Below are 130,071 nucleotides of genomic sequence, written 5' to 3' on the forward strand. Positions count from 1 at the left end.
TGTCGAACTTGATTTTTATTACACAGTGTGAGGCAGCTTTTTCTACTAAAAGTGTACTGTGCTCATGTATAAGGTGCTGTTTTGTTCAGATGGCACTTTAAACATATTTAGGAACATTTGTGAGGTCTGTCTCAGTGAGTGAAAACAAAGATCTGAGAGGTGTGTGTAACCTAGAAGAGCTGTGTCACTGTGGTCAGCAGAGGAGAGGCAACCACAATGACAGCCTGAAATATGAAAGCCAGACTTACAGTCACAAGGTAAACATGACACACTATGTCAAGTCTATTTGTTGAGTTTTCCATTTTGGTAGGACATTCTTTCATTTTGTACTGTTGCAGAACCAATACAGTAAGCGAGAGGTTTTTCTTAACACCTGAGATCATCCTTCTATCTAATTGTATCGAAATGCAGCTAATGTACATTTTAATTGCTAGTCATCCTGAGGTAATCAAGCAGTTAAGTACATTACATACACACACACACACACACATACAACCACACACACACACCCCACACACACACATACACAGTGTATATATATATATATATATATATATATACATACATACATATATCATTGTTCCTTTTGATGATTGAAGTTGTGATTGTCTCAGTGCTGAAATTCAAATACTCTCAACATACACCCTGGCTGGGTTGATTTGTAGACAGTTAATTAGTGCCTATAAAAAGGTAATAAGCTATTTACAAAGCTGGACACAATGCCTTCTGAAGGACATGGCCCAGTGGGTTTGGACACATGGAATGCTTTAGTGACCTTTAGTAAGAGTAGCACGAGTTAATAAAAACATGTGGTGATTATGGCCCTCATTTTAATTGTATTATCCTATGCCATAAGTGCACCAATGCTTTATTTTGCAGACTGTCCATGGCAATGTCTTTAGATGACACAGGGTGGGGACCTCAGGCACCACTATCCTATGGGGTTTATACAAAGATGATGTACACTGTGTACTAATGTGTCCCTGTGTCTTGACTATCCCCTGTGCCTGTGTCCCTGTTCGAGCTGGACAAAGCCTCCTCAGATGCCATATATTTGTTACCCATGGTATAAGCCGAGTGTGAAGCCTGTGGGTGACATGAAAGGAGAGAGTCTATGTGAGAAAATAAAGAGGACAGAGGGCAGTCTGGAGAGGTGTATTTGGCCAACACCTGGAGCTGCTCAGGCTGCAGTTTAGCTTCACTGCAGACCTTCTGGCACAAGTCAGAGACGCTGTGATATGCTTTCGACTTCAGCTGGCCCAGGTGGCTCTTCTCAGTCATCAGTTTGTCCCTCTCCGTCTTCTGTGACAGACACATGCAATACACACAATCGGATTAACTGTTTGTACACAAGAGGTGATTTCATTCAAATGTACTGATATAAAAACCATGTGGTTATCTATTTATTTATTTTTTACCAGCTTGGTGATTTCACACTGCAGGTTGTATATGCAGTCTAGTTTCCTCTTGCGGCAGCGCTGGGCAGCAAGGCGGTTTTTGCTGCGCCGTCTCATATCATGGACAAACTCCAGCTGTTCACGTGTAAAGACCTGTTGCTTCAGCAGCTGTTGGAAGTCATTTCTACTCAGATCCACAATCCAGTCCACAGAGAAGGGTAACTGCACCTGAGGACACCCAAAAAAGAAATATAGGTTACACATACACATTACAGAGTCAATCAGCGTTTTTTTGATGGTGTACATGACTAGTCTACAAGAATTTAAATGTATTATGACCTAAATTGTTTGTGACAGAATTCAAAGAGTTAAAATGTATTGTTGATTACATAAATTACCCACTGAAGCCACTCAAATAATACAGTGAATAAGTGTGGAGTTCAGAGATTGTTGTGTTTTTACTAAGCGATCAATTATTAACCTTAAAAATGAGGAGTTAACTTTCAAAAGCAGAGGTCAGGATGTGGGTCATTGCAGCTGCTAATGTACAATCACTAGTTTATTGGAGCAGTAATAATCTTGCCGTGTTTTATCTAAGGTAAATAAAAGCAGAGTTTTTTCTCTGACATGACCTTAGCTTTGTCTGGAAACTCACTGCACTGTTCATACCTTCAGTCAAATTCCAATCAGAAATCTGTACAGTACCATGAGAGATTCCTCAATGACACCTTTTGGCACAAACAACCTGTTTTTTGTGTTACTAACTCAACAGGCTGATCTGTCAAGTTCAACAGGGTTGAACTTTGAGCCAATTAGCAAGTTGCATACGCATGGGCACAAAACACACAAACACCATCTCTACCTGGTTGAATGATTAACTTTGTCACCATAGCAATACTGCTTTCTCTTACACAATTGCAAATTCTCATTTGATATAATGTACGTAAAACCCTTATCTAAAACAAATACAGTGATATAATCTACAGGTAGGGTGAACTCAAGGGTGCTTATTGAAACAGCACAATGTGCAACAGGGTTGATATTATTTAGTAGAACAGAGGAGAGCTGCAGAGTCTTGGTGCTCACCTGCCTGGCCCTCTCCCTTGTGTAGGACTCGCTGTCTCCCTCTGTCTCTGAATCTCCATCCTCCCCTGAGTTGAGGGATGACACACCTGACTGAGACACTGCTTCGCTCTCAGACCCCTCTCCCCTCCATAAACATTTGCTTTGGTCTAAATCCCGGAGAAAGGGGCAGCTGGTACTTGTGGAGCTGAGATTTGCCTGCAGCCATTCCAAAGATGTGCTCTGCATCTGTCTGCACCTGGTATCAGAGGAACTTCCTGCATCAGGGTCCTGGAGATTCAGATGAGAGGAGGAAGTGTTGGATCCGAGCCACTGAGCTAGGTGCTCAGCCACCTCTCTTTCTGTAATGCTGCTCTCTCTGCCATTATTCACTGGCAGGGCCGCCTGCTCCATGCTGCCTTGTCCTTTTTCTTGCCCGGGGAACTCTATTACAATATCTTCCCTTTTCCCCTCAGCTTCTACCTGTTCTCCTATCTCTTGATGAATAGATGGTGGTTCCTGTGCAGCAGAATTCCTTGTTTTCTTGCCCTCTTTAATGTCCACCATACACCTCTTTGGGCCCAGTGACCTACTGATTGCAGGGCCCTCACCAATGGCCTCAAGGGGGTAATGGTGAAATATTAACCCCGGTGACCTTTCACCCAGCACTGTGCTTGGCCTCGAGGAGACTACCTTGACATCGGATCTCTCTGAAAAGGTGAGTGCAGAGCTATGCTCCATCTCTTTCTCCATCTCCCTTTCCTCCTCTTCCTCCGTGTCTTTCTTAACCACAGCCCCCCCTCTGCCCCTGTATCCCTCTCTTTGCATGTCCTGTATTTCATCTTTCCATGGCCCATCTGCCCTTCCTTTGCTCTGCCTGGTGGGATCTGAGGAACTCTTTCCAGGGAAGTCAATCTCATTCCTTTCTGTTTCATTCTTGCTGTTCACACTGCTACCGCAGGGTGAGCAGGGAAGGTCAAAGTCATTCTTGGTTACTGTTACTGGATTGCTCAGGCTTTTCTCTGTGACAAAAGTTTCCTTCCCACAAGCCAGCTGGAACTTGCGATACTTTGGGCACTGTATAAAATCATATGTCCCTTCAGCTACAGGTGTAAGAGTGCTTGTACTGTTCTGACTTCCTATTTTTCTGTTCACTGATTTGTTACCAAGCCAGACCACTTCCTGTTGAGATGGTGAGTCAGCAACTGGTTTTACTTCTTTCTCATCCAACAGCACATCGTCATAGTCAATACCGCAGTACTCCTTTGATAATCGCCTCTTGCATTTCTTCTTACAGCAGGTCTTTCTTGGAAAAGGAGCAGAGCCCTGACTGTCAGAAAAGAATTTAGGGAGGAGGAAATCAAAGCATGCTTCGTCTAGGTCTCTGAAACCTAGAATACAGGCTGAGCTCCGGATTTCTAAGACATCGCCTTTCCCAAAGAGTAGTTTGGATGTGTAGGCAAACTTCAGCAAAGGTTCAAAGCCAGCAACTGTTACCTGTGAGGCAAAGAGGACAAATGACATCTTCATTAAACCTAATATGTCATACATATGTAAACATGAAAATCTAGTTTCTGTGGCTTTTGCAGTTTCATACAAAATGGAGGAAATACATAAATATGGAAAAAATTGCCAGCAGGGTGCCATTTGGTCCTTCCATTTAAACAACTTAATATGGTAACTTTGAAAGATAGTTTTTGTACTTTTGTTAACCTGTCAACAGTCATTTCATTGAGTGGTAAATGAGTTTTGTAAAAGAAATGAAGTACTTGTGGAATGATAAAAATAAGATTAATAAATGAGGTCCATGAGGATTTGGTAATTTAAGAATCCCTATTAGCATTGATAGAATAACAAGAAATACCTTTTCCCCTATAGAAAAGACTAAACTGCTTGATCTTTCTTTTTTTTATTCATTATTCCCACTGTCGCCTTTTGGAATTTTGTTTTGTTGTGTGAATATGTCTACTGGCTGTAGACTGGAAATCAATTTAATCTTGCTAAGTATGTGTCACACAAGGTTATTAGAGTACTGCAGTCAGTAACTGTGTTTACTAAATGTTAGATTAAACAGAATTAGAACACAAAACTACATAAATTACATGTTATGCAGTCATAAGGACTTTTTGTCAATTTACTTTGACACATTGCGCTCTGTTAATGTGGGCTTATGTTTATCTACTTTCATGGCATCATGAGGTGACATCTCACCTCTTGTGGCAGAGTGATGACTGCTCCATGTTGTGTCAGAGAGGAGATCCTGTGAGTGAAGTACTCACTACAGGAAGCAAGCACTGAGCGGTGAGCTCTGAAACTCTGACCCTCCACCACTACCGTAATATCACACAGTGTGTCCCGACAACGCTGCTCGTCCAGGCAGCGCAACACATGGGAGGAATGTGCTGTAGACTCAAATGTAAACACAGACGACCGGGGGGCAGACACGGCCATCAGGGACATCTGTATGTGTACACAAACACAAATAATCATCTACTTTTTCTTCTACCGGGATACACACTTATGACCCTGAGAGTTTCCAAAAAGTAACAACACTAAAATTAGATATACATTTAAATAACAACAGAAAAGTTGCCTACCTTACAAAGCTGACTTTATATATCCAGGTTTCTTAAAGTGTTAGAGAGAGTGTCCCAGCTGTTCACACATGGTTATTTCTAAATGGAATGCTGTCCAACCAGGCTACACTTCCCAGAAAGCCTTATCTCAACTCGGCTACAAACTAAAAACTGAGCTTGACTCAGTCATATGGCCTGTGTGTGAGTATGTAAGAGGGAGGGAGGGAGGGAGGGAGGGAGGGAGGGAGGGAGAGAGAGAGAGAGAGAGAGAGAGAGAGAGAGAGAGAGAGAGAGAGAGAGAGAGTGTGTGTGTGTGTGTGTGTGTGTGTATGTTGCAACAACTCTGGGTGTAACAGAGCAAAAGCTGACTCATGCACTCCTGCTGATAAAGGATGAGCAAGCAGTTTTCCCGTCCATACCAATCCCACCCTTGAATTTGTCTGGTAACGAACAAGCTTTTCCCTGGAAATCTCTTTATAAAATTACTTGGAACACAATTCAGAGATTAAGGTGAAGGTTAAGTATATAAGGCCGGTATTTAAACAGGATATTGCCTTTTGTCTGTATCTTTAGGTGTGGAGTAGTTTGGATTTACTAGATTGATGTTAGACAGACTTTTGGCAACAAGTTGAGTGTGAACACTAATGATACTGGCCTAAAAGAAGGAGACCATTATGTTTTTCTAAAGATTAATGTTTGTTTATTGATCCCTACTGTCATGTATCTTCTTGTGGTTTTTGGAGGTTTCAGCAAATCTGTGAGCTCTGTTCAAGTCTTTGTTGTCGTGTTTAAGTGTCAGAGAGGGAGTGAGAGAGAGAGAGAGAGAGAGAGAGAGAGAGAGAGAGAGAGAGAGAGAGAGAGAGAGAGAGAGAGAGAGAGAGAGAAAGCATGCCCTGTTCTCAGAAGTACAGTAAGTCTATAGCCGAAAAGAAGTACCACCACAGCTAATATAATTCAGTATTTGTTCTCATGTAATCTTTGAATTTTTAGATTTTTTAGGCTTAAAGGCATATTAATACAGCTAGAAAAACAATGTAATGATAAACTCTGCAAGTGAGTTATGTATTAAGAAAAATCACATGTTCAAAACAGAGGTACCAGGTAGCAGGCACTGTACAACAATGTGGAATGATCATTGCTACAAAGCACTGTTGCCAATGTCACATGATTTGAGAAGGAAGAGGGAGGCCTGCCAAAGCCAAACTAGCCAATCAGATGACTGTTTCATAATTCCAGAGTGAGCTAATCTGTTCATGGAAAAAAAAAAATCTACTTCCCTTTTCCAAAAAAGTGCTGCAATATGATCATAAAGCACACAACAAACACATGAGCAGTGTCTAAGAGAAATGAAACTAGGGAACTGATGCTGGTGTTAAAATAAAATGTATTTTATTAATATACGAGGACGCTGTAAGCAACAGTTCATCTTGTTAACCCCCCCCCCTCCACAGGTGTGTGAGGTGAGGCAGGCTACATCAAAAAATTTACAACTCTTACAGTGTTGTGTCGCAGTAGATAATTATTGTGAAATCTTGTTCCTCGTAAATAGCTATAATTTACCCAATCCCTAGCACTGTGTCAAACACTCATCTCATTTCCTTTTTTATACCATAACAGGAACAAGTGTTGTGGTGGGTGAAGGGTGGTTGAAGGGAGAGGGAGGGTAAACACTCCTTAAAGTACAACATTTGGACCACATCATACCACCTTTGGCTCCCTCCACAGACCTCAGGTAAAAGATCTGAAGTCTCCACAGGACCTGAGACAGATATCAGAATATCTGGTCACATTCACAGCAGCTGACATTTGTATGAATATATACTGTAAAGCGACCAGGAAAGTTCTGCAAGACCACATAATAACATAACAGTGCCCAGAAAGGTGACCTACAACAGCCTCACACTGATGATGACATTATGTCTGTGGTTCTTACAAGTGATATATGAAAAAACATGGCGCCTTTCTGTGTAACTAGCTGATTCACAGACTGTAGTTGTGTAGCGCTATCTGAGACTTGATTGGCTTTCTGGCCTGATGTCAGCTGGATGTCTGGAGGTCTCAGGTTCTGCGGAGGTCAGAGGTCACGAGGAGTTCTGCCTCGTTTGATTGGTCAGGCAGAGCTTCTTCAACTGCTGAGCACGCTCGTTGTGGACAGTCACCAAGGTGCGGTTCTCCTCTGTTAGATGCCGGAACTCCTCTTCTAGACGAGCAATCTCCACAGCCACCTTCTCATCCTCCACCAGCTCTGCCAGAAGCTTCCGTCTGCAAGGTCGAGTGAGATCAAGATTATAGCAGCAGGGCCAAACCTTTAATTCTATTTCAAAATTAATTTAAGATGAAAATGCATAAAACAGTATATTATTCCTCAAAAACCTGAAATTAATTGAATGTGGCATCAATCCTTTTGCTGTCTCATACTGCTTAATCATTTTCAGATGTTGTAAAAAGCTGGACACCTTCCCACTGTACACTTGACTGGTGGATTGGAAACACCCCTAACAGCTTCCAAGTTCACTAAAGGGCAGTTTTGCACTTTCTCTCACATTCACAAATATAAGAGCAATTCAGAGTCTCCAGTCTCTGGAATTTGAGAGGAAACCAGAGAAGCCAACATACATGCTGAAACAATGTAAACTTAGAGGAGTGTCTGACATGATAGGGTGAAAAAAAACCCATAATAAACTACTAAACTACTACTAAATCTTGCTGATGAGCAACAAAGTAGCAAAGCTCTAGAATAAGTAGATAGTGACATTTTTGGGCCAGCATCACAAATATTACAGCCCAAAAATGTAAGAATGTAAGGGAAGGAAAGTTTGAACCTAAACTACTAACATAGTGTCTCATCAATAGCAATTACAGTGCAGAGCCTTATATGAAGCTGAATTCAACCTAAATGCAAAAATCACGGCTATCACCATCAGGCAGGTTTACTGGTCTCCATTGAGGCATTTTTGTTTGTTCTTTAATTTAGGTTAGACTGAAGACAAAGTCTGTTCCACGTTCTATTTCTCAATATATCATTTCAGTGTTGAGTGTCCTACACATGTTTCACTGCTGCAACTTTTGGTTCTTGTAAGTCCATGTGTGTGTTTGTGTGTGTCTCCATTATTCCTGATAAAGCCAATTGAATTGAATGACTCTGGCTCTAGTGGACATAGCTGGTATGACCTGGCTGGCAAGTAGACATGGCTGGAATGACCTCACTTCCCTGACAGTGAGTTTGCACTCTGGGTAGATATCAGCCTTTGGACTTTGGAAAGCAACGTAAGCACATGTATGTGTACAACGTGCGTGTCATGTATTCATGCCCAAGAGTGTGTGAATGTCAGTGTTGTATTACAACTGGTAAGTGCCAAGTCAAATAACAGCAGCATCAACAAACATGAAAATGAGTCTCTGTACTACAATAAAGGCTATGTTTAATGGCATAACATGAAAGACTATGACTATATTGGTTCTATACCATACTGTAGTTTGTAACATGGTGTCAGTGATAGCAGGTGGCAAAATGTTTTGGTAGTGGGGCTTATCTTTTATTTAGATGTGGATATTGGGTTGTACATTTAATTCTTGACTAAAAGAACTGAACAGAAATTGTTTGTAGAAAAAAATACCATAGAGGTCACCCTGTTTACTAGTGAATGAGTACTCATTTATGAAATCAAATTTCATGTTTTTCATGTTTTAATATAGAAGTAAATTAATTAACCTTAATTAGAAATCACCTTTCTTGTTCAATAAAGTAACCAATATTGTACATTCGTAGGGGAAAGATCAACTTCTTGAGTCTAGACTGACCTGACGCTGTCATTAACAATCAGCCTTTTCTGTGTAATGTAACTGCTAGTCACAATGCACTATTCATTTTAATTGTTCTTTACATACATACAATTCACTTCCTGGAAGACCAGATCAACAAGTAAGAAACAATAAAAGAAAAAAACAAAACCTAAAATTGGAAACTATGATGTGTTAATCTCCATTATCTACAATTTATTTCCATTTGTTTTTACACAGTGGTGAAACAACTTGATGGTAGATTTAAAGTAAAAGTTTACTAGTCCTGATGCATTACTTTTGTGCATTGTTTCCCCTTTGTTAGATGCAAGTTGAAACATGCATTTTTGTGTGACAGAAAGAGAATGAAAAAGGGGAAGAGAGCTTTTTCAGTTCAAAAGAATCCATCCAGAAACCTGAGAATCCCAAAAAAAAAAACGTGCATCATAATTCCACATTTCTAACACCAACCAATACATGTCAACAGATATGAAAGCATCGCAAATAGCTTCCATTAGTGAAAGTGATGTCACAATGGGGCTATCTCTTGTGCAGTCTCTTTGTATCATGTTGGAAGCAGTAATGTGGTAAACTAAATTAAGCATGTTCAGTACAATTTAAGTATCTGAGTAAGGTTTCTCTTGAACTCACTTCTTTCATTTGAGGAAATCTACAATTTGTGTTAATGTTATGTTACAGGAATAAGATTCAAGTCATAGGCACTACAGGACTGATAGGAGTTTATAAAAACTGGGTAGTTATATGAGCCAGTATCCACAGTACAGATGAGTGTGAACTTGCTTTTTTCTGGCCAAAGTAAGACTGAGTTCATTTTGGAAAATCCCTCATCAGTTTGTTGTTCCTGTCGTCAAAACTTCACCGTATGAGGCACAACACCCACTCTCTCTCTGTAACCCTTCCTCTTTGGGAAGTAACAAAAATGTGTCTGTTAATGAACAGTGACGAAATTCGTAAAATATAAAAATATTCTCTCTTCCATGGAAATACATGTATCTATATCAGCAATAGCTTCCATTGTATTTCTAGTATCAGGGTAAAAACACAGTGTATGGTTATGCCCAGATCAATTTATTGTAAATATGTGTGTCTGACTTAATTTGTGTATGTGTCATTGGACGGTGGCATCAGCAACAATGAAAAGAGAGAACTAAGAGTATCACAGGCCTGATTCATCACATTCTTATCAAAACTCAAAGCTACACTCATCCCATCAGTGTCTACCTGCTTTATGAACTGCCAAGTGGTGTGTGCTGTGTGTGTGCATGTCTGTTTATGTGTGTAGGTATGGTGGTGAGGTAACAGTAAGGGCCTTGAAAATCCCTCTGCTAAGACTACCCACAGCTGCTGAGGACACAGGGGACAGTGTGCATGTTATACACCCCTGATTATGTGCAAGGATATACAGTACATATGTGTATGAAAGCATACAGCATCTGTAATAAGGGTTGCAGTTGGTGTTATTTCCATCTTAGCACTAATACTTTTTTCCAATATGATCCAAAATCAGCCAGAGAAACAGTGCACAGTATATCCAACCTTCAAAACAACAACAATAAAAATGATGTTATACTTTACCAGCTGTTCAGATCCTCTCACTGGAATATGTGCTCAATACTGTATGAAGGGGTTAAAATATGCCATCTAGTGGACGTTTTGATCCAAGAAACCTTGCACCTAAATTTACATGTTAAACATACAGTGAATGTAAAACAATAAAATATATTTTCTTTTTTCTTTGTTAATTTTTTTTGTTGTATTTTAAAAAAACTCAAAATTAGCACCAGCCACAAGCCAAATATATATAAGTGGCTGCTAGATTTGTTTCGCTCACTAGCCAAAAAAAACAATGGTTGGTTAAATTTGAACATTCACTAGTTCATTTTGAACCCTTTCAGTAAAACATCTAGAAAGTAATTTCTTATCTGAAATGTTTTCTGGTGGTGTCAAAAAGTGTTTTCCTTTCGCCAACCATTCCACCTCATAGACAAAGCTGCCAGCACATAAGTTAAAATATACTTTTAGCCTGTAACCCTGATGGTATGAATAATATGTAGATAATTTATTTCAAGCCTCACTTGCAATCCTCAAGCGTGGAAATCTCATGTTTGACCTGATGGAACTCTCTCGCCATCCTGCAGTGATCCTTGTACACCTGAACGCTCTCCCTCAAAGACACACAGGGGGGCACAGGCTGCAAGAGATCAGAGAGATGCAGTATTAGATTAAGATTATTTTAAGATATGAAGCAATGCAATAGACGAGTGTTATATCACACAAGATATATCTATGTGCCCCTTTGGACCAGTTGTTCCCCTTTCCCTGTTAATATTTCTAATTACCGTGCTAAAAGACTGGAAAAAGGCGAATCCCTTATGACTTTGTTGACGGTATGATTTAGTGCACCACTTGCACTATGGGCTCAACTACGTGCACTTCAACTATGAATGCTTTATTCAAATTGGTTCAAATTTTGTCATGTTAAATTGTTGGACTTACTATTTTTTTATATAATAGTACAGTATGTTTGTTCATTCACTGGCCTCTTACAACTGTTTTCATTTGATACTCTAAACCAACATGTACTTTACATGACCCTGGCACACACTGAAGGATAACTCAATAACAACACTAAAAGTAGAGTGAGCCCACAGTGAGTAAAAACACTCAAACTTACAGAGTTAAAACTAAAACCAAACTTGACATTCAGCTTCCATCCCAACATTATGGGACTTTGGAGAAAACTAGGTTGTTTTTTGTTGTTGTTTGTTTTGTGTCTTTAAATAATTAGGTTAATTTTTGATCTCCTTTCTCCTTTAACCACTGCCCAGACACTTTTTGGGCAGAGTTAGACTGGCCATCAGTAGCAGAAATGTGCCATTAATTCACAAAACAGAGACATGAAACCAGCTTAATGCATAATGCTTGCAGATCATACAAAGTATCTATTATATATAACATTATGCTACAGTGCGTATACCTGTAATCGCTGTTCAAGATCCGGGAAAGTCTGAGAGAGGTCCTCCACATCTTTTACATCTATCAAATCAGGACACATCATTCAGTAAAATTGTAAAACCTTAGAAATGACAGTCATTCAATGTTGAGTGACAAATGAATCAATACAATGTTGCCATATTAAAACACAATATTGTATGTAATGATTGCTACAATTTGCATATCATGTTTTTAGATTCAGTTCCTGCCTTCTAGACAGTCTTGATTTACATTCATTTTAGCACTCTGACAACCAACCTGCAGATTTTAAACTTGTGTTAGATAGGTAATCAACCACCTTACATTTTTTTGTTGATTTTGTTTGGGCAAATTTAGTTTAGATTATAACCACATTGGATCACATTGTAGGCAAGGTCTGCTTACATATTAGAACTATTGTAAGAATCTTAGATATTTGGAAATTGAATGTGTTGCAGCTGTATGTGTTGTGTTGCCTGTGCTGTTTGTCCTTTTCCCTCTCCTCCCTATGCCTCCGCCTAGGTATTCTAAACCTAATCAGTGCTCCTTGGTGAGATGCACCTGGCCTAAGACAGGAAGTGGTAAAATGCTCCAGGTTCCTGTTGCAGAGGGAGGCTCCTTGTTTGTGGACTGCTGCTCTTCCTGTCCCTCAGCCTGGAAGTTTTATTTTATCTAGCATTGCTGTTGTTGTTTTTTAGTTTCTGTACTTGTATAATATTGGGTATGTTTAAAGGTGTACAAGTTTTGAGAAAGGGAACAGGCATTGATATTCAGGGAAATCTGTACCGTCAGCCTCCCACGTAAAGACCTATGTCAGCTGGACTTTTTAGATTCTCGAAGACATTTCAACCCTCATCCAAGAGGTTAAATGCAGTCCCAAGCATTTAACCTCTGTAGGGTTGTTTGCATCTTAAGAATTACTTTGACTCAACTTCATTTGACAAATCATAACATAAAACATAATGTCTTCTGAGTTAAAGTATTTTAATATTTCATATTGTTTGCTGTATGCTCTTCATATATAACCAAGGGACTTGTCCTACAGGCAGTTGCTTTAATGCCTTTCTCCGCCTCATAAATCAGCCCAGAATGAAACACTATAGCAGCCTCTTATATGGCATACTTATAAATGAACCATGTCCTCTTACTTAACAGCAGTAATAAGCTGTCAGGCTGAAAGATGTACAGGATAAGAATACACAGTGACAACTATGTGAGCAGACAGACAAACACAGTGATTAGATACTGCAGAGCAGACGAGCCAGATGTATAGACAGACAGGGATTCAGACAGACAAGCAGCCAGCCAGACAGACAGGCAGACAAAAACAGACAGGTTGTCTGCACCAGCCTCATCCTCGCTAGTAATGTCCCCCTGGAGTTGTGGAACACATGTGGAGAATCCTGGGATGATGCAATCTTCTAAAAGCAGGAGTATTAGCAGGCCAGCCAGCAACCATGGGGCCAATTATGATGTGGAATAAATACAGTTCTCATGCTTAGGATTGACACAGTGTGGGGTTATAAGTATGCCTGGCATGAAGTCACAAAGGCCTAGAGGATGATCCAAAGACAGAGCACAGTTCTCTGTCCCCCTGCTGAGAAACACGAGTTCAAAGAGAACACAACATTAGCGTCTGGGGAATAGCCAAAGTTTGATTTTGGAAGTTAGGGTGGGATTATGCCTGAACAGCTCTAGAGCTACAACTAAAACTAAAAGAAGGCATACTACCATTAAGAAGAAAAGCAGGCTCTGTTCAGATAGCCCATACCTACACAAAGGCTCATTGTAAAAACATACATTGTGTGAATGAAACTGTTAGGGAGAGAAGAAAAAGCTAGCAACACGCAAAAAGAGCACAGGTAAGGTACACAAAGTTCAATGTGTCACTGCTCAGAGTCAGCTTTGAGTGTATTGCTCCTACTGTAGCCTTTCATCTCACTTCCTGAGAGTAAGACAAGGAGGATCACAGATGGGTGGAGTAGGACTGGAAGTGTTAACTGCTTATAAATATAGGCCAGTGTTCTAAAAGCTGAACAGTGAATCAGGCAGCAGGACACTGTTAGTATTAGATTGGAAACCTGACTCTGTCATTGCATAGCTGCAGCTGCTGTCCCAGTGCCTGGCCCCACTGCAGTAAAACATCCTGACAGACAGCACCTAGACCCATAGGTAAGATAAACCTGTGTGTGTGTGTGTGTGTGTGTGTGTGTGTGTGTGTGTGTGTGTGCGTGTGTGTGTGTGTGTGTGCGTGTGTGTGTGTGAGAGAGAGAGAGCGAGAAAGAGAGAGAGAGAGATGAACAGTTCGAGAGAGATGAAGAAAAGTCTGCATGTTTGTATTGTTATAGTCACAATTCAGGTTGTGCAGTTGTTTGGGAGAGTGCATGTGTATGTTGCAAGTGCAGTTTTTAATATGCTGCGGTCCTACAGAAATAGAGGGAGCACCTGTCCCAGCTACAGCCTAGAAGAATGAACACAGTTAAAGTAATAGGGTGTGAGGGAGGTGGGGGAGGATGGGGGGTTGCTCAGGGCAGATTGTGCCTGGTCTGTTTTGGTGGGAGGAATGTCGCGTACTGGAAATGCAGTGAGAGTAGAGCATGAGGCTTCATCAGGTGTTAAATGATAAATTGGGTAATAGGTGTAACTAAACTCAAAATAAGTTGTTTTGAGACTAAAGGAGACAGGTGTGTGCAGATAGCTGTGTGTGTGTGTGTGCGTGTATGTGTGTGTGTGTGTGTGTGTGTGTGTGTGTGTGTGTGTACTGTGTAAAGTATGCGTTTGTGTTTACCTGATGTGTTATCGAGGCTGAAGGCGATTCTAACTTCAGATTTATCAGGAGACACTCTTCTGGTTGAGGTGATCATTTATCCCTTTATGTGGCCACAAGTACAAAACAGAGCTGTTAGCACAATCAATAGAATCTCATGAAAGATGTACAATGATGTGATACTGAAATGATTTGTCCTGTGAATTAATCAAAAAATAATCAATCAATAATTGATGCAATTCATCAAGATAATAATTTAACGTAACTGTTTTTTATATAACTGTAAATTTTGAACTGTTGGCAGACAGCAATGTGAGGATGGATCTGGGACATTTTATAGGCAAACAATTTTTCAATGAATGAAAATCAAAAATAAATAATCAGAAGATTAGTGAACAGTTAGTTTCAGCTTTAATTTGATGAGTATGTCCTGTCCAATCTGACATTGAGGGCTAAAAGTACAGTTTGGTTATTCTGAGCAAATATTGCAACAATTAATCAATTATTTGATCAAATTAATAATTTCAGTCATTTTTCAAGCAAAAATTTCAGCCATGTTTTGGTCTCTTGTTGTTTTTCTTTATATGACAGTAAATTGAATATCTTAAGGTTTTAGACAGTTTGGACTTGACATGTTGTGCATGACATGTTTTTCAACATTTTAACATGTAATTGATTAAACAATTAAAATAATCATTAGTTGCAGCTCTAACTGCAATTTTAATCAGACTAAACTATACATTGAGACTCAGCAGGTGCAGTGTTCAATTGGAATTAAGGCCTGCAGAACCTTTGACAAAGCACATGATTAAACCACAACTATGGAGTCTTGCGAACACACAAACACAGCCACCAGTTTCATCATGCATTTAGAGTTGCAGCGGGATTAAATAATTAGGGAGGTTTGACAGACTGGCTCTGAGGTCTGGATTTTGCATGCCCCCCACCCCCCTGCCAGTGAAGGTACAGGCTTTTTATATCAGGGCATTTGCCTGCTTTAACCCTGGTAAACCCTCTGTCTCACACAGCTAATGACCTTCTACACCAGCAAATAAACACTTTTTAAAATAGTATTTAGTAATTGTTGGGAAAAAAGGTTGGAAGTTTTAATATTTAATATTATCAGGTTAGGGTTAGGGTTAGGGTTAGTTATCAGTGATGAAAACATGCGATAATATGACAGTATCAGTAAATGAAATATGACGGCTCAATTGTCCCTTGCACATAGCCTAGTGTGTTAAAAGCACAGTGTAATACAGACTATATGCACACATATACAAGGAAAACTTCCAGCATGCACTACGAAACTGTAAAGGACCCATTTGGGCCAACATGTAATCATTACCTGAAGCAGCACGAGCCCGACCCAGGAAATGCCGTAGACTATAACAAGTTTAAAATCAACTAGCCGTGTATGTCCTCAATGCTGATTTGTTTTCTCTTCCCCGCCGGACCACTGTTGATGTCGTCTCAGCCGACGCGCTCCTGCGCGATGCAGCAAAGATGGCACAACTACCTCTCCAAGTGATGACCTCCACTTCCCTCTTGAGAGTTCAAGTTGTATGATGTTTTTGTACTTACACGTTTTCCACCATATAGCAGAGGCGTCCAATACATTGACTCACTACAGTCAGAGGGATTCCAGCAGTTCAAGTTCGCGTGGGCATGTTACCCACGGACTGCAGCCACGCGGCAAAGAGCAACACAACAGGGCGCAGGCAGGGGAGGAATGCCGTCTGCTGTCCCCCCGTGGCGGCCCGGGCCCAATTAAATGTCTCAGATGACATGACTTTAGCCCGCAAAAATGCCCATAGCTGCAGCACTGTTTTGAGTGACATGGTCATGCCGCTGGGATGGTCTTTGGCTTTGCAATAGCTGTGTAATGAGGCAGTTGCTCAGAAAGAAATATCTCGTGCTATAATAGTTCTTGCGGAAGAAAATAGAGCATCCCCAAGTCTGTTTACCTTTTTTGAGAGAGGCTACAGTGCAAAGCCTCGTAATCTTTGATGGTAAACTTTTCATACTTGGATGAGTATCTAAATAATGTGACAGGGGCACATAAAGATGGACTTTTAAAGGAGCACTCCATTGATTTTACGCATGAGCGCTAGTTTACACATTTAGCTTGTGAAAACTGAGTTCTGAGCTTTCTTCTGTCTTTAAAATGATCATCAATTAAAAACACACAATGGAGTTGCATTATGGGAAATGTAGGAGTGCACATTGTGTTTGGAGCCTGGCACATACAACATACTAAAAGTCTGGATATTTAAGCTTCTTTTGCTGTAGTTTTCTTTTTTCTTTATTTTATAGTGCAATAGGCTAAATTGCCAGTGTGTACCCCAGTTAGATGATAAAACTTTTACATGGCTCTTACTGTATGATGCATATGCACGGTTAATTCAGCCTCTTATACATCAAGATGTCTTACGTTTCACAGCTGTCCAGTGTATCTCTATTTTTTTCATGACAAACAAGCCACTTATAAAACCATTGGATTATCTGAAAAATCAATTACAGAGCTGAACATAGATGACTCCCCACCGGTAATTTAACACACTAAATACCCACTTGAATCTTGGGTGAAGAGGCATCACAAGCTGCCCTCCATCTGGTCGTGTCAGGCTGACATGATTAGAATTCATTGTAGGCCTAAATATCACAGTAATAATAATGCTAAATTAAGCATATGAGGATGGGTCTGAAAGGGAAAAAAGGCATAAATTCATCTCTATGGTTCTCTGAAAGAACTATTCAGGCTGTCCTCGTGCTCTGATTTAACCCTCATGTTGTGTTCATTTCATGTTTGACAATTTTGTGTTCCTGGTCAAAAATGACTGCTCCATTAAGACTTATCATAAAAACTGTAATAATACATAATTATCACTTTTTGTTGTGTTAGATCTTTTTATCAACTTCAGTTCTTGTGAACATTACACGTTTTGAACTTCTATCTGTTACTTATGGCGTGTATGCCTTACTGATCTGAGCGTATATTGAATTTGAGTTCTAAAACGCATCATTTCTGGATTATTATGAGAAATAATCAGATGAAACATAGTACACTGTTTATAACAGACTACTGTACAAAGGACAGTACACTTGACAATTTCACAATATTCCGAGATCAATGTCTTAATACATTAAAGAACAACAAGAACAATAACATTACCATATTCATCAGTCTATCAGATGTGTTTTTGCCTGATAACAGAAAACAACTGAAAACTGAAAACAAATCCAGGCTTCTAAACTTGGTGGAGGGTTTACTCAAACTTCAATGGTGTTTTTTCTCATGCACATGTTGGACAATATGTGCAGGTTGTTGATGTGCCTTGCAAATATATGCATTGTGTTTATGGCACATTATGCTTGTTTTCACATCTGTTGGCACACACAGACTGCACCTCTTCCTTTCTTTTGTCACCTCTCTTGCAGCAAATCATCTTGCTTCTTCCGACCAGACTCTGCATCCCATAAATTGCTGGTAGACTGGTTTCTGGATCTGTGCACACCAGCCTAAATCAAAACACCCATGTATGCTTTCATGTCTATCTGGGTTACCTCCTTCCAATTGTCTTTGTAAATCTGTTTCCCCTCCAAGTTGGTCATGTTTACCACCTTGGTTTCGATGGACTCAGTCAGGAACAGTTCAAAGCAGGATTTGATGCAATCAATCCGGGATACGACATATTTTGTAGGTCCTGGGGTCATCCTGATGACATCTTCAGCTGAAAGCCTACCTTGATTCTCAGGTGGGGATGAAGACCAGGATAAGTTCCTATTCTTTGACTTGAATGTGACAGTAGCCTCAGCATTGCCATCCTCTTCATCTTCTGACACTTCCTCCTCTAATCCATCCTCACTGTCAGTTTCTTGGCCTCTCTCCTCCTCGTTGGTCAAATATATAGTCTATCCTCATTTACGGTATATCAATCTGCCATGGTGCTGCAACACAATGAACTGTGTGCAAGGCCTCAAAAAAACATTATATAGGCTACCAAAGCAATGAGAAAAGTTCAATACTATTGAAACAATTTTGCAACTGTCTGTGAGAACTGCCAACAGGTGTTGTTCCCGCAGGAGAGAGACTCTACCGGGCAAATGTTCCCATAGTGGTTGCCAGGGAACCCAACGTGTGTGTGCGTGCGTGTGTGCGTGCATGCGTGTGTGTGTGTGTTTGCGTGCGTACATGCGTACGTGTGTGTGTGTGTGTGTGTGTGTGTGTGTGTGTGTGTGTCCATCTGACAAATGAGGATGTACCTGAGCTCAGTTTTTTACACTAATTGTAGTGTCCCCCATTCATTTCTGTACATTGTACAAAAGTCGAATAAAACAAAAATTGTATGCAAATTAATAGAATTTATTTTGTGTGTTGAATCCTCTTTGTAGACAAAGTCATGGAATCTTAGGTCAGTCTGATCAAATTAACTACAGGGTTAAGGCTGTGATTGGTATATTTACATCCATATGTTCACTGCACCTGCACACCAGCAGATGACAGCATTCCCCCTGAATTTCATACAGCCAGCATTTTCACACAGACAGACAGTGAGACAAATAGAAGGAGAGAGAGAGAGATAAATGATTCTCTGCACCTCCAAGAGTCCTCCTCCTCCTCATTTGTCTTCACTGACAGGCTGTTGACACAGACCTGCCTTATTGGCCCTAGAGACTGTTCATCTCATTGTGATGGATGGGACACGCTCAAGCATCTGCAGGTCTCTTATGCTGGAGTCATAGTTTAGATTTGATTCTTATGTACTTGTATATAGTTGAGAGCTTTGTGTAGTGATACATGAACCAGGCTTGGCAGGTTTAAAGGGTTTCAATGGTAGATTTAACATAGAGCGGTAGAATATCTGAGATTCAGTACAAACAACCTAGGAAAAAAGTAAATGTAATGTAATGAAATGCAGAAGTTAATATATTTGCATAATGCATGTGGTTTTATACAGGTTGTAAAATTCAGCCCGTTTATATTTAGTTTTTCTTTGATTTGTTGACTTTCTTTCAAGTGAACTTAATGAAGCACAAGTATAACCCTACTGTCAACAACAGATTCTTTGATATTACTCTCTTTGTTACTTGGATTTGTTCTCAGTGTCTCCTCATCTGTGCAATAGGTATAGAAGTATGGATCATAATCTTTGACCTTCTTTGTCCTTTGCTGGCAAAAACAGACAGATGGCACTATCCTTTTATCTCTCCACATTTCTCTTTTACCTCTGCAACACCACAAAGGTTGAATGCTTCAAGACCAGTGAGACAAATCATTTATCTGGGTGAAACAAACAAGAAACTGAACACAGGTGAGGACAGAAACATTGTTCGACAACATAATATTGTTCAGGTGAGGGCATACTAGGTTAGTATGAAGGAGCAGAACCCCTCTCAGCTGTGCAGAATGCCAAGGTCGGAGTTGTAATCCGTGGCCTCATTCATGACGGATTAGATAATGATGAAAAAAAAAGAAGAAAAATACAGCCTTTGGTTTTGATTAAGAATTATGGGGTTAGGAGATTAGAGACAACCAAACGCTATTACATTGGACAGAGCCCAATCCCAGAATTAATCTGAATACCAAAAAAGAGAAAAGTCATTACATGAAGAGATTAAGAAAAGCTCAGTCCAATTCTCTTAGGATACACACAAACCGGTGCACAGGATCCACCGACAGAAATGTCACATGCAAAACCTCTGACTTGAGTCATTTATGGCATTTTATTGCTCTTTCCCGTTTAAATGTGTTTGTGTCGGTTGGGAATCAGAGGTCAGTTTTAAAAGTCCTGACATTATTGATAATGGACTGTATAATGATTTAATGCTTCAGGTGTGCCATTAACAGTCATTCTCATTTTTATTTTTCAAGTTCAAGTTGTATAGGTAGAGCAGTCGTCCTCCAATTGAAAGATTGGCGGTTCGATTCCCGGCTCCTCCAGTCCACAGCTTTTATGAATTGCAATCTTTCTACAAAGTCAGGAATACTGGCTGGCTGGCTGGCTGGCTGGCATCAATAGGCTTTTCAAAAAAAAACAACAAGATAAATGATATATGCCACCAGTACACATCCAGTTCACTGGCAGCGTACACAGTAAAACTAGAGGCGAGGACAGAGTCACTGAAAGCAGGTGCTAATGAGAAGAGATTAAAAGGGTTGGGCAAGAGGTGGTAGAGAGACAAGGAGCATATGGGACCTCTTACATTCCTCTTCCTCACTGATTAATTTAGATCAGCTTCAGAGAGAGGGAACAAGCATAAGGATATGGGGAAGCACCTAATAGAGCACAAAACACAGAATTTTTGAAGAAACTGTATTACAACCATTCACTTGTTTGTTTTGTGCAGAGATGTCTACATGATGTGTCTGTTTGCCTTCAGGTGTCAGAGTTGATTATTCTGCAACAGCTCCAGATGAGAGAAGTTCAATTCAAATAGTGATGTGTGAGTCATTCAGTGTTGATAGCCATCAATGTTCTCTTTATTCATTGTGCAGAGAAGTAATAGTACTGAAGCTGCTGAGAACATTTTCATTACTCATTCTGATTACCTGCAGTGCAGAGGTCAAGGCCAATATGTGGTATATACAGTCAGGAGATTGATCTTCATTTTTAGATTTATGAAAAGAAGAAATAATTTGTTTATGTGATGAATAAAAGAAAATTGATTGATTATAAATTACACAAATCAAATTTAAATATCCCATCCAGACAGGTTTCCAGACATGAACAATTTGAATTATAATTTGTGTCTGATGTGTTTTTTCCACTGAAAAAAGTACCTCCGTAAAAATCCTTGAAATCATATCTACTCCCTTTCCCTCATTGGGAAATCTATGAATATGCAAACATTGTTCATTACAAATGTGTAACTGCTAGAGATAAGACGACTCCTACTTCAACAGTCATTCTCAGTGTTTGTGCACTGGAGGATTCAGGTTTCTGCAGCACACTTGTAGAAACTGCATAGTGGACCATGATTGGTTTCCAAATTAGTTGTAGATGAATATGAAAACTAACTGCACATACATCACCATGCACAATGAATCTCAAACATCCAAGTGAACAGGAATAAAAAAAATTGAGTGAAGGGGTGTGTGTAAATAATGTTTTCATTCAACATCTTTCAGCATGTACAAGCCTGACCTTCTATATGTTTGTGGTAATGTGCTCTATTACCAATATAACGTTTTTATGCTCATTATGAGGCTGTGCCAAGGGATTATAATTGTATCATAAAATAAATTGCCCTTTACAGATGCTGGTAGTTATATTACATGCACATCAAGCTTGTGAAGTCTTTAAAAAGAAAAAAAAAACATTGTGGCAGAAATGTTTCACTTTTTTGAATACACACAGCCACTGGGATCCACTGTCCCTACTGGGAGATGAGCTCACTCCTAAGGCTTTCAAATTGCAAATAGAAAAGAGCTGATTTATATAAAAACAAGACTCTATTCTCCAGGGAACAGGGGGAATGTGTCTTGTTTTTGACCTCCTGAGAATTTCACACATTGAATAAACAAACCAAAAAAACAAAACAACTGCCTCTCATTTTGTCCTTTCCTTCTCCCTGTATCATATCCTTTTCTTCTCAGACAGCCATATTTCATGATCACAAGCATTTGTGAGGCAAGTGTCTGTGTGAGTGTGTGTGTAGAGGAGAGGGTTGATGTTTGTGATGTGGTTGCTTGAAGGGTATAAAACAGCAGATGTGTTCCTGACTTTCCTTAGAGGTCCTTATCTCCCTTCGCTGGCCAGGGTTGGCTCAGCAATTCACTCTGAAGGTACTTCGCAAGCTGCCAGTGGAACAGCTAGCTGCCAGTAAAGGCACACAAAGGAACATGCATACACACACACACACACACACACACACACAGACACACACACACACACACACACACACACACACACACACACACACCTGCCAGCGATAAAAAACAAAAACAACAACAACAAATCTGACAGCAGTTTTAAAAAAATGCAAAAATTGTTTTTACTCTGAAAGTCGGTAAAGTTGTCTTACATTTACACAATGGGGATATCTCTAAAGTGTCAACTCTGCACACTGCTCAGAATGGTAAACTACAGCCATGAGGGAACAGCAATGGTATACTATGAGAGAGTTTTCATTCTCTTAGTCATCACTTGCCTTAACATTACATTATTAATGTTGATAAAAGGCCAAGATTTTGTAACTACATCTACAGTATACTGCTTTATGTATTATCTGTACAAATACAGCATAAGGATGGGGGTGATGAGGAAACAACTTCATATTATATGCTGGCTCACAAACAAATCAGAGGAAGTGCTCATATAGCTGTCTTTGATCCAAGTTCCATCACTTTTTTGATCCAAGCTCAAGTGCTGGAGTCCCGTCTCACTGCTTCCCTCTTTGTAGTATGTTTGGGTTGACAGAAGATGCAAGCTGACCTTGCTCCGCTGTGGGGTCGCGACCTCCTTCTGATGCCTTTGTAACACTGCAGGGAGATACCCAACTCCTCCATCACTGCTCTAAAAGACACACACTGCAAAAGAGGACCACAGTTAAATGCCTGGGCAAGATTGATTTTCACTATGACCTTCAGGAATGTTGGCCACTATTTGAAAGACTGTACTAGAATAGAATGTACTAACATGAACCAACCAATGACTGCTGTTCCATAATTGGATCAACTGGGGAATTGTTAGATACGCCATTGACTGAAAACTATACTAATTTCAGTTTGAACCTAAGGCCATGACTTTTGATCCAGCCTTGCAAGTTGGCTTCAATGAGTTTGCCTACAGTTGAATGTAAGCAGACAGCCAATAACCACAAGTTAGCTGTAAAGTCTAACCAGACAAACACCAGAAATGATTAAACAGGCATACATTGTAATTTGTCTAAAAGAGTTGTAAAACACTTGTAAACTCTGTTGTCTCATCATAAAATCCAATTACATAGACAAGAGATGAAGGACAGTTTCTGCAGTGCAACATCCTAATACAGCAAGCCATGAATTCATAATATGGTAATTATTTGAAATTATCAGAGAGGGCCATCTGAAATGAGAAGCCTCAGGCTTATTTGATTCTGCAGAATAATACTTTGCATTGAGCTCATTAATCTTCTATCATGTTTATTTCCCTTTCATTTTCCTCTCTTCCAGAGGGTGTGCTCACTAAATTTATTTAGCAAATTATCATTCGTGGCACAATGTCATCACATTTTTATCTGCTGGTCTTTGCATCCATGGACCAGAACTTTTTTCTTTTATCCTCAGGCTATGCCTAAGGCTTCACAAACTAGTATGGCTTCCTGCAGGGTTCCCACGTAACCCGTAACATTCTGCCTCAGTGACAGAAGAGAAACCTTTACCAACCTCAGACCTTACTTTGCTAAGGTATCTTATTTATTTATTCATTTATTTATCATTTTTATAGTGCTTTACATGTTGCATCTCGTGCGCTGATCCTTAACTAATTGAATATATGCCTGGGTTTTTCTCACATCTTACAGCAAATACAGATGGATTGCATTTCAAGATGACAAGGTCAGTCCAGGGGAGCAGTGAGGACCTTGAAAGTCCATATCCCTCTTTGATTCCATCCATCATTACTTTGGTTAAAATTGCCTGCAGTCACCAGCAGTCATTTATGAAATTACAACTTTGCTTTTGGCCATGGATCTGTGTCATGGGACATTTTAACCCAACACATAGTTTCATCACTGTTACCCAAATTTCAACCAACCAAACCAGTGTACCAGAGAGCTTAATGAGGAGGAAAATATTCTAATAACTTCTCCTATCTTTTGATTTCCCAAAAGGCAATCAAAGTCTGCTTCTAGTGTACACAAATGTCTACTGAGACTACACAATGAATGAGGCATAACTTGTGGGCTGGTGTTGGAAGGCTTAATCAATGCAAGCTAGGTGTGTCTAGTAGCCAAGTGGTTAAGATGCATAATCATATGGTCACCAGTTTGATTCTAGTTGGGGCTCTTTGTTATATGTCATCCTGCATTTGCATGGAAGTGAGAAAAACAATTTACACCAGAACAGAACTGCAGAGCTCTACACTTCTTCTAGGAACATGGCTACTACATTTTGCAAACTATACTGAATTTGAATAACTTTGAGCTCAAAATGAAACAAACATGTAACTCAAGCATTTTATATAATAACTTGTAACTTGTATACAAATAAGGGGAGAGCTGTTAATATAACCACAAGGGAAAAGAGGGCATTTTGCAGGGAACCAGCTTGGGCACATAGGCTCAGATATTAAAGGTATAGTGAAAGGGATATGGTAAATGGGACAGGGTGATGCAGGTACAGATATAATGGGATCTTTTAACAGTGGAAAAAAGAAGACCACCTGGTTATAGGTCTTACAAACCTATTATCTAGACTGTATGTGTTGTAAATGTGCTGCCATGGCTACTCTGTGTCATCCCCCAGTAGCCTGCCGCTCTCCAGATCTGTAGATAAGGAGGTGCCAGAGGAGGAGGTGGAGCCACGCCGCTGAAACTGACGGGATTGCACCCCATAAAAGAAACAAAATGCCTGATGCGAGCATGCAAAGAAAACAGGATGGAGGGAAAAACACAAAAGAGATCCACACAGAAAAGTTAGAACATATTCTCACAACCTATAACAAAAAAAATATTTTAAAAAGCCAGTACAGCATAAGAGACAACACAAAACCAAGGCAAGGCAAACGCAAATAAATGAATAATTTAAAAAAAGGCAGATAGAGCTAATGCTCAATTAAATGAGATAGAGATTCTTCATTTGCATGTTGTGCTTGACAAACAAACTGATGGAAAAATACAGAAGACTTCATTAAAAAAAAACAGCAACCAAAATATGCAAATTCCAGCAAAATCTAGTAATGATGACATACTGTTGTCATGCATTATATATTGGATGTATGAGAAAGAACAAATAATAGCAAGTGAATGATTTGTTGATGTTTAACCCATTAATTACTGTGTTTTTTTCATACGCAACCATCATCTAACAAACACTTATATAGTGAGAAGTGATTTGCATTTGTAAATATGAAACAAAATATTACCTGTCTTCAGTTTCTGAAAATGTATGTAAGAGTATAAAGGCCTCTAATTTCCTATAATACTCCGTGATATGAAACAATCTCCAATTATTGCAATCACATTCTTTCCTATTCACATTCTTCTCCTCAACAGATATTTTGAAACAAAGATCTCATCACAGGTTTCCTCAGAGCATATCTTCAATATTTTAATCAAATTGTTTGTCCTCCATCTACATTACTCACCTCTTCTATGTCAGCATTCCTGCGGGCCTTATAGATGAACTCGCCAATAGCCACAAACACAGAGAGCACCAGACCAGCAGCCAGGACAATGAAGATACCACCGATGTTTTCCACACCCAGAGCATTGGCCTCCTTGTTGTCCTCCTCTGGACAGCCATTGCCTCTCCACCATTTCTCCTTCATCATGTGCAGCTTCCCTTCCTCTTGCAGCTGAAGAATGGCAATAGTCACTTTATCCCTGTATGGAGAGCCTGGTGAGGGAGAGGAAAGAGTAGAGAAGTCGAATATACAGATGTACCGATAAATACATGCTGTTTCCTCTAAATGCCCCAATTATAAAATAAGGCACTGCTGTTGTTTGCAGTGTTTTAGTGAACCATAAGTATTTATTTTCACCATGAAATTAAAGCCTGTACTGTAAGAGCAAAATGCACTGTATGTGACAGGAAACATGACTTTATGTGTATTTTGAGGATATAAAACTACAATTTGCATTTCTAATGTTTGTTATTGTGTATTTGAAGTAACAATGCTGAGCTACATCTGCATACATTTCCTCTTTTACCAGTGTTCTGAATGCTTATTTCTGTCATAATTATCACCTGTTATTTTCTGCATTTTGCCTCTATTTATTTGCAGCATTATAAATTACATAGTGCATGTCTGTACTTCCTGGAGAGGGATACCTTTTCTGTTGCTCTTCCTTGCATGGTTTCCTATTCTTCCTCTTATTTGAATGAATGGTCTATGGATAGCAATTTGTCATTTTAAACTATATAAATAAAATTGACTTGATTTAAATACAACATACAGTATAAGCCAGCATTCACTTGTATGAGGAGTATGAACTGATGTTGTAGCAAATTAAAGAAGATTTCCATTTTGGCCGCATTTAAGTTAGTGATTCAAAGCCGTTAAGCCCAAAGCCTTTAATAAATGAGCTTGCCAACAGCCTGTGATGACTATAACTGTGAGTTGATGGTTAGTGAAGACGGATGAGATTGTTTTGTGGTGACTGATTATGATATGCTCTGTAGTATGCATGAGTAGAGTGATCGTAAACCAGAGTAAATTAACCTTGGTTATTTTCTGACAAACACTGCACTGTTTCAATAAACAGTAAACCCTACATGACTAAAGACTCTGCATAAGAAGAAATGAGCCTCCAGGAAAGAGGATAGGGAGGAAATGAAGCGGATACAGAAACATCTGAGGGGGAATACTGCTCAGGGGAAGGACTGCTACAGGAAGAAGAAGGGGAAACCACAGCAGCACAACACACAGGATGTGTTGTTGGAATGAGACAGGGCCATGGATTTGAAGGAATGAAATTATTTTCAAAAGGTTTGACAAGGAGGCTTTGGCTCCTTCAGATCGTTTCCTCTCCACTATCCTCCTACGACACCCCAAGGCCTCCAATATCCAACACCTGTTGATCAAGTGAGATTCAGCTGTCGGCTCTTCTCAGTCAAGGCATGGCTGCATCTGCCCTGAGGTTATCAGTGCTGTGCCACTCAGTGTCATTTAGTTCTTGAGCCTTTGTTATCTGAGTCAGGACTTGTACAGAGTCAATCTGATGTGGGTAATACTGCCTGATCGAAATGTAATGAAGTCATTGGAAGGACTGTTTCTCACACGTCTGATGATTAGCTGGACCCCCTCCAGTTTGCTAACCAGCTAGATATTGGGGTAGAGGGTGGTATTTTCCTGCTTTGCATCGTGTTTTGCAGGAAAATGAGTCCTTAGCATCACAGATCGAAAAGCTAGAAGGACATTTTTTTGTGTAATGCTACATTTTCAGTACTTTATCATTTTTGATAAATGCTGCCCAACCTACACTGTTTCTACTGTGGTGCCCTTGAGCCTTAACTCCCATCTGATCCGCTGAATCTGCTCAGTGGCTGCTATTGTACTTGGCAGCCTATAGGCACGGATGTGTGCCACTATGCAGGTGGGGAACATGTTTTGAGCAAAGTGCTTAGCAAAATTTCCCCAGTTAAGAAAAAAAAATCAAAATGAACTCCTAGAGTGAGATAGACACTTAAGCAGGAGGATATTGTAATATAAATAAAAAACAAAAACATATACAGTAGAAAATACAGTAGCAGTACTTTTCTTTGAGTTATTCTAGCCATATGAGCCTAAATGTTTGCAGCCTAGTAGGAAACAAATAATTAATGTCTGAAAATTTACACAATCATGAAAGACATTAAATATGAATAAAAGTGACAAAGATGGTGCTATGGAGATCCACAATTTACAGTCTAACGACAATCTACAGTCCTAATCTCATTATTTCCTACCTATGGGTGTTCCCACTCCGTAGCCCTTGGAGTCTATGAGACCTCCGATCTGTGTGAGGTTGCAGTTTCTCTGGCTGATGTACTCGATGCTGGTGGACTCCATCAGCATGGCGTAGTCTGTCGTCAGGACCCTGGTGATACCTTCCCTATTGTTCTTAACCAATGCAGTGTTCTTCCTGCTGCTCATGAATGCCCACATCTTCTCATAGGTGGAGATTTTTGATTTCTGCCAAAAGAATCAGACAGAAGAAAGTTGGCAAGAAATACTGATGCATTTGTTACTCTATGTAAACACAGGCTATGTGTGTTTTTGGCTGTACATACAAAGTACATATACTCAACTATATTGAATATATTATCATAAGCACATACAGATTTAACAGCAGAATGTGTAGTACTTTATATCTTTGATTGTGTGTATTGGTGTGTAAGTGTGCCTATGTTTCTTCTTGCTCAGTCAGAGAAAATGGGACAGCTGTGTTCTAAATCTCCTCCAGCTGATTCAATTTGTTCGAGCTATCAACACAGCCTGCTTCTTCCTATCCAGGCAGCCGTAATCACTGGCTGCAATCTGGGAGGATAAAGCACTGCATGGATCACCCCTGCTGAGCCACCAGGATGCAAGGAGAGTGTGTGTGTGGTGGTGGGGGAAGGAAGTGACAGCCCTCCCTGAGGACATTGGTACAGGGATACATTATACAAGCTAACAAGTTAAGGTATGCTCAACTTCAACACAGATATCCCAAAACACTAACACAAGTAGTCTTAACATGCATCATGTAAATGTATCATCATATACTCTCTTCTTGACGCATATTTCATTTAAGTTAATACAAGTCTTTTTTTTCATCTTTCTGTCTTTAGATTGTTTTCTTTTTCATGGAATATTTAGCAAAGATACAGGATGATGTGAGTACCAATTGAGGGAACCGTCATGATCCTGATGTTCTAAAAATAAAGGCATTATACCACTCACTAATAGTTAAAAAAAAGTTTTACTATTGTTCTCAACATCATCTGGCAACACAGTGTTTTGTGTATTCACTCAGTTGAGCAAATTACACATTCATCCATCATGAGTACACACTGTTAAGACTTTTGCGCCCAGTTTTTGATAATAATGTTGGTTGCTTGCTAAATGAGTAACTAATTGAATTAGAGGTGGAACGTTCAGGATGTACATCATGTGGCGGCTGTGACTCAGAATGTAGAGCGGGTTGTCCACTAATCGGGAGATAGGTTGTTTGATCTCAGGCTCCTCCAGTCCACATGTTGAAATATCCTTGGGCAAGATATTGAACTCCAAGTTGCACCCAAAGGCTGTGCCATCGGTGTGTGTGTGTGTGTGTGTGTGTGAATAAGTACTAGATTAGATCTCCTGATGAGCAGGTTGGTACCTTGCATGGCAGCCTCTTCCATCAGTCTGTGAATGTGTGTCTTAGTGGTTGAACACTGACATATTGTAAGTGCTTTGAGTGGTGAAAAAACTAGAAAGGCCCAATAAAAATGCAATCTACTTACCATTCACACAGTAAGGAACAGTTATAAACACAGCAAACAATCGTTAGCTCTTTTGCTGAAGAATCATAATAAAAAACTATATGTCTAAAAGCCTTGCATGTTTTTGGTTTCATCAAAGAAGACAAATGTTTCTGCTAAAGGGAATGTATCCTATTTCCAGATTATATTTATGAGCTCTACCAATATACATTTCCAGTTCAAAAATCTCTTATACTGGCCTTTTATGTAGTCTCTCAGTTCAGCCTCTATCTGACTCAGGCCATTTTAGCTCCTGTCTCCTTGATGCTTCCTCTCTTCCTATAAGCCTACTCTGTTCCATCCCTTGGCAGACTTCTGAGATACATGCATACATGTTCAAGCCTGAATCTGATTCAAAGTATGTGAGTGGACAATGCACACAACCCGTGGAGTAACCTTAGCAACAAAGGCTATAGAACAGACGAAATGTTCGCACATTCTGATGTCATCATGAGGAGGAAGTAGATTCAACTTTGCAAAAGAGCATTCAGAGCAGGCTGAAGCCATGGCTCTTCACTTGCATGGGGCATTTTGCATAAATTCACCTCAAGCTTTGGAACTTTGACTATATTTAACATAGCTATCCAACATCTATAGCAGTATAAAAATGTAATGTTTTAGTCAGTTTAGTTTACTTAGTTTAGTTAGCGTATGTGTATTCTGTATTCAGTATTATTAATTATACTATAACATGTCTGCAGGAACATGCAGGAGCCTGCACCGGTTTACCTTAAAGAAGGTCATGGTGGATCCATCCCTCACTGCACCATATTCAATCCTCGTCTGCTTTGCCAGGTCGTCTGCTGAGTCAATGGGCGCATCCATTCGTTCCACAGTGAGGAAGGCAGCCAAGTTGGCCGTATAGGAGGAGATGATGATTAACGTAAAGAACCACCAGATACCACCAACTATACGAGTTGACAGAGCCTTAGGCATTAGCTCCGAGCCTGGAGAAAAGTAATGGAGGGACATTAGGTTAAGAAAGCGCTTGGACTGATGATGTCAGTAGGTTTATTGCCTGCCCAACCGACTTATCCTATCCAAATCTGCTGCTTGGAGGGAGGTCAAGTCCCCATGAAATGCAGTATAATTCCAATAACTGGGTGAGGTTGCAATTCATAGGGAATGAATCCAGGCTACATGTAAAGGGCATTCACAGTGAGTGGAAGGTGAATATTTGGGCTTTTTGGGGAATCGGAAACAAATTGTATACACAACATTGAAACCACATTTGAAGTTGATAGGGAGCAATATTAAAATATTTGTGGAGTCATCTGTGAAATTTCAATCAAATATTCAATTCCTCTTAATTCTGTTTTGGTCTCCACTCACTCTAAGAGCGAAATGTAAGATAAATACCTTGCCGCATGAGTGCTCCAACACCAAACCAGAAACTGTTGAGTAAAGTGAAATTGTTCTGTATTAGAGTCGAGGACGGGTTGCACGGATGTGGGTTGTACCACTCATATGGAGTAAACCTGGGAGACAATGAAGAACATAGAGGAAAAAAATAGATTAGAGGAATTTCAAATATTAGGAGGAAAGATACAAAATCTAAACAAGCAAAACCCTCTTCTATGTTGCTAATCGCGAGGCAGGGGGACACACTGGTCATGCACTTGACTTCAATGCCGGCTTCCAGCCTTCTTCAGTTTAAACTTCATCTTGATTTTGCATTTTGATTTTCAAAGCCAATCTATTTGCTGGGTGCAACCTGCTGGCAGGGGTTTTACAGTACACACCACCTCAGGTGAGAGTAAGGTGAAGAGCAAGATCGCAATTATTCCCGCAATTTTTAACAACAATGATGAAAGCCAATCTGGCAGCTGACAGGCAGCTCAAAGCTTATGTTTGTTTAAAAAGAATAGCTGTAGTCATGCCACAGTCATGCCAATTATTCCAGACCATCTATGTTTCTTGTCATGTGAATTTGAATTTGCATGACTCTGTATATCATTTTAAAATGCCAGGCGCTGGCCACCATCTCACTGCTTTCCTGTCCTTTTTTACTTCCAAACTCTTATTGTCAAAGGAGCTTGTGGCAAAGTTGACCCTAAAAACAGACTGGCCACAGGCTTTTAAGTAAGCTGCCTATATCCTATAGTATACCTCAGGATTATATCTTTTCATCATATCATACATAATCTCATTATCACAAGCATCAATCTGTGCTCTTACCTTGCAATCACAAAGAGGACACAGCTGACTCCTGTGCAAGCTAACAGCACGTACATCCAGATGTCTGGAGACAGGGGATTAAGGAAGGAGAACACGCCTGGGTTGGTGCCATTAGGTTTGCGGTACAAGATGCTGATGCCTAAGGTCATGAAGGGCTTGGAGAAGTCAATGACCTTCTCCCTAACATAGGTGATGGTCAAGGGAGCCACAGCAAGGTCTGCTACCTGCACAAACCAAAAGAGAAAGGAAGATACTACAGGTAAAATGGTACTGCTGAAGGTTATCCATGACATGTTCTAGTATTCCACTGTGGCAAGACAATCTGGCTTGTTAAGATCAAACCATTATTCTGAATGAAGTACAAAACAATATAACAACACTACAGCTACAGTCAAACATGCTAACTGAATTTCACGTTAATGCAGTGTTTTTGTCCTGTGGATATTCTATATCTGGACCTTGTGGATCTTGGCTCTATTTCTCAGGAGAGGGGATTCATGAGAAGTGTCTAACTTTACCTCGTTTTGGGACATGAATGGATTGTGGTGAAACCATTCATGAAAAAAAGTTGTTTATACCTGTGAACAGAAACACCACTACTAACTTACATGGTCGATAAGCTCCCTGACCATCCCGTTCCACTCTCCCTTGTCATTCTGGGCTCCGTATTTCCCATCAGCCACCAGTCTGACTTCATACGTAAAACCCAAGATGTTGGAGAGCTCTTTCAAGAGGTCCAGGCAGTAGCCCTCAAAGCGATCATTTCCAATCAGCTCTTTGTCTGACTTTCTCTGCATCACATAGGGATTTTCCTGTACAGAAAAGGGAAACACTGCATTTTATTGTTTTCAATGCATTCCTCATACTGACTTATTTCTGTCAATGCTATGCTATCTAAGCAGGCAGCTGGATTTTTTGAATCATTACCACTCAGTTCCTAGATCTATTGACCCTTGGGTGAATGACAAGATATCTAAACAGCAGATCCAGCTGTGTTTGAATTAGTAAATCTAGATATTCTTTTTTTTAAATTACTTTAATGACTGATAATATACTTGGTCTACACATCGCTGAAAATACAAATTCAAATCATCTAACCAACTCAGTTGAACAATCATATTCCTCTCCTAAAGAAAACTCCCCACTCCCCTCTGTTGTGCCTTTATCTGCACTCTTAACATCCCATTTGTGCTCCCATTCTTTTCCCCATACTGTCATTTGCTTAACCTTCCTCATTCCTTCTTACCAATATTGTGGTGACAATAAGAGTCCTGTTAGCGAGAGAGTCTGTCACATTGTTATTCTTGTCTCGGTTGGACTCCATCAGGTTCATCCCCCTGTACGAGTTCCACACAGCAATCTGGAAAAGCAAACAGGGCTTTAAATTTATTGAATCACTATTTTCTACTTTGATCAGAACCACAGGAAGACACATTTGACAAAGGCTATTGCAGTCACCACAGAAGGCAATATCATAGTGTACTGTTGTTACGTCTTTGAACAAGGCTGTATTTGTATCATTAATGATCACTAATGGTGGCTGTTAAAACAAAAGCTGACTGATTATTCATATTATCTCTCTCTGACACAAAATATACAGAGCCTGATCTAGTCTGTAAGTCTTAACAGGAAACTATATACTGCTCCAGCACACTGCAATATTAATAATATTTTCTGATTCATCGAACAGAAAAATGAAAAGAGACCTGACACTCCCAACTGTTTGGATCATTTCCAACCTTCTGCTCCATTCACTATTTTGCAACAGTTACCTTTGCTCAGCTTTACTTTGATGATTCAGAAGGAATTCAATTTTTTGTGCACAGTGTATATGAAAATTAAGATGTAGTTTACCCAAACTGAGCTGCCAATCATGTGCATCAGGTAAAAGTTTACAGCTACTACGATTCAAACTAATATCACTCCTGTTGTAGGTGTAGCAATTATCTGGGAACAAGTCACACTCAGGTTTTGAACATGCAGCCTGAACAACAAAGCAGTTTTTTGTTTTTTTTGTAACAAGTGTAAAGATGACCATTTTGTATGCTTAATTATGGCTTGGGTTTGGCATGGACATCTGTTAGTATTCATATTTTATTTTGTTCAAACTTGAAAGAAGTGAAACTGTGAAATGCTGTGTAGTGAAAAAAAAGAAAATAGTTATGAACATATGTTAATCACAATAATATCCCTTGTGTGCATAATATCTTTTCAATATGATGTGAGGAGTTGGAAATCACACCAGCAGGGACTGTATAAATGAAGGGCAGGGATCAGACATGGTCAGAAGGGATAGAGGATGACAAGGCCCTCCATACTGTCATAGCAACTGTGAATGAGAGTGTTCGGTTCATTGGACCAGGCAGTATAATCCAGGCAGTTATCAGATTAGATCAGGCGCCTGGCAGCTGGATTTTGACCATTTCAAATCCCCTCACTTGTAAAGAGCTGAGCAAAGGTCAAGGGGTCCCATGACAGTGATGCAATAAATTTAAGTGTATTAAAGGGATGGTTCGGAGTAATTTCGACCTAGTGTCATATGCACCATTACGTCTATCTAAACACTCCCTCAGCCTTTTTTTTCATTTGGTCGCAAACTGGTGGAGTTAGAGCTATCAGCCGAATGGCTTAGTACAGGCGCTAATGGAACCAACAGTGTATCTGGTAAATGACCCCACTAATAATGCCTGTATTGTTATCAAACTTCTACAGTAGTACAAATAAGGTCTTTACTCATAAATCTATGCATTGGAAAGTTTGTAAGTACACCAGGAGTTAATTAAAATAAACACTTACCTGATGGCTTTTACTCTGCTGCTACTGCTAAAGCTGTAAACAGAGTACCTTCGAAATTGAGCCACTCATCTTCACGTTCGATGTGCCCTGTGTGGGATCTCGCACGACCACACAGTATTTCAGTGATCGCGCAAGATTTCGATGATGTTATTAGTGGGGTAATTTACGAGATACACTGTTGGTTCCATTAGCGCCTGTACTAAGCCATTCAGCTGATATCTCTAATACCACTAATTTGCGACCAAATGAAAAAAAAGGGCTGAGGCGGATAGACGTCATAGTGCATATGACGCAAGGTCGAAATTACGCTGAACCATTGCTTTAATTGACCAGGCTTCATTGTTAACAGAACTAAGGCAAGTAATGGAGGCACACTTTCCTCCTCTGGCAATACAGTCTGAGAACAAAAACAAATGAATTTGGTTATTTTTAATGAGAAACAATGGCTCGTTCTCTCATTCACTGCATAAGAAGATGAGTTATAGTGAATGCAGCAGTACTTCTTATTAAACTGAACACTACAGGAGGTAGACTATGTGTGATTACCTATTGGAAAAGATAAAATGCTTTTCACTCCTCATTATGTTCTATCTTGTACTGTTCACCCAGTCAGACAGATAGAAATTGTGCTCATTCACACTTTGCTAAAATCACTCTGTACATATCTCTACCGTGGCATTTCACAAGGGTCCTCTCGGTACAGAACTCCATAAATCTGTCTTATCTCTGGACACTGCAGATGAGGAACACAGTGAATGGGTTGGAATTTAATTAATTGTTTTGTCCTCAATCTGAGAGATAAATGGACAATATTTTTTGGGAGGTGTGGGGGGATTGCACATGCTCATGCTACATGTTGTTGAACATTTACGGAAACATCCTCCTATGTGAAATAAGTGTGCACTGTCAGTCTTAAGTTGTTTCAGTGATAAAGCAATCTGACCAGGCCAATGAATTCAAAGCTAAATAATATAGGCTAAGACAACCCCACGGCATACAGTCATTAGCATCTAAACCCCCTAAGTTATGAATTTACTGTGTATAGCCTTGCAAATTTATCGTGCATACCAGAGCAGCTCCCAACAACAAAGTGTGCTAGGAATTCTCATATGCTGGAACTAAAATGTTATCTACGAATCCTAAAGCTCATCTTCATCCGGAGCCAAATCAGACTGGAAAACCGTTACCACAGAGCAGGAGAGATGCTAAGCCAAACCAAGAAAGAGGAAGGGAAAGAAAATGCTATTTTCAGAGAATCAACGACTTTAAGAGAAAGTACTTTATTTCCCAGGAGACTTTGACTTTGTTTAGTCTCATCATCCTCTTTGGAGTATATTTAACACTCCAGTGCCAAAGAACGAACACAACTGCAACCAACTAATAATTCATTTCTCATAACCATAAAGTCAAGCCTGGTGTGGGAGTTCCAGGGGTTGTGGCCCTGGTGTGAGCAGCCCAGGTGTGGGTGCTTAACCCTTTGATACATAAGATGGGTCAAAAGTGACCCGACAGAGTTTTAATCGTAAATATCTTTGCAATAAATTAATTTCACAATTCAGAATTCCAGGAATTCCTCAACTAACTTGTTTTTGATCATCACAAATTCTTATTTTCATTTTTAATTTTTTACTTTTTTAATAAAAATCATTTTTGTACGACTACCCTTCTAAAGCGCAACATGGGTCAAAAATGACCCGTATTCATTTCCTATGTTATTTCATGCATGGCTGTGTTTCTTTGCTATGTAATTTAAAATATATTAATTTAGTCATTTAATATTTCAAACTATTTATTACATATCTTGTTTTTGATTACCATAAATCATTTTTTTTCATTTTCTCTGTTTACATGTTGGAACTAAAATAGGTTTTGTATCACTACATCAAGTTTACACACATGGGTCAAAAGTGACCCATGTCACTTTTATTCATAAAATGGTTGCAGTTAGGAACATTTTTACTGTGGACAACTTTTCACTTGTCAGAACTAAACAACTGGACAACTTTTCACATTCCACTCAGAACAAAACAGGCTGCTTTTTTCACATCTGATTCAGAAGTACAGCTCCGAATTTGGATTCTGTGGCAACATGACGAGGTGAGCTATGTCCCGAAAAAGGGGAAGGCTGTTGTGCTACTAAGCACCATGCATAATGACACAGCAGTGGATGACCATAGTGTCAAGAGGAAGCCAGAAGTGATCCAGTACTACAACCACACAAAATCTGGAGTGGACACAATGGATCAAATGGTTTGCATGTACACCTGCAAGCGGAGAACACGGAGGTGGCCCATGGTGCTCTGGCACAATATGCTGGATGTTGCCACTCTCAACGCCTTCACCAACTACACTGCACAACACCCTGGTTACATGGGTGGTGTGACTAATGCATGGCGGCTCTTCATAAAGGAGCTGGGCAAAGAGCTGGTCATGCCACACATGAGGAGGCGCATGGAGGGCATGCCCCACCTCCAAACCCATATCACAGAGGCAATGGGAAGATGTGGGTTAACCAGGGCAGCCACCACCCAGCCACAGGAGGGCCAAGTGAAGAGGAAGAGGTGCAAGATCTGCCCAGCTAGCAAAGATCGAAAGCTAGCATTAATCTGGTGTTCCAAGTGCACCAGCCCTGTGTGCAAGGAGCACAAACATGTCGTTGTCGTTTGTGAGGCATGTAGGCGCTAGATCATAGCTGTCAAACTCAAGGCCCAGGGGCCAAATCCGGCCCGCGGTGTAATTTTATTTGGCCCCCCAGATAATATCTAATGTCTATCAGAACTGGCCCGCCAATATGTCGCATGCACCGTTTAGTTAGTATAATTCAGATTAGTTCAGTTAGTTCCCCGAATAGTTCAGATTCTATATGTGTGTAACACTAAGGGTGAGTTAATATTTAGGCCTATTCAAATGAATTAATATTATTGCAATAGCTAATAAGCTAAAGCTTTAGGACATTTTCAGATTCAATATCTGTAAAAGTTCATAATAAATATTGAATATTTCCCGCCCTCGACTTGGACCCAGTTTTTTTTATTTCGGCCCACTGGGTGTTTGAGTTTGACAGCCCTGTACTATATTGCATCTTACTCATAAGAGTTTATTTGATCAGTTTTCTTTTCTTTTATTCATTCATATGTTCAGCATTCACCACAGTTCACTGCAGTAACACTTCAGATGCACTAACAGTTCAAAACCAGTGTTATCGGTTGTATGGTGTATGCTACATGTGAGTGTGACAAAGTGACAAATGAACATTTCAAATATTAACTGTGTTATTCTTTGGTCCAAATCACTGCTAAAATAATGTTTTTTGACACAATCATTATTATAGTATGTCATTTTTAAAGAAAAATATCACACCTGCATACACGGGTCATTTTCGACCCATGTGTGTAAACTTGATGTAATAATACAAAAGCTATTTTAGTTCATTAATTAAAAAAGGAGAAACAAAAATGATTTATGGTTTTCATAGACAATATATTTAATGAATATTTTGAATATTAAATTATGAAATAAGTTGATTTCCAAAAATATAGTAAAGAAACACTCAACCATGCATGAAATAACACTGTATGTCAATACGGGTCATTTTTGACCCATGTTGTCCCTTAGAGGGGGTTTGCATAGCTTGTGCATCTAAGGGTTAAATAAGGGTCCGCAGGTTTAGATGGAGAGAGTGGTTCATGGAGGTCCACACAAAGTTGCAAGGTTAGGGTTAGAAAAAAATTAGTGTATGGTGTACCAGGGGCATGAAGCAGTGTATGGTGTACCAGGGGCATTAAGCAGTGGATGGTGTGCCAGGGGCATGAGGCAGGGGCTTATAGACAGCCTCGCCGAGACCCTACCATGACCCACCCCTGCCATGGGCCCACTTTGTTTTTAGGACTGAACTCTCCTCCTCCACTCTGATCGCTTGGGTTCTTTTAGAAAGATGGAGCGCCCAGGGGTTCTGTCATCCCCCTCTGAAACCCTTTTTCTTGTATCTGAATGTCAGCAACCTCTGTCTGGCAAATGCCATCAAACAAAGAATTTGTGACAAGTCTTTGAGGTGAATCACTTGGCTCATACATCGATGAAAAAAACACATTTCAAATGCCCCTTCAACCTCAGGATTCGTCCCATGGCTATGCCTGTCTGAGGGTTGCTTGGACATCAGTCGAAAAACGTTTGCGTGTCTTCCATGGCTGGAGCAGAATGTTGAGATGCCCAGTGTGGTGTGGGTCGGGCCTGCTGGCTCACCTCAATCCACCCTGTCAGCCCAAGTAAGGCACCTAATGCCGCTAGCAACAAGTGCGGGCCAGGCTGTGACAAGTAGGGTGTGGGCCTGGGTGCAGATCTTGGTGTTAGTAGCAAATATTCAAACGAGAACTTTGAACGCTGGAGTGGAGAAAGGTTCCATTTGAACAGCAGTTGAACATGGGACAGTTGGTTCTAAGAGATGGGCAAACACTGTTCAGAAGGGTGGGGTAATGGCCTACATAGACCCTGACCAATCAAAAGGGAGTTGGGTGGTAACACAAACAATCCCAGAGCAGCTCGCAGGAGCCCCAGGGAGAGTTCTCTTTTCTTTGTGAAAGGCAGGGCACCCTGGAACGGGTTCGCCCCAAGAGAGGGGCCTGTGCCCTGGAAAGCATCAAGGTTCTGGCAGTGTCCGGTGAGCTCTCACTGGCCCTTGAAAATCTGGAGGAGAAAGTATAAATCTCTCGCCAGGCCCTATATGTAACAGCAACTTTGGTATTTATAGTATATTTTGTGCGAGGTCAGTGATTCTGTAGAAAGAGTGTTCAATATACTTTTTTCAAATTCAGCAAATATCTCCTCAGGATCAGCTGTCTGTTTTATGTGTGAGCTGAAATAAAATCATTCTCATACACAGCACTGGTTCAGTTAATGGAAAACCAACAAAGAGGCTTAGACCAAGCGAGAAAAACATTATTCCAGCCAATCAGGGTATGTTCATGCTCATGCACAGGACAGGGGGAAGTAATCAAAGCAGCTCACTGTGTAAGGAAAGATACAGATACACTTTCAGTTTACTTAATGTATCAATTAACTCTGAAGAATGCGAGACAGTCTCAAGGAGATAACACCCACCCCACCCCACCCCTCCTGTTTTTTTCATTCTTTCCATCAAATTTAGTTAAGCATAAGCTGACATGCAAATTATTTTGGTTCTGTTGTCAGTCTGGTGAATGCAGTTTAGCCAACCACTGTCCTCTCAGCTCCCCAGGAGCTGCAGCTGACACTGTTTCTGTGGCTGGAGAAGCTGAACGCAAGTTGAGTAAGAAGCCGGGAGGCCACCGAGAGGCAGAGAGTGTGGATGGACTGTTGTGCTCACATGGGGAAATATTTATTTTCCACTCATGAGAAAGTGTGAGAGACAGAAGTGACTCTACAGCTGAAGCTTCACTCTGGATTCCATCATATTCCTCTTTTAGGGAGCTTTTAAATGAGCATGAAGGGAAGGGTGTATTATTATTGTTATTATTTCAAATATTAATCTTTCTCCAAAATGACTGACTCTGGCTTTAAGAGGTGTGAAAATCACAAAAATTTAATTTTAAGAGCAGATCCAATGACTAACCCTAACCCTAATCTTAACCCCTAACCCTCACCCTTAAAATGCATCTTCATTTGACAAAGAAAGGAATAGAGGGATCACTGAATAAAAACAAGTTTAATTTGATCTCTAACAGTTGCATTGCAGTGAGCATTTAACATGTGCACTGCCCCTTGTGTCAATCAAAGGCCAAAAAATGAATTGCGAGTAACTCTCCACTTAGAGTGAGTCTTGATTCTTCTTCTTCTAATGCAGGTATTGTTATGTCTACATCTTCTACCACTGCTGCTAAAGTTTTTGAAAGTGTCAGAGCAATGCCTTAACCCAAACGTGGAGGAAACTGAAATGTCAAACACATGGCATTGCTGTACACAAAATCAGTGAAGAGAAACAAGGTTGACAAGGCAAGGAGCAGGGAGGTGCGTGGCATATAGAGTGAAAAAAAGGGGGGAGAGGGGGGGCAAACAACAAACGCTCGACCAAACTGGGCACTGGCACAAACCTTGATCCACCTTTTTGTAAGGCGACTTCCGGCCTCCCTTATACCCTTTTGAAAATGTCAAGGGTGCAACATGAAGCACAGATAGTGTGGAGGGAGAAAAAAAATAAATTGAAGCATTATAAATATTGATGAGGGAACAAATGTTAATACAATAATAAATGTATAAATGGAATCTATCTCAACAGAACCTCAGCATTTTTGAAACATACACACACACACACACGCCTTAATGGACTGAATCAGCTAGTGTGGAAGCAGCATATGAGTGGTGTAATTGGCTGTTCCAGGCCCCTGTGCTCACCCTAGCAGCGCCGTCCTCTTTGAGGCTGATGATGTCCAAATCAAAGTCTCTCCTCAGGCCATCTGTCTTATTAAGAACAATGTGCCCTGTCAGTCCATCCCACTGTGCCTATGGAGAAGAAATGCAGAGGAAGAGGGTAGAGGGAAATAGTCTCAAATGCCCTTTGAGTTCCTTGTATGCACAGAGTCTTATTGAAGCCGAAGAGATTCCCAGGAGAGAAAGTGAAGGGGATCAAGGCAGTGAGAAGTCAGTGCTGATAGACAGGTGGTAGACTTGCATCTGAAAGATGTGTACAGCCTACAGGTTGTTCTGTGGTACAGTCACAATATGTATGAATGTTTATATTGAATATAGTGATAATGACTACATTTACATGCATAATCATACTCTTTTTACAGTAGGGATATTTATGTCTCTTTCCTGACTCCACCTCCCTCTTTCTCTCCCAACCCAACCAGTCAAGGCAGATGGCCGCGCACCTAGAGTCTGGTTCTGCTCAAGGTTTCTCCATAGGGGAATGTTGGGTCTATGTAAAATAGAGAGTACAGTCTAGACCTGCTGTTTGTGAAAAGTGCCCTGTGATCATTTTTGTTGTGAATTGTCACTTTATAAATAAATAAATTGAATTTAATTAAATAGCAAATTTGTGTGGGTAAATGCCAAAAAGCAGTGGCATTTTTTGACGAGACCGATTCCAAATTTGCACATTACAGTATATACTGAAGCTGTTATCTACTGTACATCTTAACATACAGTATCTTTTATGAGCTGTACTGTGTACAACACATTTTTCTTTTATTGTTTCAATTAATATACATTTCAGCATTTTAAAATGTGTTTATTTAATGCTGATTGAGATGTTTTCCAGTCTTAAAAGTGTTATGTTACTTACACTAAGAGTGACAGGGAAGTCTTCATAATTCATGTTGAGTATGAACTGAAATGTATGCATTGCTGCAAACCAGATTTACCATTTAGAGCCAGAAAGTCTCAAACCCAAACAAGTTGAATTTAAAAAGAAAAAAAGAAAAAGAAATCCATCAAGTTTTATTTGAGAAGACAAAAGATCATTTGTTCATATATTTCCAGTGATAATATGACATGACACGAAAAACAAGTGTCCACACATTTAGAAAGCAATTCAGTCAGTTTTGTCCACAGCAACACTTTGAGTAGTGTGTACTAACAGGTAGAAGAGAGAGTCCTCCAGTTACAGTGTCCAATAATTTAATTCAGCTATTGTAATGAAAGCTGTGTCCCTGTATTCTGTTCTGGTGTTTTAATTGAGTGCTATGTAACACATATTACTGGTTCTTGCAATTACATCAAGTGATGTCAAGTGATGAATTGAAAAGGAAGACAGATGCTTCAAAGGATGGGCAGCGGCAAACAAAACGAAACACTGAACAGGAGAGAGACATAGAAAGAGAGAGTAAGGGGGGAAATATGAGTGAGGGGATTGAATCATAATGTGTCCTCTCCATGGTAGGCAATGGTCCTCTGCTGGATTTAAGACTTAAGAGATCAAAACACTCATGCATCAAAGGCCTCATTTCTATCTGTAGGCATCCAGTCTGACAGTCGAACCGTGCCAAACTCATAAGTAGATAAATACTGTATATTTCTATGTTGTGTACTTTCATAGGCAAAGTATGGTCTCTCATGGTCATGTCATGTGACATTATCTGACATCCACTTTTGCTCAATGTCATGTTCGCAACAGAAGCTGAACATGGTAAATTTGAAAGATCTTGTGCTCATGAACCCTTTTCCAAACACATCATCAAAAATGCATGGTGGTCAAGCTGGTTTTCTTTTTTTTTTTAAGTTCTCTGTAATTCAAGCCCTTATTTAACACTGACCTCTTTGAAGAGGTTCATGAATCGTGGTCCGAAGCGCCAGGGTTTATGGCGGTGACACTGCAGGGAGCTGACGGTCATCTGAGTGGCCCGCTGGGATGCAACAGCAACCATGAACACTGCATCATACATCAAGGCTGCGTCTGTCTGCGGAGGAGGCAGTGAGGGGAAGATGCTGTTGGGATTTTTTTTTCTCACACCACACTCATGCTTTGTACAGTATACACAACTAAATATCAGTTATAAAATAAGTAAAACCCCTACAGTAAGACTCTTCAAGATGGAATTGTGATAAGATTAAACTATGATGGTTACTGCAGGAAAATGTTGCCATTAGAAAGAGTAATCAGGATAAAGCATAGATGTAATGATTAGTGAGGAACTGGAATAACTGAGGGTTATTGTGTTAACATTTCTTGTCTTTGTCATTCTGAAATCCCCTACATAGACTTACAGGTTAGCAGATGTTAGCGAGCATGCTTACAGCATACAAATTTACATCACTGCAGTGGTGTGCCCAATTGTTGAAAAACGCGCACTAAAGTGCCTTCTTGGGAGCCAAAACGTGTGCTAAGGTGTTCTCCTGGTTGGCAAAACACACTAAAGTGCCCTCTTGGGTGGCAAAAATGTGTGCTAAAGTGCCCTCTTCAGTTGCGAGAACGTGCTGTATGTGCCCTTTTTTTTCTATTCACCCCTGCCCTTCAAAAAGTCTGTGCATGCCACTGCACCACTGGCTTTCAAGAGAGCAGGTGTCTGTAGTGTTTGTGCTCTGTAATGTAAAATAACAGTACAAAGCTTACAGTCATGACTCCATCCATCAGGCCACTCTCCTGTTTGGGACCCTGCAGTCTTTCCATGGCCCATTTGTCCATAGTGGAGCCCACCCATGGGTCATCTATGTTCAGCAGTCTGAATCCTGTCATGTTGACCCCGCTGTAGCGATATGGCTCCAAATCCAAGGCAAACAAATCCTACAATGTGGAGAGGTGAGGTTGACATCAGGTGTGTGTGTGTGTGTGTGTGTGTGTGTGTGTGTGTGTGTGTGTGTGTGTGTGTGTGTGTGTGTGTGTGTGTGTGTGTGTGTTATGTGTGTGACAGAGGGAGAAAGAGTGGGATAGAGATTTAAATTCTAGTGTAGGGTGTTGCTTTGTCAGCCTTTGATGGTGTTGATGAATCACCGCAACATTTTTAACAGGATTTACAGTTATCGCTGGTATCGCCCACAAAAAAAAACTTTATTGTTTGTTTACATTTTTTCCATACTGGAACTCACCAAAGTTGTGAAGAAGAAATGGTAGTACTCGGTCATCATTCCCATTGATGAAAGCTGTAAAATGAAAATTCGATATATAAACATGACTGCTAACTCTCACGCATTGCATGTGAGTCTCATGTAATTGACACTCTTCACACGCTCTCACATCACGTCCATTTTCTCATGCAGTGAAAGATAAATTCATAACTGATGTAGCCAGAACATCTGGCTAGTTTATTGCCTTGATTCAAAAGAGAAAAAAAGGGCTCCTCAAACTGCCCCTTTGTCTGATGAGACTGACAAGTCATAAATTGGGACAAACAGAGATGGGAATAAAGCAAGACTTTCCCATCACACGTCTATCCCGAATAAACAAGACTTCACAGGAAAAGGTGTAAATTCCAAAATTTACATCCCTAATGAACTTTCAACCCAGAGTTAAGATCTTAGGGACTTAATGTGAGAAACACCAGAATGATCAGAACGACATGCGAAATCCTTTCTGTCAAACTGTGAAACAAAACATGGACATTTGACACATTCCTTTGTTTTCACCTCCGAATGAACTCTCCTCCTGTCACAAGATGCAGTGGACAAATCAAAGTCTAGTTTACTTTGTCTTAGTTGTCCTTCGGCTAGTGTTCGTTTAGTTCTGTTCTTTCTATTTCTGTTACTTTATTTCTGTTCTACTTTATGTACTCTTCACTTTAAGTTTGTCAGTCAGTTCGTCATTTTTTTAAGTCGATTTTTAATTATATTGTTGCTCTAACCAAGTTTTTACGAGTTTACTAGTCCTGATAAATGTATTACAGTGATTCAAATATTCATCACGTCTTCAAAAGAAGATTGATAATTAAGCTCAAGAGCGCCGTTTTGACTCTTTTTGTCAAATTAGTTAAATTAGATTAGCTTCGACTTCGCCTGGCCAGTCGATCCGAAGTTATTAAAATAATAACTAATTGGAACCAGCATCAGCTCATCTAAATCCCAGCCTGTATCCTGAGAAGACAGCCTTGGAGATGAACCCCTGCCTCAGCGATTGGAAAAGACTAGCCGTCCCAGGAACCTGCAGCGGTCAGAACCGATTGGGTCCAGCGGAGTTGGCCGAGAATTGCATCTTGCCGGACTTGGCTCCATCCTGACCCCCTTCCAGCTGACTGGTCTTCATCTGAAAAATAGTCTAAAACCATCTTTCATTGTGATCACACTGGTGATAGATACAAGAGCTTATTGCTGACTCAAGATCCAAATTACGCATTTACATTTTTTATTTCCAATAGGATAAAATAATAATCTAAACACCAATTAGACATTTAGACCATCTCATTTATCACTGCTGCTGTAAGTAAACTTGTTATTATCCTTTCTTTATGAATATGTTCATCCTATAATCCCTATTATTGCATTGACTACGTATTATTCATGTGTAGTTAATAAATAACCTGTGAGTATTATTGACAATTGTGTGCGTGTGCATTTTATTTCTAGTGTGAATACATTTTTGGTTCCCTGACGCCTAGAATTCATAACTTTACATATTTGACTGATTCAGTAATTAATTGACTTTATCTAAATCTATTTAATTGAATTACTGTATTTGTATTCAATAAATATCCGTAATTTCCAGAAACTTTCCGGTGGTGCCCCTGATAATGAGTTTTATATACTGTAGATTATAGTGTCCATAATCTGCAACACTGATAACGTCACAGCATGAAAAGAAGATACTGGCAGCACACGAACAGACAAGACAGAGTACCACAGTGCAACAGTAGCACTGGGCAACAGAGAGTGATTCACATCATCAGGGGGAAAGCAAGAAACATACACAAATCTAACATATTGTAATGTATTCCCATGCATGCTGCTCAGAGTCATTTCAGTCAGCAGCTCTTCTGGCAGCAGCAGTGTCTCTCATGCCATGCGAATGCAAGTAGGGGTAAGAGAGTGAGTGAGTGTCTCTGAGTGTGTCTCTGTCTCATGATTCCCAATTAGAAACTGTTCTTGATGCATTCTTGGTTTTCAATCTAACTAATCTAGACCAATTCAGGTAGCTGTTTCTTGACTTAATCCAAGAGGTTAGGCGGTGTAGAAATGCAGCAAGTTTTTTTTTAATTACTTTTTTTCTAGGGGAGGAAATCCAGATGACCCCTTATATAGCTTTTTAAAACATAACCAGGTACCCATGGATTACTCAATATTCAGCAGGTAAGCACTTTCATCTCTGAACAATGTGTTATCTCTATGGGGCGAACATACTTGTCTATGAAATTAAAGTTGCGAGTATGATAGTAATTATACAATCTGACTGTTCCAGATTTATCCTTGCTGTGTTTGTTCTTGTTCATATTGTATATTGTATTCATTTTCTACCATTATTGTCTATGTGTCTGGGTCAGTATTAAGGTGATTCATTCAGATATTACTTCTATTTGGATAAACCTGAGATACTAAAGTGGGGAGTATCAGATGAAGGGAGTAACTTGGTGAGGAGCATAGATCTTTCTAATCTTGAGTGTCAAAAATGCTACCCATCAAAATCAAAATAGAGAAAAAAGTCTTATGAAAAATGTGTTGCGAAGGCCAAAGAGAGGTCTCTATGACTCCCACTCCATCTCACTCCAACCTGAAGACAAAAATTGACAGCCCTGATGTGAATAACAAAAATAGAAATAGTAACAAATCCATGTGATGGGAATATGTTGTGAACCATAAAGAGATTAAGAGAAGTGATATTTCTTTCTGTGTTATTTCCCTTAATGGCTATCACTTGAATCATAAAAGAAACCTCCATAAACAAAGCAAATACGTGAATAAACATCATCAAATGTGTTGTTCACAAAAGACATATAAATGTGTTGTAAAATCTGTGAAACAGAAGAACATTGTAATAAAAAGAAACCAATATTAAACCCTGTACACACCTGCTTAAGGAGCTCCGCAGCCATGCGATAGGAGCAATCAAAGAGAATAAAGAATTCCTTGTCTTTCTTCAGTTCCTTAAGGAGTGGCCGGGCATCTTGGTTACCTGGGGTCAGTTGGCGGATCTTGATCTTCAAGTTTAACTTTGCCGGAGCCTTAATTAACTCCTGCATCCGCATCAGACCTAAAAAATAGACAATTAGATATTTCAGTTATCCCATCTTTTTTCCTTATCCACCTGCAGGAAGGTGAAAGGTCACGGTTTGATACAGAACATCCTCAGGTTTGAGTGTTTGGCTCAAGGACACTTCAGCAGGACATTTATTTTGCTGTCATGAGGACCTTTATCCTCTGATTGAGGGATGTAAGTCCTAGTCAGTAACCAACGACTTCTTCTTTTCAGTTTATTCTAAACACATCAAAAACAAACAAACACACACCTGAGCATATACCAGCACAAACTCCCCTCATTCCTACATACTGTGCTTCAATGCACACAACTGTGTGTAATTGAGAAAGTGTTTGCATGACATTTCAGATTCTGATTGAACATAAAAGGCAAAAAAATCTATAAACTATGACATTTCAACAACAACATTTTATATTCTCTGGGTCATGGGCAGGGACTCTATATGGGCTGGATTTGAGACTGTCAGTGTTGTGGTGTGTAGTCAGAGGGCAGGAATACTGCAAGATGTTTGATATGAGGCACTCGTGCCCCGTCACAGATTGGGTTCACTGGCCACTATGAAAAAGGTGGCTGGGGTAGAGTAATTATAACCATGACATATGAATATATTGTAAGGTTGAGAAAACACAAGGCAGGACTTTTGACCTGTTCCTCCTCTCTGTTCTTCACTTCAAATGTCTTTGGTTGACATTCAATAAAGCAATGGGAAGTAAAACCATACACAAAAGTATTAATTACCAAAGTTTTTTTTTTAAAGGAGGATTTATGTTTATTTAAACCCTTAATTTCATATCCAGATAAGGCTGATGAAAACAATGTGCCCCACCTGTACTGTCCTCATAGACCACCGTAAGCTTCCTCCATTTGAAGAAGGTGACTACGTCCAGGATAGCCCGAGCAATGGCGGTGTACTCGGGAAACAGGTTGATGAAGAAGGTGTCTTTGTTGTCCACTGACGGGTGTTTCCAGCGGGTCTGTATGTGAGGGACTTCCAGAGCATTGCAGATGGACTGAACAGCACTGACTGAGGAGCTGTGAGAGGGGCCGAACACAGCAACCACCCCGAGTGCTAGCTGGTCACATACTGTAAAAGTAGTAAGAAATGACACATACAGTAGTCATCAGGTTTTTGATTAGAGATTGTTCCTAAACTCAATTTCCCATTGAAGACTCGGTTCATGTCCTATGGAAACAAGTCAAGTAGTTATTTTCTGGATAACTCTGTAATTATTTACTAAAGTATGGTTTTTAAAGGGACTATTTTCCTTGTATTTTTAACAGCAGGAAAAATACAACTTTTCCTATATGTTAACATTCTTTTATTCTTTGTTGACAAAATTATGGGGGAACATTCATAAAATCAGTCCCCTTAAACCAAAGCGTCCCTTAAACTTAGAGCCCAGAGTTCTTATTCTCTTGTGATTCTGGATTTGCTAACTATTTTACAAGTATTGATACCACATAGCACTTGTAATCCATTACAGACACATATTTTGGTGATTATGTTTTCATCACTTGCAGTAATAATTGCTAATGTGGAAAACTTGGTATGCTGTAGCTACATCTTGTAATCACTTCCTACCTCTCCTGGAAGCCTCAAAGCCATCAAAGAGGTTGATCCTCTGAATGTCGTAGGTGAGTGTTGTGTTGGGCATCAGGGTCTTGTTGCGGTTTATGTTATTTACAGCAAACTTAAAAGCCAGCTCGTCCATACTCACTAGCTCACTTTCCCGCGTCTCAAAAATACCACCTGCACATGGAGATGGAGGGAGAGAGACAAAAAAAGAACACAATTTGAAATAATATATATATATCTGTTACTAGCAGCAGCCTTGGTGAAAGCAGATCTTAATTTTATGTATGCTCTGCTCTTGTGTGGGTTGAGAAATTCTGCCACATTTAGTTAAAATAAAACCTTTTAAACCCACAAAAACACAAACTTCACCAAGTGTGACAGTCAGTCTGAAAACAAGGCTTTCACAGGTCACTAATGGTATGCAATTTACTGAGCGCTTCCAAAACATCCTGCAGCAGCTATGTGTGAATTTGTTTAGTCGACAGATGGCTGTATTTTAAATTGAACATGTACCAAACCTTCTCATTTAGAGCTCTAAATTCTGACGTTTACTAAACTGGATATGGAAGGACACACAAATGAGTGGGACATAAAATGATGCTGCTTTGATAGATACATGTAAATATACAAACCCACGTTAATGAAAAGAGAGAGCAATGATGTATATTAAAAAGAAAATGGACACCGAAATAAAGAACATTTTGAGAATCTTGTCTGCAACTGAAACCAAACAGATTATCGTAATGAATTTGCTTTTATCTCATCAAGTATAAGAAATGACCAATACAGTAGCAGACTTCATGACCTCAGTGAACTGTTGAAGTGACCTGTTGAGTTGAAGTTCATGCTGTGGATGTTATTTCTTTAATATTATAGATACTACTTCATAAAGGCTTATATAACTTACAATTTATAGTTCAGTTATGAGCCATTAATAATAAAATGGCTTGCCAGGTTGTAAATCCCTTTAGCTGGTACAGACAGAAAAAAAACAAAAAAAATGAAAGGAAAAACCCAGATGAAGTGTTTTAGTAAGGTGTTGGGCCTGCACATGCTACCAGAACAGCTTAAATTCACTTTTGCATTGTTTCTACAGTCTCTGAACTCTTCTGGTGGGATGAACACCATTCTTCCAAAAGATGTTCCCTCATCTGGTGTTTTGATGGTGGTGATAGCTTACCGCTGTTTGACATGTCTCTCTCCCACATGTATTCAATGAGTTGAGATCTGGTGACTAGCATATGATTCACATCATTTTCAAACTTTCATTCAGTTTCATTCATTCTCTTTCCCTATTAATGGGGGCACTGTCATCCCCATCAGGATAGAAATGTGCCATCATTGGATAAGTGGGCCCAAACCATGCCAGCTAAATAATAATAATAATAATGATAATAACTTTATTTTTGTATAGCCTTTCATGAAACCCAAGGTTGCTTCACAATAACAAGAACACAGACAAAACCCCACATTTAGCCGGTAAAAGCCTGCAGGAACAAGTGCCTTTTCAACATTGATTTAAAAGAGTCCAGAGTTGGTGCATGGTGAATGTTAGGAGGGAGCGAGTTCCACAGTGTAGGAGCTACCACACTGAAGGCCCTGCTCCGAAGGTTTGCCTTCTGGTGCGGGGTGGGGGGGTGGACAGGAGGCCCAAGTTGGCGGAGCGCAGGTCCCGTGAAGGGTGGTAAACATGGAGGAGGTCCATTAAGTACTGGGGTGCAACAGCATGAAGAGATTTATAGGTGAGTGCCACCAGATCCCCTCACTGTAGAGGGACAAACATTCAGACCTGTACCAGTTTTTTTCCTTAATTTGTCTGTATTCCTACCCTATTTAAAGCTAAAAAAAAATGTTGGTATTCACTGATAAATGCTGATGGGTTTCTCACTTTTTCTGAGCCATCATATCTGCAGTTAATATCAATAAAGGATTTTATTTATTTATGTAGTTTTGTGTTAAGGTGGTAACACAAGGATTTTGGTTCAGACTGTCCACAGCCTTTTTCAAGAAGGCCAGAAGTCAAACAGTCAAGTCATGTTTTATTTATATAGCCCAATATCACAAATCACACATTTTCCTAGGGGGGCCTTTTATACATTTGAATCTCATACAGCGTCTGATACTGTAACCATTATATAAACAGAGATAAGTCTTAAGTGTCTAAAAATAATTCTCAGCACGCATGTCCAATGTCATGGTGAGGAGATATTTTAAAAAGGTGTGGACAACAACAGATCCCAGAAGCCTTGAATACTGTTTTATATATATTATATATATTTTCATTATTTTACTATTTTTTAACAATGAAGCTTGATTTGAATTGCAAATTTCAAAATAAATAAATGAATAAAAGCTTCAGAGTGTTCTTAATGTTCTTATTAATGGATGATAATTAATCTCTAAGATTTCTAAAACATTAGTAAATTATTTGTCAAAGTTACTACAGTACAAGGAACTTTAATTCTGAGTTGATTTTAGCGGCCCATGACACACAAAAGCTGTAGTGTTTTCCCAAAATGAAGACTGCATTGAAATTAACAGGACACAAAAACGGTCACCACTGAGCTGACCATGGTCTACAACATGCATGCACAACAGGCTGCACAATGTAAAATCATACCAAATGCTCTCTGCAGTCTAACTTAATGACAGTCATTTCAGTTCTTTTTATGCAAACCCAATCTCCCAATCATAAACAAAGTCATAAATACATTATGTCCGCAATAAAACATAATGTTTGTAGTTTCAGTGCCTTCAGTGCCTCCAATATTTTATGAGCAGAGAATTAATTTGTAATTCCAACACAAGCATGCAAATGAAGATGAATATTGAGTGCTCCAAGGTGAACAATCATGATTTTTCTCCAAGGCATAAAGTATATCCTAAACACTTGGTTTCTTGAAGTGGGGAGAAAGTCGTACAGATTAAAAGGTAGCTGCTCTTTCACTGAGCGTGCTCTCACTTTTACAGCACAAGGACCCAAGGCCATGCACTATACTCACTGCGTGGACCAACTGTCAGCAGGAACAATGCTGTTCAGGGAGTCTTGTGAAATTGCCCTTAAACTCAACATCCTGTCATCAAGGTGCAGAAGATGTGACGTGGGGACTCAAACTCAAGATGAAATGGAATGAGAATAATTGCCCCCACAGTAAAAGGACAAGAAATGAAAAAGGCTGTCATGGAGATTCAGAACAGGCTTTTGAAAGATGAGTCAAGTCACATCAGACAAGATGGACAGAGACAAAAAAAAAGATAATTGGACAATTGTTAGTCTTGTAAGTTACATTTTCAGAGTTGTTTCTTTAGCATGAAATACATTTGTTTCTTCTCCCTAGCCGATTCTGCAAATATTAGACTGAATGTAATTTTCAACCATGGTGTGCTGTTTATTTCTGGTAGAAATGCCTCCTGTCTTTCTCCTGCTGATATATTACAGTGAACAAATGATTACTTTTACAGCTAAAATTCTGGAGCATAAATCCTGGAAGCTTATTCTTACGAGCACTACAGCAGTTGATTACTGCTGTGCTCATTTACTCTAGTTCAGGTTCTCGCCCTGATGTGACTGTTTAAATTAAACTTTTTTTTTTAAACATATCAACCTGCAGTGCTTTTTCAGTCAAAAGGCTGTTATGGCTCATAATATACGTAGCTTCCCATATAGTGTATATTATTGTAAAATAGCTATGCATTTACAAAGTGTACCAAGCACAGAATGAAGTCCAAGCTAGGTTAAATGGGTATGTATCATCAAACATTTGGATAAATGTAGGAGGGAGTATTAGACTCTGGCACGTGCAAACAATAACATTGTTCTCATTCAGCATAACACAAAAAATATGAAAGTTTTTTTTCTCTAAAAAACTTTAGGTCTTTAGAAGCCAAAGATCTCAATTACCAAAGGAATGGTTGGACTTTGTTAACTTTCTAACCAGGAATTAGATGAGAAGATTGATATCACTCTTGTACTTAACAGCTGTATCAATCTTCTCATTACACTCTCAGCAAGAAAGAACATCTTGGACACAATGTAAATTATTCCCAAGCTGATTTTAATATTTGGCTGTGTAAATTGGTAATCATGACGAATGGTTGGTGAAACATGTCGCTCCCTCAGATTTCATGAAATGGCCTACAGTATCTTTGTTGATGTATGTTGGTGACCTAAGATGCTTGTGTATTCAGTCAACGTAGATAAATACATACTTTAGTGTACACCCACATTCACAAACACAAATAAGACACACACACACACACACACACACACACACACACATACACATACACAAGCACTCACAAGTTGTCTTGGTCACAAATGAAGCCGTTTAAGTGATTATAATCAAGAGCAATTAGGCCATTGACATAAAAATACAATGTCCTCTGCAATTACTGTGATTAGCAGGACATGAATGTCAAGACAGTGGTGCTGTAAAATCGTGGGTATGTGGTACAATACACTGGATTCATGAAAGGTTAACATGCCTGCTGCGGTGGGAGGATAACAAACAAAAAGCTAAAGAATGAATCTCAGCCTTGTGTCGACCTGGCATACAGACCTGATCAGTCTGCTCAACATCTCACCAGATGTCTGTGTGTGTGTATATGTGTGTGTGAGTGTGTGTGTGTGTGTGTGTGTGCGCGCAGAAAATCTCACTGCGTCCATCCCTTACCACTCTATTTAATTAGAAATAATTATGTTTTATATTAGTCATTTGTGCTTTCTTGCGGAGCAGCTTGAACTTTGCTGTTATGACAGTGGCTGTTATAGAATATGTATGTATTTTTGTGGTGGTTTTTCCTTCCAAATGGATTAAAGTACGTCACAGCACTAAAAGCATTCATTCACTTCCCAAATAATGAGTAATAATGTGCCTCAGGAACACACATCTATCTGGAAAAGTTTCAGAGGACCCATGGGACTAAATAAAATGCCTTTTAACATGCATGTGGTGTTTGCACAGAATGCAGTTACATGTTCTCTGCATAAAATATAAGCACACTTAAGATACACTGAGGCTGCCATGCTTGACTGCTGATTATGGCAGAGAAATTAAGGATGAGTCTAAATATAACTTTCAAGTTTTCATTTTTCTTCAGTGGTAATTCATTGTGTTATTTAATATGCTTTATGGTATTTCTCATTCACAATGTTACAAAGAGATGGGGAAGCTGTGATACAGAAAGGAGAGTTGCAGCCAGAGATGCAGGAAGTCAAAGTTCTGCGTTACACCAGAAAATTGTGGGCTTCTCCTTTTTAAACAAAAAGGTTTTTGATTTGCACACTACTTTGTAAAGACTACATATAACTACGTTATAGAATCACCATTATTTCACACTATTTGAAAAAAGAAAGACATGCCACTTTTGTCATTATGGAATTTAACAGTAAAATTCAAATTCAGTGTATTTCCTGCTAACATAATCTTGTAAAAATACATCATTTTGTAGAATCATCAGCATTTATTAATTTCTTTAAAGAAAGACCTGCCATTTCTGTGGCATTTAAAGATGTACTCATATTACTACTTTTTAAAAGGGTTTTATACTAACACAACAACACAACAGCAACCATGTAAAAAATACAATAAAGTTGAATCGTTACTGGCATAGGCCCTATTTAAAAACAGAACACCTTGGGATTTTTTTTCCAAAATGAAATTTGAAAAAGAAAAAGTATTTTCTTAAAGACAGCACCTTGCAAAGAATAAGAGAAAATACAGTCATGCTGTGTTGACCTTATTCTTAAAATAAAGATTGAGTGACTCTAAAAACAGCCAAATACCTTATTATTTACAGTTTAATTATTGACAATATTGTTCAAGATGTGAGATTTCATTGCACTTTGTAGCACAATATGTACAATACAAATTCTACAGTCTCAAAATATAAGACATTGTCTTATGATGTCTCACATTTATTTTTCATCATTAACACTATCATACCACCACACAGTTCCAGGTAAAGTCAGATTTACTAATGATAAAGTGGCATTCAGGAAAACTAGCACAAAGAGTTTTCTACTTTGAATTATTGTCCCAGCATGTTTCATAGATTTTCATGCTCAGCAGGAGAAAATGAAACTACTTTTTTACTTTTACTTCCTTATTTTTCATCACATTTTTCTCAGTTTGACTCCCAAATGATAATCACCAAAAAGCATAGCTGAGTCATCTTTTACTTAGCCCTACATTTCCACGGAGGACCATTCACACATCAAACTGCCACTCAGTACCTCAGATAGAAGCTTGAAATATCACTGAGCTGGACGAGTAAGAGACTTCCTTTTTTGACAGGGACAGTGACACTCTTGGATGTTAAGAGTGCCTCTCTGACAGCAGGGACTGTCATGCACTTTGAGAGAGGTGATGTAGCTACAGGCAAGAGGAAAATGTATCTAGGAGACTAAGAAGTGTCTAAGGTGTCAAACAGCAGACAGACAGACATTTCACTGCTCACTCAACTCACCCTGTTGTTCTGGCTGATAAAACACACAGGAAACATTTTGTTCTCAAAAACGAACCACAGGAGTTGTAGAAATGGAAAAATAAAACAGAAATGTAATCAGTGACAGAGGAAAAAGGGAGAAAAGAAGAGCTGATGATATAATTTGCCTAAATTGACGCTATTTGACACAATTACACCACCTTACTATCCAGGATCATGATCCTTGTGTCACTCTGACACTAAAATAACAGCAACGAAGGGGATTTTTAGCTTTAAATTGCCATTTTCTGAGCTATTTTTGTATCATGAAATTGGTATGTGCTACAGCTGCAATCACACTGGCAAAAGACCACAGCTTCATTCCAGGTTGGGTCTCTCACAGGTTTTAAGTTAATTTGTTTTGTGTCCACAAATTAGACAGACGGGTGACACTAAATCAGACAGAGACGAAAGGATGGAGAAAAGTTACTCAGTTTTACTTACCATCCTAAACTTGATCTACACATCACAACAATACACAGGATCGATAGATATAAATGAATCCCAGTGTTATTCATGCAATTCCATGACAAACAACAACCTCTCCCTCCTCACGACCAAAAGTCCTGTGTTTCTGCCAGCAAGATGAATTATCATGCTACTGAGGCAGCCAATTCCACAGTATATCTTGTATATCTTCAACAGAAGTGAGGTCATCGTTCCAAAACTCTGGCAATTTGGCTGAGGAGAGATTCATTTGTTTCCCTAATGGCCAGTTGTTAGAGAGAAAGGAGCTAATGAATAAAATTATGAAGGTACCTTTTTTTAACTTAAGCAACTTCATTTAACAACGGGAACGCCACAGGGCTTCGTCCTCAGCCCCCTCCTGCATTGTGAAGTTTGTGGACAACACAGTAGTTGGTGACCACGTTTGAACAGTAGTGTCAAGACCACCATCTCTCCCTGAATGACCCCAAGACCAAGGAGGTCACCATCAACGGCACAATAGTAGGGAGTGTGGTCAATTACCTGGGGGCAAACATTTACATGACATCTATGACTGGAGCCTTAGGCACCTAAAGAAGTATGGCCTGAGGTTCCAAATCCTCAGGGACTCCTACCAGGGTACCATAGAGAGGATGGGCTGCTGCACCACCTGGTATGTCAGCTCAACCAGTATAGTCCGCATGGTGCTGGGGAGGGTGGTGCCCATAGCCCAGTACATTACCAGGTGTGAGCTGCCCAGCCTGTACACTCCACTCTCCCCTCCCTGCTGCCCTCAGGTAGGAGGTACAGGCCATAAGACTACTAATAAATAACACACACACACACACACACACACACACACACACACACACACACACACACACACAGTGCGATCTAACCTCTGTGTAACATTTTGACTAATTATTGTATATGCAACCTCTTGGCACCTTGATTCTTACTTTTTATATTCTCAAAAAAAATAGATGTATATATTTTTATTGCCTTTCATATTTTGTTTTGTTATATTTATATGTTTTTTTTATATTTACTGTATTTCTGTAATAGTGCCTCCCAGCCAAACTATTTTGCAAGATTGTACTTGTACAACCGGAGAGACAATAAACATCTTGAGTCGTAATAGAAAGCGCGTTCTCATAATTAAACGGTCAAAGGAGTTCTGCAATTTATCTATCTCTCTCTCTCTCTCTCTCTCGCGCTCTCTCTCTCTCTCTCTCTCTCTCGCTCTCTCTCACACTCAAACACAAACACAAACACACACACACACACACACACACACACACAGTGCCTACTCTATGTATGTAAATCTTTTGGAGTTGTGTGAATTGCTGCACTAGTGTTGTTCAAGGGGTCTGAGCCGAAGCATCAAAGCTGAACTTATTGGTCTTGAATGGTTCTGAATATTAATGTTTGACCCAGAGCTAAACTCCAGATCAGAAAAGCTTGTGGACTTCAGCAATAAAATGAAAAAAATGCTGCCCATTCTGAAAGGAGATCTAACACATGGCTGACCACACACACACAAAATATAGCCCATAGATAAAAAATCTTCTTCTGGATGGCGAAAAGTGACCTTTATATAAAATGTTTAAGTTATGTGTTTATCCTAAAGAGCAAATGTAAGCTGTGTATTGTTGTGTTAATACACAACAATAACACTTTTCAAATCAGTTATAAAAAAGCAGTTAGTGGTGTACCATCTACCAATGCAACCTTCTTTGTCCTTTTTGCAAGCTCCTTGAAGTCTGCCTCTACTCAGAAATGTGTTTTGCTTATTGTTACTTCACTTCAATGTTTGACCTTCACTGTGCAGAGCGATGTACACACAGTTTGACATTAGCAGGCTGTTTTCATCTACTGCATAGAAACATTTCTCTGTGCTTACTTTAAATCTCAATTTAAGATGCATAAACATACTATTTTGTGACATCACAGGTCTTGGAGTCAACTGTGCAATTTACACATGTGAACACATAATGCCTCCAGTGTATTCTTCATACACTGAGAATGGTCATTTTAGTGAGGTAGAAGACATCTCCAGCAGGTAAAATTTTTAGATGAAATAGGGGGAGAGAGTGATTTTAAGAACCAAATAGATAACTTCAGAGCTTTTCTGTGGAAAAACACATATCTAATACAAATTACTTGTCAAAACAGCATTCTTTGATTAATTTGTCTTGAAATGTTTTAAAACAAACTAAAAATTAAGATATAAGCTTGTCAATGAATGGATATACCCAACAAAGGGATCCTTAACATGTAAATTCACATCCTGGATTGCCCAAATTCTATATTGCATCATTATGGCTTAATGATTGATGGCATTTGTGTATAGAATCATATGGGAAGGACATAACTAAAAAAATATATCTATGTAGTATAGATAGATAGGATGGTGTTCTTGTACCCTGCATTGCCATATGCAGGACCAACACTGTAGTAGATGTCTGCCATAGGTTTGTAGCTCTTAAAGTACAGACAGATCGCAATGACACCAATTCTCAATTTATTCAGTCAATTAGATCCACATATTACTGTTCGACTTCAGTCTGATTCAGCTCGAAAGTGAGACGCTTGTATAATGAACACAGCCCACAGCACTCCTGTCTAATCAAGTCTAGGTGAAGTCGCTTAACTTCACACTGGCAGTGACGGCAGGAAGGAGGATGATTGCATCGCCCTCTCACTGCCTACATTACATCTATCTCAGTGATGGATAGGTCTCAGCGTCAGTGAAGATCAGCTGTTGGGTGGCATATTTTGAATGAAAATGCCCCGACTGGAGTCTCTTGTGGCCGGAGGAGTATGCAATCAATAATCAATTACTTTCAATTGCTTGTGTGTCTGGGTGTGTGGCGCAATAAACATGAGTAGTAAATGCTGAATGGACTGCAGTTATAGCCCTTTTCTTTTCTTAACTGACTAAGCGTTTTACAATTTCATTCACACACACACACACACACACACACACACACACACACACACACACACACACACACACACCCTACAGATGGCAGCAGAACTTGCATTCACGGGGCTGGGCTGACCATCGGGAGCAACTTGGGGTTCAGAGTTTTGCTCAAGGACACTTCGGCACATGGACATGTACAACCGCGGACCCTGAGGCAAATCCCCCTTTGTCAGATTAAGATTTAAATGATTGCATAGTCAATGATTCATGAAGACTAATCTTCAAACGTATCCTGTGATGGCAAAGTATGCTAAAGGTTCACAGGATGATTTTCAGTCAGAAATACAGCATTCTTTGAAGATTTGTAATCTGCCAAACAAACTTTCCCTTTGGCAGTAGCAAGACAAAATACTGATAACCAACACGATTTTTTTCTGTTCAAGATAATGAATGAATGAAGTATTCAATATCAGCTCAGAGTTTAATATACATTTTGACAGTTTTACTGACCTTTGCTTTCTACCACGTTGATGTTGACTGATTTAAGGGCTGATGGGTGGCAGGTGCAGACATTTGCTATAGCTGCCTGCAACTGACATTTAGTCTCCTAAACTAAATTAACTGGCCGGGGAGTGCAGTTGTCAAAGCGAATTTTGCCCTTTGAAACAGGTCATCTTTTTTATATATAGCCTATATACTGAAAAAAACGTTCACTGGCAGCATGACCTTTTAGAAAATAATAATAACAAGTAACCCAATAATCACTTTTTCTGGGACAAAATGCACACAATATCACTGAGATATATACCAGGGAAATTACATTAAAACATGTTTTATATCAATTGGGGTATGGACACAAAAAATGTATGAAGTTACTACACACTTGGAGTAGAATGAAATTATTTCAATATTTGTCTAATGTTACATACCTAAGATGCTCTCTTATCACTGTTTGAAACAGGACAATAAGCTATGGTTTACACAGGTCGGACGCCAACAACACCGTGCGTAAACAGCTGTTGCGCTTACCGATTCTGAGGACTTGTGGCGTGCTCAGACACAGCTGAGCCGCGAAAAGAAGATAGATGAAAAGTCTCTGTCTTTTCTCCATGTTGCTCCAGGCGAACTGACCGCGAATACTGACACCATGACAGAGAGAAACAACCTCTATCCACGAGCTGAACTACCTGGTGGAGCCATTCCAGCGCGTGATCCAAGTTGTATTCCCAATGCGATCCTTTCCACTCTGCATCACTCCGTGGCATCAAAGAAATGGAATATGATCACATGAATCCAACTTTCCTGCACCACACGAATCCAGTCACATCTTTGGAACAAAACTTGCTGCGAAAAATTAAAAACAGTCAGCCAGAATAGACGCGTCGACTCTTTACTCACTGGACTGTGCGCGCCTCCAAGGCTGCAAGAGCCAGAGGGAGTGAGCACAAGCATCTGTGTCAAGCCAGCCGGGATGAAATTTAATTGACTTCCGGTAACACTTCTCAAAATAAAAAATACATAGCAAAATCAGACACTTTAGGGCATCAAAAGAAGCGTTTTGTTCGTTATTCTGCTGTCCAAAAATGTGTCATTCTTGTTTTAGGCTGCAGTTGTCAAATACATTTTCCCTTCTACTCCACCAACAGTTTTTTGTAGCAAAAATGATGGTTTTCTACTCGGAAGTGCACTGAATCAAAAATATGTATCCAAAACTAATGGGAAGCTGCTTTTTCCTTTAACTTGAAAGAGCAGCTTTTCCACTGACAGTAACCGTGGTCTAATTCTGGTTATCTCTGGCTAGTTTGTTTCCGTTTGATTTGGATTAAGGAGCAGATGGATTGGCAGCAGTCCTCCCCACCGGTCCTGATGAGAGGAGAATAATCTTCAGGTTACAAGGCAGATGCCAGATTATCTCTCACTGCAGGCAAGCAAGGTCTTTATCAGACCAGGTCGCTGGATGCTTTTCCTTCCGTCTCAGGACTCTTGGAGAAAGTTATACATTTCAAATGATGTGAATAATTGGAATGTATACACACACACACACACACACACACACACACACACACACACACAGTTATTTTGTCATGGAGCCCTGACTGACCACTATTCCCATTATTCTTGCCATGTTTTTTTATGATGTTGTTTTTTATGTTAAATGATGATGAATCACATCCATCACAGGCCATTCATTCACCTCTGGATTGAACACTGTATGTTGGGTTTTGATTTTATGTTACATTTGAAAAATTTAAAGATTTCCAGTGTTGGCCATCTCACAGTTTTCAAGCAATATCAGCATTGCATCAGAAGTGACATTTTGTGTATCATAATGTTTGTAAACTGTATCATTGCCAAGTGATGTGAGAAAAGCTGCCAACTCAACCTGGACCTTTGACAAACAGCCTATAGACAAATTAATTAACTCACAAAAAATGACCATACAGCCACTCTGGAATGAGTCCTTGGGCAGCACTCCTAACACTACACTCCCCTGAGATGAATACTGAGTACAACTATTGCTGTCTGTACATACATATTACGGAAGCCCTGAAGGGAGCGAGAGAAAAAAAATCTGGTGACCCATTTTATAAGTCTGATCTAGGTTGTTTTCTCTCCTGTGTTTATGAAAAAAGGATTTTGTAAGGTTAATCTTTATAAATTGCTTTATTTCTTTTCATATTTGAAACAGATGAAAAAAACTTTTGTCAGGAACATTTTTCTTTAGCTTTTAGTCCTATTTAGAACCTGAAGTAGAGGTGCACCTCAGCCTGTTAAAGTCGAAATACAATAAACACTTGTTTCAACTGTTCACAAGCCATAAATACAAGAGAGAATTTTTTTTTAAATTTTCCTATTGATGTCTGCTAGTACTGTAATAATACTATTTCATATTGAATTAAGGAATGCAGTAAAATATATAGAAGTACGTTACTTTATAGACACTGGAGATTAATTTTCTTCAAACAGTCATCAACTTATATGTGCCTTCTTTTCTTTGAACACCTTACATGTCGTTTACTTTATATCAGACCACAGTTTTACTCAATTAAGCTCGAACTGCCTTTACCTTCAGAATATTTGCTCAATAATACATTAAAATAGTATATGATACTTCATTTTATATTTTGTTACACCTTAAATTTCAGGACAATATACTGAATCTACAAAATGATTTGGCATCAATTAGCACTTATTTTGGATCATTGGATGTGATCTTCCAGTTACCCCTGTGAAGAGGTTATGAATGATAATGAAAGAAAATCGGATTATTAACCTTTGTATAAATAAACTTTTGAAATCAGAATGATAACATAAAAAAAGAATAATAATTAGCACTTACACACAAAACTAAATGTAGAAATTTTATTTTAACATAAAAATGATAATACTCCACAGTTTTATGTACGAACACAGTTTTAAAAGTACAAAGGGAAGAGTCAAAGTGGTTCTCACAGTATTTCTCTCCAAGGACAAGTGATTGTACCTCACAGTCTAAACGTCCTTACTGAGTATCACCCAGCAAGCTAAAATCTCAGAAACCAGCACTGTAATAAAAAGTCAATAATAAGAACATCCAAAGTGTATTTCCCTCCACTCTATTCACACTCTAAACTGATGTATCACACAGATTTCCCTCCTTGCAATTGGGTATTAAGTGCATATTCAATACATCTATTAAGGTGTGCATGAATGTTTTGATCTTAGCTTTGTTGTGATGACATATAGTGAAACAGCACAGCCTAGTGGATAACAGTAGAAATGCAGGAAGGGTGAAGTGGAAATAAAGGCAGGGAACGGTTATCAAATGCTGTGGATGTAAATTCTGTTTCAGCCGGTTTCTTTGCGGGTTGCAATGCTGTTTGACATGACAAAGGTCAAAAGAATGAGTCAATCGTAAGATGAAAGGGTAACTGCACTTCTCCTAGGACTTACAATACAGCCACAAACATGGCTCTGTCAAATACCTCCTTTCAAAACAACAAAGAAAATTCAAGTAAAACAGGATTGTTGTGGGAACTATTATGCTATTTATCAAGGACATGGAGCATGAAGTATGGCATTTGGGATGAGAAAGGGTCCAATATATTAATGACCTTGATTAAATCCATCAGTTACCAAAATAACAATGCCAAGACTAGACATTCATGTGAAGGGCACAAATGTTAGCTCTCTTAGGCCTGTTTCTGGCACCAAACACACAAAAGGGTGGCTTGTAACACTGGGTAGCTGAATGTGGTGTAAACATGAAAAATTACAGTAAAAGGCAATAATTAAATAAAGAATAGCTAGACTATCTGTTGTCCAAACTATCTTTTAAAAAGATATAGGAGACAAGAGTGAGTTTCAAAACTTTTTTTTATACAAGAGGTTAACGGCACTCCTGACTATACACCAATGTGCAGCCAATATTAAGTTAAAACAATTAAAGCACAGTAAAGCTAGTTGGATATCACCATCTTTTACACAGCAGTCATTAAGCCAAAAGCCCCTGAAGAGAAATTCACTAACACACAGCCCTTGAGTGTTAAAATACAAACAGTTTCCAAGTCAGAAAAATATAACACCCACATTCCTGTGTTGAAAAATAGACATTTTTGGCCAGAAGGTCACAGTTCAGTGATGCCGTCTCTTCAGTATAATGTGTGCATGGTACAGTAGCTGCCTAGAGTCTCTGTGTCTGTGCTTCAGTGTACTATATGCACCTACAGTATACACACACCCACTTGCTTGTTTACTTGCGTGTACATGCAGTGCTGTCTTGTTCATACGAAGTGTGTAATGTCTGGGCGTATGTCCAAAAAAGTATTTTTTTCAGGATCACTATAAGCAGCTCGGGACAAGGATCTCTAGGTCTCAACAGAAACCCCAGATAAGGCTCAATGCATTCTCTGGTGTTTTGAAGATTGTCAGAACAGGGGAGATACAGGTGAGGTGGAAAGGAGAGGGTTGTTTAGAGATACAGGGAGGTTTAATACCTTCTATACACATGTTCTCCTCCAAATTCTACATATTTAAAGCTTGTATCAGATCTCTTCCCTATTTTCTTGCACTACTGCTTTATGTAAAAAAGTGAAAGAAACCATCTCCTTTCTTCATTTCATCTTCTGTTGTTCCCCTCAGAAGACGTCACTGTTGCACCCGTTAGTAAAGTCGTCCCGCCGCACCCAGATGACATCATGGTCCTTGTTTGCAGCCCCCTCCACAGCACACTGCTTCAAAGGGGCAAGCTTTAAAGTAGGGGTTGCACATCGTGACAGAGGGACGCCACAGGAGGTGTAGGAGTCTACTGAACCTGAATCGTCACTGCGCTTCAGTCGATCAACTTCCTCCTGCTGCATAATGCCCTCAGTTCCAGTCTCTACTCGTCCATTCAGATTGTGGCTCCTCGCCTCTCCGCCATGCAAGTCGAGTCTGTCCATCTTCCCCTGCAGGTCAACAGATTCCGATGATGCAGCTCGGACAGATTTGCAGTATTCGTCGTCGTCACTCAAAATGTCCGTCTCTTTCACCTGCCCCACGTCAATGCCCTCACCCTGGTCTTCATAGCAGCCCAGGTCAAACTGCTCTTCCACCCAACGGTCCGTGTCCTCTCCTTGAGGCTTATGGGATTGAAGAAGGGCATGCTGGGACAGCGGCGAATAGGAGGAACAATAGGTAGAGTGGCGGGAGGGGGTGGAATCGTTGCTATTGTTGTTGTTGCCATGGAAAACTAGGTCTGTGTCGATGGTGAAGCGGTTCCTCACCAGCTTCCTGCGGGTCAGCGTTCGAGATGGAGCTGAAGCTAAACAGACACAAAAAGGTTAAAGACACCATATCTTGCAATGTTATGTAAATATGGTTACAGACATCAGACAACTCAGACAACAGCCTGAGTTATTGGCACGGCATGTAGGTCCTCAGCAAATTAAGGTTCCTGTGAACTAGAGTATATTTAAGCCTTGTCACCTGCTCTGTCCATGGTGGGCCGTGCCCCTTTGAGGGCACACAGGCGCTTCCCCCCAAATGGGACGTACTGCTGGTTGGGTGGCAGAGACTCAGTTTTAAGTAGCTGGCGGCGCTGCTTTTCCCTTAGGGTGGAGTGGACTGCTTTCAGGAAGTCCTTCTTACTATCTGGAGAACTGTAAATAGGACAAAAACACATGAACTTAAGAATAATATGTAGTTGAGAGAAGGGTTTTTGTAAGATGTCATATACCTTCACTTCACATGTTTTAAATGTATGTGGACAGTCCCTGATTAAGAAAAAACAAACATACCTGCAGCACAACTGGAAGGTTTTTTCTGGTCTTCCCTCAGATTCGGACTTTGTGTGAACTATCTCACACACTGCTGTACCCTCGGAGTCTGTGAGGAGGGAGAAGAGAGATGTGATCTACATGTATAAAAGCCTTCAGTTAATTTCAGTCATCAATTTCTTTCCCTTTAACAGCCCGCCATTAAGCAGACAAATGATCACACTTTAAATTGCCAAACAGTGATTTAAGGTTCATCTAGGACAGAGATAGGATGTGATAAAGATTGCATGCAGACCTATTAATAGGGTTTTATCTGTTTTGTTTACAGTGGTTATCATTTATTTTCTGTGGGAGTGAACAGCAGCAACACTGACACCAGAGCTTTTGAAGCTATTGTCGGATGTTATTGGGTCATCAGAAATATCCTCAGTATTTTGGGTGATAAGTTGTTTAACATGCAGTTGCCAAGACCTCAGCATAAAAATTCAGAATACATTTATTGCTAAAAATAATCTGATCAAATGGTGAGCAAATAGAAAGGGGTGAAAGTCTAGTGCAGGCCCTACTAAATACAAATTGTGAGTGTAGTATCTCCCTTCGGATGATTTGCAGTGTTAACTTAGGTTAGTAACACACACTTTTGTAAAACATTAATGTATGCATGTGCAAAAGTCCAAAATCCCTTCATAAGTTTCCTTGATAAAACTTTGAGTAGCTGGAGCCAAATGTAAAATGTATAAGTGAGATGCTGAGTACATTTAACATCTACTTATTTTTTTTAAATGTGTTATGTGGTTGTTTACTTACTAGTCAAAAAAATAAGCCAACCACATTTATTCAAGACTTAAGTTGACTTTCCCCTGCAGCAATTCTGAGGACTGGCTTTTTCTGAGAGGACAAACCAGCCCTCAAAGTGCCTCTGATACCTGGAGGAATGGTGATGCAAGCTTGAAAATTACTTTAGTATATTACTGTCTTTAAATAGACCTACTTGCAAGGGCACGAACTTGCAGAGAATCAGTTGCGATCATGTGACGAAAACGGAAAGGATCCTTTTCATCACTTACAGACACACGGTGAGATCCACCCTGAAAAAAAAGGTTGGATTGCAATACATCAATATGACAGCAGAGAGCAGAAGAGTGCAGCTGCAGAGGGGTGGTTTAACACAAAATCTTCTATTGCATTGTACTCTACAAGGGGAAAAGGAAAATGTGTACATAAAGTCTCTTCAGACTACTCAATTACCAATAACTACCTTCACTCAGTAACCTAGTCTATTGTCCCATGATGGAAGACATTAACCTTCATTATTTTGTAGTCTCAATGTACCATTCAAATCTAAAAAGCCATTGAAAAAGCCCAGAGCCCCAGTCCACAAAGTATATCCTTCAATACAGTGTCTCAGACTGGAAAAAAACTGAAAATGTTTTTAAAAAAACAAAACAAAAAAACAGTACTTACAATTTTTTTCCTGTGCTTGGAGCAGTCTTTATACACAAATACAACTGCTGTTTTGAACACTATATGAGAGAAAAGAAGAGAGAAATGAGAGAAACCATTAGGAGGGTCTGCATCATTCATCACATGTATCAAAAAACATTTAACAATCAAATTTTTTATAGAGACAGTTTGATCCATTGTGTCGATGGATGTTTTATAGTTGCAGCTTTTGAGGAAAATATACTTAGAACTATTGACATACCACATACACAGCACAAAACATGAAAACAGACCAAAGTCATAGCATTGCATGTATGAAGCAACCACTTCAACTCACTATTGCCTTGCCAAGAAAAACCCTGATACATGTACTGTTGATGTAATATTAATTCCCAACAGTGTCTGAGTTGAGTAAAATTTTAATAGAGAGGGTGTGTGTCATTCCATTAATGTAAGGATCACATGATGCACTTCACATGAAAAGTAAAAAATAGTGCAAAGATCCTTTATGTAATATGCCTGACTGGGTTTTCCTTTTACCAAGTCTATTTCTTCACCACCTGAAATAGCACCTAGCAGCACATCATGCATGACAGTATCAAATGCCATGTCCCTGCAAGTGTTAGGATGAAGTGCAATAGTTTTTGATATACAGCTCAGTATTTCTCTTGAACATTCAAATATAGAGTAGAGTTGTTCTTTTGTTTCTGACATAAATGTAACTAAACTAAATATTTACAGCTTATGGAAATCTACAACAAATCATCAAATAGTATGATGATTTGTCTGTGTGCCTTTTCTTCCAGAGCATCACATCAATGGAACTCACTACCACAGTCAATTAGAGAGTCCCCATCCTCCTATTCATTTAAGTATAATGGTAAAATATGGTATATTGAGAACCAACAATGTCAACACTGATGCTGTTTTTATCCACCTTTAACAGACCCTACTCCAAATGTACCTGTATCATCTGTATTGTATATGTACTGTGTGCTTTTTATCATCATGTAGTATGGTCTTAACCATCATATATGCTGTATTATTATTATTATTCTAGGACGCCTAACTACCGATGAAAAATAGCCTTTTGGCTATATATTTAGAATATTTATTTTAATGTTGATTAATCTAGACTTTTCAAATGAATAAATTAAATTGAGTCCGTCCTCTTGTGTAGCAAGCTGAGATTTAGAAAAATGAAAAACAAATGTTTTAAATTGTATACATTTCCATAAAATGAATCAATTCCAAAAAGTAATTCATTAATCCTTACCAAAAGCAGCCAAATCTGGGTCCTTTTTGCTTTTGCCTAAAGAGCTTGGAGGGTTGATCCATACCACGGTGGAGTGTAACAAAAGATCCCCCATTGAGAGGTCAGCCACCTGAGATGAAGAATCAATAAAACCAATTGTAAACTACAAATTAATTGTCACTGGATAATTTATTGGCTCCACAATACTTATACTTAATACTTAGTAAGTGGACATGATATTGCTAACCTCTTTTTTATCTGCAGTCTGTTCGTTGATGAGCTGGTCAAAAACGGCTCCGTACTCCTCATGAAGCTTTTGCATCTCATTGATGTGACTTGCAACCTTGTTCATGGCTTTCATTGCAACTGAATGGGACAGACGTACATCATTTCTTAGTCATCATTACTATAATTTCCACTAAATTACAATTTATCATTTCACAGCAGTTTAGTGTTGCAGAAAAAGTACATTAAAAGGGGAACTAATTTTAAAAAAGACACTTGCTTACCATCCAGGTGGTAGTGTTCCTCACTGTCAGGGTCCGTGAGAGAGTAGAGCTCCTTCAGCAGCAGTGGGTACTTAAGGACCCTTTGAATGGGTTTGATCAGGTAAGACTCCAGCGTTGATGAGTGTTGCTGTCTGGGGTTTCTCTCAGCCAGGAAAGCCTTGAAATCACGGTCAGTCTTGGCTGAAGGAGCAGAAATATGATTGTTCATTCACTGTGTTTCTTTTACTACTCATTCCTTTCCCATACCACAACAGCAAATGCAGAACTCAGTTGTACTCTCGACTGGTTGTGGATTGTACAATCATACACTCTGTCAAGTTTATGCCTCATTGTGCACTGATACTAGTTGTAGCTTGCCTTCTGTACTGCAGGATATGTGACTAATACAACATGGCTTCTCTATTATACCAGCCCTTCAGCTATCACATGCCACTGATGGTAGGGAGTAATAAACTATGGCTAGCAAAGGAGTTATTTGTTGGATGTGTGTTAATCACCATTCAAGAAAACATGCACGCTTTTACCTTTAGTCAGGACTTTTGGGACCTTTGTGTGGCTGGCACAGAAGGCGCTGTAGATCTTGAAGCGATCAGCATAATACAGGAATGAACCACCTAAGGAGAATAGCACTTTCTGTGGAAACATAACAAGGACATAATGTAAATAACACTGTATTTTGTAAGGTTGTGCAACTGTAAGTGGGAATTATACAGAATTGTATGTACAAGAACACTTTTCTGGGTATCAACTGTGTTTGATATCTGTTAACTATGGTGGTCCAGAGCAGTTAGAGAAATGTAAATATAGTGAAAATCAATCACCTATGCTAATGAAACCATGTCATGAATTATCCACATAATAGCTATCACTTAGTGAAAGTAATTCTAAAGTGCACTCAACAGGGAGAAAAGAAAAAAATTATTAGAAAATTACAAACTAATGCATTAGCTTCCCTCACCTTAAACTGCTCCACCCTTTCCAATCGGTCCAGATCTGGCACCAGTCTGATTCCATCCTCCAGCGTCCGGAGAAACTCCACTTGGAATTCCACCATCTCCCCAAGATTACCGAACAAAACGTCCAGCTGCAAAACACGCAGAGCATCATTCTGACACTGCTACCATTTTACGAGCACAGCAGTTCATATACATTTTTTTATTCTTGGGATGTGCAGTTCAGGTAAAAAAGTACCTCATCCTGTGTGAGGAAGCTCTCTTTCTGCAAGGGTGTCAAATAGCACTCTATTAGGCATCTCAGGTCCTGAAACGACAAGAAATATAAATAAGATCAGCCTGAGATCAGAGGAACAAGGCATGGCATATGTAGGTGTCTGTTGATATGGAAACATTTTAAACGTGTTGTAATTACTGAGCATTTCAGATAATAAACAGAAATAAGCTTTCAAAAGGCATAAAGCAAACATACCATGAAACCAATAGCATGTAAAACATTGCAACTGATAAGACACTCTCTACAACATAGATAAGCCTAGTTTATGTAGAGCAGCCATGAGTATGACTGTTATCATCTAACAGATACAGAAACTGATAGTTGACCTGTTAGTAATGATTTGTTCTGAACCAAAAAAAAACACTTTTACTGACTTTGACGTAAGTCTTCTCTGTCTCCACCAGCTCATTGATGACCTTGCGGAGTTTATCTGCGTGGGAGAGCTGTCTCTGTGTGGCAGTGCCTGCTATGAGCGGCAAAGCTGACACAGGGCTCGGGGAGAGGGATGACGAAGACGAGGATGAGGAGGATGACATAGGGCACTCCAGGGGATTCATATCATGGAGACTGCGGCAGAAAGCAGTGACCTGCTCTGTGCTCTGTACAGAAGGAGACAAAGAAACAGAAGATGTCATATTCTAGCGTTTTTTGGATATTCTTAAAGGTTGATTTAAGAGAGAAAATGCTGCTTTTAATGCATCTTTGGTATATCAAGTGGTGTCTATCCTCCTGAAAGTCATAGAGGAAAGAGCAATACAACAAAACCTCTATTAAAAAAGTCTTGAAAGGAATAAAATGTTCAATGTTGATTCACACACCCAGCAAACTGGAAAATATGAAACCCCAACAAAACATACATTCTTGCAAAGCCTGCCACAACAACACCCACCTACAGCCTTGGTATCAAAAATACCAAGCATGAGCAGACCTGCCAAACCAAACTGGTAGTAGGTCTAATGTTAAATGTGGCCATGGTTTTCAGAATAGGACTCTCCACCTCTCTCTGGCTAAATAGACAATACACTCCTTAGTCTGTGGGCTGTGAGTATTATGAGAATGTCAGCTTTGCAAAGAGAGGCTAAACCTCTGAACCTTCTGGAAAAAGCTCAAATGCACCATCATAGGTATTGACGTGCAATAGCAGTTTAAGAATAACACACTGAAACCCACACACGAACATAAATAGTTAGGATGAAGAAGTCCATGTCTAACCATTTCTTTTGTAGTCCCAAGGTTGTGAATGTGAACAAAACAGTGTGTAGGCTCCAGGGAGAGAGAATTACAGAGAAAGCAAGTGACACAGGAAAGTTATCATAAGTGGCTGGATGTGTTAAGGCAAACCTGAAAGTCACTCCAAGTTATACCACAGCACTTATTCCCACAATATCAAAAACAACAGATAATCTTGAAAATATCTGCCAGTATAGTTTAATAGTTTACTTCCTATGTTAAAAAAACCCCACTAACTACTGATTCATGTCAGTGACAGGTCAAGTCCAGGCAGGTTGTTTCTATGACTATGAGATCTGGTAGAGAGATGTACATTTATATCTTTTCACTGTTTCCACTCAGCCAGGACTAGTAGATTACAAAGAAAATTATAAGAAAAATGTCCTTGTAATTTGGAGGAATTAATGAGCTTAGCCCACCCACCCCGAACACTAATTGGACGAAATTCATAACCCAAGTCTAATTTTATGTAATTCCTCTTCAAGACCAACACTACATGGCTAATCCTGCCCTTGACAAAACTCATTATGAACCTAAAAGGTAACTGTCGTTCATAAAATAAACCTTTAAAGAAATGAGCAATATGATTTAATAAGGCAGAACAATTACTTGGTTTTTCTGTTCCTGTGGGAAATTTTAGACTCTACATCAGCACTTACACACACAAGCACACCCATTCACAAGCACAGACTGAAACCAGCACAAAGTAGCACAACTAAAAGCAGTGAGTCATTGCAGTGAAATTATTGTGTAAAACTCATCAGGTGATCAAAATATCCTTATCGTTCCGCATCGTTACTGCAATCCTGTAGTTATCAGTATTATACTTTGCACATGTATGTCACATAAACATCCCTCATCTGTGTGTGTGTTTTCTGGGAAAGTGTTTATTAGCTGTAGTCTGTGATTACACTTCTGCTGACTGATCTAAAGACAGATGGTCAGCTGGAGACACTGCTTGTCTTTGCTGATTCCACGGTTTGTCTTCCGTTGTGCTGCGGTGATGACAAACACAATTTTCCATAGTGGTTTTCAAACCTGTCTTGCAACACATCCACATCCACCACACATATCCCCTCTCTCTTTTTTTTAGATTTTCAATAAAGACAAAAGTTTTTTACAAAAGAAAGAAAAAAAAAATCTTGACTTTGTGGTTGATATGCAAGTATACAACAGTAACGTGCGCACATACTGTAGTCCATGACAAGCCCAAAATTTGAAAAACACAAATTATCCATAATGAAATAATTAATCCGGTTTAGATTTCTAAACAGAGCAATGGCATTGACAGTCTTGCCACTCGTAAACAAGGTCTTGCCCTTGATAGCCAGAGGAATTAGCAGCAGCCAAGTGACAGATGGAGCAGAGACAGAGACAGATGACAGCGGGAGATAGACATACAGACGAGGGGACAGGCTGGAGAAGAAGGATGGCTGCTTGCTTGATGATGTTTAACCATCACAAACTAATTAAAAAGCCATGATGGGAAAGAGCCTATGCACAATTTTCTACTGGTAACATGTTGATAAATGGGTTGCATAAACATAATAATGCAGCCCAATAATTACATTCTTTGATTTACAAAGGATAAAAGTCAATAGCAATATTGTATGATCAATTGCATCATACTGAGCCATAACTGACAATACATGCTGATTGTTGCACCCTTTTTGCAGCACAGTGATGCTTGGTGAATAAAACAGTTTATAAAGTTTTTGTTACATTTCGATCAAATATAAAACATGATGATACTGTAAAATTGGTTAAGGTCCGAACACTACAGCTCATGTAATCACAGCATGTGATCAGGCACAGAGCTTACATAAATTGTTAAAATGTTGGGAATTTAACCTCTAACTGTGGCACTGCTGGCTCCGTGACATAATCAATAAGAACACCACAAGTGGTTACACAAACACACACAGACTGTACAGCTCACCATCTGTAACATATCATAGATGGATTCAGTCGAGCGTTTGAAGTTCCTTCTTCTCCTGAAGACTGACATGCTGGCAGGTCAAACACAGTTCACTGAAAAGTCAGAGGTCCATTTCCTGTCCATTCCTCCATGCCACTCAGTGCTACGAGTTTAGGTTTTTATCTCCCTCCAAAATGTACAACTGATACACTGCACAGTATGTATGGATTTTGAAATTGCTATTCAACTCTCAAACTGTAAAACATTACCATTGCAGCTGAACAAATAGGTCAATAAGCAAACTGAATGGTAAAGATTGCAATAAACACTGCAGTTGTTTTTCTTGTCCTACCGCGTCTATTCAATCAGTCTCTCTTTCTCAATCCCACCCTGACCGCTTCTGTGAGCTCCCCTGTCATCTCCCTGTTTCCACTCTACCTTCTTCTCTGTCTGTCCTGGCTGCCTGTCTCGCTCTTCTGTCCAGGTGTTAGATAGCAGCAGTAGCGCATAGCACAACATTAACAAGATCAAACATCACATCCTCATGAGAGAGGAAAGAGGGGAGGAGAAAAGGAGGGAGAAAATGGGGAGGTGAGGAAGCAGTGGGTGGTGAGAGCAACACACTCCAACAGGATAAGACAACAGGCATCTGGCTCTTTGTCTTTTAAAAGCAGTTCAGAGAGACTTGTGTCACTACACTTCACAGCAGCTTTACAGAACAATATAAATGTTAAGTACATGAGTCTCTGAACTTCCAAGAATAAACGCAATGGTCAAGACAAATAAAAATCTGGAAATCAATTGGAAGTAAAAACCTACCCAGCAACACATTTAGCGCTCCCTTCTGCGAGTCAAAGCAGCTTGAAGTCAATTCTACAAATGGTATTTGATGACAGGAGTTTCCAGTTCTGATACTATAATTGGTTGAGATTCACTTTACAGCACCAGCCTTGTCAGTCCAGTGATGGCTTATGATACCACACCTGCTAAACACTTGTCATTCTTGAAAAACAAGAGTTACGTAATCCTGAAAGGAAAAACAGCCTGTCTTAATTCTGACTGATCTGCAGATGTCAGAGCAGTGATAAAAAAAATAATGTTACAGCTTCTAAATATGACAGGAAGGTGAAGGATTTTTTTCCTGCGAGCATGAATACCACCTGACATTTCCAAATGTTTGTGATTAAAATCTTTTTTTTAAATGATGCTGTAACAATATCAAGCAGAATACTTTCAATGCTTTGCCAAATGCAAACGTGATTTTAATGATGCACATCAAGTCTGATAAAGAGGGACCTCCTCCTTCTTTGTTGATTACCAATCAGCCAGGAGCAAATGAGCATACTTTATATGACATGCACACATGCAATGTATAACACTTTGACATAAGACATGTGAAAACAACAACAAAACATATAGACTAACAGTCAAAAGCAAGAATCAAGTGAATAAAGAGAGCCCCAGCAGCAGTACCTTTTCTTTAGTTGCTCCAATACATGCATTTCCTGACAAAACCTTTTTACAACATGTACCCACCCTTTAGAACAGAGAGAGAGAAGTACAGTATGAGGGAGGAGCAAGCAAGACAAGCGCAAACCTGCTCCCACACCCGCCAGCTGAAACCATGCACAGTGAGAGCCAGGATAAACACAGATTACACATATCCACATATTTGGCATACAGATACCCATCACACACATTTATACCCACTTGGTATGTTGTATTTTGACATTTAGATAGACACATTTTTATAAATAAATAGAAATACAACAAATGTGATCACTTCACTTGTATCTTATCCCTGCTCGAACAGACATTGTTTCTCAGTAAGAGCAGGCATGTACTTGTCAGTGTCAGTGAACTCAGAGAGGGGGGAGGGAGAGTCTTCAAGGTAGTTTTAATGTGAAATAAGGCAACATGCAAATCCATAAATCCCTGAATCCCCGGAATGATGGGATATATGCCATGACAGAGGGGAAGAGATTTTAATCATTTAATCTGAAGTGAAAGGATGATTATGTTATGACATGCGTTTTTCACAAATGTATGCATGAACACTTGGAATTTGAAGCATCTGAGTCATGCACTGCAAGTTTCCTCAACACAACCTTCAGAAGCTACGATAGTGTAGAAAGTGTCAAATGCTAGGCTAGTTTTGTTCAAGGAATAGGAATAAAAAATTGATTTCATGTCAATATGTATTGTAAGTTGTATTACTACACATATACATACCCACACACACACATAGAGACAATGATTAAAAGCTATAGATGGTTAAATACTGTGATGAGCCAATAAATATTCATTCTTGAACCAGATCTGTTCTTGATTGCTCAGTAATAGAAACATTTTTGTTGTGCGGCAGGCTTCATGAATCAGCACAGTGCTCCCTCCAGTGGAAAGACTATGAAACAACAGTAAATAAGAGAAACGCTGTTAGTGCAAAGCTGCAAAACCGTGAGGAGCAGTGAGTCGGAGCAAGTGAAAGGAAGGTGAAAATGTAAATATTCCTCCTGCTCATATTGGCTATTAAGAGATCAACAGATTTTCAATGCAAGTGATGGGGGACAAAATCCACAGCACACCCTCCATGGCTACATGTATTCAAAAGTTTTCTTGAACCTAAAATGAGCTTCAGTTGTCCAAATTAGTCAAATCATCATTATTATTATTGTTGGTGTTTTTCTTCTAGCAATTTCCTCTTTTTGTTACAGTCCTACTGCAGCTGAACAGGGAAGCATTTTCCGCTAAGACACAAATAAAGTTTTTTTTTTTACTAAAAACAAAAACACCACTTTATTTAACTAACTTAGAGGCCCGAAGCCTCATATTATCTTCAAAAAAACTTAACTTAGATTTTAAGTGCATTTGGGGGGCACTTTTCTAATGGTAATTGTATGAAAAGGAGAAATGATTACAACAATTGTGATTGTTCATATTTAAATCTGACTATTATTTTAAGATTGACTTGATCAATTGTGAAGCTATCCTTTAAAAGGTTTATTGTGCAGGACTGAAGTTAGAGACAGTAAGTAGTCTGCAACTGCATTAAATAAATGCACTGCATTCAAGGAGTTATTTAACTATAATTACACCATCAAGAGTCAATCAAAACAATCAAAACAAACCTTGATGAAAACAGTCCCCTCGCTCCCCCCACTCCTCACACACTGAATAATGCATTTTTCATTTCAAATGCCCTTAAGCCAAACTGATAGTGATGTAAATTATAACCAGCCCTTGTCAGTGCGACTGACTACAGCTTGGAGAACACTAGCAATCACCGTCATCTCTATTATCGCTGTTATCCCAAGTAATCGCTGTTTTATTCTCTGGTTGGTTTATCATACTGAGGAGGTGGCTCTGTGCTTTGTCTAAAATAATGAACCTCCCTATTTCCTCCAGCTAGCCAGTAACTCATTTATCTTCACTAAATGATGTGAAACACTGCAGAGAATGAAGTAATTAGAATGTGGGGATAATTAAAATTGTCCCACTTTGCCTCTTCTTCCTCAGACTTGCCGCCATGTGACCACAGGCACTAGGTGAAATGAGGTAAGAGTCGATCTTCGGCACTTGAGGGCCATTCCAAAGAGGAGAGAGGAGAAACAAAAGAGTGATCATAAACAAAAAAAAAAAAGGCAACCATTTCTTTTAAAATGAGAAGGTGACATGGTTTTGGAAATTCCCAGATATTTTGAAACAAGTTTGGATTGTCTTTGTTGACAGAGGAAGCGTCCAAGCGCTCCAGGCTCAGGTCAGAGCTCACAGCCGACTGGAGAGTTAGACGAGCAGAGTTGTTTGAGAACCAACAGCAGCCTCATGTTGTTTATGGTAATGAACAGCAGGGGCTTAGTGAGGAGGGGGAGGAGGAGGAGGGTAAAGAAGTGCAAGATGTTAGAGGGAAACTGACAGATGAGGAGGAGGAGAGAGAGAAAAATAAAAAGGATGGTAGATAAGGAGACAGGATGATCAGGAAGGACAAAGAGGAAAATATACAGACATTATATGGTTACATTGTTGCTCTGAATTACGGGAGACAAACTATATGACAATACATCAAATGGCCAATGAAGCAGAGGAACAGATAAAAAAGGAAGAGATGGTCAGACAGACAGTAAATGAAGAGAGAAAACAGCCCACACATATGAAACTGAGGCAAGAGGTGAGAGACTGAAAGGTGAGATGATGATCGAGATGATGGACTTCCACAGCTACAGTACGCTGGTACAGCTGTGCTTTTCTGTCATTTGGTCCTATTCCACCTTGCTTTCAGGGCTTTATTTTTTCTCATATATCTGTGTGGAACAGCCTGTGACATTAAAAAAAGTATGTGGCTAAGCATTAAAGCACCAAGGGACATTACAGATGAGGGTAAACAGTATTCATGATTGTGTCTCCAAAGAGACTACATCATTTCACATGTGAATTGAGTGGTATGAAACATGAAACATTGAGACTACTGGTTGATGAACAAACACACAGCAGTATCAATTTTGTGCTGCTGTTTGTCTGCAGTTGCATATACAAATGTGCACTCTCTTGGAGTAATGCTGCACTGACTTTCCTCTACTCTGGCACTGGCAACACAGCATACGAACTTTTACACATTAAAATGAAAACACTTTATATGTGTTTCATAAAGATTGCATGCTGTATTTCACACTCTGTCAGTTGTTGAAAGAGATCTGAATGGATTTCTTGCATATATGAGCTTAAAATAGCAAACGTCCTTTAAATGTTAATTATGGACTGTGATGAGCTTCAAACTGTTTTGTAAAGTTTAGAATATTTTCCTCACATCAAGTGCACTGAAAGATACTTAAGCAGACTTGTCTTTCCTATCTAGCCATCCTGGCAACCCTATCTGTCGGTGTTTCTGTCATCTTCCCATACTTCCTTCCAACTACTAATGGCACATTGGAGTCACAGAACCACCACTGTCCAACAGGACTGAGTCTAGACTAGAGCCAGCTCTGATCTCGCCCATTAGTTCTCCCTCGAGACTGAAGCTCACTGACACACATCCACCAGAATGAACAGCGTTGTCTCTTCCCTTTCCTCATCTTTTGTTCATGTCTTAGCTATCGACAGAGAAGTACAAAAAAAAGGTTTCCGGTGGTTACTGGTTATCAGCCATTGCCATGTTAATGAAAGTGACAACCATATCCAAGGGAGAGCAACTGGCACACGGCGTGTCCCAGCAATCACTGCGCCAACCCTGATCAGACCAGACATAATTAGAAAGTGATGCTGTTCACTTACTCTCTCACTCATCTGTCTGTCTCCATCTCTGTGCTCCAAAGGAAACACACACGAACACACCTACTCATATGCACACACACACACCAGAGGTTACATACATTGCATATACATCCGTTCATGTTTGTATCCAGAATTTAAGAGTGAAAGACAAACTCCAACACTTTCAAGTTATTGAAAACATCACAACAGTAAATTCATGTGATATGTTGCAAGCACTATGTGAAAACAATTTCTGTCAGAATCTGATTAAGGTTGCGATGTTCACAGAGTGTCTGATTTCGACAGACATTATCCATCAACAACATGTGATCGTTCTGGAAATCAAATCGAATTACTCAAAAGCTGTTTCAAAGCAGTTGCATGTGTGTGAAATCCTATAAAATGGTTGTGTTTGCATGTTGGACCACTTACGCACTTGTGTTTCTTGTCTCAGATCTTTCTGTTCCAAAAAACCAATAAAGTCTCCTTCATGTAAAGGAGGGAGTAATCGCCCAGCTTTTTACTGACTACCACTTTGTGGCCACAAATGCTCACAGAAACAAAAAAAAACCCAAAAAACACAAAACACAACACCTGACAAGGGGAAGACATATTTAGAACAACATCAAAACCTGGCACAGGGTTTTTTTTAAGTAATTATAAACATATGGACTCTTTAACTACGTATGTCCAAACACACACTTCCAGATTGTGTTAGATTGTTGATACATTATGTCAGTGTTTTGCTTTTCTCTCTGGCAGATATGAGATCAGAAATGACAAGAAATGAAACCTGCTGCCACTGAAGCTAAACGATCCTGTCAGCAGGCTGAAAGATGGCATTGCAACAATATATTTAATCAGCCACTTCAAACACCAGCACTGATCTCCAGGTCACAGACACACACACACACACACACACACACACACTGAGAAACTGACACCAAAGCTGCTGGTCTTATGATACTCTATCCATGTAGAACTATAGACTGTTAATCCCCTGCTCTGTTGCATGTATGTGTCTGTGTTTGATATGTATACACACAAGGCCAAAGTTGTGTCTTTGCATGCCATATCCTACCTTCTGACCAGCCCCCGTGCCGGTCTTGTCTTCCTGATGATCTGGACTGTGCAGGCTCAGCCGAGTTCCTTCCACCATACTCTCATCTGGACTTTCTACTGTCAACCCTGAAGCCTCATCCAGGATGTCCTCTACAGACAGAGACAAAAGCAAAGGCTTGAGGAGCATGATAGTATGTGTACAAACTCTCTCTACTTGGTAGGAGCTACTAGTACAGCCTCTTTAGCAAGGACAAGGATAAGGATGGCAATAACAAAATCACAATAGATTTTTATCGTATTTCTATAGCCAAATTGGTTATTACTATGTGCAAAAACTCTCCATGTTAATATCTCCTCTGTGTTGATGGCCTCTTGTATACTCTTAAGCATGATATCACAGATAACCTCCATCTGGCTACTCAAGTGCTTTTGCTCTCTGTCTGACCCTTTGCGTATGGCATATCCTACACAATGACAGCTCCACACTGTTGAATGATTCATATTAATATTCATACTGCACTGAGTTCCCGTATAAACAATGCCAGCTTGTCAGCATGTGCACTGCAAGCCCCAATTTATAAGGAATACAAATGGTGCCCTTGCACGCATAAAAAGAGCAGGTCAGAGGAAAGCTGGCGGGTGCCTGCAGGTTAGTTATCAGACGGTGTCCATGAATAATTAGCAGATCGCCCTATTCACCCTCTGCTTAAAAAGATACATCACCATCTGCATTGTCCCTGTTTTTCCTCCACACAAAGTTGGGGTTTAGAGGGACAGTACAAAACAAGAATCATGAATAAAAACTAAAGACAGCATAGATCAAACTATGCTTCTGACATGCAGCTTTAGATATAGACAGACACCCTCCCTACATTTAAGAGTAGGCTTAAAACTTTCCTTTTTGATAAAGCTTATAGTTAGGGCTCTCTTAGCTCTTAGCTGCTATAGGTTTAGACTGCCGGGGGACTCCCATGATGCACTGAGTTCCTCTCTCCTCCTCCTCTCTCCTCCTCCCTCTCTCTCTCTATCCATCCATCTATATCCATTAACATTCATGTACTATTAATGCATTCAATAACCTAAACTTCTTCCCCGGAGTTGTCTGTGCTTTCTCGTCTCACAGGTAATCTGGGCCTGTAGACGTCCGGATGATAGATTCCAGTCCCGGACCTTCTAGCTTCATTGTTGATTTTCATTGTGCTTCTCTCCTCTATCCTTCCTCTCTCTCCTCTCAACCCCAACCGGTCGAGGCAGATGGCCGCCCACTCTGAGTCTGGTTCTGAGGTTTCTTCCTGTTAAAAGGGAGTTTTTTCTCTCCACTGTTGCTCATGTGGGAATGTTGGCTCTCTTTAAAGTTAAAACCTGAAAAGTTCGGTTTAGAACCTGCTCTATGTGTAAAGTGCCTTGAGATAACTTTGTTGTGATTTGGCGCTATACAAATAAAGATTGATTGATTGATTGATTGATTGATTTCGTAATCATCATAACCCCATCTGATCTGACTTTAATTCCCAACAGGAACATCTGTTACATAACAACATGAAGCACTCGGGGGCCAAATCATCAAATGAAACTTTCAGATACTAACAGAAATAATAACAAAAAATGCATCCACAACTTTATCTAGAACAGGAATCCTTACCTTGGCTCTGGGAGAAGATGTCTGTGGCTAGGTCCTGCTCCCCATCAGAGCGCCGGGGTGGAAGAGAGCAGAGCACCAAAGGGTCCAGCTGGGGCACAGTGCTGACACTCAAGGTCAATGCTTGGTTTAAAAACGCAGCCCTCATGTCATCCATTTGGAGGGCAGACGCAGGTTTACCATTCAGCAACAGGATCTCATCACCTGCTTTCAAACCTGGCAGAGAATGAAAGAACATTCCAATACATTAAAAATGAATCTTTTCATTGTTTTTCACTTGAGGCAAATACTAATCTAACAAGACTGGATGAGTTTAAGAAGGAGAGTGCAATGCTAGTCTATTCCATACTTATCATCACATACACAGCCTATGTGGCACTACATATGATATGATACAAAAGATCACATGGATGCTTGAACACAGATTCATTTTGAGTCTTTTTCTCTTGCCAATCCCCTCGACCACCTGTGCCCCCGCTCCACTAATTGAGAATTAGCACTCAATCAGCCAACCAATTAACAACCAACCTCATCCAATAAACCTGATCGGTTGTGACAGCTGTTTCGGAGGTCTGACAGCAATCTCACCTGCCCTCATTGCAGAGTGAAGACAAAGAGTTTTGCTCTTGCCACACATGAGCCTACACACGCACAGGTTTGCTTGTTATCCTTTCTTCAGGCTTCCTGTGTCATTTTGTATAGAAACAGCAGACAGTCTTTAAAATGGCTTTTATAGTGCATTCAATACTATAAACAGATACTTACAGGCACATACATGGTTACATATATAGACACATAAGACACACATTTAGCCCTAAGTTATGACCTAGTTGTCTGGGATGTGAAATGTCAGCTGTAGCAGTGTCTTTATTGGACAGAGAGAGATAACCCCCTCTGGCCATATACTGTTGTGTGTGTGTACTTGGCTGCGTGTGTCACATGTATGTGTCTGTGTGTGTGCTTCTGTTGGGGGAGGGGGAGCAGGAATTACAGTGAGGAAGAGAGAAAGAGATAGAAAAAGACCCTTTGGGGCTCCTTGTCCAGCATTGGCCTGGTTTCTCTATATACCCTGCAGAAACTGAAGCGTGATCTCTTTCTCTCTCCATTCATTCCCCTCACTTTGAGTAAAACACATGCACGCACACACAGGCTCATCCCATCGTATAGCAGATCTACAAGCATTGTGCCTGGCATACTTAATTCTGTGATTCAGCAAAATGTAATGCAATATTCTAAAAAAGATGCATTGTGTTGTCTGGATGCCACAAGCTTTCTCTATCTCTACTAGCCTATAGATGTGGAGAGTCAGTGCAGCTGTATCCTCCGGCAGCTGGCAACTCGCTAAGCTAGCAGCTTTTAGATTGCTAATGCAGTGGAGGACACAATCTCACACTTCAGTAACCTTGGTCTGGCCCTGGGGCACAGTAGTGGGGCATGTTATTTTCTATACATTAGCGTTGTATCTACAGAGCGGCCGTGTGTTTCTGACACCCATTAAGCCTCTCTGGCTCCTTTAAAAGATAGGGACCATAGAGTGGGGGTGAACTGGCTGTTCAAACATCAGACAATGGAATAATGTTATGCTCCTAGGAAGAAAAGGAATGCTCAGTTAGGCCTTTTTCAACTTAATACATGACAGTTGTGGCACAGCACACCTTCTTTAGAAAAAAAAGCCAGTAATCCTCTGAAAGGCAAATGTAGTGTATAGGACAGGTGATTCAAGTCTTAGCTGAAAGCACCCAGATGTTTTTCCACTTCTTCATTTTCATTGTGTTTTTCTATTTTATGTTTTCTAGACCTAAGTCACCAGGCAGTCTTCTTCCAAACAAAATAAATGTAGCTTTGTTTTCCCAGTAGCCAATGTGATGCAGTCACACAAAGATGCACTGATAAGATGTCATGTGGGATCAGGTGTTTCTCAGGTCAGGTGTGTGGGTGTTGAGTGTGCCATGTCAACTCAGGACAGAAATATGCACCCAACTTTCACATACCCTTTACATAACCCCTGTTACTATGGCACTCAAATTTGATTATGCTAAATGTCCTGCATTTGTGGCATGTTTTGTTCTTTGTGTTTGAATGTCAACTCCCAGGAATGTACAGAATGTACTGAATGTACAGTACACCACAACATATTTGTTTTGCTCATGGTTGTTTTTTCACCTTTCAATAAAAAAAGAAAAGTGTACCTTTAGCAGAGGCCAGTCCCTCTGCTTTCACTTCAGTAATATGGAGCTGCTGTGTCCCATCCTCATCTATAACCGCCACAGAAAAACCTACAGACACAGGAAATTAGACAGAGAGAGATTCAGCCATTAATTACTTTAGTCCTTTTTGATATATCACAATTTGACAGTGTGTGCTAGAGGTCTTTGCAGGTCCACTCGATTCTGAGACCCAAGTCGAACCAGGTACAAATTCTACTCAGACTAATAGGGTTGGATCGACAGACTGCGGTTCATGGTATCAGCTCTGATCATGTGGTATGTAACAATAACCGTGGGAGTGAATGGACATGAGGAGCAATAAAAAGGAAAAGGACAACAAGGAGGTAAAACCAACTGGAACATCAGCTGTTTGCTCCTTTGTGTTTTATGCAAATAATCAATAAAGATGAAAATAAAGAGAGGGAGCTGAAGATGAACTTATTTTAGGAAAATATGTAATCTACAAGAGTTATGCTGTTTGGGCCAACCACATTTGGAATTGGGTCTGTTATATTCGGGACTATTAGTCTAGTCTAGTCTGGCTGTGTGCTGGGGCCCTCTTTTTTGAAAATTAATTTATGCACATTGGGTTTGGGTTTGGTGTGTTTCAGGTAAGGTCCAACATTTTGAACCCATAAAGTCCTCTTCTGTGCACTCCTGCAGCATACTACTGAGCAATTAGATCCACTTAAGACAAAGCACACTCCTATTGGATAACCCCCCCCCCGCAGCATCCAACAAAGCATGACTCAATGAAGTCCATTACAAAATCAATTTGATACAGAATTTAAGAATATTAAAGGGACTGAATCCATGTAGCTCAAATAGAGACAAGCATACCATATCCTATGGTGCAGGACTCAGCTTTGTCAAAGCGGATCACCTTGGTAGCTTTGGGACAAATCTCAATCTCTTTGTAGAGCTGAAAAAAACAAGAAAATTATATTTAATCAGAAAAAAATGGAAGGATAGCAATGTTATGGGATCGCGAAGGTCAAGGTCGCATCATCGCTCTTAATAAAGAATGGATAGATTCATGTATTATTCAGGCTCATAACAGAACAATTGCACGTGAAGGTTGTGGGGTCAAAATTCAGGTCAAGTGAGTGAGTGCTCATCGACCTCACAGAGGTTGAGAGCATACACACAGCTGTGTTTATGAAGTAACAGATAGAAACAGAAGTCTGCAGTGTGTAATACCCTTCACTGTGGAGAAATAATAATGTAATATCAGAGAGTAAGGATGAAAGAGGATGAAATGAGTCAGTGATCAAAGCGGGGAGATAAAAGAGCACTTCAGGAAAAGAGTTACACAATGATTGCGCTTTGAGACAGAGTTCAGTGTCTCACCTACGAAGCACTGTCACAAAGAGAATTCGTTTTGGGGTTTACAGTAACTGAATAATGTGAAGGTAAGGTCTTTTTCAATGAGAGTGATTGTTTATATGAATAACAAGATAACATGAAACACAAAAAATGGGTACAGTTCATTGTCCACATGATGTGCTCAGAATGCTGTTTTGCATAATTTATAGCATAAGCTATAGTGCCTCTTTTGCATCCTGGAATTGCAAATCAAATCAGCAACCAAGCCATAAAACATGCACGAGTTTGCATCCATATCTGTCTGGAATTAAACAAAAAGTAATTCATTATAAAGTGAAGACCCCCATATCCACATTGGACATTGTGTCTCAGCTGACACTGCAAAAGAACAAAAAATATAAAAAAAGGAAACCTTAAAATGACACTTGCAGTGAAATAACTGTGTTGTACTTATCCTTGATTATTTGATATGATTGATATTAAAATTGTAGTTTCATGGTTCATTGACTACCTAGACTCCAAATTTGGGATATTCACTCCATTACAGTTATCACCACAATGTGTGTGTCCTCACCAGATCAGAGATGTCCTCTTCAAGTTTAGGAACATAGAAGAGCATTTGGTTGTCAATCCACACCTTCAGACGCAGGTAGTGGCTGGATAGGTCTATCTTATGGGTCTGGAGGCAACAAGACAGGAGGAAAAATAGATATTAAAGACATAAAGAGTGTATTAACGCTAATATTTAATTCCCTGTTAGTCTGTTTAAGCAAATTCCCTTTACTATTACCACACTCTATAGAACAAGACAGTCTCTGACAAGAGGATGCAGACATACATGCATGCGATCATGTATGTAATTTACATGCATGTAACACACAAAGGCCATGAATTAGATGCTCCAGTTCCTTGTGACATGTTTATGGCATGTAAAAATGCCTACACACAAACGTGCACACGTACACACGTACACACACACACACACACACACACACACACACACACACACACACACACACACACAGATCAGTTTTATACATGCGTTTCAACCCTTAAGTGGAATGCATATGTATTATTAGGCTTCATTATTCTAGTGTGTCACTGGCTGAGACCAATTAAGGGAGAAGAGGAGATGAAGTGGAGAGAAAATTGACAAGACTGCCTGTGACAGTAATATGCAGTGTATATTGTAAGGTAAAAAAAATACTTTGAACAGTCTAAGAGCTCAGAAAACATCTCCATTAATCACTTTTGACAAGTACCAGAGACAGTCTTACATCACAGGTATTGTCCGATCCCATATTTTGATTCACATTCAAGAAGAAAACCTCTTAACGTCTGATAATTTTCATCTAATTATCCAAGTTGTTTTCCTGTTACTCTGAACTAAATTGAGCTGTCCACAGACTGTAAAATAACTTTAAATATTTTATTGTCCTTATGTAACCATGTGTGGTATTCTAAACTCAATAGATCTGTGTGCAATTTTATGAGACTCGTTTCTCTGCATGCGTTTGACAAAGCTGTTAAAATGAATTGTTGCATGCTTAACAGCTTAACTGTCAGCAGTTTTGTTGTAGTATTTATGCAAGTCTGTGTGTGTGCAGGCGTACAAGCAATACATTTATGGGCTATGAAAGAGAAAAGGTTCGGGCAAATTGTAAATCACCTGTCACCCCATATTGCATGTTTGGTGTGTAATGATGCATAGGATCTTCTCCTCCTTGCATACAGTACATTGTAAAGCATGCACATCATCTTCATAGATGCTTGAAAACCCACTCATAAATATTCTCCAGTATTGTTTCCATCCTGTCAGTATTGGCTCACCTTGCATACTGTGCTTAGGACTTCCAGCACTGTCTCACCGGGCTGTATGATGGCCAGGACAGGCTGATTGTTCGGGAGACATACCCAGGAGGGAGTCAGGTAATCAGGAACCCAAATGTCGCTGTCTATGTTTTGCTGAGGAAGACTTTTCTCTGAGCCCTCTCTCTCCTTCTGTAAAAACAATACACACACACGCACACACAGAGTTTATACATCTTTGAGCAGCCTGAAAACAGCTAATGTTATCATGAAAACCTTTCAGTTGTCCTTAAGCTTCTGCGATGAGGAGAGGGAAGATTTCATTTCACATAGAATTTAGGAAACCCCCCAAAAGAGCCATATCCTATTATCTTGAGGTATAATTACTAAAATCATGCAATGATCCTCCAATATCTCTTCATGTTCCCTAAAGAAAGCAGATTTAGTTGGAATGATTAGACTAATATGATGGAAATTGGTGGTAGCCTGAAAGCAGCAGGAGATCTGATCACAAAATCTAATTCATTTGTGTTGATGAGAGCCTCTTGGTACAATAAATCACCTCCCTTTAGGGGTTTGTGTTACATAAAGAGCTTGTGTGCACCTGAATCTTCATGACTTTGTGTGCTTTCTGTTCAAACCAAAGTATGTAACCTTTAAGACTCTGACCTCGGACAATCTGACAGCCATGTCAGCCTATCATTCTGTTTCACTCGTGCCTTCTTCTACTCGACCTCACACTGTCTGTCGCCGATACCTTATCTCCTCCTATCAGGTAACAGCATCCACAAACCCATTTATTCTTTCATCCCTCTATCACACAACTTTTCCCCTCACACTAATCATTGCCTCTCCTTCTGGTGCTCCTTCCACTCTATCTGTTCATCACTCCATCATCTCCCTCCTCCCCATCTTTCATTCACGGTGTACAATCTGCTGACAGTTAACAATCTGGCCCGGTGGTCCCTGTTTAAATGAACTTAGACTTGGCTGTAGCTGTAGCTGTGTATGCGTGAGTGTATGTGCGCATTGTGTGTGTGTGTGCATGTGTGAATCTGTGCATTGGTTAGAGAGAAAGTGAGACAAAAAAGGAGATAGAGTTACCAAACTATATGCTGAAATACATTCTTGTGTGCAAAAACATATGTTTACAAACAAAATACAGATACACTTGGTTGCAGAGAAAGACACACACACATTTTCTCAGACAGACAACAGACCGGGAGGCCCATAACTAGTACCTCCCCCCAACTCCCTGAACTCCCTAGCCCTGCTCGGCACCATCTGGCTCCCCTCCTGGCCCATCTAGGATGCCTCTGCTGGGGGGGGGGGGTTCCTAGTCGGCACACTAAACCCTTATTCTCTCTCATTCTCTTTTTTGCCATCAGTAGGATTCCCCAGAACAAATAGAGAGAGAGAATTAAAAACCCAGAAGTGAACATTTGGAAAAATCATGCTCATTGAGAAAACATAAATATTTGCTACTGATGCAGCATTTCTAGCTCTCTTACAACCAACTAAAGTGCATTACTCCCTGCTGTATGCATTTCTTTACTGTCATCCCATACCCTGCCAGCTGAAGTGGGGCGTGGGTGGAAGGAAATCAGTCTCCCATGGTGCCACTGGGGGCCTCCACAGTCAGAGTGGGTTAGTGCTGCAGAATTTGTTTCTATCTGCTGAGTTCAGACAGAGGCCTGTCTTCCCTCTCCCTCTCATCTCTGCTGCATTTTACCAGTTCTTATAAAATATGTAGCTGGCATGGTTGTTCTTGCACAACCCATGGGTAATTGGACATTTTTTTCCTTTCCTTAGAGTACATTTAAATTCATCATTTACCAGGCTCTGATAAGGCATTGCAGGAAACCGCTTCGATAATGTATTTTTTCCTAAAGATATTATTTATTATTTGCAGTTGTCTGTAAGTTGTAGGTAATGCGACAGATACACCGGAGCCAAGACGGTGCATCTGTTGTCCTTTGGTAGCAAATGTCTGCATAATTTGTTCAAACGTCAGAAATCTAATGATCTAAACATATCAGATCACATTTGTCTCAGTGGATTAGCTGACAGAAATATCCCTCCAGTCGATGGCCTATGATGCTGATAGAGTTAGCATTGCCTGGGGCAAATGAAAAGAAGAAATGGGAATCTGTCAGCACTGATCTGGAAATGGTGTCTGACATGCTAAAAAGATTGTAGAGAGTAAAAATAATTGCATTATCCCTGGCTATGACATAGAGTCATCAGTAGTAGGAAAAAAAAGAAAAAGCAGAAACAGACTAAGTCAGTCTTACAAAGTCTTGTGAAGCAAAAATTGTGTTGACTGATGCAGGAGGAGGAACAGCTGCAGAAAATGAAAAGCGCTTTCCTGAATCTAAATAAACTCTAGAAACAGCTGATAATACTGAAGAAAGACACAATTCTGCAGCTTTTAAAGTTTTATAAGTCTGCAAATGTATCCAATCACTCATCATCCAAGTAGATGTCTGAAAACATTAAAGTGGAAGCTTGAAAATGACCTCAAAGGAAATGCTCATGGATGCAGAAGGGTGCAAGATTTTGTGCTTCCCCCCTAGATAAAACACCAAATGAAAGGCAGATAAGTGAAAGGAGGTGGAAAATCGAGCAATGTTGCAGGCCCTCAGGGCCTTGAGAAGCCAATAGTCCATTATACACGTACAAAGGTTCATCAGATGGCCCAGTGATTTTTATGTTGGCTTATGAGAATGCTATGAGACAAAAGCAAACAATGACAAGGAATAAGCCTACAGCAACATAGGCTCTGATTCTCTGTAGTGAATGCCATACTAAGAAAGGGAGGAGGAACTTAGTGTTTAGCCTATAGGCATTAGCATTCACTGTATTTATCGTAGCCTTTTGTCATCTTGCTTTGTTTGCCGAATGGGCAACTAATACACTGGAAATAGAAACAAGCTGAGACCTACATTAGGTTACACTAAACCAATGGTGTTTGTTTTAAGATTTTAAATGAAAAAAGAAGACAAAGATGAGTCATTTAGCCCTCGGGCAAGTTGAAGAACTTAACAGTTAAAGGGGACCTATAATTATCTGTTCCAGCTCTATATTTTTATTTTGGGACTCCACTAGAGTGGTTTTGCACAGTTCATTCATAATTAAAAAAAATACTTTTTGTTTATCTTATACTGGTCCTTTATTCATCCCCTCAGTTCAGCCTCTATCTCTAACAAGCAGTTCTAGCTCCAGTCTCTTTAAGGATCCCTCCCAATGAGCCTACTATGCTCTGATTGGCCAGCTTTCAAGAAGCCTGTCAAGGGCAGCTGAGTTGTGATAAGTTTCTGCCAATGCAAACCTAACACTTTTAAATGATTAAATAATGGACTGATACTGTGAAGAAGTTACAGGGAATGAAATGTGTTACTAAATTAGCAAAGCTTTGGTCATGGCGCTAAAAACATATATGGACATAATTTGGAGCTCTTTGTTTAGGGAAATGATGCAGGGATGAATAGCACAAGCAGAAATAGCCACAGTGGTGATGATGTTTGATGAAGAGCTGCAGACAACCAGCACATCTTCAACAGGTAAACTACTTATTTTTTACTTTGCCATGCTGTGTAACAAAAAAAACTCACAGCACACCAGCCATGACTCAAGTCATGGCTGGTGTGACTACCAACAAAACAATGAGACCATGTAAAGAAATCCATCATGAGTTGTTGTCGGCTCGGGCAGTTTTTTGTACACAGGAATTACCTCTACATATGTTTACCTCATTAGTTGATACATCGGCCACTTGAATATCCAACATTGTAACATAAAATGACTGAAAATAAGGAATAGCATAATAGGTCCCCTTTAAATGAATTGTTCACTAGCACCCCACCCTTACCTCTGCATTATTTAACACATTTTAGTGTTAAAAGAGAGCAGGCATGAAATAATATGTCTACATTATGTCAAGGAGGACACAATAAAGTCAGAGATCTTACAGATTTCTCACTGGCGGAGTCTTCAAACATCCGTTCCAAGGGCTTTCTCACCGGCTCCATCCCATCAACAAATACCTGCAAAAAAAAGAGACACAGAACATTATGATTGCATCCAAATATATTACATACACGGCCATGTTTACAAAGTTATCACATTTACAAGTAGAAGCCACTCTTAACAACTAAAGAAATCTTAAAAACTCTGAACATTGATCCAATCTCTAAACCATTTGTAATGCATGCAATTAAATAGTTCAATTAGACTTAAATTTCCACCAAATTTATTCTCAATCACTTCTGTCTACATTTTGACACATCTTGCCTACAAACAAAAAAGCTCAATACTTAACCTCTTTTGGACTGTGTATCAAAACTATTCATATCTTGTAGTTTTACCATTTCACACACTAAAAACTATGAAGTAATCAACAGTTTGTACAATAAATGTGTCACTATGGAAACCTGGTTGATTGAAGGATGTCCCTTGGTCTTTCTTTTGGAGGTGGTGTCCAGACCCCAGAGGGAAGAGAAACGGCTACGGCGTTTGCTGAAGGTGCGAGGCATGGCCTGGCTCCGCCTCCTGATGCTACTTTCTGTACGGGCTGAAACCTGTGACAGTGATAATGACAAAGAACATTCATCAAAGAGAAAGGGTATTTGAGAGTTTTTAACAGTCTATTTGGGGCATTGGTGGCTCATGGCACAGGGGGTCGTTCAATAATTTCAGTTCAGTTCTCAGCTCCACCAGTCCGCATGTCAAAGTGTCCAGCAAAATACTGAACCCCAAATTGCTCCCAAAGGCTGTGCCATCAGTGTATGAGTGTGTGTGAATGAGCATTAAAAATTCCTCCTGATGAGCGGAGTTGGCACCTTGCATGGCAGCCTCTGCCATCAGTGTATGAATGTGTGTGTGTGTGTGTGAATGGGTGAATGTTGGCATGTGGTATAGGGGAAAATAAAGGCACTATATCAATGTGTGTACCATTTACCACTTACCATCTGTCCAAATTGGTATTTTTATAGAAACTGATCAATATGCTAATGTATACATGAGCAATTCATAGATTATTCAATTCATTTAATCTGGATTTGTATATCTTTGCTCTTTAGATAATGATTCAGGTTATTGCAGTTAGTATAAAACCTCATCTATTTACAAAGTACTTAAGCTGCACTTATTTTACATCTAAATCACCGTTTATTTCAGAGTCCAGTTTAGCATTGCCATTTCATAACATCCAGTATCTATTAGGCATTTTGAGAGACTTTAATTAAAAAATATATTATTGCACTGAAAGTTTGCAGTTTTGTGTGGAATATTTGGCATATATCTGCTTTTATGGATGTAAACTCAAGACATTTAAGATTCAAACTTCTTCTGATTTTTTTTTCTTTTTTCATATTTGTAAGCCTAGTAGAAAGCATTTCACATGACTGATCCATTGCATTAGAGTGCTATTTACCTGTTTACCAGTGGGGATTATACTTCCAATATTTGATCTCTTTCTTATGCTTTTTTAAAATAGTATTGTTGGGTTTCTGTTCAGGTGAATGAATGGAGTAAGAAAAAATAGGGTGACTGGGAGACTATAACTATACACTGACTGATGTGAGCTGCAGTGTGTTTGACTTATGAGTCACTGCTTGCATTTGTACACATATAAAGGCACACACAAGCATGCACACACACCAACACATAAAAACAGAGATTTTCAGCTTTCCTGTGCATACTGACAGCGCATACTGAACACGTTACATCTCTTGGCTCCTTCAGTGACCTTGTACGTGTGCAAAAGGAAACTGCACTTGACATTTCTGGGTTAATTCACATTTAACTACTGCACCGACCTTACTATATGGTGCAGAAATACATACTTTAATGCACATGCGTGGATGTGCACACACAAGTGCATACTGTACTCGTGTGGGCGTATCGTTGGCTCCTCACCAGTCAGTGCTCATGAGCCACACACACACCAAACATAATAGGTCAAACTGTCTTCAAGCCTTTTCTTATGTAAGCTGCACGTAAGAGGCATTTTTACTGTCTATTTTACGATTTATCTTTTGGCAGTGGATAATAAGCCTGATAAATACGAGGAGTTACTGTAGAGAATAAAAGATAAAAAGAAAAATTTAGATGTTCCTTTTTGTGACTGATAAAAAAAAGTTGAGAGCTGAAAAAGAGGACTGCTAATGTTTTGCCATTGGCTGTATGAACTGCTTAATTTGAATGTTTTTTTGTATCTATTTCATTAATTATTTACCACCTTCTGTTCTCTATTCTGTTCATTTATTTATTTTTCATTTAGTTCATTCATACAGCACAGAAGGCAAATCAATGAATATCCCTCAAAAATGTGCCTATTTATAGCAGTATTAAACTAATCCAATAATAAAACAGTCAAATCTGGGAAACATTGGATATAATTATAAACATGGAGGCAAAAAAGATGGAAAAACAGACATGGCGTGAGACAGAGAGAAGGAAAGGATGAACCCAAACAGTAGGGAAGAAAATAAGGAAGATAAGAAGAAGGATATAGAGTAAGACGGAGAGAAAGAGACAAAGGAAGTGAGGATGTAGGCAGTAAAAGGAAAAGGGGGGGTCGGCAGAGAGTGTTAAGCCTGTTTGTGGGAAAGTGCCTCAGGGATGGCAGCTTACTAACAGAGTTCATATTGATCCACCAATCACAAAAAAACACTATCAACCTCTGATGTGTCTGTTTGTGTGTGCGTGTGTGCATGTGTGTGTGTGTGTGTTTGGTCTGATGGTCTGCTTGTATCCAACTGGTCTACAGAGATTGTTTGCACCTCTTTCTCTCCTTTCTGCTCTTTGTTTCCTGGGTTGGATTTGGCAGAGGTTTCAGTTGATACACAGCTGCATATAGATCATTCCATCTATGTTGGTGTTTCATTCTTTACATTCTTGGAGTGCTTGAGGTGACAACAATAGCATGAGGACTGTGGTGTAAATCAGTCAGCACCAGTGGAGGATAACAAATTGGCAGAATGCTTTGTCTCAAGCATTGATTGACAGAATGTAAAAAGAATGATCTGAATGTTCTGAGATGGAGATGGCATGTGCATACAATTACGTAAGTAAATTAAGTATATAGGAGAACTTTTTTTTCTTTACTTTCTTACTTTAAATATAGATTAAAGAAAGTGAGAAAGTGTGAGACAACTGATGGCAAAAGGAAAGAAAAAGTTACAACCAGTGCCAATATAAACAAGAAGAATGGTTTACTCCAAGTGTTGACTATTTGAACTACTACTATTTCTGTGACATAAAGCTGTGTTTGTGCCCAGATAGCAAGGTGATTGGTCCTCTTGTTAAGTTAAGATGTAGTGTGTTTTAACCCCAGGCTACATACTGGCAGTGTTTATTAGTTTCCACATTTGTCAGGCAAGCAGAAATTACTTTCAGTGGGTGTACTTAATGTGACAAGATGCTCACTCCTACAGCCAGATAAACGCACCCACTCTACAAGCTGGGCCAGTATTGAGGGTCGGCAATCAAGAACCTCACATTCAATGCCTACTGGAACATGTAGAGACACGTGGGGCAAAGTTTGAGTTTCGGATTAAGGTGCTCTGATTAGGTTTAAGAGTAAAATTGCAGCAGCTTGTAAAGACAGTTGGAATGAAGAGTCATGAGTACTAAAAATGGGTGTGCACAAAAGTGTGCATGGGAATTTGTAATCTTACCAGTGCATGGAAGGAAGAGACAGAGAAGATGCCCAGTCGACCCATGGCCAGTTTGGTGGGACGTGAAGCAAAGCCCAGCAGGCGTTTGGGGTTGGGGGGTTCACCGCCCTGTAGGCTGGCCAGGTAGCACCGACAACGAAACAGATCCATGTGGAACCGCTCCAAATTCTGTTCCCACAGGAAGATCTAACAGAGAGAATGATGTGAAAATTGCGAGGGACAGATTTGTGATTATACAACATAAGCTTACTTTCCTGATTAGATCCATAATTATTTATGGAAAGGTTCCAGATTTGGCCTATGAACAGTGATTTTAAAAAAAAGAAAAGAAAAAAAGATAAAATATGCATAACAGATCATTCTGAATTAGGTGGTTATTTGGTCGTTCCAGGAGGAGTGAGACGTGGGAGTGCGGAAGCCCCTGTGGAGAGGTATTACTCACCAACACAACCCCCACCAGCAGCTGACCTGCTGTACTGTATACAATGTGTCACAGGGTGGGCCGTGGGAAGTGAAGCACACATGCACTCACAATGAAACACAAAATACACTTAATTTGCACTGGTTCTTTCCCTAATTGAGCCTTTTACCTATGTGTTCCACAGCTCAATACAAATGAATACAATAGATACCTCTTTGAATCGCAAATTCAGCATAAAATGATTATTGATCATATAATTCTAGTTAATGTGCCTTTAAAGTAGGCAATGAAAATCCCTGTATTTTCAAAGAAATGGGAAGTGTCTTGCTTAAAATTAATCACTTCCTGGTGTTTCTTATGTAATATGGCTTTCTTTGATTATCTATCAACCAAATGCTGCACATATTCAAAGACACGGAGGCTTGCTCACACAAGGAGGCATATTGTTTGCATGCACATTTTTAACATTTCTTGGAATGTTTACATGCAATGCCATTTCAGCATTCAGTAATAACTCCAGACATGCGTGGAGTAAGATATACTAAAGCTACACGTTATGTTCCATTGAAAATGATCAAATTTGTTCCCAGAACAGCTTTGAAATTCCAGCTATGGCTCGTTTCCAAACAGCTAAATACGGAAGGATTAGCAACAGATTTGCAATTCACCTGTCTGCTCATGTATGCACTGTGTGTTTTTGGACATGTGTTATGAATATTCTGCATTATGCTGCACTTGCATGTGTTTATAAATGAGCACCAGTCAGAATATTTGAAAACATCTGTGGTTGCAAGTCTTGAGAACATTTTAACCGAATGACGGCATGCAGTAAAGATGATTTAGTGCTGTGATTTCAATGTGTGTGAAAGAATCAGTGCAGTTCAAGGGTACCAAGTGGTGCACCTGTAAAGCCCCTAAGGTGTTTTTGTTCAACTTAACTGGGTGCTAAAGACACTCAGTAGGATGCTCAACACATGAGATCACAAACCTGTTTCTTATCTACATCACATGGACATAAAGTATGACCATTTTGCAGCCCAAAAATATGAAAAATGGCTTTCTGATTTTTGACATAGTCTGATATTACTGCATGTACTCAGCTTTAATTAATTAATTTGACCATACCTGCTCCAGTATTGTCTTCCTCTTCTTGGCGTCGGTGACGGTGGACAGCTGCATATCTCCCATCTTCTTCATCTTCTCATCCATGTCGATCTTCTGCTCCAACTTGCGGATCTCTGTTCGCAGCAATCGCACTGTGTCCTCCCTGTGGTGCTGCCGAGCAAGAGCAGCAGCACATGCTGAGTGGATCGCTGTGATCCAGTTCTCCAGTTCTGTTTGGCCTGATGTCTGAGAGGAGGAAGGAAAAGGGATAAAATTAACCGTGACGGATGAGTCTGAGAACTTAAGAAAACAGGTAACGACAGTCCGAAAAAGAAATTAAGAAATTGACAGCTGAAAGAATTCATACACAAGTCCCATTATTAGCCTCTGAGAGAGGGTGGTCTCATCAATCTCATCTTCATTGTATTACTAATCTTCTCATTCATTTATTGAATGTCACTGTGGACAGCTGCTATGAATATAAATAGACACATTTTAATATTACACAATGGTCACTGTAGTGGATCACTGTCACAGTATGACAGTTTGGCCTTTAAACATGTCAGACATAAAACAAACACATGGACACCGAACTGGTTTATCTCCCACACATGGTTAAATGTCATGTACTTGTGTGCCACACACACACACACACACACAGCTACCCCAGGGGAAAGGGGCCTTTTCTTATTTCCATCCATCTTTGTCTCTTGTGGTGAACTGCTGACTTTATGTAGTCCTAAGAAACACTGAAATGTGTGAACAAGCATTATATGAAATGCTACTATTGTACCATTGTTTCAGTCTTAAATATATGTTAGCGTTTGTTATGTAAGGACGTGCAGGGTCACATGGATGTTTCAAATACCAGTGTCTCTCTCACCTGGAAGAGGAATGCATCTCCTACTGAGTTGCTAAGGCAGAAGACAAAGTCTTTCTTAGGATGTTCAGGTACAGCCTGGACAATGCTGTTCTCCACCCACAACGCATGTTTGGGAACGCTGTTATGATCAATCCCTGAACGACCATCTGACTCATACAGGAAAAGAGTGCAGCCTTGAGGAGTTTGGATGAGAACAGAAAAATGTAGGAAAACAAGAAAGTAAAAGTCAGTTTATTACTAGCAAATCAATCTAGTAAAATTAGGGTTTAATACACATATTTACAATATAATCTGAAATACAAAAATCTGATTTATCTATTTTTAGGAAGAGTGGAGGCAGGCAGGAATGTGGCTGTAGATGCTATATCTTATGTATTTCAACAGGATGAGATTGGATTAGACACGGATGCCACCATAAAATTAAATTGCGATGAGGCCGAGCGAAGGAAATATAAGCCCACACAGAAGAGAGTGTGAGAGGACAGTAAAGTTGACAGCAAAGGGCATGGGCAGCGTTAAGGCTGATGTGATTACAGTCTAACAGGAGAAACAGAGTGATGTTTATCTGAATGTGACATTATAGCTGAAAGATTGTGTTTGCAATAAAGGTTTTGGTCTTATTTGCCCAATACAGGAATCTCAGTTTTTTTTGTTATTGTTATTGATTATGGGTAATAATTATCTAGGTAATTAAATACATGCATCAGTTTATTTTATTTTTAGCATTTCAGCATTTTTATAGCATAGATTCAGTTTGAATCTGAGGAGACCTGCTGCCTACTGCTCCCACTCCACATGTTTCCTCTCATTCTACAATGTAAACTACTGAAAATGGGAAAGGCCCAAAATATCGTAAACATAAAAGTATGAGAGTCTATACAACACCTTTCAGAGAGACCCAGTAGTGTTTCCACTTGCGTTTTGTAGCAGGTTCCACCTTCTTGTTTTTCTTGTGAACCAAGAAGTTCTTCACAGCCAGAGCCCCTGCTTTCCTGACTGTGCCTTGTGCACAGCCTATCAGAGCGTCTGATGGATAAGCACTACTGAGCGTGCTGCTGCTCTGCTCATCACTTACAGCTGAGCCCGCCTCCTCCGTGCAGTCCCGGCCCTGATGTGTCTGATAAAAGAGTGATGGTAAAGTTGAATGATAACAACCAGTTGGATCTATCATCACTACTTGGAAGCTACACAGACACACAAGTGTAATGACTAACCCAGGCTTGATTGTCCAGCTCCTTCCGGAAGTTCTCATAAATGCCACTCCTGCATCCTTCACCACCTCTTCCTTCTCCTCCTGCGCTGCTACTTCCGCTGTCGCTGCCGTTGAAAACACTGCTCTCGGCCGCTGAGTACACTGAGAAAGACGCTGACATGGCCTTACAGCGCCGTGACACCAACTCGCCATCCCCATCTATCTCCGTGGTGACACCATCGATGCCACTGTCGCCATACTCACTCCCCTCACCTAAAACACCTGAAATGTCCTGTCAGAAAAAGAGGGACACTATCAGAACTGACTTACTTATTGTAATACTAATTACATTTTGGAATAGTAATGAATACACAGAAACTGATAAATGCACACAAACTAGTGAAACTAAAGATAATCACACAGAGAAGTAACAACTTAAAGTGAAAAATGCATGAATGACCAATCTGACAGTCTACATAAAAAAAGAGGTTATCTCTCCATTAGCAAAAACCAACCTGACAGCTTAGGCTACACAAGGGGTTTCTTGGTGTATGTTGTGTATGTGTGTATGTATGTGAGTGCGTTTTGTGTTTGTGTACACTTGTTAGCCATGCATTTATGCTGAAAGGCAGCTTTTCACTTTGAGCAAGAGACTCTGCACTTTTCCTTCAACAAATACAGTCTCCCTCTGTTCTTTCTTTCTTTGTTTTGCTGTGTTGTCGGTCTATTTATATCTGGTCTAACAACCCCCTCAGCCTGGCTAGATGAATTTATAATAAGCACTTAGGGTATCCAAGGGTGCCTGGGGGTTCTGGGAATGAGTTGAAAGAAAAGACTGGTTCGCTATTTTTGTCATTTTAACACTTCTTACTGGGAAACTTTTTTTTTCCTTTATCAATGACATGAATATTGCAGAAAGCACATGAACATTCTTTATTCTACTGATTTAGTGTTGTTTTTGTCCATTGACTCTCTTACTAAGTGGCTTCTTAGTCATTAATATGGCTTTGATTTTTCTTTTACCCTTTGAGTGAATCTTCTTTTGTAAGGTTCTAAAAAAATTATGTTCAAAATGTCTGTGTTGGTTATATAGGTGTCATGGTTGTTAGGGCAGTGTGTGTGTGGTTAGTGAATGGGGAATGAAAGATATTCATCGATGACATAGCTGTGGAGATGACACACACCTACAAATAACTCTGGGTGCACCTCTCTAAGGCTACGTTCACGCTGCAGGCCTTAATGCTCAAATCTGATTTTTTGTTTAGCTGTTCATATTACACTTTTAAATGTGGCCTGTCTGCAGACTGCGATGTGAACAGCTCACGCTCCTGAAGTGATCCGCATGCTCAGTTGATCATTAATGATGTCATGCACAGAACGGCGTTTATGGAAGCGAACATGGCAACAGCAACAGCTGGTGAAGTTACTGGTCTCATTTATGGTCTAATGTTAAAAACAGTGTGTGGTTATCTAACCTGAGTTGTTTGTGCACGTCGTCCCTGGAAAGCAGGGCATGGTGCAGCCGTGATGCCAAGCCCTGCTAAGCCCTCAGACAGGCAGTGGGAGCGCCGGCAAGGGAGCGTAAAAGCTCCGTACCCGCCACCATCCTCCTCAGGAGACATCAGTCCCTCCTCCCCTTCTCCATCTCCATCGCACTCAGTTTCTCTCCGGTTCTTTGTGTAGCGGCTCCTTTGCCCCCTGAGGCCAGGACTCTGCTGGCTGCACAGATGGTCCAGAGATGATGCCCTTTCAGCAGAGCCTGGAACATACACAGGTGGTTATTGAAGGGCAGTGGGTCTGCCTGTTTTTGTGTGTGGGGATATGAGGCAGGTTACACAGTGTATTCTGATTACTTTCAGATTGTGGAGAGGCCCCATGGAGAGGCCCCATCATCTATTCTGACATAGTCGACCACTTGGGGCGACACTTAGACCTTCAACAGTTAAGTTACCAGCTATCGTCTGCTGTCGTGTTGAACTCCAGCAGCTCCTGCACAGCGCCAGTTAAGGTAACAACCCTATGATCAACTGAACTGCTGCAACTGATGGATGGCAGCTAACCTTCAATCAGTAGACTTTCTCAAATCATTTTTCCCTGCTCAGTGAGTCTCTGCAATTTTTCCCACCTCCCTCCCCCTCATCATCTGTAAAGTGGATCAAATCAAGCTAGCACTGCTGCTTTTTGGAAACAATATAGAGACAAGAAATCCAGCAACTTATCATAGACTGTATCGATGGGAGATAACAGTAACATATCAGCTATATCAGATTTAACTTGAGGCCATGTAAATAGCTCGGCAATGCTGTCGACAATGATTGTGGTGGTCTTTTTAACTATGAAAGATGTGTTTCTGATTGAGTATATTAAAAAACTGGACATTCAATTCTGTTGGTTTACAAAGATTGCCTACAATAAATAGAGAATCCTCACCTGCAGTTCCCCTGGGGCGTGTGAACTGCTCCTCTTCCTCTTCCTCTCCTCCATCTATCATCTCCTCAGTGCTGGTCAGATGTTCCTGGCTCAGGTCAGACAGAGAAAACTCCAGGCTGTCCTCTCTCCACATATCCGCCGACTTTGACCGTTTCTTTTTGAAACTCCCTCCCTCCTGGGGACCCTCAGTCATTCGTTGGAGGTACCTTCCTTCTCCAACAATGTCTCCATCCCCCTCCCCCATGGAGTCCTCTCCTCCATCATGAGCGACAGTGTCCGCCTCTGAGGTTTCAGGAGTCGGTGTGGCCAAGGGGTCGTCATCATGCTGATAGGACTCCGGCCTCATTGTCATAGCAACTCGCTGTGTCCAATGAGGGTTGATGCCGAACTCTCCAAACGCATCTGTTGTGAAAGATTCCAGTCCGTTCTCTGCTAAGGATTGTGGGATGCTAGGGGTGCTGGAGGAGCGAGTTGAGGCTTCAGAGTTCCTGTGTTCCTGTTTCACTGAAGAAGAGGTCCGGGAGCGACGGGTGATTGGTTGCTTGTTGGAGAGACGAAGGGAGCGTGAAGTGTGCTTGCGGGAGAGATGTCCCGTCACATCGCCATTGAAACCACTGACCCCATTTTGACTCTCCACATTTCCCATGATTCAACTGCAAATTTAGGAAGAGGTGTCTGTGAGATACATACATCTTAGAAATGTTCACATTCACTTTGACTCTCTATGACCAAATCTTCTAAGATCACAACGCAGTCATGTAAGTGATTTTGTTAAAAGACAAAGAAAAAAAAAAGATCATAAACAAATCCTTTTTTACCAAAATAAGGTTTGGAAAAAGTGCTGTTTTAGTATTTGAGCCAGAACTCAGATACTGTATCAAAAATGTTCAATGTCTAGTTCTAAATAATGCTTTTAGAGCTAGATATCTTTGATTAAGTTTGGGTTTGTTTAAGGAAATTATAGATTGTTATCAATTAGCTTTTCTTCAGTATAAAGATATGCATCTGCTTTTAAATCTTTCTTTTAGATAAACTCATCGTTCTCCATTCACTTTGTATTGCATGAAAGTGGCCCCTTGTCATTTCTGTTGTTTGCTAGCAGACAACAGAAAAATGCCTAAAAGCTGCTGTGTCGTGGGATGCACTAGTCTACCAACAGGGTAAAGAACCCAGAACTATATTTCTATAAGCTGCCAGACCATAAAACTGAGCCTTTAAAAAGACAAAGAAATGGATACGTGTAGACCTCAGCATGAAGAATAGGAAAACTGCAGGATCCTGCCTTCGTGTGCGCCAAGCATTATGTCACTTGTAAGTCATTTGAAGCATGCAACTTGTGTTATAGTGGAATGTGGACAAATCAGCTTTGCAGTATGATGTCTGCAAGCAAGCAAGGTAAGGAGAAGGGACACTGATAATATTGAGTTTGTCAATATACCCTCTCTGGTAAACATAGGATGCGAAGTAATCCTTTGAGCTAGCTACAGGCACTTTGTTAGCATTTTCAACCTTCAGTTGCATATTATTGTGATGATTTTATTGGTGTGGAGCGTTGCGGTCTGTCTCTACTGTCAAAAACATTTAAAGCACTAGCCTGCAGTTTGAATAAAGATGGATTAAAAGAAAAGTTTAACGTGATCTTACAGAGATTTCTACATTGAGATTCAAATGATTTAACACATAAGCTATATGTTAAATGGGCTGTTTACACTCACATTTTATTGCTAAAAAAAACAGGTCAATCTCTGTGCTGAATGAGTAACCTTTGATGGCTCATCAACTGACAGTAGGTGAAAGGTATCCATGATCTCCCTAAGTGCTCTGTAGAGTTGAACTCTCGGTCAAATGAGATCAGGGATCAGGTATCCACAGCTGAGGTGAAAAATTCCCTTGTCAGTTTTTGACTACTTCAACAGACCTTGATGCTCGCTAATTTGAAGTAGCAGAGTGAGAAGAAAAACCCTCAAGTTTACAGCTTTTTTTTAGAATGCACCAACATCCCATTATTTTTTTAGTGACTATAGAATTAAAATTAAAACGCCAACATTACCTTTCGTCACACTTTTAAAAGTCACAATTTAATCTAAGACATGAGAAAAAATACAGTTTGATTAATCAAAGACTAGAAAAACTGCACTGTGTCCTTTTCATCCCAGGCATGTATGGCTCTCTGCTTGGTCATCACAAGGAAGGATCACCTAATCTTACTGCACCTCCATCTCACTTCTTTCCATCTCTGCTTTTAAAATCATCCATTAGCTGTATTCCCAAAAGATATCCATTTTTAGCTGTGTTCTGTTGATCACAAAGTTATCTCAGCATCCTGCTTCACCTCATGCTCTCTTACATAAGCGCAGGGAGCTGCTGAGTCAACTGCTGTCAGATCAGTTGGTCCTCTGTGAGTCACATATCACCAAACCCACACCATCAGGTTCTCAGTGTGGGCTAAAAACTGCAGAGAGAGAATCTCCTCTAACTAAACGAAAATCTGTTCATGTATGTCATCTTGTATTGAGAATAAAAAGCTGTTAGAAACTAATACAAAAATCACTTCACTATTACTTGTTTTTATAACTAAACAAGCCGAAATGTACTGAAGCATATAAAAGTATCCCAAAAACAACTGTTAAAATATGAATACAAAATATATCCAAACAAGTTGTAAAAGCTGTGGTTACCTGTGGTTAAACCGCTGCCTCACCGGCACCCCCACATTATCGCTGTGTCATCTTTCACCGACCGCATTATCTTCTGTGCATCCTCAAATGGTGGTGTGAGTCTGCCCTGAATCAGAAGAAGAGTCTTTCAGTGGAGCTCTCACAACTTCAAAGTGACCCAGTGTGTCAAACACACACAGTGATAAAGAGACAGAAGGAGAAGAGGGTGGTACCTCTAAAACTACTGCAGAGGATCTGCCAGATATGTCACACAAAACACTCAAAAGGAAGCTTATAGGATCAGAGAGAGTATATAGGATGAAAGGGAATAACAGAAACTGTGGTCAGTAGGCCTAGAGTTAAGATAATGCAGTAAGGCAAGTAAAAACAGCAGAAAAAAGAAAAAAGGAAGAAAAGCACACATATACAAACTCACAGATCATCAGAAACTAAGCACAGGGGTATTGTCTGAGCCTGAGGGGCAGGAAAAACTCACAAACAACCGCAATTTCTTTGAACTGTACCCCGAAACTCATTGCCAACCAGAAACCATACAGGCATGTGCAGGCATGAGCACTTAACATTTTGGGAAAACACCCCCTGTCTCCCTGCAGACAAAGAAATGTGCACACACACACACACACACACACACACACACACACACACACACACACACACACACACACACACACACACACACACATATTGTTAGTAAAATGACAGAAGATGAAAGCAGTTATGGAGAACGATTTTCTGCTTAAGAGTCAAATAAATGATCCTCGCCAACATAACCTAATTTTCCCTAATGCCTGCCTCGAGCTGCTTAAAGTAGACCATGATTTCCATAATGTGCTATGTATAGTTTAGAGGTATGCAAGTGCAAGCATGATTGCTTGTGTGTAGATCTGCACATATTTTGAGTTCATAGACAGATGAGAATGCTGCAAACATTTGTTCCATGAGCATGAAAATGCTGTGGTCATGTAAAAAGTAAAAGAGAGAAAAATGGGTCCTTTATCGATTGCAAAGCAGATGTCAATAAGTACAGTGTGTTCAAAAAACCTTCACATCTGGTGAATAATTTGAACTGGACATTATGCAAAAGAAGCATCATGAATTTGTTCCCACAGGACTGGTTTGAGTATTCTGATAAATTCGCTCACATTTGACTACAGCTGCTGTTTTCATTTTTGATAACAATCGGTCTGTTTGTTCTCTGGAGCAGAAATCTGATAAATCAACCATGTTAAAGTTCTGGGAAAAGACAGAAATGAGAGTTCAGAAAGGAGAAGCACGAAGGGCAAAAACAGAAGTGCGGCCCACTGTTGAGCAAATGCATGAAAGACATACACAGTGTTTTTGTTTTTTTTTTGCTCTGGTCAATTTATCACAGATGACATTGCATCGTGTCAGTACGTACTTTCATGTATTTACATGTAGCCACTGCAACAAATTTCACCCCAGCTGTGCGAAGCAGTTACATAAACTCGACCTTGACACTTCTTCTCCTCCTCTTCTTCTACACTGCCTGTCACACTGCCCTTTATTTCTCATCCCTTCTCCTTCCCAGCCAGCCTGATAAGACTCACTGCAACCCACATGCTGGCCACCCATCCCCCCAAAAACAAACAGACATCGTATGGTGCACACACAATGCTTGACAGGTGCTAGACATGTATTTTTGAATCTGGAATCACTTAAATGTGTCATCAACAATAAGTGCAAATATAGGATGGATGGATGGATGGATGGATGGATGGATGGATGGATGGATGGATGGATGGATGGGTGGATGGATAGATAGATAGATAGATAGATGTTATTCATCTATATGTCTGATTCATGTCTGATTGGTTGAGTCTAGTGTAGAAGAAGTGAAAAACACACACACACACAGACCAAACAAACAAAACAATCCTGTCTGACACAACACAGGGGAAATCAAACCATTATCTTTCCTCTGGCAGTGTACAGTCTAAAATGTTTAGTCTCTACATTTTTTTTACTCTCCCTGTGCCTTGCAGCAAGGCATGGGAGAGGGAGAAGGGGGTGGGGATGCTCTCTGCTGAACCTGTGTAGAGCTAAGAGGTGAGGAAGGGCTGGAGGCGAAACACATGAGGAGGGAGTGCACTGAGGTTGGTGCAGAGAGGAAAGCAAAGGAAAAAATATCGGGGTGCTGTTCTATGAATAGAAGTTTGACACGTAAAAGTGAGAAAACGGGAAGAAATAGATGAGTAGAAGAGGGATGGAGAGATAGATAGAGAAAAATGGCAGGGGGGGGGTCCTATTGTTGCTGAGCTTTAAGTGGATAAGTAGACATGTGCTCTGGCTGCTTCTCTCAGGGCTTAATTGAGGGAGTCGAGACAAAAGGGAAAACATAATTATTCGCTCTCTTTCTCTCGGTCTCCTACTCTCATTCTCGCAGTATATTAACACATTGAGAGTGTGTATTAACACAATGGCTGGCGTAATAGTCGCCCAAGCATCATTACCATGCAGACATACCTAGTCACAGACGAGCACACACACAGAGACACAGAGAGGGGACAAAGAAAAGATAGATTACTTATTAATATTATATATTACACAAATATCTTACTAAAAATCGTATTGCCTTATTTTCATTTTAAACTCTATGTTTGATTTTATTTACTTAACATAGATTTTTATTTCATTTTTAACAACATGGTTGAATAGCAGATCTGCTGCTTTCCAAGCACAGAGTGGTTGAGTATAATTGACACAAAACAAGAGAAGAGCAGAGAGGAACTGAGCATCACACTGGGACTGGGTGTGACACCTAACTACGCCATCAGCAACTCTGTGCTGGAGCTGTCAAACTCTGCCAGGTTGCCACAGCTACATTAAAAAGATCCTCAACACTTGTAGGCTCTCACGTCTATCACCTAGCACATGCCTAACACATGAATACACGCAGTAGCAAGCACTTTTTGGCAGCATACACAATAGTACAATGGTATAAAGGCAGGCTTCCAATCACAAACACCTGCACAATCCCAAGAGAAATGTGAGCAGGTTTTTCTGATACACACAGATGCACTCACACTCTTTGGAAAAATACCAAAGGCCTGTCAGAACAGCCATGGAGAAGGCACACCCTACTTCGCCCCCCGCCAATCTTTTCATCTCTGCACCTGTCTCACAGCTCCGCCCAACGTGACACACAGCTCAGCTTTCCAGACTCAAACCACACATGACGTTGATGTGAACTACTGTACCTCACTGTACTGTGAACCAAGCCAAGCAAAACCTGCTTCATTGCTTTTTTAAGCCTCTCATAGTCTCGATCAAATTCCAATTATGAAATCACCAAGCCCTTTGACAGTTCCTTCATCTTCATCTTTTCCCCCGAAGGACTTACAATCCAACACAGATCAATCATAATAAAGGAATTAATCATAATTACCTTTTGCATTATTAAACACTGATGCTTTTTGCATTCCACTCAGAAATGCTGCTGTTGTATGTGTACATGGTTGTCTTTTTTAACGATAAATTACCTGTTGCACAATGATTATCTCTAACATACAATATGCCAAAAAAATCCCATAAATAAAGCATTTTAACTCTTGCTTTTTAGTGCTCTACACATAAAAATGTTTCACATAGAGGAATTAGTTGTTTTAGTCTTTCTCTAAGAGAAAATTATTTGTATTGTTACTGTTGTTATTGTGATTGTTATTAAAGATTTAATCCAGATCCTAGCATTGTGTAATCTGCACACAGCCTACAGTGACTCTCACATGACTTTCACATTACAGGAGCGAAGTCCGGAGACATTAACAAAATGAAATCAATCTGATGTTCTCAAATGAGTCACATACTAACTGTTGATGACAAGTTAACAACTGTTGAAACACTCAGCTTGCTGGGCTCTCCGACCTTTCTCTGCACCCTGAAACTGTGACCACCCCCCATCAAGCCTTAAAACACATGATGCGGTCACCAGACTCACCCTTCCTTTGGGCCTTTTTCCCGCACCTTTCACATTCCTCAAATGGTTACCATACCCCCCACACCACCTCCATTCAAGGCAAGGGGTGAAATCACTGACGTACTCTCTGGGGGGTAAACAAAGGAATTCCTGTATGGGGCTAACTTAATTCCAAGCAAGTCAGGATAAAATACCATGGGAGTCTGGGAGGGTTGTTTTATCAGAGCGTCTTCATGCTTTTTGATTTTGCATACACACCTGCACACATTTACAGACATGCACACACCTGCTAACACACATGCATGTACACCAGCACTTCCCTGTTATTGTTTACATTGAGCATACCTGCTTTGAAAGATAACAAACACACTGTGAATGTCAAGCAAATCAGGACTAGGTGCAGGAAGGCTCAATGGTCCAAACAAATAAGGATCCAGAACTGTGAATGTGTGCACACCTATTTGGGTGTGTATTATTCATATGTGAAGAGGAACTATAGCTATCTCTATCTGCTGAGATAACAGTCAAATATGCTCTGAAAACATCCTATTGTAGAGATGGGAGCGCACGCTCCACTGCACTCCCACAGTTCCTCTGAGACGGGACTGTCTGGGACATCACTAGTAGAATTCCCTGGAAGAGGGAGATTAGCTTCTTATTCATCCTTTCGGGATCTGACAAGACACGCGCCACCCCCCCCCCCCCCCCCCCCCCAGCTTACACACACACATGCAGATACACAAACAGAGTGCCTGCAAGCATGAGTCTCGGCTGCTGCTTAAATCAAACATTAATTTCTTTTAACTGGTGAGAGACCAATTATAATTCCTTCCTGAAGAGCGCTTTCATTTTGGAGGCCACAGAGGAGAACAAAGCATGAAAATGACAGAACAAAGTGGATTGGGAGGAAATGAGATGATTGTTATTCATTTACTGTGGTCTTTCTATTTGCCATCTCCTTAAGAGAGTAGTAGAGAAAAAGGGTCAAGATTTAGGATTGTGTTGATAGTAGTGATGAAGCAAATTCAGTGCCAATTCCTACCAAAAAGCATGTGAGTACAAGAGAGTAAGAAAGGTAATGTAAACATACATTTAAAAAATATATAAACAGGAGGGGAAAAGCTATGTAGTGCAGCATATCATCTGCAAAATGACACATATGAAAGAGTTTAGCTCTGTGTGGCATCTGAGGATCAAGTGGGCAGTGGAATCGAGTATGAGCCAATTCCTCCACTTTACTCCTCAAGTGTCACTAACCTCATTAAATACGCTCCTCCGTCTCTCTAGGAGCTTACGCTGTATGCTCCTTAACTCAGATTTCAGCTGACTGTCTCTGCAGCATGCTGCAGTCAGGGATTACCATATTTTAAAGAAAATCCTTCTACCACAACTCCTTCAGTGAGTGAGGGGCCCAAGTGAGTCAATGAGCGTGTGTAGCTGCAGCTGAGTGCAACCTCAGCAAGTCCCTGTATGAATTCAAAGACAGGAAACCCCATAGATTTAAATCTCCTATAATGATAAAACTCTCCACCTTTTTCAAGATGTGTATTTTAATGTGAGGCTTTAACACTGGATGATCAGAGTACTCCATTCTCCTTTTGTTCTGTGATGAAGGAGGAGATCAAGTATGTCAAGCCTAAATTAAAATTCATCTAAAACTACTGTTGCAGGTTACTATGACACTTGAAACCCTCTTGTTGATAGAGCACAGCCCCATAGTGCAGCAGGTTGAATGACAAAATAGCAAACATCATTTGCTTTTTGTTCAATTTTAACAAATCACCTCCCTCTTTTGCCATTTCCCAATCAACATTTGCTAGTTCTTCCTGATGAAATGGTGATTGCACTTACAATCACCTTCCCAGTTATCAAAACCAATCAACTGAATATTCATGTGGTGATTTGCTGTTCCAAATATGTGAGAGACAGTATAAGAAGTGTTGTTTAATTATCCAGGAGGAGTGGGACGAGGGGTTCACTGTGCTCCAGATTCAGCTGGTAACCGTAGAAACCTTGCGGGGCAAGACACAGCCTGGGGGAGGAGCAGCAAGATGTGTAGAAATAAGAAGACATTAAAAACAGGAGCACTGTGTGGACTTCTTGAAATGACTTGTGGGGAATGATGTGCAACTAGAGAAGGAAAAAAAATGCAAGCACACTTATATGTGCATTTGTAGAACTGTGCATTTGTTAGCCATTTAGTGTCATCCATAGACAACACTAGCCTGGTTTCTCCCCACCGTGTAAATAGATTCTTTATTTTTATTTATTTTGTCATTTTATTACCACAAAACTACAATCTGGAACAGCAAACTCTGTCTTCATTGTGCCCCTTCAGCCATAATGTACAGCACTTCAGAAATCAGTAAAGCAGGGCATGATGGAATACAATTTAAAAAAAAATTAAAATAAAAAGTAGACTTTCAGTAAGATTTGATTATCACCAGGGATACATACTACTTAAAAGCAAGATTAATATGTTTCTCAAAACCATTTACTGACAAATGTTTAAGGCAGCTTGTTCCATAGTTTTGGTCCAATATAAGGAAACACTCCCTCCATATTTATTTGTCTTTGGTATATTTAGATAGCTAACATTCAACATTTAGCTGAATCCTAATTAGTATATTTACCAAGTTACACTTGGTACACTTATTGTATCACTCTTGCACTTAAACCCTGGAATCAAGCCCTCTTTGTGTTATTGGATTCTTCATAGTGACTGTACTGTGAAGTGTACAAATTATCCCTTTTTCTGTTTTCTCTGAGTTACACTGAAATTAATTCCTATGAACTTGGTTGAGATGGAAATTAAGTGATGAATGCATTGGACATTTGACTTTTACAGTCTTGAAACAAGGCTAGGTTTTTCCCCCATTTTTACTCCTAATTGAGTGGTGTATTTTCCACCCTTCAATAAGGGTCCACAGTTAAGGAGATGGGGGGGGGGGTCTATTGTTCTCTAATGGGGGTTAGATATGAATAAAATTGATTTAATCTCTTAGTGTAGAATGTTTAAACATGGTCAAATATTGTCTTAAGAAATCCATATCAGTTAAACCACGACATCAACACAAACTCGAAGACTGACACAGCCACAGACACACACAGACAGGTGTGAATGGAGCCAAATTGCTAGGTAATACTTCCTATTCCACTCTGTGCAGGCTGAAGGGACAGGAAAATAACAGAGTGAATGAGTGGGTGAGAGAGAGGGATAAGAGGGTTTTAGGCAAAGGTAGACTGATGGAGGTGGGAGGTTGGTATGGGGGGACGGAATGAGAGCTGCAAGAGGATCTGAAAAAAAAGATGATGGTGTTGAAAGGGGGATGAGAGGCTGTTAGAGCGGCAGGGAGCTGGTGGAATTGAGTGCTGGGCCACAGGTAGATGAATGATGTGTGCTGAGGTGGAAGGAGACATGAGAGGTAAAGAGGTGGAGTGGTGCTGATAGGTCCTCAGGGGCTGATAGGGATGGATGTTGTGTCAGTTCAAAGTAGAGCAGATGTGAACAGGCAAGATTTGTTGTCAGTAACGATACGACTGGACTAAGACCATCAAAAGAGTGTTATTGAAGAGGATACTGTTGATGATAGTATGTGTGTAGAGTGTGTGTAGGAGTGAGTGGATGGTCCATAAGAAAGATGGAGATATTTTTTTAAGGGGGACATGGTTATATTTTTTGATAATAAAACTAAAATGCTTACACACTAATTAAACTAAAAATGACCATTTGCACACAATGCAAACTATGATTTCCCAGATGAATGTCACAGATTGATTAAATTGTTTATGTATGGTTCATAGTATCCTGTTTTCCCCAGTAATCCAGGTTTATATGAGCTGTGTATAGTTCATTTCTGAAAGAAAATGTAACAAAATAGAAATCTAAAAGGACAATGGAGGTACTGTATTTGTCATCCATGTTGCTTGCTTTTTGCTAGCAAAAAAGGCGCTTAAATTGATTAAAAGAAAATGTACGTACCAGAATAAACATCTGACTGCTTAGAAGGTCTTTTAGTACAACCAAACGCTGAACAAGTTTTAGGCGAACAAAATGTTATAATTCACCTCCATGAACTGAAAACACTGGGGGAAAATCTGTGGTCATGCCATGGTTACGTTACCTGACCAACTTCGTCACTGTGTTGGCGACTTGTCAGTCACAACAAAGTCACACACTAAAGTATACCCTGCTCTATCTTCTATTTTACTCTAAATGGGACCATAATTTAAAAAATGAACATCATACTCTATTGAAAATGATAATATGACTTCTTTTTGGAATAAATGGAGTCAACCCCTGCTGGCCATAAGAGAGAATGCGAGTTTAAGTCACTTTCCTACTGGTGTCACTGTTCAGACCCAGAACTATCCACTTTGGTTACAGATTGCAACAAAATGAATACCCCCACCCCCTTCCAGGTATGTAGGAGAACCTGTGGTGGGCAAAATGCCCTCTCTAGAGGCAGTGCTTCGTTTGCCCGCTATTGTCAAAGCATGGCTGTGCAACATGACAGGCTCTGTGGAGGATATATGTAGGTATAAAGGACTCATTCTCAGGTAATGGAAACACAACAATTATTTTTTTTCGGGTGATTATACACTAATTAAAACATTCTCACAAATATTATATTCAATTTTTGCCAAATGATTTCTGCTGGATGCCCCAAATTCTACACATTTTAAGGTGTAAAAAACTGCCACAATGTAATATGCAGGTGTTGACCCACTCCGATTGTAAAATATTTTTTAAGAATAATGCAAAGACAGTTAATAAAACACAAAGCTTCACTATTATTACTTTGTGAATTAAGAAACCTGATGATGCTCTGCAAAAGCTTTGGCATGACTGGATGGGTAAGGAGAAAAGAAAAGGTAGAGAGGGTACCATGGGAGAATAAGGAAGGGAAAGTGAAAGGAAATGAAAGATTAAGGAAGGAGAGGGAGTACAGAGACACATGGGCAAAACACACCATGACAGTTTAAACCTGCCAAGGTTGAGAAAGCAGGTAAGGTTTGTATAGACATTAGTGGCAACACAGAGGAGGACTGGAGGGAGATGGGGGGGGGGGGGGGGGCGTTATCTTAGTACATCCCTGCACCTGAGTCAACAGCAGCGCTTGCAAACAAAGTGCCCTCTTGAAGAAGAGACGGGAGACAATGTACTGTAGTGAAGGAAGGGGGTAAGAAATGCTCAGAAAGAATGTGACAGACAAACAGCAGCTCACTGCAGTGCATCTCTGCCTCTCTCTGAGACAGCAGGCAAGGACACAGACCACTGTTCTCAAGTAGACAACCCTACACTGCTAGGGGTTGAGCTAAGGTAAGATCAACTAAACTCAACTTCAGTGAGAATGACAAAAAGCTTTCTACTGTCAAAAACAAAACAATGATCTGCTGCTTTATAAAGAAAAAACCCCACCCTGCCTCTTAATACCAACTTCCTCTTTTTACACACAGACCATCCCACCACAGAGCGAGGTGTGACAGGTTCCAAGAATCAGGGAGGACCTACGCCCAGAATGTTGCACCATAGTTCTGCAAATTTCAACAACAATAAACTGCTTCTTGGGTCAGTTTCCCTCACAGAGGTTAAGTCGGGCTTTAGAGTGAAACTGTTACGTTTTATTGTCCTGTTTTTATCTGTCTTACTATTATTTAGCTTAATTGTATTTACAACTTGTTATTTACAACAATCATATATAAATGTATTTTTATTTTGCCATGCGTTGCTTTTATATCCTGTCTTGTGTTTTATGTAAAATTGAAATGTGCTATACAAATACATTTGCATAAAACATAGCAGAGATAAACACAGATATAATTTGTTTAGAGCAATAATTAATCATTTTCTATTGAACTGATCCCTCAAAAATATACTGCATGTATCACCTTCATATACTACATACTCTATGAATATCATAATGGATACAGGTGAACATACAGTACAGTATAACAATGCTGTAATTATCTAATTTGGAGCTTTAACTTATCAGTGAAGCTAGAAAATACACAAAATGTGGCAAGAACTAGTTAAAACCTGTGTTTGTTGTGACCACACACTACATGTTGTGTTAACTTAACTACTGTAAGTGTGACCTCCAGGCTTTAATCAATGTAACACAACTACTGTTTAAACTAATCCACATGAATCAATATTTTCAGGACAAAGGTAATCATTTCCTAAGTTGATTATCAGTGCCAATTACCTTTGCATCATTTTAATCAGTGTCAGCATGTAGGTCAACTCTAGTCACCAGCTGTTAGTAAACCAGCATCAAATCCCTACAGTCCCCTTACACTGTAAGATTTCAGCTCAGGTTTAAAAGATGTCTTGTGACAAAAACGACACCATCACCAAGAAAACTATGTCAACAACATGTCAGTTCTGTGGCATCTCTTCAGTGGATGAGGTTGGATCTGGGTCAATGGGTCCATTTCCTGGGAGTTGAGCACTTGTGCAGACTCGAGCTGGGGTTATTGTTTGGCCTCTGAGTAGCTACGATGAATAGAACAACCCCTCTTAGTGCATTAGTGACCTGTATAAGCTCCACACGACTCACTGACATCTGAGTGCAGGCCTGAGGGGAGAGGACAAAGGCAATTTGACCACACACACATACACACTCACATTCATGTGCCTAAAAGCTAACGCACTACGGGACAATAACATAAACACACAGTCTATAGAAAAGAAACCTTACACAGCGCTCACCACATGGTATTTGTCCCCACAGAAACTCAATCCAAAGAACAAAAAAATGCATGAATCTCTGCCAGTAAGCCGTCATCCTTTCTTTTGTCACACCCACATGCACATCGAGACATATTCACATACATATTTGCACACGCACACACAGCCTTTGAGAGCGCCTTGTACGATCCCACCGCATCACTTCCAGGTCAACAAGCAGAACGTGAAGTGTGACTATGTGATGAGCACTGAGTCGCTGGCCAGGTCGGCAGCTCTTTATCTAACTAGGTTGGAGATTGAAGGGATAGAGATGTGAAAGAAAGGAGGAAATAAGCAGACTGGCCTTTTTCCTCTGTCACATGGTCATAAACTTGAACAGAAAAACACACACACACACACACACAAAGTAGTCCCCACATTGCAAACAAAGCATAAACACAGTCTTTGAAGACACCCTTCCATACAGTAATTCCTCCCTTAAAACCCTACTCAGCACTTCAAATACAAATATTTCCACTCTCTCATTTTGAAGTCTTTAACATTAGCTTCCTTTTCATTTAGCATGTTTCATCTTACATCTGATCTCAAACATGCTTCCTTTTACCACTACAGCACATTTCCACAGTTACTTAGCTTCCACCACCTTATCAAACTGTACTTCTTTGGAAGGGCACACATTCTTTGTTCTTGCCCTCTTTTTTAATGAGGGCAACCCCAGAAAATTTTGAGGATCTAAGGTATTGTATAACAAATGTAGAGGTATGCATGTACACACATATACACACACACATACATTTACACATCATTAGTTGGCAGCCAGATCCAATGTGGGGGCTGGAACGCAACACTGATCAGAGATAATGGGCAGACATGACAGGGATGGCAATGCTGTCACACCAAGAGAGGAAGGAAGGAGGGATGATGGAGCAAGAGACAGAAAGAGAGAGACAAAGGAAAAGGGAGCAAGAGAGAGAAAGAGGGAGGGAGCTAAGGAAGGAAGGAAGGAAGAAACTCCCAATTCATCAGCAGACATAGAACAGACAAAAGGGAGGAAATGAATGAGGGCACATGCCAGCTCATGTCAGCACTGAGACATCCCTCCCCCGCCTACACCCGTTTTCAAATTAGAGGCATCCCCTTCTGCTTCTACGGATCCTGCTCCTTCTTCTTCTCATCGGGGGTTGATGTTGAGGAGTCTGGCTCAAAAAGGAAAACATGCTCTTCACCTGATGTTGCACACCCCTCGGCTAATAATTCTTGTCCTGCTCAACCAGACCGGTGACATTACAAACTAACGTACATAAGCAAACACATCAGCTTGACATAATGCTCACACTGACGTGTTCAACCTCTCTAATCTTACACAATTTCTCATATTTACCTAAAAAAATGCTCAAGCTTTCAGCCAAGACCAGGGAATAAAGACCATAGCTTTATTATACAAGCTAAATGCTACAATAAAAATTAAATAAATAAAGTATCTATGTATCAGTCAAAGGGATTTCCCCTGTACTGCATGCAACCATGACAGAATTGGCACCCTAATTAGACACACTCACTGAAACCAGATAAAAAGAAAAACATTTCAGTTCCTCCCCACCCTGAGCTGTCAGTTTTGTCTTTCTCAAAACAGACTTCAACCATATCTGTCTGCTACTGGGCTGCAAGTGACAGAGGCAGAGAATTGGGAGAGTGGGAGACAGAGGGACACACACAGAGAGAACCCACAAGCACACAGTCAAACACAAACATTTAAACAGCTTGATTGCATGTGGGGCACAAGGGGTGGGGAGGGGGCTGCATAAGCCCCATATTTGCTTAACAGCAGAAATAAGTGGACCACTGAGGAAGAGGGATGAAGCCTCAGAAAAGCAACGGTTTGAAAATGAGAGAGGCAGACGGACAAAGATGAGAGAGAGAAGGAGAAGGAGAGAGAGAGAGAGAGAGAGAGAGAGAGAGAGAGTTCATCCCTTTCATGTTAATTGCATCATCCCTTTATCATGCCCGCCACACGCTCATCAAACTGCATCTTGTACTGTATCTGTAATCATACAGAGAGAGGGCATTCATTTGCTCTGCCACAAGGTCACAAGAGTCTTATTCACAGTGGATACAGATGTGAGCATTTGTAGCAAGCTTGAGTATGTGATGTGTGAAGCACTTTATGAGCTCTAACGGAACAGATGAAAAGATAAGAATGACTGAGTTATTTACATTTGTAGTACAGTTTGAGGTTACAGAATATCTAATGGTGCGTTCACTACCAGTGTGACTTTGTGTGTGGTGTTAACACGGATTGAGACTTGGGTTTGATTAAGGTTAAGGTTCCTCGTGGTTAAGGTTAGCTTGTGTGTGGGTGTTGACATAAGGGTGGATGTGTGTAAAAGAGGACAGGTCTACCTATATATGCCCTATAGTGAGTTGACCTAGCAAGACTGCAGTGTATCAATTTCTCACTCACCCAACCACACACACACAGGTCTCACTAAACAGAGCCCCATCCCCCCTTTCACGCTCACACACTACATTAGCTACTATACACAGACGGAGCACATGGTTGTGTGGATGCACACACACACACAAACACACACTTACACATGGACCTGGACAAGCAGTGTGTAACAGTGTATGAGATAATGGCTTTCCCCCCTTTTCACAGCCCTAGGCTTTAGCAAAGTCAATTTTGAAAAAAGGTGTGTTCACATACACACGTACACACATGTGCTCACACACACACACACACACACACACACACACACACACACACACACACACACACACACACACACACACACACACACACCAGTTCTTATCAGCCACTATAAATCCTTTCATGGATCACTTCCACAAAACATCCTGCCAATATTCAACTTCCTTGTGGCAGCAACTGAAGCAGTGAATCATAGCAAGAAAGATAACATGAAGGAAAGATAACAAGAAAGAGTGAGCATGAAAGAGAGAGACAACTAGTTCATTGCTCTTATTCATCTGTAAATCAAAACAAACACTAATAGTAAAGGTTAATAGAGTAGAATGAGCAGCATATTAGAGCTTGGTGAAGCTGAGGATGATGATTAATTTTATGTTTGTTTATATGATTTACCACGACATGCTTAGCCTGTTAGACAGCAGGGTTATTATAGTTAACTAAAACTAGGACTAGAACTAAAATAATTTAGTTTAGTAACTGATTTTCTTTAAAAAGAGAGTTTTGTAAAAAACAAAAACTAAATAAAAACTACAATGAACAATGCAAAACTAACTAAACCTAAACTGAATTGCAGATAAAATCAGCTTAGTTTTAGTTTTCTTTTCATTTCCTCAGTTTTTACTGTATTCTGTTCGACTTATAATAATGGGCTCGTACCAGTAGAGACCACAAACACAGCAAATTGTACCTCAGTGTGGCATTATTTCATCCTTTTCAGCTTCTACTAATCAAGGCTTTCCTCCTAATCCCTGAAAAACTAAGACTAAAACTAAAAAAAAACTAGTCCATTCCTCAAAAATAAAAAATAAAATAAAACTACTTAATCACTTGTTAAACAAACTGAAACTATACTAAACTGAACCTAAACTGTAATTAAAAAGCAAACTGAAAAACTAAATAAAAATAAAAACTAATGGAAATTTCAAAACTATAATAACCCCGTTAGACAGTAACTTATTGAATCGTATTACTTATTGTATTATACTTATTTTTTACACCTTATCAGAAATCCTGACTCATTTTGTTATTTAACAGAAATGGAAATAGGCTATTAACAGGTTCTTGATTCCTGATTTTGTTGTAGCTATTTTATTGGCTTTTCAAAAACCTGGACTTGAAGCAAAACTTCACCATACTGTAAGATGAGTGATGAATACATTGTCTTACTCAGTTTGTGTTGACCATAACGTCCTAATACTAGTTATGTTATACTTAGATTTATTTTAGGACTAAATAACACAATTACTGCAAAACTATGCTGAAAAAGTTATTTTATTTCCAATTTATGATTTAATCTGGACTGGATTTTCTGAATTGAAACAATCTGCAACACATTTTACTGGCCCAAATGAAACACTCTGAAGAACTGTTTTTCTGTACTCTTACAGCAGACGCAAGAAAGTAAGGGAGGAGAAAGGACAGCAAGGACTGTGCCCTTTGACCCCTCTTTGACTATCTGGACGCCTGAAGAGGACACTCTGCACACCTCCACTAATACACTGAGGTGCACATAAACATACATTTAACAGATGGTATATGTATTCAGGTATTCAGGAGGTAAAAGTGTACATTTGCAGACTCTCCTGCTTTGTTTTTGTGTCTCTTTTAATATATCCTCTTTCTCTTACTCTCTCATTGTCTCTTGTTGGCTACAGTCACTCTCTGCCAGGTCTTCACTACCACTCTGCCTTTAACTGGCTGTTCTCTCAAGACTTTCAGTGGAGCTAAAGTCTCCCTCTTTGTCTATCTATTCCTCTTTCCTTCTCTTTAGTTGTTTCTCCTCTCCTCTATAAATATTTCCACAATACACAGCACGCACGCACACACACACACACACAAAGTTGGCTAATGTCTTTATCAGATCCTCTGTTATGATCCTCCTATGTTCATTTTGCATTGTGCACCTTTGATGGGATAACCAGAAATCTGCACTGACCTGTGCTTTCATCATTTCTTCCAAGTGCTACAGTTTTCTAACAAGCTTTTGACAACTCATAATTTCGTTAAGTAACACTTGAGCTTCAGATCTGGAGAGTAAGCTCAATTTATCTCAAGTAATGCCATCCCTCCTGTACTTAAGTTACGTAAAAGCATCTAATCAAATGCACAAACAACCCTTTGAGCTGTGTAGTTTGTTCAATGAGGAAAAATGTCAGGTGCTGCCAGTCCAGAGGGCTGTTAAGGTATTTTGTTATCACCAAATTACCTCGTGGAGGAAACTAGGCAATGTTCCAGAAAAACATGAATGATTGATAAACTCCTTTCATCGCCACACACACGCACTGGCCCACAAAGCATGGCTATTGGAACAAAATGTGTGCATGGCTTTTTTTTTCTTGCAGTATCTTATAAATACATATATAAATATATAAATATATAAATATGAGTGAGTATGTGTGCATGTGTGTTTGAGAGAGAAACAGGAGAGAGCCATCAAAAGAACAGAGCCACCGCCAAACAGTAGTATACTATACTAGCAAAGTAGAGAAGTCACACTCACACACAGGCACACTGTGTAAGAAAGCAAGAAAGCATCTTTCAAAATACACCAATGTAAGATACAGATATTAACACACACACCCAAACACATGTATTCCTCCTTCCCAGTCTCTGTCAATCACAACGCTTAAAAAAACATATTCAAAACAAGAAATGTGTCTCTTTACCTATACTTAAGCTCCCAGTGTTTCCTGTGTGTATAACAGTTAATTCCCTGTGGTGGTTAAAAAACAGTCAGAGCGAGTCCTCTCCAAGAGCAAACAGGGGAATCCTTGCATCAGTGAGATGTCTCCCGGACTTCAACCAACGTTCGACTACACACACACACACACACACACACACACATTACAGCACATACTCACACATGCTGCCTCTTGTACGCCTAAACCAGACTGAGGGCTGAGAAGAGGGTGTGTGTGCGCTGCCTGAGTTAGAGCCCGCCCTCTTTCCTCTGGTTCTCTCCTTCTCTCCCACATGCACTCAGCCTGCCCTCCTCCTCCTCCTTCCCTCTCTCATCTCTGCTTGCTCTCTTTTCCTCTCTATCTCTCCAATTTCACCTCCCCCGGCTTGCCAATTGACTGCCAGCATGTGTGCTGGGTCTGTGCCTCTAAGCCTTTAGATGTCCCAGTCCTCTTTTTAATTGCTGGCTCTCTGGCCACAAGTTCCACACAAAAACAAAGACAACACAGAGACGTTGGACAAGCACAGGCAGGCACGGACACAAACACATACATGTGCAGACAAGAAACACACTCACCTACAAGTGAAGACTATAGACTGATGGAGTAATTGTGATGTATTAGAAGCCAGGTGGGAAAAGTTAGAAAGAAAACATCTTAAAATGTGTAACTTAAAATACTTTGTGTACCAGAATAGAGATGTGGTTTGAGTGGAAAGGTGCATAAGTAAGGTATACTGTGGAGTTCACCTTTCTGCTTAGAAACCTTCCAGAAGTGTTATGCTACTACTACTACCACTCTCATGTTTTTCTTTTTCTTTACTGTTTTATACCTAGGTTTATTGAAAGCAGAAGATTCAAATGAAATGTATTTTCAAGAAACCATTTCAGAGTCACCACCTGTACACTCTGAAATGTTTGTAGCTTGCTCTTTCACAGACAGTAATTGTAGCCAGCTTGGATTCACAACATTGTTAAAATTATCAATATGTCCATAGAAACTACCCAAACTACTCCACTGTTCATCTGCATATTCAATATTTTCCAAACACACTCGTCACAAATTTCCCACTTCCTTATTTTCGCAAGTGTAGTTATTTACCTTCTTGACTAACATAGCAAACATAGCTGCATGTGACAAAGATGAACACAAACAGAACAAGTTTGACACAATGTGGAAGTGTCTTTGTCACAAAACTAAGACAATACATTTTTTGGTTTAATGTGTTCGACTTGTCATCCATCATATTTATGTGTATATATGTCATGTGTTGGTTGAGGAGGTCTTGTAACAGGATTAAGTGGTGAGAGTCATCCAAATTTATTGAATTTTTCTAACCTTGAGATATGGGGGAAATGAATGTTAAGCTACAAATTTGTAGTTATAATTAGGCAAAATACAACCAATTAATAATAACTTTATCAAGAGAGGAGTTAATCTGTTCTGTATCCTCGGACAAAACAGTTCTCAGTTTTGTCAGGATCATCAATTCATTACCAAAATGTTTAGCTTGAGGACAAGGGATCTTATGAGAAAAACGGGGCTGATTATGTAATAAGCTGATGGTCTCCATTGTCTCTGTCCCACTGCTCTGTGAAGCTTCAGACATAACTGGTGTTTGGTAGTATTTAAAATTTATAGAGGCAAACATGTCGGGACAAAGGGCAGGGAAGGTAACAGATCTACCCAACAAAAGGACCTGACAAAGCCTCCACAGGGCAAGCGAAAGAGAGAGAGAGAGAGAGAGGAGACAGTCACAAATACAAAGTCGCTAACATGTATGCACACTGGTGCACAAACAACACACACACATTCACAGCTTTTTGCCCCCAGGCATATAGTGGCATTTCAGCACCTAATTCAGGCACTACAACCACAGTGCTTCTTGCCTATTACAGATCTTTTGTGAGAGGGGCATGTGTATGTGCGTGCACGTATGCTGTTTGTCTAACTGTCTCCTAGCACCTGTCAACTCGTCAGACCTCTATCTCTTCCCAGTCTTTCCCCTTCCTCTCTGTCTCCCCGTTTGTTTCTCTCTGTGTTATCTAACAATATAGCTGGAGACGGTTGAGTCCTGCTGAGAGCCGGCTGAAACAGGAAATAACCAATCCAAGGGGGATGAACAGTGACTTAGAAGACCAGTTCCCACACTCCTACCCAAACATAGTGTTATTGGGCTGTAATGCAATTATCTAAAGAGCGAGGAGGAACTGGTTAGTAGTTCAACAACGACTCAGTGGCCATGATGGCATGTTGGCACAAGTAGCATACAGAGGAGCTAATAATAAAAAGGGCAGGTGGAGGATGTTATGTAAATCAGGATGTTGTTGGGTTTTCTTTTTGTTTGCTTGTTTTGCTCTGCACTCATTTAAGGCGTGCTGCCTTTGTAATGTGAACACGCTCAGTGTTTGTCGACTGCACAGTCAGTGGTTAGGAAAGTGAGCAGTAAATGAATATCAAGGCCCATTCAACAGTTCTCTGTTAAATCAACAGATTATTACTGACTACACTACTGTAAATGTAGTCAGTTTTGTTCTCCTGTCTTTCTGCACACCTGAGCTGGCCTTTTCACAAAATAGACTCCACCTTTCAGTCCTTATCAGGTGTTATCGCAGTGTGTGTATGTGGGTGGGGGTGGCAATATCAGTTAAGAGTTGAAGGTATGACACAGATTTGGTTTCCCATTTCATTCCTGCTGCCATATCTGTTGCTAAATATATATTGAAATTCATGAACATACCGTATTGGAAAAGGGGCACAAAGGATATGCACATATACACAGTCAGAATACCCGTTTCTCTCACCCAGCCACCCAGCTTGCCAGATTTGATAGAATCATTATCACCAGCCAAGCGAGTAGAGCTGATGAATAATGTATCTACTGCTGGGCCACAATAGAATGTCCCTTCTGGCCTGATACCTTTTTCTTAGAGTCACATTAGCTACCGGTTACTAGTTGCACTGCTTAGGGTCATATCAGCTAGTCCCTGTCTAGCGTTATTACATTTTCCATTACCATGGGACACCACTGCATATGCACATACACAGAGCTATGCAAACAAAAGCATATATGGAATGTACACAAAAATACACACACAGAAATATAGGTATATAGGTATATGTAGGTCCAGGTAGAAAAAGATGAATTGGAAAGGTGTACAGAAAGACACATCTGTATTTGTTAGTAGTGATGACAGATGTGACTGACAGGCATTCAATCTGACAAATAAGCGGGCATCAGGTGTAAGGCTGCATCCCTTCATGATCAACACAAAGAAATGATGACATGCATCAAGTGCAACACCATGATAGACAGTTTGGATTTGAAAGAATAGGTGAGATGTCAATTATTTCAATTGTGAAGTGTAACAGATCATACATGCATCCAACTCCCCCCACAATTTCATCTACCTATTCACATACAAACAGGAAAATACAAAACAACACAGGGTTGTCGAAACCACAGTTGATGCTTGATCTCCAGCTTGCAGCCTTGGATTTATCTCGGTGTCTTGTGAACATTACAAGTTACAGTGCAGAGCCCATGGGCACATGGTTCTGAAGAGCAAGAATCACACCAGCATCTAACCAGACCTAAGTGATATTTGTAGGTATGTTAAATGCAGTTTAGTGTGCTGCAGCTGAGCAGCAAATTAGCTATCTGGCCAGCAAACTGACATTAGCAGTGCACTTTTCCCCAGTGAATGTTTGTTTGGTAAGAGGCAGGACAAGACGTGTATTCATTTTTGTGAGTTGGATAACAAGGAGACTAATGTGGCTTGTTGTTCAGAGTCTGTAGCTCTTTTGTTGTGTGGCAGGTTGCTGTCTGGCTCAGTGTGACTGTGTGTTTTCATACAGAATGCTGACATTACAGCTTGATACAAAGATTTGATTGGTTGTTTGGAAACAAGGTCTCTATCTACACAGACAGATGCCAAATGGTGATACATTAAATTAATGCAAAACTCAGGAGCACAGTCATGAAACCAAAAAAATATAAAATATGTATCTCTCCCTTTTGGTTTCTGATTTTCTTCTCAAAGGACAACACAGGATAAGTGATTTACAGAGCACAAGTGTATGCTGTAGCAGACACAAAAAAGTGCAATTTCATTTGAGATGGACCTTAGCTAATAGGCCGGTAGATCTGTGTACTTAAAATGCAAGGTCATTCAGCATGTATCTGTGCAAATTCAGCCTAAAGCTAAGACTCTAATGAATATTCACGTGGAAGAGGTTAGCTCATAACCTGCAGTTAGTAAATAAGCTTATTTTGTAACTCTTACATTACTGCTCCTAAACCACTGCTTTACCCATGTGGTTTAATATGCTCTTACAGTACAGAGAAACATGACCTTCAGCCCCTAGTGTATTACAGTTGGCCATTTACATCATAAAAGCACCTCATTCTGAGTTTTGCTGTGGGTTCACCACCATTGTTACACATTCATTGTAACAATGGTGGTGATACATTCATTATACTCCACATCACACAGGGTTTTATCCATAAAATCATGTAACGCACTCCATGCTGTCCAAAAAGTATTTCCCCCATAGACCATATAGTAAAAATGTTCTTTTTTCAAACTGCAGACATGATCAGTAATTACTGTTTGTATTATGATTTTTTTATTTGCACAAACCTGAAAGTTTTTCAGGGTAAGCAATTTTCATTTGAATGATTTGGCACTATCTTGGAGAATGGTATCCAATTCTTGTAATACATCCACAAGTGTTAAACACCAAGACTGAGCTGCAAAGAAAAGGGAGTCACTTAGGAAACTCTGTTTAACATTGTTTAACCCCAGGGCAACGGTCGCTTATCACCAGATAAGACAAAGAGCCTCATTGACAAGTGTCCTTATTTTTTCTCTTAAATTTGATCATAAAAGCAAAATTAGAAAACTCTCCATCTGATTCAAGATAACATCTGCACATGTTTCAAGAATTATGTCCTGGATGTTTTTTTTTACTATTTTATATACTGGAGTTAATAATTAATTCAAGACAAACATACAGAGACACACACAGACCTTTAATTACACAGTCTTAGTGTGAATGTTAGAAGCAGTATGTAAATCCCCCAGCTCTTTAGTAAATGAATGGACTGTATTAAAATCAGATCCACTTATCCTGAACACCTGATAGACGAGCTAGTACAATCCATACTAATAAGGCACTCAGCAACACACATGTATGCAAATACATACATGTTCAACAAATAATGATGAAACGAAGAAGTTGCAGTCTGTCCCTCACACACAATCACTACAGATAGAAATCCCTGGAGACAGTGCACTACTACACCAAATTCATGTTTTCTAGGTTATGCTGAGATAAAGAGAAAGGTGAATAAACCAAGAAGCAGTGTCGCAGTCAGCACTATTCCAGGATCAGCTGTGTTTAAGATAAAGAATAAACCATGAACATGTAGTTCTAAATGAAAATATATATACAGTACATTATGATTAAAGTGTCAGAAATGATATATAACAGCTTAAACCCTTAAACAATCAACTAGCTGAGGTTGTAACTAATTACTACAGAAAAATACATTGTCTATCCACATGCTAATCCCTTAATTACAAGTTGGAAAGAAAAATACATGTTCAAAATTGTTTAGGCCGGATAAACTCAAGTGAACACCCAATGATGGCTGAGACCAGAAAAGTCAGTCAAGGCTCACAGCCCAGCTGAGAGGAATAGCAGTCTGAGAAGGAGTATATGGTGAAAAGGATCATTATTTGGCAGTGTTTGGCAGATATAACCAGAAAATCAGTATATCAGATGTAAAGACTTATCTGTGCTCCATACATGATGGCAGCCTTCAGATCAGCATTGTATCATACTCACCAGTCATAATCCCCCTCAGTGTAAACAGGGAGCGGCAGTAATTAGGGTGCTGCATTCAAAGATGATCATCTGAGATACATACACATGGAAGAGGTGGGAACAGTGTTTATGTGTCTTTCGTTTTCATGCTCGATTAGCATTTTCATGTCTTCCTCCTAATCTGTTTTACCTTCTGACTCATTTGTAAAGAAATTAATAAGGGATGGCAGCAAAAGAATATGTGTGAGTGTTTGTGAGTAGAGGACAGAGAAGGATGTTAGAGAGAGGTCTGAAGATGAGGAGGAGTGAGAGACAGATACGACTGTAGCAGTGCTCAGACGGCTGCACACACAACATAACCCCCTGACCTTGTCACAAACTCATTACTCACACAGCCCAGAAACCCACCCTCTCTAGAGACACACAGACACACACACAGACACACACACACACACACACCATTCTGCTCTTTCATTACTAAAGCAAGCCCCAGACACATACACTCAAACTCTTACTGTACAAAGGCTGCAGCCATCGCACATGAAAAGATTTCATTGCTCATCAGAGACTATCAGACAAGGATGTAAATGGATTCTGGCATGGCATCCCTGAAAAAACTGGGGGGGGGGGAGCTCTAATATCACATGTACTGTAACATCGACAGGCAACCAACTCTTGACTTTGCAGCAAAAATGGAAATTAGGTTAAACAGATAAAAATAATTCCCATTTATTAAATAAGAAATTCTGAAATGCACTTTTGTATAATATTCCTTAAGAGTCATGTTAAACCAACAAGTCATTATTTTTTTCCTAATAAAGTTTCCTTTGTTTCAATGCCAAAAGACGGGCCAATGTTATTTGTATTTTCTAATTTCCTATATTTCAGCTCAATTAATGTCTGTAAATGTTTATTTGGAGTCATGAGGCATGCATCACCGTATTCCTGTGAGTTAAATTAAATTAAAAACAACAACAAAACACACCTTGATTAAATGTAATGCTTTAAACAATTTGTATTATATTGATATATTAAATGCTCTATTACCCCGGTACTTCCATCACTTCATACCCACACACATTTCTCACACATACTGCTCATTTAAGAAATCTTTTATGCAAGTTGTTTCCAGGTCAAGCAGCAGAGACAGAATTAGACCTTTTTCTTGTCCGCTTGTCTCATTACATCATTCACTGTCTTTAACACACTGCCATCTCAAACTCACATAATCTACCCCCATTCAGTAGCTCTCGAGATTCCACATTAAAAGACAGTGTTAGAGTCTAACTGATTCATGTTATGATGTGGCTAAGCTACTTTAAAAACTCTCTTGCATTATGTTACATTTCACACAATGTGGGATAATAATGCAATAAATCAATCTTATTTCACACTACAACACCTACTCTGACAAGCAATGGATGAATACATTCTCGTGCAATAATTTGTTTTCTTTCTTAAGCCTTTAAAAAAAAGTCAGTTTAAATTATTCAAACTCCTACAAAATAAAAAGCAGGCAGTTTCTTCCCCTAAGAATATATAACATGCAGCATCTTGGTATAGAACTCATCAGATGGTGCTCTAACATCACAGCTTTTAACACCACTGCTGCTGCTCCTACTGTTTCAGTTGCACCAGCAAAAAAGGAAGGGAGGGTGTAGAAAACGGGAGATGAGGTTAAGAGGTTGAGTGTGGGAAAAGGAGGGGAGGAGAGGGAAGAAGGGATTAAAGCATCAGAAAGTATGTGTTCCTCCAAAAGATGACGGGCTTATGGCTGTTCCCAAAGGACTGAATGGAGGAGTAATCCCACCAAGTGGAAGAGTTTAACAGTTACCACCCACTGAGATAGAGATACAGAGACAGATGAAATGTACCCACAGTTACACACAAAACATTTTCTACCTCAGAGACTTAAGTGGATATATGGCATTGTGACAACAAGTAAATAACATACAAACAAAACATACACACACATGTAGACACACACACAAAAATGCTGGTAATGACAGTAACTAGAGCTGCCATGGCGTCATGTCAGCATCCTCGATCAATATAGTAAGTCTCAATTGCTCCTGCTGGTTATGATAGGTGGCTAGGACTATATCTGTTTGTTGACTAGTTGATCAGCAGAAAATTAATCTGCAGTTGTTTTGATTAATGTTTTGAGTCGTTTTTGAAAGAAAAAAATGCTAAAATTCTCTCTTCCCAGTTTCTGAAATTAGAATATTCTAAATCTATTTTTGTTGTAAAGCATTTTAGCTGCATTTATTGTGCTATACAAATAAAGTTGTTATTATTATTGTCATTATTATTAGTAGTAGTAGTAGTAGTAGTATTACTATTATTATTATTATTATTATTATTTAAACCTCAATGACAGTAAAGTGACCAATCTTTGGGATGTGACTTGTTAATTGAGACAAAACAAGATATTTTAGGTTGCATCATGGGCTTTGGGAAACAATGATAGAAATCTTTCGGTATATTCAGTATATATATACATTTTATAGACCAAACAGCTAATTGATTAATTATGTGTGTCACCAAATCATTATCCTACCAAATCTAACATTATACGTTTACAGAATACTATGATGTGACAGTTAAGTTGACCTTTGACCTTTTGGATATAAAATGTTATCACTTCATCCTATTAGATATAGTGTATCAATTATTGACTTACAGCCCAAAACATATTTTGTGAAGTCACAGTGACCATAACCTTTGAAAAAACATAATGCCTCTGGCTACTGCTGTCGCCTGCATGGAGGCATAAAAATGCCCAAATGTGTGCAAACGTACATGGCATGGTCAAATCCTTCAGACTGCAGAAGTGGAAGATATTGTGCAGTGGGTTTTCGGGTGAGGACACCTGACACCTGCCTGCATCCTCCAACTCTGAGGCTTTCTGTGTAGATCAGCAAATCCTATGACCGTTCTGCCCTACTATGAAAAGACAGGAAAGAGTTTTTGCTGTCCTCTCATGTCAGTGGCAGATTTGGACTGGTGTGACCCCACTCACACATCAGTGCTCTGGTAGGTTTATGCTGTGCTAGCTGGCAATGTCAAACGATTAGAAGCACAAACAGCCCGAAAGAGGCAGACAAACAGGGAGCAGAGAGGGATAGGATTTGGTGGAGTTGAGTGATGCTTCCAAAATAGCAGAATGTTCTTAGTTCAGTCACACAAAGCCTAAGGACCACCCATGCTTCATATGGTTTCATTTGAAATTACAGTTTTACTTCTCATTTCTGAGAAGTATCCAGATCTCAAATATGTTGTTATATTTGTGTCAATTCATAAGATTACACATCTTGAAATAAAACTACTACTATACAATTCTTGTATGCATTTTCTAAATCATTGGTTGCTTTGTTGATACTATCATAAATATTTTGCTTCAGTTTGTGCATCATTATTATTTTGTGAGGTAAATGGCCAGTATTGTTTTCATTTGTGAAATTGACTTTTCTATGATGGCTTTGGCATTTAAAGTCAGTATGACATTCAATTAGTGGATTAGTGAATTGATTTTCAATTAGGGGATTTAATTGGAGAACACTGGTCATATGTCTCAGTTATATACCATCATAAACGAGGATCTTCATGCTTCGATTCTGTACAGGTATACATAGCCCTGGGTCATGTGAAAATAATGGATGCTGACCTTTAGGAAGGTGAGCTGAAGCAGAAGAAAGGTGTTCCCCTTTTCATTAAATACAAGGTGTTTGTTCCTCTTTAGATAATGAGTCTAAATGTGGTCAGTCAGGCACGTCTCCAGAATGAGTGCCCTCACGGTGACCTCTGCCCTTTGTTAGGTTCGACCGATTAATAAAGCAAAGATTTGTACCACAACAGAGGCATGAAACCGGCTTCGTGGTCACAGTTAATGAACAGCTATTGATCCTGGTAAAGGGCATCAATATGTAGGAGCAGGTTCAAAGCTGAATACAAACCATGTGAAAGCATCAGTAAACTTAATACTCTCCATAGGCTGCAATTTAACCTTTACCCTAATGTTAGCCTCATTTAATCTTGACCCAGGATCTGCTGAATCTTTAAAGAAGCGAGGACTGGGAAAATGTTTATCACTACGAAGATATTTGGTTGTAATAAATAGACATGAACATGCTCAATTCATTATCACCCTCACTCTAACCTTATTTCTGTAATCACAAGTGTTGTTGTCTCACCTCCTCCGGCAACACCAGTCTAATTAAAACAGGTTAATTGCTGGCCAGGTCTAACAAGACTGTGGGCACCACAAGTAATTAATACAATCACTTAAAAGAACCAGTAAAAATGCACATGCACCCCCCCCAGCATATATAGTAAATCAAAAAGCAGGCTTGGGAGGGAACATACAGCATCCATTATGGGTTCTGTTGTCTGAAATATAATTATGCAATTATAATATGATGGTTTATAATTGGAAACATTTAATATTACAAGAACATATTTCATTCAACCCCTTCTTCTGTTTAGTTATGTATCGATTACTGGACTGACAGAAAATGTATAGCTTAAAGTCCGTGTAAAGTCATTTCATTGATTTACTTCTAAACATATTATACATGTTGGAAAATGGTTACAGAAAACGTGAAAAGGCTGATAACTATGCAGTACTGAATTGTAGAGACAGAGCCTTGAACTGTTTCTCACTCTCTCATTTTTCATGATTTTCTGAGCCTGCAAAAAACGGGTACTCCGTGACGTAGTGGCGTGCCCGCGTGACCTTGGCCCCTCCCCTGCTATATAAGACCGAGAGTCCGCTCTCCTCAGTGGTTAACCTGCCTAGTAGCGAGTTATTCTTACTACATCTAACACTACTACTACTACTACAGTCTATACAGTTAGCCAGTTAGCTGAGTTAGCCGCTGAGCTAGCAGCTGAGCTAGCAGCTGAGCTAACGGCAGAAAGCTCTTAGACGTAGTGTCCATGTTTCGGGTAGAGGTGGTGACTTTGATTGACAGGTGACACTTGGTAGGGGGCGGGGTTTCAGCAAACTCAGTGGGGAAGCCCACAGCGTTTGGGAGCAGAGACAGAGGCTGATTTTTACACAACTTTGAAGTGTGAAGTGTGAAGTGAAGATTTTTTTAATCATTCAAATTTGGCAGGGTGGTTAACAACACACTTTTCTGTGGTAGGTCAAACTCAGAACACATTTATTCTTACTTTACACGGACTTTAAGTACATTTTCAAACAAACAACTGCAAAAATTTGCTGAATCCAGTTTCTCATTTGTGAAGACTTGCTTCATCTCTGTTTTCTATGATAATAAATTGCTTGGACGATGTCAACATATGTTCTGGGACATTGTGAGGCATTTTTACTTATTTTCTGAGATTAATCGATACTGAAAATAACCATTAGATGCAGCCCTAGTCTTCTTACTCATAGAACCACTGAACACCCTTTACTTCCCAAATTCTTTTCACAAGTAGATGAATAATTAAGTAAAATGTGGGGTGAAGTGTATAATTTCAGGCTGGGAAATTCAAAAGAATGCAAAATATGTGCATATTAGCAGAGTAAATGTATCCTTCATCCCAAAGAGAGTGGAGATCAGAGCCAAGACATTTGCCATTATCTGTAATGGTCTGAAAGGAGAACGAAAGAAGAGACAGAGAAAAGAGAAAAAAAAATTCATAAAGTGGACTAGATTGAGAGCGAGGACATTGTGAGAGAAGTAATAACATTCCTTCTAGTCTGGCCATGGACAATGTAGAAGTTATATCCTCTGGAAGTAAACTCCAGCTTCCCTTTCTTCTCTCTGTTCTACCCACCCCCCTCTTGAGTCTTCCCTCTCTTCCTGACAAGAGAGGAGTGTATAGTGATCTTCAGCCTGCTGAGAACCGCAGAACACTTCACAGCTGACCATCACATCTTGCACACACTTACAAGAATCTTAAGTGGAAAACTCACAAACATGCACACACATGCACCCAAGTGCACCCAATCAGCTCTCAAGACAGAAAATAATCACAATAGGATGAAATCTGTGTGGCGTGCTTGTACAGAAAGGTCACCTTGCA

The 130,071-nt window shown here is 39.8% G+C and overlaps 4 protein-coding genes across 4 annotated transcripts; all 4 read right to left on the reverse strand.

Moving 5' to 3' along the window:
• Positions 1–511: 511 nt before the first annotated feature.
• Positions 512–5,193, reverse strand: LOC128371887 (transcription regulator protein BACH1-like). The gene is made up of 5 exons (XM_053332273.1): positions 5,057–5,193; positions 4,671–4,919; positions 2,484–3,956; positions 1,419–1,625; positions 512–1,302 (listed from the first exon to the last, which is right to left on the reverse strand). The coding sequence occupies exons 2-5, from the start codon at positions 4,917–4,919 to the stop codon at positions 973–975; spliced, it is 2,259 nt and encodes a 752-aa protein (XP_053188248.1). The 5' UTR covers positions 5,057–5,193; the 3' UTR covers positions 512–972.
• A 1,391-nt stretch (positions 5,194–6,584) lies between these two features.
• map3k7cl (map3k7 C-terminal like) lies at positions 6,585–16,025 on the reverse strand. The gene is made up of 5 exons (XM_053331894.1): positions 15,922–16,025; positions 14,598–14,679; positions 11,814–11,872; positions 10,912–11,027; positions 6,585–7,297 (listed from the first exon to the last, which is right to left on the reverse strand). Exons 2-5 carry the CDS (start codon positions 14,671–14,673, stop codon positions 7,117–7,119), a joined length of 432 nt encoding a protein of 143 aa, XP_053187869.1. The 5' UTR covers positions 14,674–14,679; positions 15,922–16,025; the 3' UTR covers positions 6,585–7,116.
• Positions 16,026–22,938: 6,913 nt separating this feature from the next.
• On the reverse strand, positions 22,939–56,499 carry grik1a (glutamate receptor, ionotropic, kainate 1a). The gene is made up of 18 exons (XM_053331100.1): positions 56,404–56,499; positions 56,201–56,303; positions 48,855–49,022; positions 48,099–48,356; positions 47,085–47,266; positions 44,179–44,232; positions 43,706–43,876; positions 42,909–43,052; positions 41,047–41,154; positions 40,746–40,790; positions 33,131–33,244; positions 32,493–32,696; positions 31,885–32,108; positions 31,066–31,184; positions 30,436–30,653; positions 28,168–28,393; positions 25,865–26,115; positions 22,939–23,106 (listed from the first exon to the last, which is right to left on the reverse strand). The coding sequence occupies exons 1-18, from the start codon at positions 56,497–56,499 to the stop codon at positions 22,939–22,941; spliced, it is 2,853 nt and encodes a 950-aa protein (XP_053187075.1).
• Positions 56,500–63,806: 7,307 nt separating this feature from the next.
• LOC128371236 (rho guanine nucleotide exchange factor TIAM1-like) lies at positions 63,807–102,272 on the reverse strand. The gene is made up of 28 exons (XM_053331498.1): positions 102,188–102,272; positions 99,510–100,162; positions 98,555–98,838; positions 97,108–97,371; positions 96,773–97,004; positions 95,888–96,060; positions 95,026–95,250; positions 93,480–93,665; positions 90,231–90,377; positions 89,769–89,843; positions 85,819–85,989; positions 84,563–84,667; positions 83,503–83,584; positions 82,645–82,731; positions 80,459–80,671; positions 78,836–78,966; positions 69,737–69,961; positions 69,324–69,392; positions 69,091–69,216; positions 68,657–68,765; positions 68,133–68,312; positions 67,871–67,989; positions 67,645–67,753; positions 66,390–66,448; positions 65,917–66,013; positions 64,947–65,034; positions 64,636–64,808; positions 63,807–64,471 (listed from the first exon to the last, which is right to left on the reverse strand). Exons 2-28 carry the CDS (start codon positions 100,153–100,155, stop codon positions 63,807–63,809), a joined length of 5,040 nt encoding a protein of 1,679 aa, XP_053187473.1. The 5' UTR covers positions 100,156–100,162; positions 102,188–102,272.
• Positions 102,273–130,071: the final 27,799 nt, after the last annotated feature.

Source organism: Scomber japonicus, chromosome 13 (assembly GCF_027409825.1).
Source record: "Scomber japonicus isolate fScoJap1 chromosome 13, fScoJap1.pri, whole genome shotgun sequence".
Lineage (NCBI taxonomy): Eukaryota > Metazoa > Chordata > Actinopteri > Scombriformes > Scombridae > Scomber > Scomber japonicus.

Coding starts and splice junctions, on each gene's coding strand:
- map3k7cl (XM_053331894.1), bottom strand. CDS start 14,673: ATGATCACCTCAACCAGAAGAGTGTCTCCTGATAAATCTGAAGTTAGA. Junction 11,873..14,597: donor CAGCCTCGATAACACATCAG/GTAAACACAAAC, acceptor CTGATTTGATAG/ATGTAAAAGATGTGGAGGAC. Junction 11,028..11,813: donor ATCTTGAACAGCGATTACAG/GTATACGCACTG, acceptor GATCTCTTGCAG/CCTGTGCCCCCCTGTGTGTC.
- grik1a (XM_053331100.1), bottom strand. CDS start 56,499: ATGTACTGGGCTATGGGCACCACCCTCCCCAGCACCATGCGGACTATA. Junction 44,233..47,084: donor CTGCGGAGCTCCTTAAGCAG/GTGTGTACAGGG, acceptor TTCATTTTACAG/CTTTCATCAATGGGAATGAT. Junction 28,394..30,435: donor CCACCATGACCTTCTTTAAG/GTAAACCGGTGC, acceptor TTCTTTTGGCAG/AAATCAAAAATCTCCACCTA.
- LOC128371236 (XM_053331498.1), bottom strand. CDS start 100,155: ATGGGAAATGTGGAGAGTCAAAATGGGGTCAGTGGTTTCAATGGCGAT. Junction 84,668..85,818: donor TCCTAAGCACAGTATGCAAG/GTGAGCCAATAC, acceptor TGTTGCCTCCAG/ACCCATAAGATAGACCTATC. Junction 69,217..69,323: donor GCTTCCTCACACAGGATGAG/GTACTTTTTTAC, acceptor CGTGTTTTGCAG/CTGGACGTTTTGTTCGGTAA.
- LOC128371887 (XM_053332273.1), bottom strand. CDS start 4,919: ATGTCCCTGATGGCCGTGTCTGCCCCCCGGTCGTCTGTGTTTACATTT. Junction 3,957..4,670: donor TCATCACTCTGCCACAAGAG/GTGAGATGTCAC, acceptor TTTGCCTCACAG/GTAACAGTTGCTGGCTTTGA. Junction 1,626..2,483: donor CAAGGGAGAGGGCCAGGCAG/GTGAGCACCAAG, acceptor GGGTGTCCTCAG/GTGCAGTTACCCTTCTCTGT.